The following is a 117,203-nucleotide window of genomic DNA, read 5'->3' as shown; positions in this document are numbered from 1 at the left end:
TAGCTAGTCCAACTGACACTAAGGGGCAATTTAACATGGCCAACCTGCATACCTTTGAAGTGTGGGAGGAAATCAGAGCAACTGGAGGAAACCCACACAGACACAGGGAGAATGTACAAACTCCATACAGACACTGACCCAAGCTAGGAATCGAACCTGGCTCCCTGATGCTGTGAGGCAGCACTGTTAACCACTATACCACCCTGCTGCCCAAATGATGTTTGTGTCCCAATCCTTTGCCCATTCTAGATACTCTGGAAATCCCAAGTGCTGAAAAGATGAGTATGTTCATCGGAGACCGATTTCTGTTCCAATTTCTAAATACAAAATGCCCTCTTAATTTTACCTTGCCAAGATATTGGTTACCTGCGGAGTCAGAATTTAAGTGATTTGAGTGCGCAATCTGGGCAAACACTTCAGTGCAGTGGTGAGGGAGGTGCTGCTCTGTCAGAGGTGCTGTCCTTGGTGAGAGACATTAAGCCGACTGCTCTCTGGTGTGGTGCTACCTGAAGAGCAGAGGAGGACTCCATAGTGTCTTGGCCAATACCAGCACCTTGAAGTAGCTTTATGTTTTTTATGGGATGTGGTCATCACTGGCTAGGCCAGCGTTTATTGTCCATCCACAATTGCCCTTAGGGAGGCTTTGTGGTGCAGTGGGTGGTCTCCCTGTCTCTGCACCAGAAGATCTGGGATCAATTCCCACCCCAGGACTTGATGGCTAAGGAAGGTGCAGTCAAAACGTTGCAAAACGGGTGGGATATCAACTTACAAAATCCTTCCTGGCGATTAGAGCAGGAGAGATTCCTGGTTGATCGTGTGTGATATGGAGTGGTACTTCTCATGCTATACGGCCCTGATGACAGGGTAGCAACCTGTTCATAAATACATTAGAAATAAGAGCGGAATTAGGCCGTTCGGCCCATTGAGTCCACTCCGCCATTCGATCCTGGCTGATATGCTCTTCATCCCCATTTTCCTGCCTTCTTCCCATTTCACCCATTACCAAATAAAAACCTGTCTAACTCCTCCTTAAATTTACTCACTGTCCCCACATCCACCACACTTTGGGGTAGTGAATTCCACAGATTCACAACCCTTTGGGAGAAGCAGTTTCTCCTCAACTCTGTTTTACATTTGTTACCCCTTAACCTGAGACTATGACTTCTTGTCCTAGAATGTCCCACAAGAGGAAGCATCTGCTTAATGTCTACTTTGTCCATATGTTTTATCATCTTGTACACCTCAATCTGATCTCCCTTCATTCTTCTAAATTCCAGAGAGTATAGACCTAAACTGTTCAATCTCTCTTCATCCAAACCCCTCATCTTTGGAATCAATCTAGTGAAACTCCTCTGCACCGCCTCCAATGCCAATACGTTTCCGCAAATAAACCAGGAAAATAAACCGCGCTACGGGAACAGATGAAATTCTGCCTTGGGCACCCACTGAGTGTGGCAAGAGAAACAACAAGCACCCAATTGCCCCTTAAGGTGGCAATGAGCCGCCTTTTTGAACTGCTGCAGTCCATGTGGTGTAGGTACACCCACAGTGCTGTTAGGGAGGGAGTAATTATGTCACTTACCTTTCTGACAAAAGGTCACGACCTTGAAACATTAACTCTTCTTTCTTCATCCTCAGATGCTGCCTGACTTGTGAGGACATTGCTGGCATTTTGGGGTTTCTTGTTCATTGGTAACCGTTCAAAGAAGTGGCTCAAATTATTGCAAAACACACTAGGGGCATGTTGAGGCCATGAAAGGTCTTGTCAGAGAATCCAAGTACAGAAAGAGGCCATTTGGCCCATCGAGTCTGCACCAACCACAATCCCACCCAGGGCCTATGCATTTATCCTAGCTACTCCCCCTGACACTAATGGGCAATTTAGCACAGCCAATCCATCTAACCAGCACATCTTTGGAGTGTGGGACGAAACTAGAGCACCCGGAGGAAACCCGCGCAGACATGGGGAGAATGTGCAAACTCCACACAGACAGTGACCTGAGACCGGGAATTGAACCAGGGTCCCTGGCGCTGTAAGGCAGCAGTACTAACCACTATGCCACCGTGCCACCCATTGTCATCATGCAGCTCGAGTCGTGAGCCCACTCCTCCTCAGCCTTCCCCTCGTGGGACATGGGTCATGAAGACCAAGGGGGCAAGGCAAAGTTGAAGAATTCTGGTCCCCGAGAGAGGATCAAGATAGTGGATTCTCACAGTAACTTCATTGCGGTGTTAATGTAAGCCTACTTGTGACACTAATAAATTAAGAAACAAATCCAGGATGAATAAAAAATCTTTATTAAAATGTTTCGAACAATGACTGCAATCTGAAATTTCAAATATTTGTGATTTCAGATTTTTCGTACAAAAACATGACTGTAGCGAACCACATTTGACAATTCGCTGACTCACTAATTCAAGCTTATTTACACATTCAGCCTTGGAACAAGTGCTTCGTATCATAAATAAATTACACATTGCCCCAAGTTCACTTAAATCCACAACATCTATTTACACGCGTTTGATTAAAGTGGGGATTTGGCGGCACAGATCTGGAGCCTGGGGAGGCTCCAGGCAGCACAACGTAAAACAGCTCCAACAATCGCCGGCAGCCCCAGGGCTGAGGGATGTTAGACGTATCCGGAGTGAAAGCCAAACATCCCAGGCGGGATTTTCCAGCCGAGGTCACCCCGAGGTCAACGGAACATTGCACGGGCCATGTCCAACCCACAATGATTCCCGTGGGGATGGGAAAATCCTGCCCCTATCTGAGCATCAATGCTTATATGGCACTCATTCCAAATGCTCGCTGTGCTAAATTTTAATCAGAGACACTGGCCGGAATTTTACAGACGCCTGCCACAGGAATCGGAGTGGGTGAGGGACGGACGATGGGAAGATCCGTTGATGGGATTTTACGGCTCTGGGACGAGCGAGGCGATAAAATCTCGCCCATTATCCAGTTTCGCTAAACGAGGAGTTCCAATTGTGTTCCTGCCCTGTACTGAACTCAGAGCTGGAAACGTCTGCCTGGTTTTGCTTTCCCATTTCGAGATGGTCGTGGCAGGAATTCTTGTAACAAATCGCAACTCTTGCACCGACGGACATTGTGTGCCAAGGACGGTACGGTCTTACCTAGATGCTCTCAAGTGTCCTGGTGGGCTACCATTAAATATAGTTCTACCCAACAAGTAATTGGGGAAACAGAGTGTGATACTGGGCACCCAACACACAAGACACGGAAATCAGTAACACAATAGTAACGTTCCATTTTTCTATCAGTAGTTCCAACAGGTACGGGATATAGGCACATGATAGAACAGCAACTTCAATACATTCAACAAATCGATTACATGCTCCACAATACACGTCACGTTGGGTGAAAGTGACATTTTGCATTAATTTTGCAAAAGCTTTTCAAACAAGTCCCGATAAATTTCGGAACAAAAAGATTTTAAGAAGTAGTCCATTTTTATTCTAACCCGTCTCCCGTACAGCTCCACCACTGGGCCAATTGTCAACTGTGCTCCATGTGAACTGGGAGCAACTGCAAACTGGTAATAAACCACAGAGTATAACAGACCCACTGACATCCCTTTGAGAGAGAGAGTGAGAGACAATTGGTTATAGGTAGCTTGGGGAGGGGAGGGAGAGGGTCCTCTGTCAGCATTGGCACAGTGAGTAAGTAAGCCTTCATGAAGTATATGCAAAATATGAATGGAGTGCTAAGCTTAGTGGTTCGGCAAACACTGCTTTATCATGGATTATTTCTGGAATGTGGTGTGAGGGCTGGATTTTTCATCTTGGAATCTAAGGAGAATGGAACAAGAGAGGGAACTCCGGAACGCAGTGTTACTTTCGACTGATGTGATTGGCAATGATTGTTGTGACCAAGGATACCATGGAATCCCAGAATCCCAACCCTTCGGATGGTTGAACCTATCCCAACAACAATCCCACTCAGGCCCTATCCCTGTAAGCCCACGTATTTACCCTCGCTAATCCCTCTGACGCTAAACGGCAATTTAGCAAGGCCACTCCACCTAATCCCCACATCTTTCGGACTGCGGGAGGAAACCGGAGCACCCAGAGGAAACCCACACAGACACGGGGAGAACATGCAAGCTCTGCACAGGTAGCGACCCAAGTCGTGAATCGAACCCGGGTCCCTGGTGCTGAGAGGCAGCGGCGCTAACCACTGTGCCACCGTGCTGCTCTCACGGCAGTGTGTGTGGCTGGAGTATAAAAGGAGATGAGCTTTATGGGTTTAAAAATCGTTCTTTCTTTCCAAGCTAAAATAAAGATCATCATCAGTCTTGACAAATGGACCCAGGAAACTAGAAAGAGGAGAGGTTCTGGCTGATCGCCAGTACTTGTGGAACTGAACCCCGACAGAGAAAGAAGCAAAAACTGCTGAGTGCAAAATACTGGCCGAAGATTTCCCGTGTCACCCCTCACGGGAATCGGAGCGGGCAAGGCAGTAAATTTAGCCGACCACGTTAGGGATCATTGTGCTCAGATGAGAATTCCCAGTCTTGGGGCACGAGTGGCTGGAAAATCCTGCCCAGATGTCAAAACAAACGAGTCCCGAAATGTTGCTACATTCAGAGGGTTAAAACCAGGGAGGGACAGCCCATTAAAAATGGAATTAATTTGCTAGTACGCAGTAGATGTAATGCACACACACACACACACACACACACAGTTTGTAAAAGCAGACAAATTTGCTACGAGCTGGAGCTTTTCTCACCATTCCCGAGGAAAGTACTTATCTCTCCGTTGCTCTTCTCCACATCTTGCTTCTTTACCGAAAAAGTGTACAGGTCATTGGTCACCATAGGCACTGCCTCTGGACAGGCCTCCTTGGAGGTGGTGCCGCGGGGAGGGGGGAGGATAGGCGGTGCGTTTCCCATCGGACCATTGAAAGACCGATACACGTCCACTGCTGGGATGGACATCGCTCCCGGTCTATTGAAGTAACTGGCGTAAACGCGGTCCTCGTCGATCACAGCGTAAATGTGCGAGTCATTGTCCTGCCTCCCCTTCGCAAACCTCCGTCTTCGAGCCAACATGCGGCTGTTGGCACCGGGATTGTAGATGGCAGGGCTGGGCTGGCGTTGCTGCGTTTTCCTGTGTGGAGGCAAATGAATAAAAGCTTTACATTTGAGAAGCCTCCAATCACCTCAACAGGCACATTATGAACTGAAAGCCTAACCAATTGGAATTGTACAGAGATGTAAGTCTACGTAGCCATCTTTGCAATTCAATGCCCTATCAATATTCATAGAATCGTAGAACCCTACAGTGCAGAAAGAGGCCCTTCGGCCCATCGAGTCTACACCAACCACAACCCCACCCAGGCCCTACCCCCATATCCCTACACATTTTACCCACTAATCCCTCTAACCTTCGCATCTCAGGACACTAAGGGACAATTTTTAAGCATAGCCAATCGACCTAACTCGCACATCTTTGGACTGTGGGAGGAAAATGGAGAACCCGGAGGAAACCCACGCAGACACAAGGAGAACATGCAAACTCCACACAGACAGTGACCCGAGCCGGGAATCGAACACAGGACCCTAGAGCTGTGAAGCAGCAGTGCTAACCCACTGTGCTACCGTGCCACCCAGTTTTGCCTCAGGAGAAATTATGGCACCAAAAAGAAAAGGAGAGGCGGAGGATGCGAGATGGAAATGTGGGAATTCTGACCTTGACTTTAACCTGTCTATCTCTGGGTTTTACTGAGATAAGGGCATGGCAGCCAATCCAACCCCAGGAGATAGGTTGAGAATTTAAATATATTAATTGATTTGATTAATTATTGTCAAATGTATTAGTATACAGTGAAAAGTATTGTTTCTTATGTGCAATACAGACAAACATACCATTCATAGAGAAGGAAAGGAGAGAGTGCAGAATATATAGTGTTACAGTCATAGCTAGGGTGTAGAGAAAGATCAACTTAATACAAGGTAAGTCCATTCAAAAATCTGACGTCAGCAGGGAAGAAACTGTTCTCGAGTCAGGTTGATACATGTCCTCAGACTTTTGTATCTTTTTCCCAACGGAAGAAGGTGGAAGAGAGAATGTCTGAGATGCGTGGGGTCCTTAATTATGCTGGCTGCTTTTTCGAGGCAGCGGGAAGTGTAGACAGAGTCAATGGATGGAAAGATCTGGTTTAACCTGTTTTCTAGATTTCACACGCATGGCCCAGCTTTGCAGGAAACCCGGCAGCTGAAGGGAGGTGAGGACAGCTCACACACGTTTACAGCACTGCTTGTGGACCAGGAGCATAGCGGGAGTAGTGCTTTCCCCCAGCATTTCCCAGCTCTCAGGGCAATCAGACCCCACCACCCCACCCCAGATCAGTCCTGTTGACTGCACCAGAAGGCTTCCTGTTCAACTGGACATCAAGTCCGACAATCTGGTTGACTATCGGACAGGGAACCCTATCAGGGATTGTGGGGAGATGTGACCTTTCCTATCTGAAATTTTGTGCCCCTTCCAACAAGTAGCTCTCCACCCACAAAGTAAAACCTTGGCAACCTGCAGCCTTAATGTTTTGTCAATCTCTCAGATCAAGGATCTCATGAATACTGTTTTGGTGTCAACTAAATTTAACAGTTTATTCCAGAAAAAAAAACAACATACATTTCAAACTTAAAGGCAGCAAACCACAGAGGCTGGAATCTGAAACAAAAACAGAAAATGCTGGAAAATCTCAGCAAGTTTGACAGTGTCCGTGGACAGTGAACGGAGATAACATTTCAGTATCTGTGGAGAGAGAATGGTGATAACATTTCAAGTCAGAATGAAAGCTCATCCTTACTCGAAACTCTATTCTCTCTCCTGTCAGACTTGCTGAGATTTTCCAGCATTTTCTGCTCTTGAATTTGAAATACAGGGTGGGGTTTTATGGCCTCGAGACTGTAAATTCCCACCCCAGGTCAATGGAGTTTTCCACTGTTGGACCCTTGCCCAGTTCTGTGGCGGGCGAGTTGGTATTGCGCCAGCCATACAGTCAGCTAGGCAGCAGAAAGGGTTGACAGAACAGGATAAGATAATGTTTCCTGAATCTTTGTGAAATATAAAACCGATAATCCGACCAAAGTCGGAAAAGCCATCAACCAAATATTGGGAAGATTCTCAAAATGCATCAAATATTTATTGTAACGGTGCTAGTAATTTGAACAATGGGCAATATTTCTGTTACTCTCCCATATCCTTCCTTCATTTAGTAGCCTCGGACTGAAAACTAAATGGAAATAAAATGTTGCCAGAGCACAACAGAAAGATTGCCTCATTGACACTGGAAGCAATAAATCAGTGTTCACCATCTGTTAAAATCGACAACGGGGTAAAGGTTTAAAGCAACTGCAATTCCAGGAGTTGGCGGAGAGACATGTCAACTGAGAGACCAAAAAAGATGGGGGGAGTCACCCAATTTTGTACACAGCAACAGCTGACCTTATGATGTGCTGGGTGATCCAGTTCAACAGGATCAGTGACTCGACTAACAGACCTGTTCACGCGGAGCGATTACACTGGGGGGATAGGAAGGACAAGAGATGTCGCTAACAACAGATGCCAAATTGGAAGGACTATCCCAACAATGAAGCAGATGGCAGAATTAAGTCAACAGTCAAGCCTTTGTGACACGTCATTCGTGTAAAGAACTGCCGCGTCTAGACTTGATAATTAATAATGAACTAGGTAACTCACTGCCGAATTACAGGCACTAAGGACTTCCGTGGGAAGTGCATGTGCAATGCGATGAGTGCCCAACCCACCACCCATCCCAGTTCACACTCAGATGGGTGGGTTCTGAAATCGGATGCTCACCTTTTGTAAGTAAATAATTAATTAACTAAGCAGGCGTTGTACTAGAGGTATTATCACTAGACTGTTAAAACACAGAAAAACTACAGCACAATACAGGCCCTTCGGCCCACAAAGTTGTGCCGAACATGTCACTACCTTAGAGAGTACTGGGCTTACCTATAACCCTCTTTCTTCCATGTACTTATCTAAAAGTCTCTTAAAAGACCCTATCGAATCCGCCTCCACCACCGTTGATAGCAGCCCATTCCACGCACCCCCCACTCTCCGAGTGAAAAACTTACCCCTGACATCTCCTCCCCAGCATCCTAAACCTGTGTCCTCTTGTAGCAACCATTTCAGCCCTGGGAAATAGCCTCTGACTGCCCACTTGATCAATAGCTATCAACATTTAAGATGCAGTTAGATAGGCACATGAGTGAAACGAGAATGGAGGGATATGGTAGGGGCTATTAAATAGGGTTAAACCTCGGGAGACACCGGAAGGGCAGGCTGTATGATTAATATTTTTTGTCTTTATTCCACAGGTGGAGGTCCACCTCGTGTCAAGCGAGGGGCATGCACACGGTGGGTTGTGCGTGGGCTGCTCTTGGAAGTCCAGGAGTGGCCTAGTACTTCATGTCGGTGTGTGTGCTTGATCCTGGACCGGTAGACGGGCGCCGCAACAGCTCAGTGACTAGCACTGCTAGCTGTGCAGACACATGGATTTGGGCCTGTGTCTGTGGGAGTTTGCGCATTCTCCCTGTGGTTGCGTGGGTTTCCTCCGGGCGCTCTGGTTTCCTCCCACACCCCAAAGATGTGCTCTTAGGCTAATCGGTTTTTACCAAATTGACACTATTTCTTCCCTGAATCTGACTGAGTAGGGTCCCATTCGTAGACATGTAGGGTAGAATAGGTGTAGGGTGATGCGGCGGCGCGGGCTCGTTGGGCCGAAGGGCCTGTTTCCCGTGCTGGGTTGTTCTTTGTTCTTTTATCTTATACACCTCTATCAGGTCACCTCTCATCCAAGGAGAAAAGGCCAGAATTAACCCAGAAACTCAGCTAATATTCGGGGGACCCAGAATCCCACCACGGCAGATGGTGGAATTTCATAGAATCATACAGTGCAGAAGGAGACCATTCAGCCCATTGAGTCTGCATTGACCACAGTCCCATCCAGACCCTATCCCCATAACCCTATGCATTTACCTTAGGTACTCCCCCGACACTAAGGGATAATTTAGAATGTTAATCTACCTAATCTGCAAATCTTTGAACGATGGGAGGAAACTGGAGAACCCAGAGGAAACCCATGCAGATATGGGGAGAATGTGCAAACTCCACACAGGCAGTGACCCATGCTGGGAATCGAACCCAGGTTCCTGGCGCTGTGAGGCAGCAGTGCTATCCACTGTGCTTCCCTAAATTTGAATTCAATGAAAAAAAATCTGGAATTAAGAGTCTACTGATGACCAAGAAACAACTGTCGATTGTTGGAAAAACCCATCTGATTCACGAATGTTCTTTAGGGAAGGAAATCTGCCATCCTTACCCCGGTCTGGCCTACACATGACTCCAGAGCCACTGCAATGTGGTTGGTTCTCAATTGCCCTCTGAGCAAGGGCAACTAGGGATGGGCCATAAATGCTGGCCAGCTGGCGATGCCCAGGTCCCGTGAACGAATAAAAGAAAATCAATCCACTGCTGATTCACAGACACTAACGGCTGGGTTTTAATTGCCCCGGCTGGGTGTGTTTCTGGCAGGAAGTGCATGTACGATGTGACGAGTATCCAGCCCACCACCCTCCCGAGCTCACACCCACAACACAGAAGGTGTGTGGGTTCCAAAATCAGCTGCCTACAACCCACTGTAAGTAAGTAAATAATTAAAGGGGTGGCACAATGTTAACACTACTGCCTCATAGCACCAGGGACCCTGGTTCGATTCCCGGCTCGAGTCACTGTCTGTGTGGAATTTGCACACTCTCCCCGTATCTGCGTGGGTTTCCTCCAGGTGTTCCGGTTTCCTCCCAAAGATGTGCGGGTTAGGTGGATTGGTCATGCTAAAACTGCCCTTTAGTGTCAAGGGGACAAGCTTCGGTAAATGCATGGGGTTATGGGGATAGGGCCTGGGTGGGATTGTGATTGGTGCAGACTCAATGGGCCAAATGGCCTCCTTCTTCAGTGCAGAGATTCTAATGGATTCTATGTTTAAAGGTCAACTGAGCTTGTAAACAAGCCAATTGATCCGAATAATATTCTTCCGGTTAGCACGGGCAGGAGTGAGTTGCCCATTTAAAATAAAACATTTTTATAAGAGTGGGAAGGAAAAGGAGTGGGGACTATCTTTGGGGGATGTTAATAATCCCTTCCTTGCGCCTGCTCTTCAAAACCTATCACCTCTCCTCAGTTGGTCAATCCCTCTCTGCCCAAGAGCCAGGACTGATCCCACTCCGGGATCCATTGGGTTTTCTGCCTGGGGCTAGTTGCAGCATCCACCACATGGGTCTTGACACTGCTGGAGCTTATTTTGTCAATTGCTTATATGCAACACAGAACATTAAGGTGCAGCTCTATGTAACCCATTTTTAAATCATAGAAATAGAATCATAGAAACCATACAGTGCAGAAAGAGGCCATTCAGCCCATCGAGTCTGCACCGACCACAATCCTAGCCAGGCCCTACCCCCATATCCCTACATATTTACTCACTAATCCCTCTAACCTACGCATCTCAGGACACTAAGGGGCAATTTTAGCATGGCCAATCGACCTAACCCGCACATCTTTGGACTGTGGGAGGAAACCCACGCAGACACGAGGAGAATGTGCAAACGCCACACAGACAGTGACCCAAGCTGGAAATCGAACCCAGGGCCCTGGAGCTGTGAAACGGCAGTGCTAACCACCTGTGTTACCGTGCCGTCCGGTACATGATCTGATTGGAGGTCAGTCAGTCAGGAAGAGACGTTCTTCAAGCACAGCATTCAATTAGAGATCAGGAGGAAACAAAGACCTTTTTATGGAAAAAAAAAGGTAAATGCTTCACGTGTGATAGAACAGCTTCAAAAGAGTTTACTGTCTGCTTGCAGATCTCTGGTGGCATTGCTCATTAGACAGGCGATACGGTGATTGAAGACGGTAGGAGTTTTACACCATCCGTGATTCCACAAAAACTTCTAAATCTACTCAAGAAGCAAAGACAAAGCCTGACCTTTCCATGAGTATTTGTTCAGGGAAATCGTATGTACAACACTCATCAGCTTGTGTTCGGGTGAGGGGCACCCAACAAAAGACTGTTTTTATAGAATGGTTACAGATCTGAAAGAGGTCATTCAGCCCAGTGAGCCTGTGCTGGCAAGAAGAATGTAGCTCATTCCGCTCTGCCAACCCTTCCCTGTAGCCACGCAGTTGTCTTGTCTCCAACTACTTATCCAACCCCCCTTTCCAAGACTGTAATTTCCAAAAGCACATTCCAGATTCCAAACACTCATTCAAGTTAAAAATATTTTCCTTCATGCCATCTTTGCCAATCATTCACAATCTCCGCTGCTTGACTCTTCTACAGTAAGAAGTCTCACAATAACAGGTTAAAGTCCAACAGGTTTATTGGGTAGTAAATGCCATAGCTTTCGGGGTTTGCCCCACCTGACAAAGGGGCAAACCCTGAAAGCTAGTGGCGCTTTACTACCAAATAAACCTGTTGGACTTTAATCTGGCGTTGTGAGACTTCTTACTGTATTTACCCCAGTCCAATGTCGGCATCTCCATAGCTTGACCCTGCTGCCATTGGAATCTCTTTCTTGCCACTGTCCATAGACACTTTAGCAATCTCTACTGAATCTCTTAATCTTCTCTCTGAGATCAGTTCCTCCAAATTGTTCCAGTCCCTCAGCCCTTGAGCCATCGGGAACCTTTCCTACACTCTGTCTAAAACCTTCAAATTCTTCCTAAAATTTTGTATTGGTATTTACAAAGGGTGACCGCTCTATTTTGCTGACAACCTGTTAGTTTGTTACGAATGGACTGCCCATGGGTGCAGCTCACCATGAGATTTTTTTCCTGTGTATTTTTTTATTCATTCGTGGGACACGGGCGTTGCTGCCTGGGCCATCATTTATTGCCCATCTTTAGTTGCCTGAGGGCATTTGAGAGTCAACCACATCGCTGTGGCTCTGGAGTCACTTGTAGGCCAGACCTGGTAAGGATGGCAGATTTCCTTCCTAAGGGGCATTAGTGAACCAGATGGGTTTTTCCTGACAATGGTTTCATGGTCATCAGTAGATTCTTAATTCCAGATATTTTTTATTGAATTTAAATTCCACTATCTGCAGTGACGGGATTTGAACCTGGGTCCCCAGAACATTAGCTGAGTTTCTGGATTAATAGTCCAGTGATAATACACTAGCCCATTGCCTCCTAAGGACATTACCCCATTGTAAATTACAATGTATTACTCTGATGCTAAGTTGAAACTTTGACATGCGAATGCTGTTAAATAAAACACTGGATGGGGATTAAGTTTAAGTATTCTACAGTTGAATCTCTGAACTTTCTTTCTATATTGTTACCCCTGGCTGGAGGGCCCAGGTCTGTAAGACACAGGCTCAGGGTAATAATTAGCAGAAATTATTTAATTCAGAGGTTTGTGAATTTTTGGAATTCTTTACCCCAGAGTGCCGGGAATGCTCAGTTCTGGAATATCTTCAAGACAGAGATCATTAGAGCTTTGGGAATTATGTGAATATTGGGAATGATTGAAAAAAAAACAATATTATGGGATCTGGGTGTCATTGGCTAGGTCAACATTTATTAGCCATCCTTAAATGCCCTTGAGAAGGTGGTGATGATGGTGAGTTGCCTTCATGAACAGCTGCAGTCCACGTGGCGCAGTATACCCACATTGCCCATTAGGGACAGAGTTCCAGAATTTTGACCCAGCGACACTAAAAGAACAGAATTTCCAAGGCAGGATGGTGTGTGACTTGGGAATGGGAAATGGGGCGAGATCAAAGACTAGCACTGATAGTATTGAGTGACAGAACAGGCTCGAGGGGCTGAATGGCCTAGTCCTGCTCCTATCCCTTAATCAGAATTTTAACTGGTAAAGCCAGTTGGTGTCATTTGTGATCTTTTCAATTACTGGAAGATATAAAAAATATTAAATGAAGTGGAAATACAACCTTTACGTAGAGAGTAAAGGTGGGATTTTGTGCCTGGCTCCCCCCACTGTGTCAGGGGGCACGCCATTATCTGACAGCAGGATATTCCGGTCCTGCCGCTGTCAATGGCTTTTTCCTTTGCTCGCATCCTCCATTGCCTTCGGCGGGACTGGAAAACCCTCCTGACTCCAAAAGGGCCAGAAAATTGCAGGCTGAGTATTGGTTTTCCCGGTGAGTTGCATAGCAACTGGAGAGAAAGTACACGGCGAGTTTGCAAAGGGCGCAGTTGAAACTCTGAAGCCAGTCTGACTACTGGGAGTTTTGACAACGTTCAGTTGTCTGCAACCTCTTCCGGCTCTTAGGAATTCCTGGCACACCTTCTGAAGCTGCTTCTGAAAGCAAGCCAAAATACAGAGATTGCAACATCCAACATATTCAATAAATGCAACTGTCTGGGATCTTTCCCAGCTCAGATGGACGGGACTGCTGTTTTCTTTGGAACTTCTTGTGATCTGGAATGAACTGTTTGTAAAAGGGTGGAGGAAAGTCTAACTTTCAATTGGAATTGGATAAGCATTTGAAGAAAAAAGGGAGATTTACAGGGACTATAGGGGAAAAAGGGGTGGGGGCATGAGATAGCACTACTAAAGATGGCCTGAATGACCTCCTCCGGTGTGGTGTGATTAGAGTATAATACAAACCCCTTCCCCTCAACCAAATTGTTACTTCAGCACAGAACAGAGCCATAGCACAGAATAAGTCCCTTCAGCCCATTGCGTATGTGCGGGTCAAAGCCAAACCACTCAACTATTCTAATCCCATTTTCCAGCACTTGGCTCATAGCCTTGCGTGCCTTGGCATCGCAAGAGCACATCTAAATACTTCTTAAATGCTCTGAGGGTCTCTGCCTCCACCACCCTTTCAGGTAGTAAATTCCAGACTCCCGCCACTCTCTGGGTGAAAAAAGTTTTCCTCACATCTCCTATAAACCTCCTGCCCCGTACCTTAAGTCTCCGCCCCCTGGTTAGTGATCCTTCCACCAAGGGGAAAAGTTTCTTCCTATCTACTCTATCTATGCCCCTCATGATTTCAATCATGTCCCCACCCTCCTCAGTCTCCTCTGCTCCAAGGAAAACAACCCCAGTCTAACCACTGTCTCTTCATAATTAAAACTCTTCAGCTTAGGCAACATTGTGGCAAATCTCCTCTGCACCCTTTCCAATGCTATCACATCCTCCCTAAAATATGGATTCCAGAACTACATAAAATACTCCAGCTGTGGCCTAACCAACATTTTATACAGTTCCAGTGAAACCTTCCTGCCATTAAACTCTATGCCTTGGCCAATAAAGACAAATATACCATAGACCTTCTTAACCTCTTTATCTACCTATCCTAGTGTAGCCTCAAATGATAATATAACAGCATTCCCGAACTGGTTTGCGGTTAGAAAGTTCAATTATTTTTGAAATGGTCTCTTATCAAAGATCTGCAACTGGATTGTAGCAATTTGATCCATTCACTTGGATGAATTTTCATTCATTCTTCCAAAGGCTTTTTAAACTGCCTTTTTCCAAAGATTATTAAATGTTAAAGGTAAGTTAAAACTTCAGCAACTAGAGTGACGTCACATTACTGTGCACGAGAAGGCAAAATAACACAAGTTGGGGAACTGGAGTTGTTCACACTACGAAAGAGAAACCTGGGCAGCAACAAACAAGCCCAATGTTATACACAGAATAATTAGTGGAGTGATTATGTACGGGGCCAGACACACTGAAGTCACCATAGTCCCAGATGACCATAGACTGCTGATGATTTAACCAGAAGGTCATCACACTTCAAGCAAGGGGCAAGATTGAGAAGACGGGGTCTTCATGAATAACCTCAGGCAGAATGGGAACTGAACTCATGCTGTTGGCATCGCTTTGCATTGCTAACCAGCCATCCTGCCCACTGAGTTAAACTGACCCCCAAAGTGATGTGGAGAGTGAATAGCAAACTTACAGATGACAATAGGCACTGAGGATTGGTAATGCAGACAACAAAACTCCAAGTCAACAAGTAGAAACAGTGATCAAATCTGGTGGGATGTGTCTGGCCAATTTATCGCTATCTACATCATAGAAACCCTACAGTGCAGAAGACGACCATTCAGCCCATCGGGTCTGCACCGACAACAATCCTATCCAGGCCCTATCCCCGAAACCCCACATATTTACCCTGCTAATCCCTTTAACATACACATCCCAGGGCACTAAACAGCAAATATAGCATGGCCAATCAACCTAACCTGCACATCTTTGGGTGTGGGAGGAATCAGAGCGCGCAGACACGGGGAGAATGTGCCAACTCCACACAGGCAGTGACCCAAGCCGGGAATCAAACCCGGATCCTTGGAGCTGTGAGGCAGCAGTGCTAACCACTCTGTCACTGTGCTGCCCATCAGGGCCTAGAATTCACTTCAACACAAGTAATCGTACAGGGACCTTATTAAAACTTCGTATCATTAATTTTACCAGCTTCTTATGCTTGTCTTCTTCCCAGCAGCTGGCGATGAGCCCAGATGTACGTGTGCCAAAATACGTGGCAAAATTCTAGTGACTGAACATTAGGCAGGATACCTTATCGAAAAGAGAATTTCTCATGTATTGTGGGCCTATTTGTAAAGCTGTGATTTATACACATACTGTAAATACAGAAGCATTTTAAAATGAGGATTTTGCTTTGTAATATTATAGAGGATGTCTCTCCCGATTCCAGGCGAAGTTAATTATCATAGAATCCTACAGTGCAGAAAGAGGCCCTTCTGCCCATTGAGTCTGCACCGACCACAATCCCACCCAGACCCTACCCCCATATCCCTACATATTTTACCCACTAATCCCTCTAACCGAAGCATCCTAGTACACTAAGGGGCAATTTTAACGTGGTCAATCAACCTAACCCGCACATCTTTGGACTGTGGTAGGAAACCGGAGAAAACCCACACAGACACGAGGAGAATGTGCAAACTCCACACAGACAGTGACCCGAGCTGGGAATCGAACCCAGGTCCCTGGAGCTGTGAAGCAGCAGTGCTAACCACTGTGCTACTGTGCCACCCAATTATAAGGTCACAAATACTACGGACTGGTTTTAGAGACCATTCTAATCCCAGCCGTACCTCAAATATTCTCAAACAGGAGCAATTGGATACCTTTAAAGTTTGTTTATTAGTGTCACATGTAGGCTTACATTAACACTGCAATGAAGTTAGTGTGAAAATCCTCTAGTCACCTCACTGTGGCACCTGTTTGGGTACACTGATGGAGAATTTAGCACGGCCAATGCACCTTAACCAGCATGTCTTTTGGACTGTGGGAGGAAACCGGAGCACTCGGAGGAAACCCACGCAGACATGGGGAAAAAGTACAAACTCTGCACAGACAGTGACCCAAGGCAGGAATAGAGCCTGGTTCCTTGGCGCTGTGAGGCAGCAGTGCTAACCACTGTGCCACCCATTTTGTCCATACTTTGGACAGCTGGAGTATCTGAAACCATTGATCCTTGATGATCAAAAGAGGAAATCCCAGGTTCAAGGTCCACTCATTCTGTTTAGCGGGTGATCTTCAAGAAGTCTCTAAACGGTTTGGCTCATTGATGATCACAAAGCTATGAAGTCACAGAATCCCTACAATGCAGAAGGAGGCCATTCAGCCCATTGAGTCTGTACCAACCACAATCCCACCCAGGCCCTATTCCCATAACCCTACATAGTTACCTTGCTAACCCTGCCCGAAACTAGGAGCAATTTGGTATGGCCAATCAACCTAACCTGCACATGTTTGGACTGTGGGAGAATTTAGTATGTATTTACAGCACAAGAACAGGCCATTCGGCCCAACAAAGTCCATGCTGCTGTTTACGCTACACAAAGATATCCTCCCAACCCTCCTTAATCTAGATCCCATCAGCTTACATTTCTGTTCCTTTCCCCCTCGTTCACTAAACCTTGCTTTTCTTTAAAATGCCTCAATGAGAGTCTCCACCACCGCGGTGGCGAGTTCCGTATTCTCACCACTCTCTGGGTAAAGAAATACCTTCTGAACTCCCGACTGAAGTCATTAGTGACTATCCTGCAGTTGACCCTGTGACCCTGGGTCAGGCTTAATTCAAAATTGGTTTTGTCCAGCTCAGTTCCCCTGTCAACCTGTCACTGCGCAGCGTTCAGGCAGTTGCCAAGAAACTGGAGGCTGGTCCTCGCAACCCAGTTGAGGAAGACACCCTCGGGATGAAGGATCTCCGGGTAGAGGAGGGAGAGGAGGACCAGGGAAGGTACGTACCGTCGTCTAACCCAGCAGATTGTGACAGCAATGATGAGCAGAGCGAGTCCACCAGCAACAGCCGCAGCAATAATTACAGTGTCCATCAAATCTGTTTTATTGAAGAAAAAGCAAATGGAATCACTCTTTAACTTGCATATTGGAAGAATGCATTGTTACCACCTCCATTTCTATGTCCCAAGTCTTACAAACTGATCAGTTGGTGTTGACTGCGGTAAACCATCACCCAACAGTAGGTTCAAGCATGATGAGGCCATTCAGCCCCTCAAACCTGTTCTGTCATTCAATGATATCAACGCCAGCATGTATCCTAATCCCAAACACCCACTTCGGCTCCACATTCCTTTGTACCCTGCACTGTCCAACGTTGAACAGCTTCCAATAGCTTAGCAGCAGTACAGTAGCTTACAAAACAGCTGCCAAATCAAAAATCACCGTATAGTGGCACAGTGGTTAGCATTGCTGCCTCACAGCATCAGGGTCCCAGGTTCGATTCCAGCCTCGGGTCACCATCTGTGTCTTTCCTGTGTCTGTGTGGGTTTCCTCCGGGTGCTCCGGTTTCCTCCCACAATCCAAAGACGTGCAGGTTAGGTTGATTGGCTATGCTAAGTTGTCAGGGGGATGACCAGGGTAAATGGGTAAGAGAGAATAGGGCCTGGGTGGGATTGCGGTCGGTATGGACTTGATGGGCCGAATGGCCTCCTTCTGTACTGTAGGAAATTTATGAATTGATAAAGTGCTTAAGGTTAGACTAGAGCCCCCAAAACAACAAAAATGAGCTTTTTATTATCAGCAGTTTCAGGAATTTTATTGCCGTTTGAGATCACGTTTGGTAATTAAGTTTCTTGTCTATGGGGTCCCAGAATGAGACACATAAATATACACTACAATGGGATAATGGGATTGGAGGGTGTGGGAGGGGTAACATCCAATATTAAATCAGGAATATTAATGAGGGAAAAATGAAGTCAACAAAGAGTACAATTTTTGCAGTCACGGGGTTAATTTTTTTCTGAAGGGTTACTGGTTTTAAGTACGTTTCCAGGGGAAGCCTGTGGGCACGTTCCCTGAATGAACTTTGATTTCTGACGCTATAGTGAGTGCGTTAAATTGTAATGTTGTGCAATTCCTACACGCGTTACAACAGCGACCACACGTGAAAGGGCTGTCACGGGTTATAGGACACACCTTGGGACTTGTGAGGTCATGGACAGAATTGTCACAGATCAAAGAAAAACGAAGAGCAAAGTACAGCACAGGAACAGACCCTTTGGCCCTCCAAGCCTGTGCTGGTCATGATGCCTGCCTAAACTAAAACTGTATGCACTCAAAGGCTGTATCCTTCCATTCCCATCCTATTCATGTATTTGTCCAGTTGCCCCATAAATGCTGCTATCGCACCTGCTCCCACCACCTTCCCTGGACAGTGCATTCCAGACACTCACCACCCTCTGTGTAAAAAATCTGCCTCACACATCTCCTCTAAACTTTTCCCCATGCGCCTTCAACTTACGTCCCCTACTACTTGACTTTTCTACCCTAGGAAAGAGCATTTGACTATCCACTCTGTCCATGCCACTCATAATCTTGTAAAGCTCTATCAGGTCATCCCTCAACCTCCAGTGAGAACAAACTGAATTTATCCAACCTCTCCTCAAAGCTAATACCCTCCAGACCAGGCAACATCTGGTAAACTTCTTCTGTACCCTCTCCAAAGCATCCGCATCCTTCCGATTGTGTGGCAACCAGAATTGTACACAATATTCTAAATGAGGCCTAACTAAGGTTCTGTACAGCCGCAGTATGACCTGACAATTTTTATACTCAATGCCCTGACCAATGAAGGCAAGCATGCCGTATGCTTTCTTGACTACCTTATCCCCCTGCATTGTCACTTTCAGTGATCGGTGAATATCTACGCCCAGATCTCCCTGCCTGTCAATACCTGAAGGGTTCTATTACTGTATAATTCCTACATGTATTGGACCTTCCAAAATGCATTATCTCATAGAATCCCCATGGTGCAGCAGGAAGCAGTTTGGCCGATCGGGTCTGCATCATAACCAGCCCTATCTCTGTAACTCAATGTCTTTACCTCGCTAATCCCCCTAACCTACACATCTTTGGACACTAAGGGGCAATTTAGCATGGCCAATCCACCTAATCTTTGGACAGTGGGAGGAAACCGCAGCACCTGGAGGAAACCCACGCAGACACGAGGAGAATGTACAAATTCCACAAGCCGGGAATCGAACCCAGATCCCTGGCGCTGTGAGGCAGCAGTGCCACCGTGCTGCCCCCTTTTATTATCATCTTTGTGGTGTCATCCTTTGTCAGCTCCTTTCCTCTGCTTTCAGTCTCTGGCACTAAGTTTCTAAATACCATGTCCCGCAATTTAAACTCATTCATGCACCTTTACTGCTTTCTCTGGGCATTGGTGTCTGCACCAACATTCTATAATTATCCAATTAACCTCATCACATTTGGAATCAAAAATGCTGGGGGAGATAACACACCGTGTTACAAACACAGGGCCACATTCACTAACTTCAGGATAAAATGGGAAACAGCTATACAATTTTGCAGCTGTGTTTGCTTCACTCCGATAGAACGAATACACAATGCTCCTTATAGGGCAGCACGGTGGCACAGTGGTTAACACTGCTGCCTCACAGTGCCAGGGATCTGGGTTCAATTCCCAGCTTGGACCACTTTCTCCCTGTTTCTGCCTGGGTTCCCTCTGGGTGCTCTGGTTTTCTCCCACAGTCTGAAAGACTTGTTGGTTAGGTGCATTGACCCAAACAGAAGCCGGACTGTGATGACTAGGGGGAATTTCAAAGTAAGTTCATTGCAACGTTAATGTAAGCCTTACTGGTGACGAATAAATAAATGAACTTTAAATATCCATGATTTATTGAAATTGTGTGAACTGGAATGCGGATAGTTGTTGTGGACACATACATACATATGCATAGGCTCCTTATGGGATGTATTTGTTCTCTCTTGTATAGATCGCTTTGCACCTTAGTGTGGGGTTCCCCAGCGTGTAGGCTGGTGATTCTTTATTTTTCCAGGGATGAGAGTGCCACTGGCTGGCAAGGCTGGCACTTTTTGCCCATCCTGGATTGCCCTTGATCTGAGGGAGGGCAGATTTCCTTTCCCATCCGCCACTCTTCCCTGCAGAACATGAGCAAACCAGTTGGGTTTTTAATGGCAATCCATGCTAGTTTCATGGTCACCATCACTGAGGCCAGCTCTGTATACAGATTTATTAACCAAATTTACTGCCGTGATGGGATTTGAACCCATGTTCCCCAAGCATTGGGTTTAGCCTCTGGATTACTACACCAGTGATATATGCACCTCGTCACCATTTCTCTTGTATCTCCATTCATCAACTTCACTGTTGTACAATCACTGGTGTGTTACATTTTTTAAAAAATGTTTATTTATTATAAGTAAGCTCACATTAACACTGCAATGAAATAACTGCGAAAATTCCCTAGTCGCCACACTCCGGCACCTGTTCGGGTACTCAAAGGGCAATTTAGCACTGCTAATGCACCTAACCAGCACTTCTTCCAGATTGTGGGGGGAAACCGGAGCACCCGGAGGAAACCCACGCAGACACGGGGAGAATGTGTAAACTCTGCATAGGCCAAGCCGGGAATCGAACCCGGGTCCTTGGTGCTGTGAGACAGCAATGCTAACTACTGTAAATCTGCGTGGTTCTATTCAGATCCGAGTAAACGGTTACACCTGAATTTTTTGCATCAGGGCATTGTGAGTGGGCAGGCTTATCAGAATCTGTCGGGTTTACACTTTGAACAAAAGGTAAAAAGAAACATTTCATTGCAATTTCATATTTGATCAAATGATTTCACTGAAAACATCGCAGTATTGTAGGGAGAGCAGTTACACAATGTCTTTTTGTAGACTTACTGATTAGGTGTAGGAAAAAAAACATAAAACACATCAGATTTAACTGAAGTGCTCCTTTGAGGTTATCTCTGAGAGTCAATGCACTGCTCTGCACCTGTTTTTGAACATTGTAAAGCTATAACTTTAAAATCATAAAATCCCTACAGTGCAGAAGAAGGCCATTCAGCCCAATGAACCTGCATCGCCAACAATCCCACCCAGGCCCTATCCCTATAACCCCATGCATTAACCCTGCTAGTCTCCCTGACGCTCAGGGGCAATTTAGCATGGCCAATCCACCTAATCCAGGGGTCACAGTCGAGTTAGACCATTTAGGATGGAGGTGAGGAGACATTTCTTCACCCAAAGAGTGGTGAGCCTGTGGAACTCATTACCACAGGAAGCAGTTGATGCCAAAACATTGAATATATTCCAGAGGTGGCTGGATATAGCATTCCAGGCAAATGGGATAAAAGGTTATGGAGAGAAAGCAGGATTAGTTGGATGATTGGCCATAATCATAATGAATAGTGGAACAGGCTCAAAGGGCCAAATGGCCTGCTTGTATCTTGTATGTTTCTATGTTAAAGTAAGCTCCAGTTGATGATAGTGAATGGAGAGTTACGATAGTGAGTTTTAAGGGGTGCCTGGGCAAATACATGAATAGGATTGGAACAGAGGGATATGGTCCCTGGAAGGGTAGGAGGTTTTAGTTCAGTTGGCAGGATGGTCAATGCAGGCTTGGAGGGCCGAAGGGCCTGTTCCTGTGCTGTAATTTTCTTTGTTCTTGACGCACAATCTGGTTTACCTTCATATTCCGACACTTGTACTTGAAACCAGAGGTTCAGTTGTCCACTTGAAGAATAGCAGTTGGTCACGTTCAGCCAGAAGGTGTGAGACAGGGGGTCGAGCGATTCCAGCAGACTGTCCGTTTCACTGTAGGTCCAACTCTTAGCTTCCTCCCATTGCTCTATGATGCGAATGACCACGTGCCTATGTCCGCACTTTGGAACGGAATGTTTCAACAAAGTCAGTTCGGCCACATGGTCTGGGGGAACGGAGATATTCCACGATGCCACTAAATCATTCGGCATTCCCGGTCCCCAGTTAGGAGTCAGGAGAGACACGAGGGAGTCGACTTCTGGGATGATGTTCATAATATAGTCATCTATCGGGAGAAGACAAAGAGAAACAAGTGAATTTAAATGGAGAGAGGGCGACAGATAGAGGAGTCTAATCATTCCATTTGTAAAATACAGCAACAGGCATCACCGTTACTCCTGACACAAGATGTCATCGCAAACACATTATAAAACAAGGGGGAAAAGGCTCTTGAAACACAGCAGGAAAGACCTGGGAAGGAAGGCACCGCCTGGGTGACTAAATCCACAATCCAATTGTGGCCAATTACTGGGTGGGCCATTATCAAAATACCATAAATTCAAAAACATTCTGTGGATGTTGCCAGGATTGGAAAACTGCAGCTAAAAGGAAAGAGCAGATAGTCTGGGGTTGTTCTCTCAGGAACAGAGGGGAGGTTTGATTGAGATGGACGTAATTACTCTGAGGACGTGCAGGTTGGGCTGATTGGCCATGCTAGATTGACCTTAGCGTCAGAGGGATTAGCAGGGTAAATATATGGGGTTGCGGGATGGGGGCCTGGGTGAGACTGTGGTCAGTGCAGACTCAATGGCCCGAATGGCCTCCTTCTGCACTGTAGGAATTCTATGATTCTAATTATGAGGGGCCTGGATGGGGTGGATGGAACGGACTGGGCTGGCACAGTGGTTAGCACTGATGCCTCACAACTCCAGGGACCCAGGTTTGATTCCTGGTTTGGGTCACTGTCTGCATGGAGTTTGCACATTCACCCCATGTCTGCATGGGTTTTCTCCGGGCGTTCCGGTTTCCTCCCACAGTCCAACGATGTGTGTGTTCTGTTGACTGGTCATGCTAAATTGGCCCTAGAGCCAGGGAGATTAGCAGGGTAAATATGTGGGGTGATGGGAATAGGGCCTGGGTGGGATTGTGGTCGGTGCAGACTCGATGGGCTGAATGGCCTCCTTCTGCACTGTAGGGATTCTATGAACTATTTATTCTCGTAGAGAGATTCGTGACTACGGGGCATAGATTTAAAAAATGATTGGCAGAAACATTAGAACAAAGAATACCATAGCACAGGAACAACCCACTAAGCCAGTGCCAATACATGTTTCTATCCTGGGAGGGCAAATGAAGAAAATCCTTTTGGCCAGAGGGTTGTGGGGTCAGGAACCCACTCACTGAAAGGGCAATGGAGGCAGAGACTCTTGTCTCATTGCCAAGGTGTCTGGGTTTGCACCTCAGTGCTAAGGCCCAAATGCCAGCAAGTGGCAAGGGGTTGTGTGGCACGTTCTTCTGCTGGCATCGACCCGATGGGCCAAGTGGCCTCGTTCTGCGCTGTAAATTTCTATGACTGGCAAAAGGCCTGGCGAGAAGACGGGGAGGAATGTTTTCACTCGGAATTTGGAATGTTTGACCGGAAAAGGTGATAGTAGCTGACTTCAGGAATAACGCTTTGGATGTGAGGCTGAGGATCAGGAATATCAGGATTATGGGTGGGTGGCAGGGAAAAGTATGATTATTTTTGCTTTTTCAACGAGCCAGTTCAATAGCCTCACTCAGTGTAGTAATTTCCTATGATTTACTCCAGACTGAAGCTACTCAATATCATTACAGATCACATTTAGCTGTGTGAAATTACTGCATTAGGATCTAACAGCTAGGACACAGTACTTCTTCCTCCATTAACATTGCAATGTTTCCTCAGAAAGTAGAGAGGTTGAAGATACGGTCAAAGAGAAACAAGTTTTATTTGTTCCAATTCTCTTGCGCCTGATGGCAGACTTTTTATCTGTTTCCACAATTAGTAATCCCCGGAATATAGAACCATATAATCCCTACAGTGCAGACAGAGGCCACTTGGCTCTTCGAGCCTGCACCAACTCTCTGAAAGAGCATCCCACCCTGGTGCTCATCTCCGCCTATCCCCATAACCCCTCTCATTTACAAGATTATTCCACCTAATCTATAAATCTTTGGAGAGTGGCAATTTAGCATGGCCAATTTTCCCCTAACGTGTACATCTTTGGAGTATGGGAGGAAACCAGAGCATTCGGAGGAAACCCACGCAGAAATGGGGAGAACATGCACACAACCGACTCAAGGACAGCTTCTTCCCTGCTGCCATCAGACATTTGAATGGACCTGCCTCGCATTAAGTTGAACTTTCTTTACACTTAGCTGTGACGGTGACAATACATTCTGCACTCTCTGGTTTTCTTCTCTATGAATGGTATGCTTTGTCTGTATAGCAGGCAAGAAACAATACTTTTCACTGTGTAACCAATACATGTGACAATAATCAAATCGACATTAAAATCGCCCCAGGCCGGAATTGAACCTGGATCCCTGGCGCGGTGAGGCAGCAATGCTAACCACTGTGCCACCGTGCTGGTAAAATTGGTTTTTTTTTTGAGCTGTTAAGCGTAAAAGTTAGATGTGAACGCCAAGTAGGGTTCAGCGGGGAGCCTCGAGAGTAGGTGGTTGTGTGCTGAAATCCCTGAAATGGGCACATCATCTAGGCTGATGCTCCAGCGTAGTACTGGGGAATGCTGCACTGTCACGGGTGCCACATTTCAGATGAGATGGTAACCCCTCCGCCTTCTTCAAAAGACACTCAAGGTTCCATAATCAATATTTGTCCATTCGCCAACAAAACAGGTTATTCGATCAGTACCTCAACACTGTTTGTGGGAGCTTGCTGTGCATAAAGTTGGATGCTGCTAACTACCACAACGGGTTGATCTCAGAAGTCCCTTCATTGGCTGTAAAGCACTTTGGGGCATCCTTTCTTCAACAATACTTTACTAAAAAAAAATACCTACACAGTGAGATTGGTAAATTCCCGAGTGAGGAGTGGGAAAAACTGAGTGCGGAGGTACACAAGCAATGGTTAGAGAATCTCAATCATGGGGTCAGTCTCAGAATAAGTGTAGATAAAAATTAAGCACTTAAACCGGTGCAGATAACATGGGGGGGAATGGCCTCCTTCTGTTCCACAAGTTGAAAAAACAAGTTGACACAGAGAGTGGCGCGTGTATGGAGTGAGCTGCCAGAGGACGTGGTAGAGGTGGGAACAATTACAACATTTAAAAGACATTTGGACAGGTACATGGATGGGAAAGATTTCGAGGGATATGGGCCAAATGGGACTCTGATGATGGATCATCCAGATTCGAAATGTTGGCTCTATTCTCACCCTCCACAGATGCTGCCAGACCATGAGATTTTCCAGCATTTTCTGTTTTTATTTCAGATTCCAGCGGTATTTTGCTTTTAGTTGCGCAGGCAAATGGGACTAGTTCAGTATAGGAAACCTGGTCAGCATGGATGTGTTGGGCCGAAGGGCCTGTTTCAATGCTGTTTTTCTCTACGACTCCAAGTTTTCTATGTTTTGATATTATTGGTTGGCGAATCGCAGGTCACCATTGAACACACGACACTTCCTGCTGGCATTACAATAAACTCACGGCAAATATCAGAATTACGTGGATAAAATTGCTACATTCATGTGCAACAGCTGGGGAACAGGTTCGACTTATTAATCTGCTTTTATCCTCCATTAACATTACAGCTTTGCCCTCAGAAACAGTTTTCTAATATAAATGGCTCTAATGCATCGAGGGCACTACAAACCAGTGTGGCCAATGGCTCCATTTACAACAATAACATATTTATACAGCGCCTTTCTCACAATAGAGTGCTCCAAATCGCTTCGCAGGAGCCTTGTGAAGTCAAATTAGATACTGAGACATGTAACAAGGCAGATGACCAAAGGCTTGGAAAGGAGGTCTTAAGGAACACTTTAAATGCGGAGTTTGCACACATTCTCCCCGTGTCTGCGTGGGTTTCCTCCAGATGCTCCGGTTTCCTCCCACAATCCAAAGCTGTGCGGGTTAGGTTGATTGGTCATGCTAAAAATTGCCCCTTAGAGTCGTAAGATGCATAAATTAGAGGGATTAGCAGGTAAATATGTAGGGATATGGTGGTAGGGCCTGGATGGGTTTATAGTCGGTGTAGACTCAATGGGCTGAGTGGCCTCCTTCTGCACTGTTGGGTTTCTATGATCTCTTCTATGATTCTAAATGAAACAAGAAAGTAGAGGGTCAGATGGGTTTAAGGAGGGAATTCTAGTCTTAGGGATCGAGCTCCAAATATTGCTAATGGTGAAGGGATTAAAAACCTGGGGCACTCAAGGAGCCAGAGATGGAGCGGCGCAGATATCGCGATGGGTAGTGGGAGGAGATTACAGACAACAAGGGAGGGGGGGGGCGAGCTCATGGCTATGGGCTGAGCACTGGCAAATGGCAGTAGATGGGAAGACAGGTGTTTCTTGTGTGTCGGTGCAGGCTCGAGGGGCTGAAGGGCCTCTTCTGACTGTACGATTCCAGGATCTAATGTAGGCCAGCGAGGATGGTGATGGGGGAATGGGGGATGGTTGGAGCTCAGTGCCAGCAAGGACATGAAATGAGCAGCAGAGCAATGGGAAGCCAACGGCCTAGTGGCGTTATCACTAGAATATTAATTCAGAAGCTCAGCTAATGTTCTGGGGATTGGAGTTCGAATCCCCCCACGGCAGATGGAGGAATTTGAATTCAATAAAAAATATCTGGAATTAAGAATCTACTGATGACCGTGAACCCATTGTTGGAAAAAAACCATCTGGTTCACTAATGTCCTTTAGGGAAGGAAATCTGCCGTCCTTACCTAGTCTGGCCTACATGTGACTCTAGAGCCACAGCAATGCGGTTGACTCTTAACTGCCCTCGGGCATCTAGGGATGGGCAATAAGCGCTGGCCAGCCACTAACACCCCATATCTTATGAATGAATAAAATGAGTTTTGGATGACCTCAAATTTACAGAGCGGGGAAGTCGGCTAGTCGAGAGGTTACAAAGGCAGGGGCGAGGGTTCCAGCTGTGGATGATCTAAGGCAGGGGTAAAGTTAGGAAAATATTAGCATATCACTCCATGGATAAGGCAATTGATGCCCATCTTTGGCACATCTGTCTGAAATCTTTGTACCATGACCAGCAAGAGAAAAAAATGCCCAAATTGCCAACTTGAAATGCTTTGGTGATTGCCCAGCAGTGATTATAAACTGCATAAAACTCATCGGCTCTCTTCAGTTCAAAATCGAATATTGCAACAGCCACATCTTTCAGAGAATGACTGGCAAGGAATATCAGAGCTGCTTGGAGCCGTCCTAGTGATCTGAAATCGGGCTGATAGATAAACATCATGGGCAGAAATTGGTGTCTATTTTCTGGGTTGGAAATGTGGGCAGAAAGGACAGATTGTGACTGGGTTGGGTGAGGTTGTGGAGAAAATGTCTCTGCCATGGAGTTGCGGCGCAGAGTTACCTCGTTTTGTAATCTGGTCAAAGTGTTTGGGAAGGTGTTAACTGTTTTACATTAATCTTCAGAGGTTCACTAATATAAAGATCTGACACTCATTTTAAATGAATAATTAACAAGTTGAACCAACCAGGAGCTTTAACTAAACCAATAACATTTTAACTAAAGGATGGTTCGACTGAAATGCTGTTCAAATAAAGACAAGGACCATTCAGTACCACAACAGTAATAACAGACTCAACTTCACAACGATGGTCATTCCCTGTGTTACAACGTCACCCGATCAGTAAAAGCTGCATTGTAGGCACTTGAGGCATTAGCCATTTTGAATATGTTAATGAAGGATCTGTCTAACTAAGTTTCCCGATATACGTCGCCCTCACTCAGTGGTTTGGTTCTTGAAGTGGTCGATTTAGATTTCACAGAAAAATCGTCAGAAAAGAAATAAGGAAATAATGGACTTGCATTTATATAGCACCTTTCACAACCATCCAGACCTGCCAAAGCGCTTTATAGCTGGTGAAATACTTTTGCAATTGTAGCCACTGTTACAATGTCAGAAACACAGTAAGCACAGTAAGCGCCCACAAACAGCAATGTCGTGATGACCTGGTGATACATTTTGTGACGTTAGTTGAGGGATAAATAAAGGCCAGGCCACTAATAACTTCCATGCTCTTCTAGTGATGTGAGAGATCTTTTACATTCACAAGAGGGGACAGTCAGGACTTTATTATAATATTTTATCTGCAACACAGCACTCCTGACAGTGCCGCACTCCTGACAGTGCCGCACTCCTGACAGTGCCGCACTCCTGACAGTGCTTTCAGAAAGCTTTAGGGGAGAGGTCAATTTGCAAAACTAAAGCATATGGGATTGGGGATAATATTCGGGCATTGATTGAGAATCTATGATCAGACAGGAAAGGAGAGTTGGCAATAAAGGGTCTTTTCCGAAGTGGCAGACAGTGATCAGTGGGGTACTGCAGGGATCAGTGCTTGGACCCCAGCTATTCACAACATACATCAATGATTTGGATGAGGGAACCAAATGTAACATTTCCAGGTTTGCTGACGACATAAAACTTGACGGGAATGAGTGGTGAGGAGGATATCAAGAAGCTTCGAGGTGATTTAGACAAGTTGAGTGAGTGGGCAAATATGTAGTAGATGCAGTGTAATGTAGATAAATGTGAAGTTATCTACTTTGGAAAGAGAAACAGAATAGCAGAGTATTATTTAAGTGGTGATAGATTGGGAAATGTTGACACCTGGGTGTCCCTTTGAACATCACTGCCTTCTTGAACTGCTGCAGCTTATGTGGTGTAGGTGGACCCACAGTGCTGGTAGAGAGGGACTTTCAGGATTTTGACCCAGTGACAGTGAAGGAACGGACAACATATCTCCAAGTTAGGATGGTGAGTGACTTGGAGGGGAGCTTCCAAGGGGTAGTGTTTCCAGGTACCTGCTGCCCTTATCTTTTTAAATGATAGAGCTCACGGTGCCTACTTTACAACAGTGACTGCATTTCAATAAAGTAGTGGTGAAAGCTCTACTTAAGTCTTTCTTTAACTAGTTACCTGTAAGACGTGGAATGAAAGATAGGCTGATATCCAGATCACTGACATTCCACCCTTTAGAAGTCGTCAGCTCCAGTAGGACATGGTCAGCTGTCTGGATCTGTTCCATCGTTCCACCATGACAGAACTGGCCAACATTAGACCTGGCCCCAGCCTGGTTGAAAGTGCTCATGTTGTACAACAAGCTGCATTCGCAGGCCTCGCCCGGGACCAGTTGTCGGAGCTTCAGTCGCCTGGAGGCCAACTCGATGGTCAGATTTTGTGGTTGTTTGAGTATCCAGGTGAACGTTTGCTGAGGAACCGGCACCTTTGAAAGTACCTCTGGCAAGGCCAGAACCACATTGTTGACATGACAACCTTCAGAATCTTTACAGGCTTTGAGAGAAAGAAAGAAAGAAGGAAAAATTAAGAACTTTTTGACTAAAATGATAGAATGGCTACAGAGCAGGAGGCCATTCAGCACATCTATGTTCATACTAGCTCCCTGCAAGCGCACAGTCCCATTTGCCAGCCTTTTCCCCACAGCCTCCAGTTTTTTCTCCTTAGATATATCAATTCAATTCCCTTTTGAAAACCATGATTGAAGCTGCCCCTGTCACATCCGCGGGCAGTGCTAGAAGCTAGCCACCTACGTGATCTTCCTCATGTTGCTATTAGTTCCTTTGCCAATCACCATAAACTGGTACCCAACCCCCTCCCTCCACCACCTCAATCTCAAACTTTGCGACAATGAGAACAATTTCTCCTGACTTACACTGATCGGTTCCCTCGTGCTAAGTAAACTTTAACCTTAAACTAACAGCACTGTGGTTGCACCTACATTATATGGACTGCAGCAGTTCAAGAAGGTGGCCCACCATCACCTTCTCAAGGGTAGTTAGGGTTGGGGAATAAATGCTGGTCTGGCCAATGGCACCCTCATCCAATGAATGAATGAAAATAAGCTATTAGCATAAATCACCATGGTGAGCTAGTACTCCTAAACTCACAAGATCCCCATTTGTATCTATTTAATTATGTATATCTGACAATCCTCTACATGAAGTTGTCCGTTCACAATGATATGAATCAGGGCTGGTCCCCCGCGCCAGGATAGCCTGTCGCTGCTCTTGCCCCCACTTCTGGTGTGGAAAACTGGAGACCGACTGGAAAATCCCGTTTGGCCACCTTTACATGGAGACAACATGACTCTTAAAGACCCAAACCATCACATTGGTTGCCCTACCATCTCCTGAACCCAACGCCTCTTAAATGGCAGCCACCAGGAAAGTCTCACGCCAGCCAGCATTGAAATCTCAGGCATCCCCCTCCCCCACTCCCACTGCCTAGAGGACAAAAACAGAGAACAATACAGCACAGGATCAGGCCCTTCGGCCCTCCAAGCCTGCACTGATCACGTGTTCCTAACTAGACCGTCTGCTTGTATTCCTCTATTCCAAGTCCGTTCATGTGGCTATCTAGATAAGTCTTAAATGATCCTACCGTGTCTGCCTCAACCACCTTGCTTGGTAGTGCATTCCAGGCCCCCTCCACCCTCTGTGTAAAAAACGTCCCCCGCATATCCGTATTGAAGCTTGTCCCCCTTACCTTGAACTTGTGACCCTTTGTGTTTATCTGACCTGGGAAAAAGCTTCCAACTGTTTATCCTATCTATGCCCTTCATAATTTTATAAACTTCTATTAGGTCACCCCGTCAACTTCCATCTTTCCAGGGAGAACAACCCTAGTTTACCCAATCTCACCTCAAAGCTAATACCCTCCATACCAGGCAACATCCTGATAAACCTTTTCTCCAAAGCCTCCACGTCCTTCTGGTAGTGCGGCGAGCAGGATTGGACACAGTATTCCAAATGTGGCCTAACAAACGTTCTAGAAACATCATATGCCAAGTTTTATTCTTTATACTCTGGCCAATAAAAGCAAGCCTTTCCCATATGCCTTCTTCAAAAAGCCAGAAAGTCTGGTCCCAAATCTTGGCCATGGCTTACAAATTCCAAGCTCATCCTAATAATTCCCAAAATAAACTCCTCAAAAAAACATAAGGCCGAAAATAGCATATTTTCCAACTGGCCTCGTGAGTTGGAAAAAGATGGAATACTCACAGATATTCTTGGTGGTGACGATGGTGATGTCTTCTGTTGTATTGCACCCAAAGTGGAAGTAGATACTCTGGTGGTCTCCGGGCTCCAGCCGCAATTCGGAACTACACTTGGAGTTCCAGATGGGATATGTGCAGATACAGGACGGAAACGAGGAATCTCCGCCAGCCGCCCGCAACTGCTTAATTTCCACTGAAAAGCCATCCTCCTCTTCTAGATGAAATTCAAATTTCTCTGCAGGAACAAATGAAAAGATTCCATAAGACATAGGAATAGAACTAGGCCACTCGGCCCATCGAAACTGCTACGCCATTCAACCATGGCTGATATTTTTCTCATCCCCATTCTCCTGCCTTTTCCCCATAACCCCCGATCACCTTATTAATCAACAACATATCCATCTCTGTCTTAAAGACACTCAATGACCTGGCCTACACAGCTTTTTGCGGCAAAGAGTTCCACAAATTAACCACTCTGGCTGAAGAAATTCCTCCTCCCTTCTGTTGTAAAGGATTGTCCCTTTAGCCCAAGGTTGTGCCCTCTGGTTCTAGTTTTTCCTCTCTACGTCCACTCTATCCAGGCCTCGCGGTATCCTGGAAGTTTCAATAAGATCCCCCCTCATCTTCCAACAAGTACAGACCCAGAGTCCTCAACCATTCCTCATACGACAAGCTCTTCATTCCAGGGGTCAATCTTGTCAACCTCCAGCTGAGCTCCAGAATGCGTTAGTTTTTTTTTAAAAAAATAATTAAGAGTGCCGGGTGTAACAATGCACACCGCTTGGGAAATTTGATCCCAAAGTTGTTTTGGGCGACTTATGACTGATCCATAGAAATCTCTGACATGGCTCAGAGAAGTCCATTGGATTTGTAAAATAATCACAACAACTTGTACTTATACGCCATCTTTAAAGGGAATGAAACATCCCAAGGTGTACCACAGGAACTTGATAAAACAAAATTTGTCACCTATACACATAAGGAGGTATTAATCAGGTTGATTTCATAGGATCCTACAGTACAGAAAGAGGCCCTTCGGCCCATCGAGTCTGCACCAAACACAATCCTACCCAGGCCCTACCCCCATATATTCTGCCCACTAATCCCTCTAACCTACTCATCCCTGGACACTAAGGGGCAATTTCTTAGCACGGCCAATCAACCTAAAACTGTGCTTTTTTTTTTGGGAAGTGGCAATTTACATACTTTGTTTGGTCGAGTGATTCTTATCCTGGGAGCTGCTCAATACCACGCACCACGTGATAGAAGTGGCCATCCCGTCCTTCAGATTTGAAGAGAGTGATCTCGAGAGAGGCTTCACGGTAAGGACAAGAAGATTATGGCACTTCCCTTTCTAGGCCACCGCTGAGTTACCCACATCACTTAGTGTTTCCATTTCTCACCTGTACGTGCCTCCACTCATGCAGCGCACAAATCTAGAACCCTCTAATTTACATCAATGAAATACAGGTCAAGTATCAATGAAATTGACAGGCCGCCATCAAACTTTTTGTTTACAAACGTTGGGTATTTCCGTTTTCTCCCTATTCCGAATCTAAAGGTAATATTTGGGATGTAAAAGTTGATACGTGGTGCGCAGCTATATGTTTTACAAATTTACAAAGCTACTACTTCTTCAGTTAGCTCTTAAGCTTTGTGAGGCAGCCAGTTCAAAACATTAGTTGTTTTCTTTTGGGGAGGAAGACTGCGTAACTAGAGGTATCCCAAAGACCCATAAAATACAGTGATTAAAATTACCGATTCTCAGTCAAACAAAATGTAGAATTTGTATTCCATGTAAATTGATTTGTGGAAAATACCTGGTAATATAATTAGTTATATGCTCTTTCACAGTTGTAATTGGGGGACATAATTTGAGTTGCTTAACTTGCTCAAAGTGCTAGTAGTTACAGAGCTGTAACTGGTGATGCATTTTAAAATATCATATTAGAGATGTACAATATAAAATTAAAATACATTCAGTTGGAGTTTTTTTTACATATATTGCTACCAAGTAGCCTTGCCTTTTCAGAATGAGTCTCTTTTCTGTGATGTGCAGTGAAATGCCAGGTGTTAGTTGGAAGTTTTCCAGAAGTTGTAGTTGTGATGCCTTTAGTAATGTCTCCCTCAAACAGGCGCATATTTCATTAGTTGATTAATGAACCACATAAGGGTTAAAAGTAGGGTGTCGAAATTTGCTGACGACACGAAGATGAGTGGAAAAGCAAATTGCGTGGAGGGTGTGGAAAGTCTGCAGAGAGATCTGGATAGGCTGAGCGAGTCGGGGAGGACCTGGCAGATGGAGTATAATGTTAGCAAGTGTGAGGTTATCCACTTTGGCAGAAATAATAGTAGGAGGGACCATTATTTAAAAGGCGAAAAGCTGCAGCATGCTACAGTGCAGAGGGACCTGGGGGTCCTTGTACACGAGTTGCAAAAGCCCAGTCTGCAGGTGCAGCAAGTGATCAAGAAGGTGAATGGAATGTTGGCCTTTATAGCGAGGGGGATAGAATATAAAAGTAGGGAGGTCTTGCTGCAACTATGCAGGGTACTGGTGAGGCCGCAGCCGTAGTACTGTGTGCAGTTTTGGTCGCTGCCCTTGCAGAAGGATATATTGGCCTTGGAGGGAGTGCAGAGGAGGTTCAGTAGGCTGATACCAGAGATGAGGGGGTTGGACTATGAAGAGAGACTAAATAGACTGGGTCTGTACTCGTTGGAGGTTAGAAGGATGAGGGGGGGATCTAATAGAGACGTATAAGATAATGAAGGGGATGGATAGGGTAGAGGTAGAGAGATTCTTCCCGCTTAGAAAGGATAGCAGGACTAGAGGACACAGCCTCAAGATAAGGGGGGTGCAGTTTAGATCAGAGTTGAGGAGGAACTTCTTCACTCAAAGGGTGGTGAATCTCTGGAATTCTCTGCCCGTTGAAGTGGTGGAGGCTACCTCGCTAAATATGTTTAAGCCGAGGGTAGATAGGTTTCTGATAGACAGGGGAATTAAGGGTTATGGGGAGAAAGCGGGAAAGTGGAACTGATCCACTTCAGATCAGCCATGATCTTATTGAATGGCGGGGCAGGCTCGAAGGGCTAGATGGCCTACTCCTGCTCCTATTTCTTATGTTCTTATGTAACCCGCACATCTTTGGACTGTGGGAGGAAACCGGAGTACCAGGAGGAAACCCACGCAGACACGAGGAGAATGTGGAAATTCCACACAGACAGTGACCCAAGCTGGGAATTGAACCCAGGTCCCTGGCCCCTTGAGACACCCCAACCACTCACTGCTTCAGAATCTTATCTTTCCCCGATCATATTGTCTCTGGTTCTTTGGCCAGTCACGCTAACTTGGTGACCTTCGACCCTACTGTCAATGGGAGCAGTACGGCGTTCCCGCTGGAATTACAGCAGAGCTTCGGCTGGACACGTCAAGGAAACTCAGACTCTCATCTTTCAGCTGTGAATATCATGAATCTTCAAACTGCAATCCTACTACCTTCCAACTCAGAAAGAGAGCTTTGACAGAGAGGCACTGCACCACATTTGATCCAATAAAAAGTGAGGTGATCCATCTCGGACCCCAGTAATATTATGTCTGTATATTAAGGAGGTCTAACTTTATACTCGCCAATGCTAAAACCCTCAGGAGCCACTGAATGGATAGGAATTTCCGCTAAGCAAGAAGTGTAACAGATTATAAATTACATTGGCTGCCTCGTGCATTTGTCTCATTCATAGAATCATAGAATTCCTACAATACAGAAGGAGACCATTCAGCCCATCGAGTCTGCACCAACAAAAATCCCATCCCTGTGGCCCCACATAATTACCTTGCTAATCCCCCGACACTAAGGGGCAATTTAGCATGGCCAATCCACCTAACCCGCACATCTTTGGACTGCGGGAGGAAACTGGAAAACCCGGAGGAAACCCACGCAGACATGGGGAGAACGTGGAAATTCCACACAGACCCAAGCTGGGAATTGAACCCAGGTCCCTGGCCCCTTGAAACAGCAGTGCAAACCACGGTGCCACCATCTTTAACTGTTGCTGGTGGTGGTATGTTATTGTTCACTCAGTTCCTATGAAAGCAAGCTCTTTTTTATGTATTTTGCAGCCTGGAGCTATGAGTAGTGATGGTAGAGGCTCCAACATTCATTCCATCACATGGCATGGATAGAGGATTGGCAGAAGGCAGAGAGTGGAGATAAAGGGGTCTTTTTCAGGATGGCAGCTGGTGACTAGTGGTGTGCCTCAGGGGTCAATGCTGGGACCACAACTTTTCACAATATACATGAATAATTTAGAAAAAGGAACTGAAGGCACTGTTGCTAAGTCTGCAGATGATACAAAGATATGTAGAGGGACAGGTAGTATTGAGGAAGCAGAGGGCTGCAGAAGGTCTTGGACAGGTTAGGAGGGTGGACAGAGAAGTGGTAGATGGAATACAACGTGGAAAAGTGTGAGGTTATGCACTTTGGAAGAAGGAATAGAGGCATAGACTATTTTCTAAATGGGAGAATGCTCAGGAAATCAGGACTTGGGGAGTTCTTGTTCAAGGTTCTCTTGACGTGCAGGTTCAGTCAGCAGTTAGGAAGGCAAATGCAATGTTAGCATTCATGTCGAAAGGGCTAGAATATAAGTGCAGGAAAGAACTTCTGAGGTTGTATGAGGCTCTGGTCAGACCCCATTTGGAGTATTGTGAGCAGTCTTGGACCCTGTAGCCAAGGAATAATGTGCTGGCCTTGGAAAGGGTCCAGAGGAGGTTCACAAGAATGATCCCTGGAATGAAGAACTTGTTGTATGAGGAATAGTTGAGGACACTGGATCTGTTCTTGGTGAAGTTTAGAAGGATGAGGGGGGATCTTATTGAAACTTACAGAGTACTGCGAGGCCTGGATAGAGGGAAGCAGAGAGGATGTTTCCACCAGTAGGAAAAACTAAAACCAGAGGGCACAACCTCAGGCTAAGGGGCCGATCCTTTAAAACAGAGATGAGGAGCAATTTCTTCAGCCAGAGAGTGGTGAATCTGTGGAACTCTTTGCTGCGGAAGGCTGTGGAGACCAGGTCATTGAGTGTCTTTAAGGCAGAGATAGCTAGGTTCTTGACTAATAAGGGGATCAGGGCTATGGGGAAAAGGCAGGAGAATGGGGATGAGAAAAATATTAGTCATGATTGAATGGGGATGGGACGTGGGTGGGATTGTTGTCGGTTCAGCAGACCTGAGCGGCTTAATTCTGCTTCTTTTTTTTATGGTCTTATGGCTCGACCAGTAATCTCCCCCACTCTCACCACCAGCCACTGGCGTGTGTTCGGAAGGATTTTGCAGGTTGGTACTGAGCCTCTGTGGCCGCGATGTGAACACGCCTTCCTTGGCCGGCAAGTCCTGGGGTGGGACTCAAATCTGGGGCTTCTGGCTCAGAGGCAGGGAATTTATCCACTGCACCACAAGACAGTCACCTTTAAAAGGGTATCATTACCTTTAATTATCCACGCCCAAGGGTTAATTTCAAACATAACCACAAATTAGCAGTATGGAGTAAAGCTGACTTCAGTCAAATTACAGCCAGGCAGTTCTGTAACGCATTAAAGACTCATTTCATCCTCGGTCAATAGACGGAAATTATAGTTAAATGATCGAGTGCCGTACTGGGATCAACAGAATCAGGTCATTAAATTCAACCTTGTGGGTGCTGGGGCTTCAAAGCATTTCTAATTATCTTTCCCGGATTTTCCTGTTGGGTAACCATGACGATAGACTTTGGAAAACCCAGCAGGATGGCAAATTGAAATGATTTATGTAGCTGTTTTAATTTGTGACAGTGGGAAGATCTCACCCTTTCTCTCTTGTGCAGGGTTACACTGGAGGGGAGCTGGGGCAGGTCACCTCCCAAACCCATTACCCATTCAATGAGATGATGATTCATCTGCGGGAGCCTCAGATCTTCACCGTGTGTATTAGAGGCTTAAATAAATCAGGATACAGAGCCACATATTCAAATTTGCCGTCAGCACAAAAGGTGGGTGCCATTGGGACCCAATTTCAAAATAAAGGGGGAGCCGCTTTGGACTGAGATGAGGAGAATTTTCTTTACACAGCTGTGCAAGTTCAGTCATTGCGTCTGTTTAAAGCAGAGATTGATAAATTCTAAATACCAACAGAAAAAAGGAAATGGGGCTAGTGTGGGAAAGAGGCATTGGAGTGGATGATCAACCATGATTGTATTGAACAGCAGGGCAAGCTCGATGGGCTGAATGGCCTACTGCTCTTATCTTCCTGTTGTAAGCAGTGAAGAGAAAAGGGTAATGTTACCATATCAAAGAACCCCGGAATCCCTACAGTACAGAAAGAGGCCATCTAGCCCCTTAAGTTTGCATTGACTCTCCAAAAGAGCGTCTTACCCAAGTCCACCTATCCGCATATCTCTGTGCATTTACCCAGCTAAGCCCCCTAACCTATATGCCTTTGGACACTGAAGGGCATCTTAGCATGGTCAATCTACCTAACCCACACATCTTTGGACTGGAGGCAGTCCAAAGATGTGTAGACAGTGACCTGAGGCTGGGATCGAACCTGGATCCCTGATGCTGTGAGACAGCAGTGCTAACCACTGTGCCACCACATCCATCTGATCAGATTTTCACTAGCCAACCCCGGTTTTAAAATTAACAATCGATCTAACATCAATTGTCATTTGCGGAAGAGAGTTCAGAACCTCCGCCATCCTGTTTTGTGCAGGAATGTTTTTTAATTTCACTCCTGAAATTCGAGCTTTTTTAGCCCTCTAATCCTATACTCTTCAGTTTGCAGAAATAGGCTCCCTCCATCTGTTTCTCTTAATGCCTTGAAATCTTTGGTCAAATCATCCCTTAATCTCCTAAATTCCAGGCCATACGATCCTAATTTGTGAAATCTCTCCTCTAAGTGAATCCATGAAGCAGCTGGGGTTTTACAGCAATCACAGTTTTATGGTCACTATTACTGAGGTTCGCTTTCAATTCCAGTCTTTACTGAGCAAATTTAAATTCTGCCATGGTGGGATTTGAAAACTTGCCCGCAGAGCGTTATCCTGGTTCTCTGGATTACTGGCCCAGACAATCCTTGGAATCATTGAGGTTTACAGCATGGAAACAGACCCTTCGGGCCAACGTCCATGCCACCCATTTTTTTAAAACCCTGAGCTAATCCCAATTGCCCGCATTTGGCCCATATCCCTCTGTACCCATCTTACCATATAACTGTCTTTTAAAAAGGCAAAATTGTACCCGCCTCTACTACTAGCAGCTTGTTCCAGGCACTCATCACCCTCTGCGTGAAAACACTGCCCCTTTGGACATTTAAAGTAACATTTAAATAAATCTAAGCTCCATTGTCTCCAAGGCCAATCCATCCTTCCCAAAGTGTGGTGCCCCAAGGTATATATGGAACCCCTAAATCATTGTATCTGATTTCTCCCCGTTTAGAAATTCCCCTATCTGATCCTTTCTAGGTCCAAAGTAGATGACCTCCACTTTGCCAATGCTGAAATCCATTTGCCAAAGCCCTGTCTATTCATCTAATCTCTCAATATCTCTCTGTACTGTTACCACTCTATCTGCACTACTTACAGTAGGAACGGGGCAGGCCATTCAGCCCATCGAGCCTCCTCTCATTATGGCTGATCATCCGACTCAATGTCTCCCCCCCCCACCTCACCAAACACAATCCCCATATCCTGTCACACCATTGGTGTTTAGAAATCTGTCAATCTCAGCTTTAAACATACGCAATATCTGAGCTTCCACAGCCTTCTGGGATAAAAAGTTCCATCTGCGGCATGGTAGCACAGTGGTTAGCACTGCTGTCTCACAGTACCAGGGATCTGGGTTCGATTCTGGCCTCTGCCTGCTTGGAGTTTCCACATTCTCCCGTGTCTGTGTGGATTTCCTCCAGTTTTCTCCCTCAATCCAAAGATGTGCAGGGTAGATGGATTGACCGTGCCAAATTGCCCCTTAGTGTCCAAAGATGCATAGGTTAGAGGGATTGGCCATGATAAATTGCTCCTTAGTGTCCAAAAGATTTATATGTTGGGGAGATCAGTGGGGTAAATGCACAGGGATACAGGGATAGGGTGAGCGGTTTGGGTACGATATTCTTTCAGAGAGTTGATGCAGACCTGATGGGCAAAATGGCTTTCCCTCTATTTGGAAATTGGGTCCCAATGGCTGCTCCCTTTGCATTGACAGGAAAGTTGGCCATGTGACTTCCTACCCATCATTTAAGTTACGAATAGACACGGCAAATATCTGAGGCTCCGAAAGGGATGTTTGCAGGACACCCCTTGTCACATTGTGCCAGTTATAGTGCTAGCCCATTATCCCAACCTCTTGCTTAGTGAGGGGGCCACAGTATAACTGGGCAAATATACTTCAACACAGTAATCTTGAGCAGCAGGGTGAAGTTGATACATTTGCTGTTCCACAGTTCTTTGGCTTTGTTCGCGTATCCGATGTTGGGAAAGGAATTGTGGACTTGTATAAGCTGATTGAAACTGGAATGTGATGCTGGAGTTATAAGTGGGTCTGGGCAGTGATCTGTTCATGCAGAATGCAATGTTACATCAAAACCAGTCAAGTGTGAGCACGTACAGAGCAGATAGTCATGCTGCTCATTGTGGTCAGGCTTGACTGTTCTTACTTGCCATCTAACATTGCGTCAGAACTAAAGGGGTGCTTTATCTTGCTGTTTTGGGTGGATTCATGATGCTGGAATAGTGTAGGAAATTATTTCCAGACAGGAAACTTGCAAGGACCATCCCTGACACTTGAACATTTTGCATGAATTCCCAAGCCTCCTTGCGCTACTCTAAGGGTCTCAGTGATCAGCATATTTATTTATTAGTGTCACAAGTAGGCTTACATTAACACTGCAATGAAATTACTGTGAAAATGCCCTAGTTGCCACACTCAAGCGCCTGTTCGGTTACGCTGAGGGAGAATTTAGCACGGCCAATGCACCCTAACCAGCACGTCTTTTGCACCATGGGAGGAAACCGGAGCATCCAGAGGAAAGCCACGGGGAGAACGTGCAAACTCTGCACAGACAGTGACCCAAGGCTGGTCCCTGGCCAAATCCCTGAGTCTGCGGCAGGGGCAGGTAAAAGATCCCAACTGACACACAAGGAGGAGTTGGTAAAAGAGGGAGGGATGTTGGACAGACTCAACAAATTATCGGCAGGGTTCTTAAGATGTAGACTGTCTGCCAAACGCAGACACCAGGTTTCGAAGAGCTATTCATTGCGAGTAATGAGTCAGCCCTTGATCAGCAGTGCTTAGTGCAGACTGCTTGGCATGGTGCATGAACAGCACATCATTACATTAAACTGAGCCCAGGAAACCTCCTCTCCACTGAATGCGTGCTATTGATTTTAGCTGATTGCTTGCTGAGAGGAAGAGAATAGATTGTGTGGCCATCTTCTTTGAACTGTGCACATTAATTCAGCCCTCTCACTTCTGTAGCCCCGGCCATTCTTTCTGTTCTCCCACCCCCTCGCCCTCCCCCGTATCATTATCAGCAGCTGCCAATTCGATCGGGAAGAAAAGGTGGTGCAAAATGCAAATCAGACTTCCCTACGTCGCATGTTTAGTCATGAGAGAAAAGCCCTCTCTCGGAGTGGACGTCGAGGCTTAAGTTTCCCAACACATAACTGCCCATGTTTCTAAGCCACGTCCTGAAGCCACTCACAGATCCGTACACTAATCCCGACAACAGAAACAGTTTCAGGTGTTATGTAAGCGTGGATCTGTGCAATTACGGACACCAATTGGATAAGTGGCAAGGAGGAAAGCAACATCACCAAGAATTAATTCCTGTTGCTGTGGCAACTGGGCAAAATCCTAACAAAACGCACACTTAGGAAGTCTGAACGGGCAGTGTTAATTGTACCTGACAGCGCCAAGGATGCATTTGTCACACCGATATATCTTCAATTAAGCTGTTCAGCAGTTGCCCGCGAAAGCGCGCGCTGGCAAGCAGGTAGATGCAAACGAGCCCCTCGCCCAGAGACAGAAACAACTCATCGGACCCGCAAGCTACAGGCGCCAACTGCGAAGGGTCACAGGAGAATCAGCCCAGGGAGGGATATGTCAGGGTGAGGGGTAGGTGCGGGGGGGGGCTAAAGCAGGAAGGTGGGGACGGAGGTGAAAGAATTTAAAAAAAGGTGTAGGAGAAAGATTATAAAGTAACGGAAGGAAAAAAAATTGCATTTTCATAGCACCTTTCGTGACCTTTGGACATCCAAAGTGGCAATGGGATACTATTGACGTATAGTCAATCACTGGTGCAATGTAGGAAAGATCAATCATTGCACAGCAAGATCCCACAAACAGTAATTTGACAATGATCTGATAATTTTAGTGATGTTGGTTGCTGGGATGAATATTGGTCAGGACACCAGGGAGCACCATCTCGCTCCAATTTGGAAATCTGCCACAAGATTTCACATCCAGCTGAAAGAGCAGTTGGGATCTTGGTTTAATTTTTTAAAAATATATTCATCCGAAGGATGTGAGCACAGCTGGCAAGGCCAACAATTGTTGTCCATCTCTCACTGGCCTCCCGAAGATGGTGGCAATCTGCCTTCTTGAACCGCTGCTGTCCACAAGGTGTAGGTACTTCCACTGAGCTGTTAGGGAAGGAATTTGATCCAGTGACAGTGAAAGAACAGTGATATATTTCCACATCAGGATGGTGTTCCTATCCAGCTGCTGCCCTTGTCCTTCGTCCTTCTAGATGTCGCGGTCATGGGTTTGAAAGATGATGCTTAAGGAACCTTGGTGAGTTCCTGCAGTGCATCTTCTAGGTGGTACACACTGCTGTCACTGTGTGTCAGTGACTCTGCCTACACTTACGCTGCCTCAGAAAAGCAGCCAGCATAATTAAGGACACCACACACTCTGGACATTCTCTCTTCCACTTTCTTACGTCAGTAAAAAGATACAAAAATCTGAGGATACTTTCCAACCGACTCAAGAACACCTTCTTCCCTGCTGCCGTCAGACTTTTGAATGGACCTACCTCACACTAAGCTGACCTTCCTCTACACGCTAGCTATGACAGCAACACTACATTCTGCACCCTCTCCTTGCCTTCTCTGCTATGTACTCTATGAACGGTATGCTTTGTCTGTATAGCATGCAAAAAACAATACTTTTCACTGTTTACTTTTTAATATGTGTGACAATAAATCAATTCAAATTGAATCAAATCGGTGGTTGAGGAAGTGAATGTTTGTGGATTGGGTGCCAATCAAGCGGGCTGCTTTGACCTGGATGGTGTTGAGCTTCTCGGGTGCTGCTGCACTCACCCAGGCAACTCGAGAGTATTCCATCACACTCTTGACTTGTATCTTGTAGATGGTAAATAGGCTTTTGGGAGTCAGAAGTGGGGGCTACCAAGAGTTTGTAAAGCAAGATCACTTCCCATGTGAGCGAGATAATGGGGAGAGGTATTTATCCTCAGGATAGTTGCGTATATGTTGTATAAAAATGTTGGCAATAGGGCCTAGGTGGGATTGTGGTTGGCACAGACTCAATGGGCCAAATGGCCTCCTTCTGTACTGTAGGGATTCAATGATCATTTGACTAGAAATAATGTGCAGGGGTAGGGGGAAAAGCAGGGGAATAATACTATGTCATGATGCTAATTTGGAAAACCAATGTAGACACAACAAACTAACAGGTTTCATAAGAACATAAGAAATAGGAGCAGGGGTAGGCCATCTAGCCCTTCGAGCCTGCCCCGCCATTCAATAAGATCATGGCTGATCTGAAGAGGATCAGTTCCACTTTCCCGCTTTCTCCCCATAACCCTTAATTCCCTTGTCTATCAAAAACCTATCTATCCGTGACTTAAATATATTTAGCGAGGTAGCCTCCACCACTTCAACGGGCAGAGAATTCCAGAGATTCACCACCCTTTGAGTGAAGAAGTTCCTCCTCAACTCCGTTCTAAACTGCACTCCCCTTATCTTGAAGTTGTGTCCTCTAGTCCTGCTGTCCTTTCTAAGTGGGAAGAATCTCTCTACCTCTACCCAGGTAGCTTCCCAGCCTCTGACCTGCTCTTGCTGCCACAGTATCTAAGCAACTAGTCCATTAATAGTTCACCTGGAAAACTGCACCTCTGATACCGGAGCGATCCCTCGGCATCACACTGGAGTGTCTCTGCAGTGGGATTTGTCCAACTTTCCGATTGCCAAGTGACATGAGGGGAGACTTGAGTGTTTAGAATTTGTAATGGGGGGGGGGGGGAGGGTGGAAATAGATTGAATATTAACCTTTGAAAGGGAATTGGATAAACACTGGAGGTAGTAAAGTATTGGAGAAGTGGAGTGGGGCTAAATGGATTGCTCTTGGAAATTGTCTCAGTGTCCTGATGGGCTGAATGGACAGCTTTGATTTCTTCGTGGGATGGGAGTGTCGCTGGCTAGGCCAGCATTTATCTCTAATTGCCTTTCAGAAGGTGTTGCTGAGCTGCCTTTTTAAACCGCTGCAGTCCATGTGGGGTAGGTACACCCACAGTGCTGTCAGGGCGGGAGTTCCAGGATTTTGAGCCAGTGAAGTTGAACGCTGCCCATTGAGTTGTGATGGAGACGGGGTCATAAAAACCAGGCGAAAATGAATCCTGTACCGTTAAGTACCAAACCCTCAGTGTTGCAGCTTCAAGGAGTAACATCATTGTAAAGAATAGAGAAACACTTACCTCCATAGTGAAAAAGTTCAACTTTGAACCTCAAGGTCAAGCCCTCAGGACTGTCTTTGTCCATGTCACAGTTCTGTAAGATCAGCTTGAAATCCTTCTCGTATTTCCTTGTCGCCCTCTCAAGCATCAGTGGCCCATTGTACAGTTCCAGTGTCCTCTTCACACACTGAGGCAGGGTGATGCTCTCTATGGTGACGTTGGCATGGTAGCTCAAGGGGACAGAAAAGTTCCAGCACATCAGCTCATCGTTCGGAAACCCACTGGGCCAGCTTGCTGCCATGAAGTAGATGGGGGAACCCGGCTGTAGCATCACGTCCACCACACTGAAGCCTAGGGTGGGACACAAAATGGCAGCCACACCTCAGCACCAGGAACTCCAGTATCCTCAAGAACAGAAACGTGATCGATCGGTCCACCAGAACTGGCTTCCTCCCACCCCCAAAAGATTCATCCCAACAAACCATCCCCATTTTCCTCAAACCCCTTCATAACCGTGATCATTTAAAATATATCAGCTCAGGTTTTATCTGTTTCGTAGACTTTAATTTTCTTCACATTTTCATTTAATTGCTTCATGCCTACATAGGTCTTTGCTAATCACCTCCATATCTTCCTGAACATTGATTGTGGAAACTCCTTCCCCACTGCCCCAGATCGAGTTGGAAGAATTGCAGCTACATTATCACAGGATTGTGATGGTTTGGCCTGTTGTGTCTACACTGCCTCTCCAAATCAGCATCAAAACTTTGTGCCATTTCCCCTGCTGTGGCCTAGCAGTGGCCTGCACCATTGTAACTGTAACATCAAGGCCCAAATCCTCTGTTATAAAAGCTACTGTACCATATGCTTTCCTTTTGCTGTGCTTGCATGTTAACTCTGTGGTTCGTGTACAAGGCCTCCCTCTAAACACAAACATTTCCCAGTCTGTTATCATTCAAACAGTTAAAAAAAAATTGGGCAGGATTTTCCACCTCCCTGCAGTGGCTAAGATGGCCTGCCATTGGCTGGTGGCGGGCTCTTCCAGTCCCGTCGCTCTCAATGGGGTTTCCCCTTGATCACGCACTCCGGGGAAGCTCTGGCAGTGGGTCACCGTCAGAGAGACTGGAAGATCCCACTGGTGGGAAAATCCCATCCATTATTTTCCATTCTTCTAATCAAAAAGGGTCATCCAGCCTCGAAATGTTGGTTCTATTCTCTCACCATAGACGCTGTCAGACCTGCTGAGATTTTCCAGCATTTTCTGTTTTTGTTTCAGATTCCAGCATCCGCAGTAATTTGCTTTGATCTTGGGATAACTTTATGCTTTGCCATCTAAAGGTGTGCGGGTTAGATTGATTGGCCATGCTAAAATTGCCCCTTAGTGTCCTGGGATGCGTAGGTTAGAGGGATTAACAGTAAATATGTAGGGATGGAGGGTGGGATAGTGGTCAGTGCAGACTCAAATGGGCCAAATGGCCTCTTTCTGCACTGTGGGATTTCTATGATTTTATGATATTGCATTCTCTTTAACATATTCTTTCCCATTTACCCAGCTGCCTATCGCTCCCTACAGATTCCTGACACACCCAGGCTTGCTTAGAGGAGATCTCGGAGGAAAGGCAACGGTGGCTTCACCAAAAAGGAACCTGTAGAACCTGCACCCATTGTACTCGCTGAACTTGAAGTCAAAATGCTGAAGGTGCTGGTGAGGCCACGCCTGGAGTACTGTGTACAGTTTTGGTCTCCTTACTTGAGAAAGGATATAAGATCATAAGAACTGGGATCAGGAGTAGGCCATCTAGCCCTTCGAGCCTGTCCCGCCATTCAATAAGATCATGGCTGATCTGAAGTGGATCAGTTCCACTTTCCCGCTTTCTCCCCATAACCCTTAATTCCCTTGTCTATCAGAAACCTATTAACCCATGACTTATATATATTTAGCGAGGCAGCCTCCACCACTTCAACGAGCAGAGAATTCCAGAGATTCACCACCTTTTGAGTGAAGAAGTTCCTCCTCAACTCTGATCTAAACTGCCCCCCTCTTATCTTGAGGCTGTGCCCTCTAGTCCTGCTATCCTTTCTAAGCGGGAAGAATCTCTCTACCTCTACTCTTCACTATCTTATATGTCTCTATAAGATCCCTCCTCATCCTTCTAAACTCCAATGAGTACAGACCCAGTCTATTTAGTCTTTCTTCATAGGCCAACCCCCTCATATACTGGCACTGAAGGGGGTGCCGAGGAGATTCACTAGGTTGATTCCGGAGTTGAGAGGGTTGGCTTGACAGGAGAGAGTGAGTAGACTGGGGCTATACTCATTGGAATTCAGAAGAATGATCTTATAGAAAAATACAAGATTATGAAGGGGATAAGATAGAAACAGGGAGGTTATTTCCACTGGCAGGTGAAACTAGAATTAGAGGGCATGGCCTCAAAATAAGAGGGAGCAGATTTAGCTGAGTTGAAGAGAACCTTCTTCGCCCAAAGGTTTGTGAATCTGTGGAATTCCCTGCCCAGTGAGGCTACCTCATTGAATGTTTTTAAGGCAAGGATAGATACATTTTTGAACAGTAAAGGAATTAAGGGTTATGGTGAGCGGGTGGGTAAGTGGAGCTGAGTCCATACAAAGATCAGCCATGAATGGCGAAGCAGGCTCGAGGGGCCCCATGGCCTATTCCTGCTCCTAATTCTTATATTCTTAAAATAATCACCCAATTCTGTCAAACGGATCATAAACACTCTCTGGCGTGAACCGAGAGACAGAAAACTAACCACCACGGACATTAAAGATGTTTTCTTTTGTTACTAACTGTAGCTATTCTTGGAGATTAAGTAAACAAAGCACATACTTCCGATAGGAGGTACAAAGGTCATCACAAATCCTGGATCCTCAATCCTCTCATTCCAGGGGACACGGAGCTCTATCCGAGTTCTGCCTTGGACCTTCAGGTTAGAGATGGTGCCGTTCTTACAAAAGTTGCCAACGGGGACGGGACTGGTAGCCACAAGACGCAAGTGGCCGATGATGGTGTATGTAAAAGAATCCGGACAGGTGTCCGAGTCTATCTGCTCCATGTGACTGTCAACAAAATTCATGCTCACACCAACTTCATAGGGCACGTTGACATTCCAGACGTACGTCCGGTTGAGTTTCGGTAATTCAGGCAGACGCAGAGCAACCTCAGGGTCACTTTCTTCACCTGTGGGAGAAACAAAAGAGTTTGGGGTGAAATCTTTATCTTTCAACTTACTGAATTGTGGCCTGACTTATGTGGGAGATGAGATAGTGGCTTCTGACCAGCATCGAGTGGCCTTTCAACTGGAACCTTCAATCATACAAATATTGGCCAAGGACAGCAGGAGCGGCGCCACTGGCCAAGGACAGCAGGAGCGGCGCCACTGGCCAAGGACAGCAGCAGGGACGCCACTGGCCAAGGACAGCAGCAGGGACGCCACTGGCCAAGGACAGCAGCAGGGGTGCCACTGGCCAAGGACAGCAGCAGGGGCGCCACTGGCCAAGGACAGCAGCAGGGGTGCCACTGGCCAAGGACAGCAGCAGGGGTGCCACTGGCCAAGGACAGCAGCAGGGGCGCCACTGGCCAAGGACAGCAGCAGGGGCGCCACTGGCCAAGGACAGCAGCAGGGGCGCCACTGGCCAAGGACAGCAGCAGGGGTGCCACTGGCCAAGGACAGCAGCAGGGGTGCCACTGGCCAAGGACAGCAGCAGGGGCGCCACTGGCCAAGGACAGCAGGAGCGGCGCCACTGGCCAAGGACAGCAGCAGGGGTGCCACTGGCCAAGGACAGCAGCAGGGGCGCCACTGGCCAAGGGCAGCAGGAGCGGCGCCACTGGCCAAGGACAGCAGCAGGGGCGCCACTGGCCAAGGACAGCAGCAGGGGCGCCACTGGCCAAGGACAGCAGCAGGGGCGCCGCTGGCCAAGGACAGCAGCAGGGGCGCCACTGGCCAAGGACAGCAGGAGCGATGCTATTGGCCAGCGACAGCAGGAAGGATGCTCCGACACTTGCATCCACAGTCACCAAGCGATCAGCATGAAGAACAGCCAGGCCTTTGAATCCGAAACATTTTTGGTTGAGAGACCCATTTTCAAACGCATTAGCAAACATGCACCCCCACCAAACCGGCTGAGGTTATTCATAAAGGCCCCACCTTCTCAACCTTGCCCCTCGCCTGTGCTGTGGTGATCCACAGATTACATCATCACCAATCAGTTCTCCCCCTCAAAGGGGAGAGCAGATATGGTCATCTGGGACTATGGAGACTTTACCCCCACAATCAAAACTGCAATGTGACACTCATCACATCAACAAGTGTGCCTTCAGGGGCCTGTCAGTTCAATGTAGCATTAAATATTTTAGAATCTCTTCTCCTTCCTTGAACTCAGCTGGTCTCCACCATTCACTTTGAGGATCTTTATGCTGTTCTTAGTATTTCCTCAGTCCCGAGCCATCCATCCATCCCCTACCCATCTGCCCCTTGTCCACAATACCCCCTGTCCCCCCCCCCATCTCCATCACCCAACCACCAGACAGAAACCCTCCACAATAGTCCGTACAGCGGATGATAAAGGACCAGTTTCTCACCAACTTCATTTTGAACTTCCACAAGAAAGTACTGTTCTGGCTCGTCGCACGTGAACTCAAAGTCGAAGGTTTCTTCTGGATTGAGGGTGTAGTCCCCGTAACAGTCTCCTTCAGCGTTACACACTTCACACTCGGAAGCCTCCATGCTCTCAGCAGCTTGCTTAATGCTTATAATCATATGTGGGTTTGCAGAGACCGAAATCATTTCAGAGCCTATTTAGGAAGCAAATCAAACACAAAAACGTTCTTGAAAATCATAGAATCCCTACAATACAGAGGAGGTTATTCAGTCCATTGAATCGACACCAACTCCATCAGAGCATCCCAACCAGGCCCTATCCCTGTAACTTCACATATTTACCCAGCCAATCCACCTAACCCACACATCTTTGGACTCTCGGAGGAAACCGGAGCACCCGGAGGAAACCCATGCAGACACGGGGAGAATGTGCAGACTCTGCACAGTCACCCAAGGCCACAATCGAACCCAGGTCCCTGGCATTGGGAGGCTGACCACTGTGTCACCGTGTCGCCATTCAACCCAATATTTTTTATAAAACGTTATGAGATACTTCATATATGTTTTTGCTATATTTCCAGTCACAAAAGGGGAAGATTTCCTCTGCACATGAGGCAAAATAATTACACGAAACCCGTTAAAAATCAAATTTGTTAACAATTTCACCAAATGATCCATTTAAGAGTCAACCACATTGCTGTGGCTCTGGAGTCACATGTAGGCCAGACCAGGTAAGGACGGCAGATTTCCTTCCCCAGAGGACATTAGTGAACCAGATGGGTTTTTATTACAATGGTTTCATGGCGTAATGACTTCAATCAGGTCATTGAGATTGGCCTATTGGAATATAAACTCACTGATTAAAGAATCAATTGATAGCCCAATCAGGGAGTCTTTTTCTTGCATTTAACCAGGAGTGCCAGTTCCTCTGGCACTCTGAAGGTAGATTGCTGACTGCTAGCAGTTTGTGTACTGCTGTTGGAATTGGAAATAAAGGGATTTTGGTGAAGAGATTTCTGCCTCTGAAGACTTATTACCCTGATCATCATTATTAGAGTTTTAATTCCATATGTGACAATTTGATGAATTATTAAGGTGTTCTCAAAACAGAATTTGTGATAAAGCAGTCAGTAGGATGTAGAGGATGTAGTAACTGAGTGTTGAGATCTGGTTAAGGCACATTTGAAAGAGATACAGGAACAGATACATAGGCTTTATTCCCACTTGGAAATAAATGGACGTATTAGTGAAAGGCAACATGGTTTTGTGAAGGGGAGGTCATGTCTCATGAACTTGATCGAGTCATTAGTCTTTGGAATTCTCTTCCACAGGGAGCAGCGGAATATATTCAAAGTTGAACTAAACAGGTGAGTTGGACAGATTTTTGATCTATAAGGTCAAGGGTCATCGGACGCTGGAAGGAAAGTGGAGATGAGGCCGCATTGGATCAGCAATGATGTCACTGAATAGCAAAGGAGGCAGATGAGGCTTACTCCCGCTCGCGAGGCCTACTCCCGCTTCTGTTCCTCATATTCCCATAGCATAAAACCTGATTTGGATCACTCGCATCCTGGAAAGGGAACCTACATCCCATACCCAGTCTGGCCCACATGCAACTCCAGACCCACAGTAATATGAAGGACTCTTATCTGTCCCTCTGAAATAGCCGAGCGCATCAGGCAGTTCAGGGCAATTAGAGATGACAATAAATGGTGGCCGTGCCAGTGATGACGACATCCCATGAATTAATTGTTCAAATAATAACAGGATAAGGTAGAAATCCAGCAGGGAATTCACTCTTTACACAGGAGAACGTGGAACTCACTGCCACAGGGAGTGATTGAAGTAAACAGTTAAGGGGAAGTTAGACAAGGCTGTGTGGAAAGCACAGAATTGTTATAGGATAGAGTGTTGTGATGGTAGATTTAGAGGAAGCTGGGGTGGAGCACAAAATGCCAGTATGGAATGATGGGGCTGAATGGCCTGTATATCCAATGTAATACATGATAGCAATCTATTGCGAGGTGTGTAAAACATACACTGTTGGCAAAACTGCGAACCAATCCTCTGAACTCAGAAACGCTCCTTCAATTTTATAGATTAAGCAACGGCATTTTGCAATCTGTGCAGGTGTTGTCTGGTGAGATTTATTCACCAGTGGTCAAGACCGTTAGTGTTACGTTTCAATCCTTCCTGTGAAACATTCAGCCCTCACTGCAGTTCCACAGGGGGTGACCAAGTGTTACGCAGGGAAGAAACCATGTTCAACATCGATTCACTGTCACTCTTCAGCAATGAATGACGCTTGGGAAGTAGTGTCAGGTACATCGTTCAATGACCATTGGCTGACAGCATTGCGCTACTAATAGTAGCTTTCCAAAGGGATTTGAAGAAACATTAGACTGAGAAAAGAGAGCAGGTTACAGAGGAGCAGTTAAGAGGGGTGGGATGGGGAATATGAGATATCAGTGAACTGCTCTCCGGAGATGACACCATCATGATTGGCCATGTTAACCTTGGCTGCATCCTATTGTACTGACAAGAGTGCATTGGTGATGGGGCGAGTGCATAGCGGAGTCAGCGGGCAGGGACACCAATCAAATAAACTGTTCGGATGATAGCGAACTTGCCGAGCATTGTTAAACCTGAAGCCATCCCAATGAGAGGCAACATATTCCATCCCATTCCTGAGTTGAACCTTGTCGATGGGTGAAGTGCTTGTGATTGGAGGTGATCCAGCCAGAGTGTTAACCTGGAGGCAACGGATTGTCCATCCAATCAATCTCGTTGGTTATCCCTCAAGATTGTCGGCAATCCACTGAGAAAAATGTTGTCTCCACCCAGCAGGTGAAATGTGAAACTGGGACACTAACACTTTTCTTGATAATAGGCTTTATCACAGAATGCAGCATCATGTATGCCATTGAATCATTGAATCCCTACAGGGCAGGAGGAAGCCATTCGGCCCACTGAGTTTGCACAAACAACAATCCCACCCAAGCTCTATTCCCGTAAGCCCCTGTATTTCCCCTGCTAACCCCCCTCTTGACACTAAGAGGCAATTTAACATGGCCAATCCACCTAATCCGCACGTCTCCGGATGGTGGCAGGAAGCCGGAGCACCCGGAGGAAACCCCTGCAGATACGGGGAGAACGAGCAAAGTCCATATAGACAGGGACCTGAGGGTGGAATTGAACCCGGGTTGCGGGCACTGTGAGGCAGCAGTGTTAACCACTGCGCCACCGTGCCACCCCATGTCAAAGAACATGTTCGGGTACACTGAGGGAGAATTTAGCATAGCCACTGCACCTAAGCCGCACATCTTTCAAATTGTAGGAGGAAACCAGAGCACCCAGAGGAAACCCATGCAGATACAGGGAGAATGTGCAGACTCCTCACCGACAGTGACACAAGCCAGGAATTGAACCCAGATCTCCGGTGCTATAAGGCAGCAGTGCTATGGCACCCAGTAGAAACAAAATAATCCGGGAGGGGAGTTGGGTGCAGGGGGTGATAGCCCCTGGTGGGCCACCGTAACCAAAAAGAACCTTATAAAGTCCAATCGAAATGGTGTCTCTGGAAGTGATGATGTACCCCTGCTCCCTGTGGTGCCTATCAGCCACAAAAGGCCTCAAGTGTACCAGTGGACACCATGTGTTCCCTCTCCAAGTCCACCTGACTGCAGGAAAGGGACAGACAGTTGGGTGAGACTACCTCCCTACCGCCCTCTACCTGCATACAATCCCGCTTCATACTGTTGAGCACAACTTTAAACTTGTGGATGAATTAACAAATTAACTCAAAAAGTGATTTCCCTGTAAAGGAGCACTATATGAAACGACATTTATTAAAAGAAAGCTTAACCAATTAAATTAGAATGTTCTTTCCTGGCTAATGAAGCAAGTCTCTCTTTATAAGTGCTCTAAGCACTGAATTAAACAATCTCCTTCAACTGTGTATCCCAACACCACAATTAACATACTATTAACACAAGTAATCTGATTAGTTCTTGTAGCCACCACTTATATCTTCCAGTTGTTTTGATTGGTTTATATTATCAATCTCCAGACCCCAGAGTTGGGAAATGACTATTCTTATGGGACAATAACAAAGCTGATGCATAAATTAAAAGATGTCCTGTTTATTGTTCTTCTCAAACTCACACGAAATGTTTTGAGGTAAAAAGCAGTCTGTGATTTCAGCAGCACAGTAATAAGGAAATTATTGAGTAATTTTATTCTGCGGGGAGGGAGCAGAGGAAGAACGTATTCCCTAATAGATCAGTTTCAGTAAGTTGTCTCCCAATCGTACACACATGTGGGATCCGCTGTATGGTTCGCCCCAGTTAAAAGGCTTTGTTTTATTGTATTTCCGTCTAATGTAACTAATTGTGCTATGCTTTGAAGCTAACTTAAGCTAATTTGGCCACATCAGCTTGGAATTCTGAGTTTAGTTTAGAAACCTGGCTATATTTGAAAATGCAATGTTAAGCAGAAAATGATTCTTGTCATAAACAAGTTTAATGTCACAGATATGAACTGTTTTTTGAAAGTTACAGACATTGTTTGTACCTGGTAATTTCATAAGGAGTTCTATGAGGGTGTGTCTAGGGCAGTGGATAGAGGAGAGCCGGTGGATGTGGTCTTTCTGGATTTTCAGAAGGCGTTTGACAAGGTACCTCACAAGAGGTTACTGCAGAAGGTCGAGGGACATGGAGTTGGGGGTAGGGTGTTAGCGTGGATAGAGGATTGGTTGTCAAATAGGAGGCAGAGAGTGGGGTCAACGGGTGCTCTTCGGATTGGCGGATGGTGACTAGTGGAGTGCCCCAGGGGTCGGTGCTGGGGCCTCAGCTATTTACCATTTATATAGATGATCTGGAGGAGGGAACCGAGTGCAGGGTGTCGAAATTTGCTGATGACACCAAGATTGGGGGAACGGCAAATTGTGCGGAGGGTGTGGAGAGTCTGCAGAAGGATCTAGATAGGCTGGGCGAATGGGCCAGGAAATGGCAAATGGAATTTAATGTTGGCAAGTGTGAGGTGGTCCACTTTGGTAGGAAGAATGGTAGGAAGGACTATTACTTACGTGGCGAAAAACTGCAGCAGGCGACGGTGCAGAGGGACCTCGGGGTCCTTGTGCATGAGTCGCAAAAACCCAGCTTGCAGGTGCAGCAGGTGGTCAGGAAGGCGAATGGGATGCTGGCCTTCATAGCGAGGGGGATTGAATATAAAAATAGGGAGGTCTTGCTGCAGCTGTATAGGGCATTGGTGAGGCCGCAGCTGGAGTACTGTGTGCAGTTTTGGGCGCCGCACCTGCGCAAAGATATTTTGGCCTTGGAGGGAGTGCAGAGGAGGTTTACTAGGCTGATACCGGAGTTGAGGGGGTTGAGCTATGAGGAGAGGCTGAATAAACTAGGCTTGTACTCGTTAGAGTTTAGAAGAATGAGGGGAGATCTCATTGAGACGTATAAGATGATGAATGGGATGGATAGGATAGAGGTGGAGAGACTCTTCCCGCTCAAAAAAGACAGTAGGACTAGGGGGCACAGCCTCAAGATAAAGGGGGGGGGCGGTTTAGAACGGAGTTGAGGAGGAACTTCTTCACTCAAAGGGTGGTGAATCTCTGGAATTCTCTGCCCGTTGAAGTGGTGGAGGCTGCCTCGCTAAATATTTTTAAGATGCGGGTTGATGGGTTTTTGATAAGAGAGGGGATTAAGGGTTATGGGGAGAGGGCGGGAAAGTGGAACTGAGCCACGACAGATCAGCCATGATCTTATTGAATGGCGGGGCAGGCTCGAAGGGCTAGATGGCCTACTCCTGCTCCTATTTCTTATGTTCTTATGTTCTTATAATACTCTGTGTAGCTACATGTTTTCAGTTCAGTTGCTGTTTGAATGCAGTGCGAGCTTTTGAGTCAAGATCTTTCTCTCTCTCTCACCAGTAAATTAATCTCTTTCACTTGCTATAAAATGCTAAGTTCTAAAGGATGCTTAATAAAGAGGTTTCTACTTCAAACTAGTTGTGCTCAAGCTTACTCTGAAGAAGAAAATAGACCCTACAACATGACATTATTAAATAGGTTCTTTGTGCAAGCAGTTACAGGGTGATTGCAACAACGCAAACAGCCCATTATAAACCAGAGACTGGTAACAGGAACTGTAAATTTGGATCTGTGATTGAATGCAGTTGGGGTTGCTGGCAGCTAACTCCACTGAATGAATTGGACTTTGGATTAAGGATCTGTTTGCATTAACAATATGCAAATAGTGTGTGTGTGCGTACAACAGACTGGCTTCAATTTCCTTATCTAATGGCTGGAAAAGAGGGATGAGACCGGCGCTGCCCGAAGAGAACAGAACAATGACATCGCATTGATCTCTGCCTTTGCTTGATTTTAGTATAGATTGCTTTGGCCATTTATAACTGGCAAATGGGAGGTACACTTCCAAAAGCTGTTTCTTTTTCCAGATTACACTCCAATAAGCATTCTAGTTAGTCCCACTTCCCTGCCCCAGTGCTCGGCAATTCCTTTCACATTCACGTAGCTGTTTGGTTTCCTTTTGAACGGCTTCCTGCCACAATCCAGAGATGTGCGGATTAGGTGGATTGGTCATGTTAAATTGCCTCTTAGTGTCAAGAGGGGAGTTAGCAGGGTAAATACAGGGGCTTACGGGAATAGAGCTTGGGTGGGATTGTTGTTTGTGCAGACTCAATGGGCCAAATGGCTTCCTTCTGCCCTGTAGAGGTTCAATGATTCTATGACATACATAATGCAGGAAACAAAGGATATTTGTTGATGGATGTTTTTGTGACTGGAAGACTGTCTCCAGTGGGATTCAACAGATTCAGTCCTGCATTCCTGTGTTTTTTTGTTGTGGTATATATTAATGATTTGGACATAACTGGAAGGGGAATGATCAAGAAGTTTGCAAACTACACTAAAATTGGCCACATGGTTGATAGTGAAGGGGATAGCTCTAGAAAATATCAGTGGACTGATCAGGTGGACAGAGAAATGGCAAATGGAATTCAACCCAGAGAAGTGTGTGGCGATGATTTTGGGGAGGCGATCAAACATGGCAAAAGGTTACACAATAAATGGGTGGATACACAGAGGTGTAAAGGAAGTGAGAGAGCTTAGAATGAATGTCCACAGATTCCTGAATGGTACAGGGCAATTTCATAAGGTGGTTATCAAAATGTCGATTGTATTTCAAACAAGATACTCTTAAACAAAAGACTTAATGGGTTCATAATGGCATCGAAGTTCAGAAAGAAGAGCTCGGAATTAAACAGTGCTCTTTCCATTTGTTTGACACATTAGACAACACATTTAAAAAGCAGCAATTGTTGTAAAAGCAAATATGGCCTAGACATTGGTTTGATTTCCCCAGCCATAGAACCATGGAAAATTACAGCTCAGAAACAGGTCTTTTGGCCCTTCTTGTCTGTGCCGAACCATTTTTTGCCTAGTCCCACTGACCTGCGCTTGAACCATATCCCTCCACACCCCTCTCATCCATGAACCCATCCAAGCTTTTCTTAAATGTTAAAAGTGACCCCGCATTTACCACTTTATCCAGCAGCTCATTCCACACTCCCACCACTCTCTGCGTGAAGAAGCCCCCCCTAATATTCCCTTTAAACTTTTCTCCTTTCACCCTTAACCCACGCCCTCTGGTTTTTTTTCTCCCCTAGCCTCAGTGGAAAAAGCCTGCTTGCATTCACTCTATCTATACCCATCAAAATCTTATACACTTCTATCAAATCTCCCCTCATTCTTCTATGCTCCAGGGAATAAAGTCATAACCTATTCAATCTCTCTCTGTAACTCAGCTTCTCAAGTCCCGGCAACATGCAACACCCATATACAGCCTATGTTAGCTGTTGACTTGTACTAAATTGATTATCACCAAGTAAACAGATCCTATATTGAGAAACTCCTCTGTTAGGGAATCAAGCACATCGTAGATTCAGAGTTACTTCACTTATGTCCCAGTTATCCTACTGCACTACCGCCATATAAGGGCAGCACGATGGTTAGCACTGCCACCTCACAGCACCAGGGACTCGGGTTTGATTCTTGGCTTGGGTCACTGACTGTGTGGAGTTTGCACATTCTCCCCATGTCTGCGTGGGTTTCCTCCAGTTTCCTCCCACAGTCCAATCATATGTGGGTTACGTTGATTGGCCTTGCTAAATTGACCCTTAGTGACTGGGGGATTAGGAGGGTAAATATATGGGGTTTTGGGGATGGGAGCTGGATGGGATTATGGTCTCCGTGGACCAAATGGCACTGTAGATTCTATGGTTTGATAAACGGTGAAGAAATTACAACTGTGCCACTGATAGCAACTTGGGAACCAGAATGAGGCAGACACGCCATTGGCAGCAACTATAAATGGTTCACTAGTGTTATTGGGAGCTGTAAGTTGTAATATTTTCAGCAGCATTGCTGACTTATAATGGGAAGGTTCGAAATAGTCACTGCGGTGGAAGGTACAACCATCACGTTAATTGATTCCAGTGAGGTAAGCAACTTCTCCCACAAGCCACTTTCTCAACATGACCTGTAATTACATGTTGCTGCTGCTCCTGCCAGGGTGACTGGCTCTCACGGCGTGTGTGTGTGTCACACACGTGTGTTTTGCCCCATCCTTTACACACCCACTGTAACTTGTCTGCAACCGCTCTGCGATGCCCGTCACCCAACTACACCTGGGTAAATCTCTCTTTTTGCTGGCCCCCACTTTGTCCTCCCGAAGAATTCTCCGCAGCTCCTCAGCTCTAAGCAAATGGCCAGAATGCTGACATTTTCTTTTCTGAATATCACTTTTTAAAGAGTTCTTTCTGCTCTTAACATTTACAAGAACCTTTTCATTTGTCTTACTGATGGGTATGTGGAGTGCTTAGCACACACGTGTCTTAGCATCCACATTTCCAAGGCCTCTACCTTCTTCCACAGATCTTTATTTATGCTCTAGCTTTCTGAGATATTCAGGAAAGTGGACAGAATATAGAATCTTATGAGAATGTTCCTTGTTAGAAAATGGCATTTTCTCATTGTTTACCCATTCTTCACAAAAACTACTTCTGGCTATCTCTATCCTTCTGACTGCTGCATCACAGTGACCATCTTAAAAGTTTATTTTATTGTCACAAGTGGGCTTACATTCACACTATGATGAACTTACCGTGAAAATCCCCTAATTGCCACACTCTGGTGCCTGCTCGGGTACACTGAGGGAGAATTTCGCACAGCCAATGCACCTAACCACTAGTCTTTTGGACTGTGGGAGGAAACCGGAGCACCCGGAGGAAACCCACGCAGACATGGGGAGAACATGCAGACTCCACACAGTGAGCCAAGCCAGGAATTGAACTCGGGTCCCTGGGGTTGTGAGGCAGCAGTGCTAACCACCGTGCCACCCATCTTCATCTGCTGATCTCTTGTTCCAGTGTAACATTATCCACTTCAATCTTCACTCTGCTTAGTGTGCGAGACTCCCTCAGCCAGACGAAACACCATTCCTGCATTGAGTCGTCCAGGCCCGTCAGAATTCTATAGCTTAAATAAGATCCACTCATTCTTCTAAATTCCAGTGAATACAAGCCTAATGAACACAATCTCTCCTCATGTACCAATCCTGCCATCCCAGGAATCAGCTTGGTGAACCTTCGTTGCATTCTCTCTGTGACAAACATATCTTTTCTTAGAAAAGGAGACCAAAACTGCACACCATACACCAGGTGTGGTCTCACCAAGGCTGCAGTAAGACGTCCTTGTTCTTGTACTCAAGTCCTCTCACAATGAAGGCCAATATACTATTTGTCTTCCTAACTGCTTGCTGTATCTGCACGCTTGCTTTCAGTGACTGATGTATAAGAATGCCCAGGTCCCTTTGTACGTCAACATTTCCCAATCTATCACCACTTAAATTTTGCCATTTTGTTTCTCCATTCAAAGTGACATTTATCTACATTATACCGCATCTGCCTCTACTTGCCCAACTTGTCTAAATCACCTTGAAGCCTCCCAGCACCCTCGTCACCACCCACTTTACCCCAAGTTCCTGTCATCAGCAAACTTGGAAATATTGCCTTTGGTTCCTTCATAGAATTGCTACAGTGCGGAAGGAGGCCATTCAGCCCATCGGGTTTGACTGACCACAATCCCACCCAGGCCCTATCCCCGAAATCCTACACATTTACCCTGCCAATCCCTCTAACATACGCATCCTGGGACACTAAGGGGTAACTTAGCATGGCCAATCAACCTAATCCGCACATCTTTGGACTGTGGGAGGAAACCGGAGCAAACCCACGCAGACACAGGGAGAATGTGCAAACTCCACGCAGACAGTGACCCAAACGGAAATTGAACCCAGGTCCCTGGAGCTGTGAGGCAGCAGTGCTAACCACTGTGCCATCCTAAATGTCATTGATATATGTTGTGAGTAGCTGGGGCCCAAGGACTGATCTCTGCAGGATCTCACAAGTCACTGCCTGCCACTCCAAAGAGGCCTATTTATTCCTATTCTGTTTCCTGCCTGCTTTCAATCCGTGCCAATATATTACCCCAATTCCATGTGCTTTAATTTTCCTAAGTGGGGTTTTTATCAAAAGCTTTCTGAAAATTCAAATACACCATACCCACTGACTCACCCTCATCTATTCTATAGTTACATCCTCAAAGAAACTCCAGTAGGTTTGTCAAACATGATTTCCCTTTATAAACCCATGTTGACTTTGTCAAATCCTCTTGATATTTTCTAAGTGCTCTGTTATCACGTCCTTGATAATAGGCTCGAGCTTTCCCTCTACTACTGATGCTAGGCTAACCAGTCTCTAATTCCCTGTCTCTCATTTTTTTTCAAATAACAAATCACTAAAGGAGCAACAGTAAGACTAAAAGGACACTTGAAAAGATAAACAAAGGCAGAGGCCTTGCCGGGAAAGGTTAGTGGTGAGGACGACACAATGGGCAGGGGTTTTCCAGCCACGCTCGCCACCAAGACAGGAAAATCCTGCCCAAGGTCAATGGATTTTCGCATGAGCTGTGCCCCACCCGTTTCAATTCCCATGGTGGGCAGGATGGTAAAATTCTGCCCAAAGATTCCACAGAGGGATATAGGCAGGCTAAGTGAGTGGGCAAAAACTTGGCAGATGGAATAGAAAAAATGTGAAGTTAAGCACTTTGGTAGGCAGAATAAAGGAGCTGAATGTCATTGAAATGGAGAAAGACTGCAGAAAGCTGCAGCACAGAGGGATCTGGGAGTCCTGGCGCATAAATCACAAAAAGCTAACATGCAAGATCAGTAAATAATGGGGAAGGCAAGAGAATATGGGCCTTTATTTCAATGGGAGTGGAGTATAATAATGGGGGAGTCTTGCTAAAACTGCACTAGTTAGGCCACACCTGGAATACTGTGAACAGTTTTGGTCACCTTATCTAAGGAAAGATAGACTGGCATTGGCGATAGTCCAGAGAAGGTTCACTTGGTTGATCCCTGGAATGGAGGTTTAATAAAAGGGTCGTACTGTGGTTAGCACTGCTGCCTCACAGTGCCAGAGACCCGAGTTCGATTCCAGCTTGGGTCACTATCTGTGTGCAGTTTGCTCATTCTCCCCATGTCTGTGTGGGTTTCCTCCAGGTGCTCCGGTTTTCTCCCACAATCTGAAAGGTATACGGCTTAAGTGGATTGGCCATGGATTGGTTCGTTGTCAGGGGACTAGCCAAGGTAAATGCATGCGTAATGGTGATAGGGCCTGTTTGGGATTGTGGTCGGTGTGGACTCGATGGGCCGAATGGCTCCTTCTGCATGGTAGGATTCTATGAAATCCAATGGGGAACTCCGAGAGAAACCTCTTTATCTCTCACTTGCCTGACAAAGGAGCAGTGCTCCAAAAGCTAGTGGCTTTTGCTACCAAATAAACCTATTGGATTTTAACTTGGTGTTTGATGCTTTTTACTGTGTGAAAGCTCTTTATCCAGAGAACAGCGAGGACATAGAAACTGCTACCAAAAGGAGCAATGGAGGTAAATGATCAAGAAGAAGCTGGAAGAACATGAGGGAGAAAGGATTTGGAAGATATTTGATGGGCAGGAAAATGGACTGGTGTGGAATATTACCCATACACCTGGTAGTGACCAGGTGGGTTAAAGAAAGACTTGCTATTATATAGTGTTTTTCACAAGGTGACGTCTCGAGGTGTTTTATAGCCAATAATGTACTTTCTAAAACAAAATGTAATTTCTGAAAGAAAATGTTGGAAAATCTCATCAGCTCTGACAGCATCTGTGGAGAGAGAACAGAGCCAATGTTTCAAGTCTGGATGACCCTTTGGCTCTCTCCTCTTTCTACAGACCTGCTGAGCTTTTCCAGCATTTTCTGGTTTTGTTTCAGATTCCAGTATCCACAGTATTTTGCCTTTATATTAGTGTACTTTCTAAAGTGTAGTCATGGTTGTAATGTCAGTCATAGAATATAACAGTGCAGAATGAGGCCATTCAACCCATCGAGTTTGCACTGACCACAATCCCACCCAGGCTCTATCCCCATAACCCTACTTATTTACCCTACTAATCCTCTAAATCTAAGGTGCAATTTAGCATGGCCAATCAATCTAACTCGCACATCTTTGGACTGTGAGAAGAAACCGGAGCACCCGGAGGAAACCCATGCAGACACGAGGAGAATATGCAAACTCCACACAGTGACCCAAGGCCGGAATCGAACCTGAGTCCCTGGTGCTGTGAGGCAGCAGTGCTAACCACTGTGCCACCGTGCCCACCACCCCCCCCAATGTCAAAACCAGGGCAGATAACTTGCGCACAGAAAACTCCCGCAAACAGCAACGTAGCAACCACCAGATTCGTTGTGATGTTGATTGGGGGATAGCGGATGGAATTTTACAAACTTGCTCATCCCAAAACCGTAAAATCGTGCCCGAAGTCAGTGGACTTTTCCATTATCCGCCCCTCAGCCATTCTGAATCCCGTGGCGGATAAAATTCCAGGCAACATCTCTGCTCTGCAACGTCTCTGCTCACATCACCTCTCAACAGTGCAGCGTTCCTTCAGTACTGCACTGGTGTGTCAGCCTGGAATCTTGTGGCTTGTGTTAGTTCTGTATTAGCCGAGGATATACTCTCCTTATCCAACACTTTCCCTACTTTAGGGAATTATCTTCGCCCACACTTGCATGGCTTTCAGGTGACGGAGTTACAAATTATACTCTCCGAAAATGCACCGATCACTCAACTGCTGCCTGATAAACACAGATGAACGCTTGTACTCTCATGAGGAAACCAGGGAGGTTAAATTCCCTTACCCAAGACCCAGCGACTTCCCACAAATGCCAAGTGCCCAAATATGTGAACATCCAATAATAAGCCCTAAATCAAAAACAGAAAATACTGGAAAATCTCAGACGGCACGGTGGCACAGAGGTTAGCACTGCTAACTCGCAGCCATAATGTAGAGATGCCAGCATTGGACTGGGATAAAAACAGTAAAAAGTCTCATAACACCAGATTAAAGTCCAACAGGTTTAATAATGATAAACCTGTTGGATTTTAATCTGATGCTGTGAGACTTCTTATTGTGCCTCACAGCACCAGGGACTCAAGTTCAATTCTGGCTTTGGTTCACTGTCTGTGTGGAGTTCGCACATTCTCCCTGTGTCTGCATGGGTTTCCTTTGGGTGCTCCAGTTTCCTCCCACAGTCCAAAGATGTGCAGGTTAGGTTGATTGGCCAGGCTAAACTGTCCCTAGTTTCAGGGGGATTGGCAGGGTAAATATATGGGGTTGCGGGAATAGGGCCTGGGTGGGATTGTGGTCGGTGCAGACTCAATGGGCCGAATGGCCTCCTTCTGCACTGTAGGAATTCTACAATCTCAGCAAGTCTCTGTGGAGAGAGAATAGAGCCAAGGTTGGGTCATCCAGACTCGGAACATTGGCCCCATTCTCTCTCCACAGATACTGTCAGACCCGCTGAGATTTTCCAGCATTTTCTGTTTTTCAGATTCCAGCATCCGCAGTATTTTGCTTTTACCTTAATGATAAACCCTATTTCAGGCAATAATTGACAGCAACATCATTGAGGGCTCTGTCACATCGCGGATAGTTTACCACAGGAGAGAATCACCATGTGCATGATTTGAAGTTCTCTCTCAATAGTAAAACCGTCCAGTTTATATTGCTGTGAGAAGCCAGTCTACCCTCACCCCAGCAGCCTTCCACGTTGGCCCCTAATTTCTGTACAAGTCCTTTTAGCCACGTTCAACCATGAATAATAAATGAAGCAAGTCTTGTTAAAACCAGTTGCTTCCAACCTTGTGAATGCTACCACCTAGAAGGACAAGAGCAGCAGATACACCTGGAAGTCCCGCTCCATCCCCCTCACCATCCTGACTTGGAAATATACCACCAAAAGCAAAATACTGCAGACACTGGAAAACTGAAACAAAGGACAGAAGATGTTGGAACAACTCATTAATTCTGGCACCTTCTGTAGAGCAGGAAACAGAATTAACGTTTCATGTCCGTATGACTTTTCCTCAGATCTAAAAGGTAGTTCTTGAAAATTTTAAGCGTTTATGTTTTGACTTCCAACGCTTACAGTTTATGATCTCCCAAGTGGGAATTCTGTTGTAACCTCCTAATGTGTAAAGTTAAAGTTTATTTATTAGTCACAAGTAGTCTTACATTCACACTGCGAAAATGCCTAGTCACCACACTCCGGTGCCTGTTCGGGTACATTGAGGGAGAACTTAGCTCGGCCAATTCCCCCAACCAACACATCTTTGTGGGAGGAATTCAGAGCACCCAGAGGAAACTCACACTCGCACAGGGAGAACGCGCACTCTCTGCACAGACAGTGACCCAAGCCGGGAATCGAACCAGGGTCCCTGGCGCTGTGAGGCAGCAATCACTGAGGCTGTAGGAAGAGAGGCAATGTCCTTGGCCTATGAGGGAAACTTCATTAAGAACTCCGTATGCATACGAGAATGGGTGAACAACAAGAATACACAGCGGGCTCCCGAAGATATTGCAATAACCAGATGCACCAAGAATGTGAGATGGCCATTCAGCCCATCGAGCCTACTCCACCATTCAATATGATCATGGCTGATCAGACATTTTAATGCCTTTTCCACCATGCTATCCCTGTAGCCCTTTACATTATTATTAATCAGAAATCAATCAATTTCTACATTACACATACTCAGTGACTGAGCTTCCACAGTCCTCTGGGGTAGAGAATTCCAAAGATTCACAACCCTCTGTGTAAAAAAAAATTCTCTCATCTCTGCTCTAAGTGGCTTCCCCCTTATTTTAAAATTGGAAAGAGAACCCCTTTCTTCCAAAATCCATTGGAACTATCCGATTCACTGTCCCACCTCAACCATCTTAATCCACTTAACTTTCTAGCCCCAGGAGTGTTGTGGCGCAGAAGGAGGCCATTTGGCCCGTTATGTCTGTGCTGGGTCTCATTTGGCCACACCCACTTTACACCTGTAACCTTTTCCAACATCACTAAATCTTCTTTGAGGAATAAAAGGCCCGGAGTTCTATAGCGCCTTTCGCAATCATTGGTTTTTCATCATTTTACAGCCTATTAATTTCTTTTCAAAGTGCGCTCACTGTTGTAATGTAGGAAACGTGGCAGCCAATATGTGCACAGCAAGATCCCACAAGTGGCAATGTGTTTTTTGTTTTTTTTGTGTGCGGAATAAATATTCTCCAGGGGAGAACTTTCCTGGTCTTCTTCGAAATAGTGGCATGGGATCTTTTACCATCAGAGAGATGGTGCCTCTGGCAGTGCTGCGCTCCTTCAGTACTGCACTGGTGTGCCCACCTGGATTTTTATACTCCATCCCTGGATGTGAAATTTGGTATGGGACTTTTTAAAAAAAAAGGGGGAAGAATGTTAACCCACTGAGCCACGAAATTTCAACATTATTACCTCTCCAAAAAAAAGTAGTCAGCTCCCAAGGACAAATATAAAAGATACAACACTCCTTGTAAGGCAAGATCCCAGCAAAAGTTTGAGATTTCAGCTTTCTGCACCTCTTGAAAACAGCAGAAAGATCGAGTAGGGTGCAGAGTAGAGAGAGTGGTGTGTAGAGAAAGTGGGGTGTAGAATAGAGAGAGTGGTGTGTTGAGGAAGTGGGGTGTTCAGAGTGTGGTGTGTAGAAAAAGTGGGGTGTAGAATAGAGAGAGTGGTGTGTAGAGAAAGTGGGGTGTAGAATAGAGAGAGTGGTGTGTTGAGGAAGTGGGGTGTTCAGAGTGTGGTGTGTAGAAAAAGTGGGGTGTAGAATAGAGAGAGTGGTGTGTAGAGAAAGTGGGGTGTAGAATAGAGAGAGTGGTGTGTTGAGGAAGTGGGGTGTTCAGAGTGTGGTGTGTAGAGGAAGTGGGGTGTAGAATAGAGAGAGTGGTGTATAGAGAAAGTGGGGTGTAGAATAGAGAGAGTGGTGTATAGAGAAAGTGGGGTGTAGAATAGAGAGAGTGGTGTATAGAGAAAGTGGGGTGTAGAATAGAGAGAGTGGTGTATAGAGAAAGTGGGGTGTAGAATAGAGAGAGTGGTGTATAGAGAAAGTGGGGTGTAGAATAGAGAGAGTGGTGTATAGAGAAAGTGGGGTGTAGAATAGAGAGAGTGGTGTATAGAGAAAGTGGGGTGTAGAATAGAGAGAGTGGTGTGTAGAGAAAGTGGTGTGTAGAATAGAGAGAGTGGTGTGTTGAGGAAGTGGGGTGTTCAGAGTGTGGTGTGTAGAGAAAGTGGGGTGTAGAATAGAGAGAGTGGTGTGTTGAGGAAGTGGGGTCTAGAGAGAATGGTGTGTGAGGCTGCTGATTGTGAAGTTGAAGCAAAGTTCCCTTTTCCAGGTGAGTTTCACTTACCTGTCTCCAGGAGCCAGCCCAGAAGCAGGAACAGCAGGAACACTCCACCCTGTGCCATCTTCTCCCAAACACACAATAGAGTTGGTGGGGCGGGGGGGGTTTGGGGGGGAGAAAGGGCCTCTTTTCTCGAGTTTAATCCGAAAGTAACGCGAACTCCGCGTATTTATCCCTCCCTCTGCCTGCCATCGACTGCTTCCTGTTCAGGATCACATTTCCACCTCATCCGTCTACAGGTAAATTCTGGGCGTAGCTCTCCGGAGAATTTGTCTGGGTTGGAGAGAGGGTTGTCTTACAGGCTCAGATTGTGCAAGTTTACACAGGGAGAGAGAGGATTGGGACCTGATGATTGCTGTACAGGTAACTGTAGGGGATCGGGATCCCCATCCCAGGAATGTTCGATTGGAATAGCGATCATTTTAAATTTCCTCCTTGTTACATCCCAGTGTGATCAACCTTCAGTCTTCATGTCTAATGTAACTTCAATATTATCTTTGGACCCAGAGACCCTGACTACCGAGTCAACAGAAATCTGAAGTCAAAGGCTTACTGTTGACCATGAAACTCACAGAATACCACAGTTCTGAAAAAGCCCTTCGACTCTGCACCGACCCATGAAATGCCCTGACCCGCCCATCTAATCCCAGTTAATTTGGTTTATTATTATTGTCACATGTTTAACATACAGTGAAAAATATTGTTTCTTGCACACTATATGGACAAAGCATACCGTTCATAGAGAAGGAAAGGAGTCAGTGCTCAATGTAGTGTTACAGTCATAGTCAGGGTGTAGAGAAAGATCAACTTAATGCAAGGTAAGTCCATTCAAAAGTCTTGACAGCAGCAGGGAAGAAGCTATTCTTGAGTCGGTTGGTACGTGACCTCAGACTTTTATATCCTTTTCCTGAAGAAAGAAAGTGGAAGAGAGAATGTCCAGGGTGTGTGGGGTCCTTAATTATGTTGGCTGCTTTGCTGAGGCAGCAGGAAGTGTAGACAGAGTCAATGGATGGGAGGCTGGTTTGCGTGATGGATTGGGCTACATTCACGACATTTTGTAGTTCCTTGCGGTCTTGGGCAGAGCAGGAGCCCACACCAAGCTGTGATACAACAGAAAGAATGCGTTCTATGGTGCATCTGTAAAAGTTGGTGAGAGTTGTAGCTGACTTGCCAAATTTCCTTAGTCTCCTGAGAAAGTAGGGGCGTTAGTGGCTTTCTTAACTGTAGTGTCAGCATGGGGGGGGGACGAGAACAGGTTGTTGGTGATTTGGACACCTAAAAACTTGAAGCTCTCGATGCTTTCTTTCTTCGTCCCTGTTGAGGTAGACAGGGGCATGTTCTCTTTTACGCCTCCTGAAGTCCTTGACAATCTCTTTTGTTTTGTTGATGTTGAGGGAGAGATTATTGTTGCTGCACCAGTTCACCAGATTCTCTATCTCATTCCTGTACCCTGTCTCATCATTGTTTGAGATCCGACCCACTATGGATGGTGTCATCAGCAAACTTGAAAATCGAATTGAAGGGGAATTTGTCCACACAGTCATAGGTGTATAAGGAGTGTAGTAGGGGGCTGAGAACACAGTCTTGTGGAGCACTGATATTGAGGATGATTGTGGAGGAGGTGTTGTTGCCTATCCTTACTGATTGTGGTCTGTGAGTTAGGAAGTTCGGGATCCAGTCGCAGAGGGAGATGCTGGGGCCCAGGCCACAGCGTTTGGAGATGAGTTTTGTCGGAATAATGGTGTGGAAGGCTGAGCTGTAGTCAATAAATATGAGCCTGAAATAGGTGTCCTTGTTATCTAGGTGTTCCAGGGTTGAGTGCAGGGCCAGGGAGATGGCGTCTGCTGTGGACCTGTTGCAGCGATAGGCAAACTGTAGTGGATCCAGGTTATCTGGGAGGCTGGAATTGATTTGTGCCATGACTAAAGCACTTCATAATGATGGAGCCAGCACTTGGCTCATAGCCTTGAATGTTATGGTGAGCCAAGAGCTCATCCAGGTACTTTTTAAAGGATGTGAGGCATCCCGTCCCCACCACCCTCCCAGGCAGCGCATACCAGACCGTCACCACCCTCTGGGTGAGAATGTTTTTCCTCAAGTTTTCCCTCTTCCTCCCACCCCTCATTTTTAACTTGTGTCCCCTTGTAACTGACCCTCCAACTAAGCTGTTCCCTATCCATTCTGTCCATGCCCCTCATGATCTTGAACTCCTCAGTCAAGTCGCCCCTCTTGCCGATTGCTGTAAAAACCCACCTGATGCCCCTTTGCGGGGTGGGAAGTCTGCCACTCTTACCTGGTCTAATCGCCACATGACTCTCAAATGGCCCATCAAGTTCAGGGGTACTTAGAAATGAGCAATAAATGCTGGCCCAGTCAGAGACATCCCAGTCCAATGAATCATAAGAAAAATGTAATATTGCCCCATCTCAGTTCATTTGCTGCTGAAACCCTTGTTCATACCTTCTCTGCCCCTGTACATAAGAACATAAGAAATAGGAGCAGGAGTAGGCCATCTAGCCCTTCGAGCCTGCCCCGCCATTCAATAAGATCATGGCTGATCTGTCGTGGCTCAGTTCCACTTTCCCGCCCTCTCCCCATAACCCTTAATCCCCTCTCTCATCAAAAACCCATCAACCCGCGTCTTAAAAATATTTAGCGAGGCAGCCTCCACCACTCCAACGGGCAGAGAATTCCAGAGATTCACCACCCTTTGAGTGAAGAAGTTCCTCCTCAACTCTGTTCTAAACCGCCCCCCTTTTATCTTGAGGCTGTGCCCCCTAGTCCTACTGTCTTTTTTGAGGGGGAAGAGTCTCTCCACCTCTATCCTATCCATCCCATTCATCATCTTATACGTCTCAATGAGATCTCCCCTCATTCTTCTAAACTCTAACGAGTACAAGCCCAGTTTATTCAGCCTCTCCTCATAGCTCAACCCCCTCAACTCCGGTATCAGCCTAGTAAACCTCCTCTGCACTCCCTCCAAGGCTTAGCTGTTGTGGTGCACTCTCCCACATTCTGCCCTGTGTAAACTTGAGGTCACCCAAAACCCTGACGCCCATGTCCGAACTCACTTCCAAGTGCCATTCCCCAACACCCCAGTGCTCCCTGACCAACACTGGCTCCCAGTTAAGCAATGTCTTGATTTTAAAATTCTCATTCTTGTTTCCAAATGATAGAATTCCTACAGTACAGAAGGAGGGCATTCCGGCCACACGAGCCTGCATCGACAACAATCCCATCCAGGAGTTATTCCCATTACCCTACCACTAAAGGGCAAATTAGCATGGCCATGTCTTTGGAGTGCCCGGAGGAAACTCATGCAGACACTAGGTTAATGTGCAAACTCCATACAGACAGTCACCCAAAGCCGGAATCAAACCGAGGTCCATGGCACTGTGAGGCAGCAGTGCTAACCATGTCTGACACTATTGTGTTGAGAAAGTTAGCTTCTTGTAGTCACTTTATTTATATATTATTCTATATATATTACTCTATTATATAGAGTAGAATCATACGATCCCTGCAGCACAAAAGGAGGCCATTTGGCCTATCGAACCTGTACCACTATCCCACCCAGGGCCTATTCTCGTGACCTCACACATTTACCCTGCTAATCCCCCTGACACTAGGCGTCAATTTAGCATGGCCAATCAACCTAACCTGCACATCTTTGGAGTGTGGAAGAAAACTGGAGCACCCGGAGGAAACCCCACGGGGAGAATGTGCAAACTCCACACGGTGTGGATATGCCAGCGTTGGACTGGGGTAAACACAGTAAAAAGTCTGACAACACCAGGTTTAAGTCCAACCGATTTATTTGACAGTAAACTCACTAGCTTTCGAGGGGTTTCCCTCTTCGTCAGGTGAATGAAGAGTTCTGGCCTCAGACAGAGCATATAAAGCACAGACAGTTTACAGATTACTGATTAGAATGCGAATCTTTACACCTAACCTGCTGTTCAAGTCCTAAAGTGGCCGACAAACTCCACACAGACAGTGAACCCGGGTCCCTGGCGCTGTGAGGTAGCAGCGCTGACCCACTGTGCCACCGGACAGTGAGTCCAATTCAGTGCAAGGTCAATTGTAAACCATAGGATGTTGAGGATAGGAGGGATTCAACAATGGTGATGCTGTTGAACGAGATGAAGTGATTAAATTCTTTCAAATTTCCTAATTCGACTCAGCAGAATTCTTCCACAGTTGCTCAAGTAAGTGAAACAGTTTGCAAGTTCTTACACGTTGCTCAATAATAATTGGAGTCTCCTACCTGGGAAATTCCAGGAAAGAAATCACAGGAGCTGCAGTGTAAAACGTCGGAAAATTTGGTTGCTGCTTCCGACTGATTTTAATTTGAATGTTTAGTTTTTCTTCCGTTACGGAAACAATAGAAGGAGGTGCAGAGCAACATTGTCCAGACCAGAACTACTGACAAGTTAAAACGTGTGAAGAACTAATTTTCCTCCTGGTTCTTAGACGTCAATTGTGTTTCTATAACTGGTGTGTGTCTGCACAGTAATGGTATATACATGTTTAGTCAAGGATATTCTCCGCTTTGAATGATGAGATGAGAACCCTGGGGGCTTAACCGGGTTATGACTGGCACTTATTGCTCACACTGTTGGACTTGCTTTCATCTCCATTGTGTCACCTTTCTCAGGTAACTGTTGCTGGTGCTCTGAAGTTTGCAGCCTCGTGTCAATGATTTACACATCACAATACAAAAAGGCCTTTGGGAAAAAAAACTTCAACAAATTGGATTTCCTCACTCCCATCGTTTTTGTTAAAGAAGACATTAGGGAATTGAGATGAATTCAATTATTTTTTTTATATTCATGCGTGGGACATTCAGGAAGGCGATGGCCTAGAGGTATTATCGCTAGATTATTAATCCAGAAACTCAGCTAACGTTCTGGGGTCCCGGGTTCGAATCTCACCACGGCAGATGATGGAATTTGAATTCGATGTTTCAAAAAAAATCTGAAATTAAGAATCTACTGATGGTCGTTGTTGGAAAAACCCATTTGGTTCACTGATGTCCTTTAGGGAAGGAAATCTGTCATCCTTATCCAGTCTGGCCTACACGTGACTTCAGAGTCACTGCAATGTGGTTGACTCTGAACTGCCCTCCCTGGGTGACTGGAGATGGGCAATAAATGCTGGCCAGCCAGCAACACCCATTTGCCAGCATTTACTGCCCGTCCCTGGTTGTCCTTGTTTAGGGGGCAGCTGACAGTGAACCATATTTCTGTGGCTCTGGAGTCACATGTAGGCCAGACCAGGTAAGATTTCCTTCCCTGAAGGACATTAGTGAACCAGATGGGATTTTCTGACAATCATGGTGACCAGTAGATTCTTAATTCCAGATTTTTTTATGGAATTCAAGTTCCATCACCTGCTGTGCCGGGATTCGAACCCGGGTCCCCAGAACAGTAGCTGAGGTTCCTGATTAGTAATCTAGCGATAATGCCACTAGGCTATCGCCTCCCCAAAATGATTAACAAATTATTAATTTCCAGCATTGTTGACCGTGCCTTCATCTGTCAAGATCCTGAGCTCTGGAATTCATCCCTAAACCCACTCCACTGCTCCTTCAAGACACTCATCAAAGCCGACCCCCTTTGACCGAGCATTGGCCCAAAAGTTGCCTTATATGGCTCAGTGTCAGATTTTGCAATGAGGTGTCTTAGACCTTTCTATCGTGTGAAAGGTGCTATATAAATGCAAGTTGTTGTTGATCAATTTAAAGATGAAGGGCACATTTCTCGGGGCCCATCATGTTTAAAGTTTATTTATTAGTGTCACAAGTAGGCTTACATTAACACTGCAATGAAGTTACTGTGAAAATCCCCTAGTTGCCACACTGCAGCACCTGTTCAGATACACTGAGGGCAAATTTATCATGGCCAATCCACCTAACCAGCACATCTTTCCAATTGTGGGAGGAAACTGGAGCACCCAGAGGAAACTCAGGCTGACACAGGGGAGAACGTGCTGACTGCACACAGACGGTGACCCGAGCTGGGAATTGAACCCAGGTCCCTGGCGCTGTGAAGCAGCGGTGCTAACCACAGTGCCAGCCCAGGATGGGGTTTGTGGTGGCGAGATCTCAGCTTGAGAACTTGCTGCTGGCGATGTGATCAGGCTCTTGGGCACAAACCTGATTTCCATTAAATTCACTGCATTTAAATATCATTAAACAGCTTAACGGCATTGCTTCTGGGAGCTTTGAATCTCCCCCCCCCCTTGCTGACATGACGTCACATTGGCAGGTTTTGAGATGGGGGTGCCCTTTACAGAAGGCTTCTTGATCCCAGAATGCCGGTCACTGGCTTGTTTAGGCCCTGCCTCTCCAGCTGGCTGTGTGATGGTAAAAAATTACAGCATGCTGCTGTGCAGAGGGACCTGGGCGTCCTTGTGCAGGAATCTCAAGGAGTTGGCTTGCGGGTGCAGCAGATGATTGAGAAGGCAAATGGAATTTTGACCCTCATTGCTAGAGGGATGGAGTTTAAAAACAGCGAGGTTATGTTGCAGCTGTGTAAGGTGCTGGTGAGGCCACACCTGGAGTACTGTGTACAGTTTTGGTCTCCTTACTTGTGAAAGGATATACTGGCACTGGAGGGGGTGCAGAGGAGATTCACTGGGTTGATTCCGGAGTTGAGAGGGTTGGCTTATGAGGAGACATTGTGTAGACTGGGACTATACTCATTGCAATTCAGAAGAATGAGGGGAGATCTTATAGAAAGATATAAGATTATGAAGGGAATAAATAAGATAGAAGCACGGAAGTTATTTCCACTGGCAGGTGAAACTAGAACTAGGGGGTAGCACCTCAAAATAAAAGGAAGCAGATTTGGGACTGAGTTGAGGAGGAACTTCTTCACACAAAGGGTTGTGAACCTGTGGAATTCCCTGTCCAGTGAGGCTACCTCATTGAATGTTTTTAAGGCAAGGCTGGATAAATTTTTGAACAGTAAAGGAATGAAGGGTTACAGTGAGCAGGTGGGTAAGTGGAGCTGAGTCCACAAAAAGGTCAGCCATGATCTTATTGAATGGCGGGGCAGGCTCGAGGGGCCAGATGGCCTACTCCTGCTCCTAGTTTGTGTGTTCTAACGCTCTTATCTGTACCAGCACTGCGAACTTGCACCGGGTGCTGTGTGATTGGAAGAGAAAAGGTGTCCGTGAAGCCACCCAGTTTCACACAGCTCTTCCCGTCCAATCCAAAGTTCTGTACATTTCATGGAGAATTCTGCCCAGTAATGTCTAATCTTTCACTGTGTGTGTTTGATGATTAAAGATGCCTTTACCTATCATTCTAGAGTAACTCGGGTGGCACAGTGGTTGGCACTGCTGCCTCACAGCACCAGGGACCCGGATTCGATTCCCAGCCTTGGGTCACTGTCTGTGTGGAGTCTGCACGTTCTCCCCGTGTCTGCGTGGGTTTCCTCCGGGTGCTCCAGTTTCCTTCCACAGTTCGAAAGACGAGCTGGTTAGGTGCATTGGCCATGCTATATTCTCCCTCAGTGTACCTGACCAGGTGTCAGAGTGTGGCGACTGGGGGATTTTCACGGTAACTTCATTGCAGTGTTAATATAAGCCTACTTGACTAATAAATAAACTGAAGAGAAACTGTTACACCCATGAATGTATGTGGAAATCTGGAATCAATCCTCACTGGTTAACGTGACACATTCTCTTATCTGTCTGTGTGACAGAGTGAACAATTACACTGCTTCTTAGAAGTGAGAATCCGAAAAATCGGTTGTAAGGAACAGACAGACGTAATCTCTGAAGCTGCTTTGTTTCAGTGGGAAGAAGTCCATCCACTAAGTCATGTCCATTATGTGAGCCACACTTATTAAACAAAAAGATACACGCCTCAACCATTGTGCTATGACATCAAGATGTGTTCGCACCAAGACAGAGTGAATGGACTTCCTCATACTGAAACACCACTCCTCACACGCAGTATCACGTTCACTCTGTGACACAGATAAGAGAATGTGTCAAGTTAACCAGGGAGGGTTGGCTGCAGATTTCCACATACATTCATGTGTGTAACAGTCTTCCTTAAGTTTATTTATTAGCCACAAATAGGCTTACATTAACACTGCAATGAAGCTACTGTGAAAATCCCCTAGTCGACACAGTCTGACACCTCTTGGGGTACGCTGAGGGAGAATTTAGCACAACCAATGCACCTAACCAGCTTGTCTTTCGGACTGTGGGGGGAAACTGGTTTCCCGGAGGGGACCCATGCAGACATGGGGAGAACATGCAAACTCCACACAGACAGTGACCCAAGCCGGGAATTGAACCCAGAACCCTGGTGCTGTGAGGCAGCAGTGCTAACCACCGTGCCACCCAAGTTACTCTAGAATGATAGATAAAGGCATCTTTAATCATCAAACACACGCGGTGAAAGATTAGACATGACTGGGCAGAATTCTCCATGAATTGTACAGAATTTTGGATTGGACGGGAAGAGCTGTGTGAAACTGGGCGGCTTCACGGACACCTTTTCTTTTCCGATCACACAGCACCCAGTGCAAGGGGCTGTCAGTCCATGTAGGGAATGCCAGGGTAGGTATTAGAAGAGTGTTTTTTGCACCTCGCTGCAGAGTCTGGTACAGGGGATCACAGTCCCAGGACAAGGAGTCATCCAATTTTCCTCATCACTGAGATGAGGAAAACATTCTTCATTCAGAGGGTGATGAATCTCCAGAAATCACCACCTCCTGGAGCTACTCCGTCCAGTACGGTACGTCGAAAAATGAAACTGATAGATCTTTAGACACAAAGAGAATCTAGAGGATTAGGCAGGGAGAGGGGCAGCAGGCTGGCACAGTGGTTAGCACGGCGGCCTCACAGCTCCAGGGACCTGGGTTCGATTCCTGGGTTGGGTCACTGTGTGGAGTCTGCGTGGCTTTCCTCCGGGTGCTCTGGTTTCCTCCTAAGATGTGTAGGTTAGATGGATTAGCCATGGAAAATGTGTAGAGGTACTGGTTTAGGGCCGAGTAGAGGGCCTGGGTAAGGTACTCAGTGAGAGAATTGGTGCAGACTCGATGGGCTGAATGACCTCCTTCTGCATGATAGGGATTCTATTTCTTATGCTAAAACTCGGCATATTTTCAAACCATTCAGTAGAATTCAAATTTTAGCTGTGTCATTGGTCATGTTTAGGTTTATTTTGCAGCCTTTTATTTCTTCATTTAGAGGGTGATGAACCTTTGGAATTCTCTACTCCAGAGATCTGTAGGAGATTAATCACTGAGCATGTTCAAGGCAGAGATCAATGAATTTCTGGATATTCAGGGATAGATGATAGCATGGGGTGCTGAGGTACACACTCAGCCAGTGATCTAGTTAAACAGCAGAGCAGGTTAGAGTGGCTGGTTAGCCTACTCCTTCCCCCATCTTCCTGTGTGGTGTAAATCTGATCTAGTAAACCATTACCATTCAATTACACCCAAGACCATGCTTCTATCTGTCCATGCCATGCCAATGAGATGTCCTCCAACTGACGTTGGGGGTAGCAGTTCTTGAGAGTACCATTGGAGACAGAACTGGTTAATCATTGGGATTGCGACACGGGGAGTTTCGAGGTCAGTACATTTTCAATATTAAAATTCCACATGTATCACCTGAAATAGCTGCTAAACCTCGTAATGCATTTAGCCTGAATGACAAACCTACTTGGGGAGGCCTATCATTAGCTCAGCTGGTTAGTTCGCCAGTGTGTGTAGTTCAAGATATCGCCAACAGCATGGGTTCAATTCCCGTTCCAGCTGAGATATCCAACCTCTTCACCCTGTTTCTGAAGGGGAGGTGGTGGTGTAGTGGTACTATTGGTAATCTAGAGGGCCAGACTAATACTCTGGGGGCATAGGTTCAAATCCCATCATGACAGCAAGTGGAATTTAAACTCGATTAATAATTTGGGAACGAAAAAGATAGTCTCAGTGAAGATGACCATTACAACGATTGTCTTCCAAAGCTTATATGGCTCACTAATGCCCTTTTAAGGAAATCTGCCTTCAAAACCCGGTCTGGCCTACATGTGACTTCAGACCCGCAGCATCTAAATTTGCCTCCGAAATGGCCATTCAGTTCAAGCACAATTAGGAATGGGTATCAAATGCTGGCCTTGCCAATATCCCATGAAATAAAAACGTAAACTGTTATTGGAGGACCATCAACTCTGTGGAACTCTGATGATAAGGGGATGAAGGTGAAGCATCAACAGGCCAGGACCTGTCATTGGGCAGAGAGTGCATGGGGAAGAATGTGACCACTATTGCCACCAACTGGAGAGAAGCATGCATTACAGGCAGGAATTTGCATTTACAAACTCACAAGGTGCTTCATGGAAAGAAGTGACCGTCCGAGGAAGCGTTTCTGATTGTTTCTCATTACCGTGCTGGAGATTAAACTGGAATCAGTGGTGTTTGCCAAGGATGTACAACACAGAGACAGGCCACTCGGCCCAAATAGTCTACGCAGCACTCGATGGGAGGTTATTAGATTGTTGCAGCAACAATCAGCAGTAAGATTCACCACAGCGAGAAGTGGATCCAAATCCACCGATCCGCAGTTTTTGGACCTTACCCTCAATGTGGTCTATAGTCAGGTGACTGCCTTGGCGCGATGGTATTGAGGGGAGGGGAAGCTGGATTGATTGGTCAGTTGGCTGAGCTGTGGAGGGTGAGGGGGGAACATTCAGCTCCTGTGGTCCCTACAGCTCTTGTCAGAGATCAGAGTAAACTGGTGATTAATGGCAAAGGGAAATGGATGAAGAAGCATTTAGAAGAAATAAATATTGATTTATTATTGTCACAAGCATTAGCATATAGTGAAAAGTATTGTTTTGTGCACGCTGTACAGACAAAACATACTGTTCATAGAGAAGGAAACGAGACAGTGCAGAATGTAATGTTACAGTCATAGCTAGGGTGCAGAGAAAGATCAACTTAATGCGAGGTAGGTCCATTCAAAAGTCTAACAGCAGCAGGAAAGAAGCTGTTCTTGAGTCGGTTGGTACGTGACCTCAGACTTTTGTATCTTTTTCCCGGTGGAAGAGAGAATGTCCAGTGTTCACGGGGTCCTTAATGAAGCAGGCTGCTTTTCCGAGGCAGCAGGAAGTGTAGACGGAGTCCATAGGATGAGAGGCTGGTTTACGTGATGGGTTGGGCTACAGTCACGACCCTTTGTAGCTCCTTGCGGTCTTGGGCAGAGCAGGAGCCCATACCAAACTGTGATACAACCAGAAAGAATGCTTTCTATCGCACATCTATAAAAGTTGGTGAGAGTCGTAGCTGACATGCCAAATTACCCACACCTCCTGTGAAAGTAGAGATGCAAATGTACTTTGCTGGCAGTTGGATATCCCTTTAAGATATTAAAAATCCAAACTCAATATTATCAGTCTCTCAAACTGTGCCACTGTGCCCTCCAGTCACGTGAGCTGGCAGCATTTCCCCAAACCGAGGGAAAAACACAATCTAAAATAGTCTTACTTAACCCAAATCTATCTTGTTTTCTGTTAAGCAGATGTTTGGCAGCATTACTCACAACACAAGGTGATTGTAGGAAACAATCATGCTTTTAACAATAGCGTTTTTCCTTTTCGCGAGGAAACAGACTGTGCAGCCTGAGATCCAATTTGTGTTTCTGAGGAGCCGGGGATTGAAGTTTCGAAAATTACACAAATGCCAAGGAAAATACTTATTCAGCACAACAGTAAGACATGCTGAAAATTCTGGATAATCCCTGCCATGGATTAGCTGGAAAAATGGAAGATGTGAATAAGGGAAGCACAGTGGCGCAGTGGTTAGCACCGCTGCCTCACCGCGCCAGGGACCCAGGTTCAATTCCAGCCTCGGGTGACTGCCTGTGTGGAGTTTCTACGTTTTCCCCTGTGTCATTATGGGTTTCCTCTGGGTGCTCTGGATATGCGGGATAGGTTGTTTGGCTATGCTAAATTGACTCTGGTGTCAGGGGATTAACAGGGTAAATAGAAGTTGCATATTTGGATAGTGTGGTAAGGATATGAATCACCCAAAGCCTGACACATCACCTTGGTCACGGTTTCGACTGGGAACTCCCTATGGGGTTACGGGAATAGGGCCTGGGTGAGATTGTGGTTGGTGCAGGCCCGATGGGCTGAATGGCCTCCTTTTGCACTGCAGGGATTCTATGCAGTTCCAGTTTTCAGACACTCACAACACTCCCCTCTGAATTCTAAACCATTTTTCGGTAGTACCTATTTTGAAGAAGCCAATAAAAAGAACTGAAATTATATTGTAATTTATCACGTATTTGGATAAATTGTTATAAAATCTGAGTTCTGAGTTTAAGACCCATTCCAGGGCATGAGCACAAGCTCCATTACCCCACTGCGGGAGTGCTGCACAGTCACGGGTGTTGTCTCCTACAGTGCTGTTAGGGAGAGCGCTCATGGATTTTGACCCAGTGACAATGAAGGAATGGCCAATATAGTTCCAAGTCAGGATGGTGAGTGACTCAATGTGAAACTTGTAGGTGGTAATGTTCCCAAGCGTCTGCTGTCCTTCTTGTGGTAGAGGTCGCATGTTGGGGCAGTGCCTTCAAAGGCGGTTGGTGGGTTGCTGAAATGCATCTTATAGGTAGATGGTACACACTTCCGCCACGCTAAGAGTTTGTGCATGCACTCCGTCTTATCACAGAATCTCTACAGTGCAGAAGGAGGCCATTCGATCTATCGGGCATCCCATCCAGGCCCTATCCCTGTAACCCCACATATTTACCCTGCTAATCCCCCTGATGCTAAGGGTCAATTTAGCCTGGCCAATCGACCTAACCCACCCATCTTTGGACTGTGGGAGGAAACCGGAGGACCTGGAGGAAACCCACACGGAGAGCGTACAGACACCACATAGACAGTGACTGAAGCTGGAAATTGAACCCAGGTCCCTGGCGCTGTGAGGCAGCAGTGCTAACCCACTGTGCCATCTTGGTGTGTTGTCTTCTTATCCTGTGTGTGCGACTATTCCTTCCCAACTGGTGAGTGATGCACTTTGGAAGGAATTCCATGTGGAAGATTCCAGAGAGATTTCCCGGGGACAAGGTGGACTGCTTGCTCGCCCCTTGCATGTTACGCAGATGATCTCGGAAAGCACTGACCCAGCCTGACGGTGTAGTGCCATGGGATCTTTTATATCCATTGCAGGAGGCAGATCAGGCCTTGATTTAATACTGTGGAGTTAGGAAGAAGGGGGAGGTTGTATTCCATCCTCTAGCCACCCACTCTTCTCCACACCCCCAACTGCACTGTGATGCAGTGGGCTTTTAACTGCCCTTTGAAGTGGTCAAGTAAGCCACTGAGATCATGGGCAATTAGGGTTGGGCAACAAGTGATAAGTCTCGCCAGCGGTGCCCACATCCCCTGAAAGAATTTAAAACATCTATTTTCAGCAAACAAAATCAGCAGTATTTGTATCAAATCTGAAGCAGTGTTCTGGGAGAATGTACACTTTCCCCTTGTATATCCTTAAAACTGATCAGTGATAAACCCCAGAATCAGTAATTAACCCTCTGTCCTAAACACAAGTGCAGGTTAATGAGTGGACAGCAATACCATAACGCAGTCAAATGCAATGAAAATCTCCTTTGCGAAGAAATGGGAGGATGGAACTGGTTAATTCAGGCTTTGTTTTCGAAAGCTGTTGTTTTTTTTCAAAACTGTGCAGTAACAGGTCAGTGTTAAGAATTTTAGTGGTGAGCTCAAAGACATCTCTACAGTTCATCTTTGAGAAATCCTGCCCTTCATTTAAAAATCTAATTATCTCATACAAACTGCAAACTGCTTTTCCAAAGGTAGGAATTAGTGGGATCAGACTGCGCAAATGTCACATTCCACTCTGAAATGGAGCCCTTGTCAAAGCAACAGTGAGAGATGGGTTTCAATGCTGAGTAGTCTTGAGATGCCCAATAGTCAGGGTAACACAATAACCTCCATAAAGGGTGAACTGGAGGCTAAAAGGTCAAAAGAATCAATTATTTTCATGAACGTTACTAACAGATCTCACCGTCTTTCTTATTCTTTCGAGGGGTGTAGATGTCACTGGCTAGGTATTGCCCATCCCTAATTGCCCTTGAGAAGGTGGTGGTGAACCACCCTCTGGAACTGCTGCAGTCCCTGTGCTGCAGGTACACCCACAGAGGGGGGGTTTTGACCCAGCGACATTGAAGGAACAGTGATATGGCTCCAAGCCAGGATGGTGCAGGAGGGGAACTTTATGGTCTTTCCGTGAACCTGCTGCCTTTGTCCTTCCTGGTGGTAGAGATCAGGGGTTAGAGGAAGTTGTTGTTGAGGGAGACCTGGTGAGTTGCTGCAGTGTATCTTGGTCACTGTGCAATGGTGGTGGATGGGATGTTAATCAAGTGGGCCACTTTGTCCTGGATGGTGTCGAGCTTCTTGAGTGTTGTTGGAGCTGCACCCATCCAGGCAAGTGGAGAGTATTTCATCAGACTCCTGACTTCTGCCTTGTACATAGTGGCCATGATGAGGAGATGCCAGCGCTGGACTGAGGTAAACACAGTAAGAAGTCTCACAACACCAGGTTAAAGTCCAACAGGTTTATTTGGTAGCACAAGCCACTAGCTTTCAGAGCGCTGCCCCTTCAGGGTGAAACAAGTGTGTGCTCGTGATCCTGGTGATCACCTGATGAAGGGGCAGTGCTCCAAAAGCTAGTGGCTTGTGCTACCAAATAACCCTGTTGGACTTTAACCTGGCGTTGTGAGACTTCTTATTGTAAATGGTGGACAGACTTTGGGGAGTCAGGAGATGAGGCCTCTGACACACTGGAGCAGCTCTGCTGTGCTGTTCCAGACTGCCAGAGAAATTTATATCATGCCCAGTGCCAATCTCCATTCCTACCACAATCAGCAAACACCGTAAACAAGTTCTTTTGCTCCTGCCTGCCGCGGGAATGGTCAGGAGCGGGATTGTTGTAGTAGAGAATTTCTTGTTTTCTGAGCTGTGATAGTAAAACTTAACAAAGTTTGCTTTGAAAAAACAATTAGCTTTTATTATCACAAAACTGCATGCAGTATATGGCAGAATCTTGGAAACAGAGAGCAGTCCACACAAACTGCTGATGCTATCCCAAGACTGCACACATTACAAGAATCAATTCAATAGTTATACCTTTTTCTTATCAGCTTACATGACTTCAAGAATTCAATTAGTAATACAAGCAGTAATACATCATTAATTGTATTAATGATCCGGTGACCTCCGAGACCCCTCTGTCTTGTCAATAATATCATTATCTTGTCCTTTGAAGGAACAGAAAGGTTCCGTGATCTCTGACCATATCTTGTTTTCTGGTGTAATAGAAGGTTCTGTGACTCTGACCTTATCCTATTTTGCGTATGTAGTCCCAGGGTATGTGGAGTCAACCTTATCAAGACAGACTGAGGTCAGGCATTTGGCCTTCTGTGGTTTTATTCATGTCTTAGGTTATGCAGAGTCAGTTTTCCTTTGTCCCAAATACTTGACCAATTTTCCCATCATGCACTACTTCATTCATACAATATCACAGGCTGGATAATTTGAGTACCAGCGAAAGGTTCGTGGACTCAGGTGGGGATTTCCGGACCTGGGGAAGGAATGCTCCAGAAAATCTGGCCTCTAATTTCACTCGCTCCAATGAAATGCAACTCAATGTTTCGGGGCCTCCTGCTGACATCTTTGGGCGGTTAGATCCTCCATCGCTCTTTACATCCATGTTGTAATTGCATTGCAAACAGGAGATGTGATCCAGCCCTATTAATTAGTTAAATTGGTGCATTGCTTTCTGATGAGTGATCACACGCTGCCTTGTGAAAGCAGTGCTGAAAATGTTAGCTGGATATTACTCCAATAGTGTAGCCCTTAACCTCACAACTGACCTCAGTGCAATTACTGACAATCCACAGAGGGTTGATTTGTGATGAACAAGGATGGTTAACGGGCTATTTTTCAGGATGTTATTATGGGAGGAATGATGTTGGGTTAATTTTATGGATTAATGCTCCCAGCGCGAGGCTTGTACAATAGATTTGCATCTCTTCAAACCAAGTGCAGCTGTCAGTTTTTCAGTGGTTGGCACTGCTGCCTCACAGTGCCAGGAACCTGGGTTCGATCCCTGCCTTGGTCACTGTCCGTGTGGTGTTTGCACGTTCTGCGTGGGTTTCCTCCAGGCGCCCCACAGTCCAAAGATGCGCGGGTTAAACGTAAAACATTGCGGATGTTGGAATCTGAAACAAAAACAAAAAAAGTGCTGGAAAATCTCAGCAGGCCTGACAGCATCTGTGGAGAGAGAATAGAGCCAGTGTTTCGCTTCGAGATGACCCTTCTTCAGAGCGGGTTAGGTTGATTGGCTAAAGTTGCCACAAGGTTTGTAGATAAGGGGGATTAACAGGGCAAATACATGATGTTGCTGGGATAGGGCCTGGGTGGGATTCCAGTTGAAGAATCAGTGCAGGCTCGAGGAGCTGAATAGCTTCCTTTGGCACTGTAGGGATTCTATGGTAGAGAATTGCATGGCACTGCGTGGCTAATATCCCTGTTTGTATTCCCAACATCCACTTGTGGTCCGTACAAGGAACTCTGAACTCCAGGACAACCCCATTGTATAAATGAGTCAGATTCCACTCATTCATTGTAGAATCCATTCATCGTGCATGTCCCAACTGAACAAGCAGGACTCCATCACCAGCTACTCAGGAGCCATTCTGTGGAGAAAACACATCATTGCTTCCACATTCTTGGAACTAACCATGAGTTAGCAAAGGTGAAGTTTGAGAGCAGCTCCAGACAGAACCACTCCTTCGATAGACACACCTGAAAAAATATTCAATTCCACAAACGGCCACTTGTTTCAAATTATTCCAGATGTAGTAGTTTAATTTATTCATAGGACATGGGTGTTGCTGGCTGGCCAGCATTTATTGCCCATCCTTAGTTGCCCTTGGAGGGAAGTTGAGAGTCAACCACATTGCTGTGACTCTGGAGTAGCACGTAGGCCAGACCAGGAAAAGATGGCAGATTTCTTTCCCTAAAGGACGTCAGTGAACCAGATGGGTTTTTCCGACAGTCGACAATGATTTCATCATCACCAGTAGATTCTTATTTCCGGATTTTTTGTTATTATTGAATTCAAATTCCACCATCTGCCGTGGTGGGATTGGAACCTGGGTCCCCAGAGCATTGGCTGAGTTTCTGGATGAAGAGTCTAGAGATAATACCACTAGGCCATCACTTCCCTGCCTTAACTCAAAATTGTGTGCGTACATCTGTGAAACGAACGGAATGCATTTAAAGCTTCCGGGTAGGGAGTTGTAGTTTTGTTCCACTTAAGGCTTGGCTTTTGCCTCCATGTGGTGTCCAGTGATGTGAGTAACCCACAATCTGCCCGTTCTGCGTGGCCATTTTCAAACTCAAACCGGTTTCTCGACCCTGACATTCATTCACACGAGTTTGGTAACTGTTTCAATGCATCTCATTACAAGCAGGTCCCCTGGTCTGTTTCCAATAGATGCCACATAACAGGAAGCTTGGAGGCGTGGTCTTTAAAAGTCTAATGTAGGATATTAAGGAAGAAGTTCTTGTGCTAGTTCGTTCTGGGTGAACATTTGTGTTTAATCCACGCCACCCCAAAAAAATCATTAAGGGAGAGATTTGCATGTCTGAGAAGTAATGGCAATGCAATACCATTATATAACAACCATGCTGTGTTTTAAACACTTGTGTCATTGTATCTTCTCTCTAATTCTTAAACCGCACCCTTTGGGTCACTTTAACTTTGGCTAGTTGGGTAAAATGGGGGAGGCAGTGACATTGTCACTGAACTAGTAATCCAGAGAGCCAGGGTTCTGTCTCCGGGTTCTGGGGACCTGAGTTCGAATCCCAGCATAGCAGACAATGACATTTGAAATCAATAAAAATCTGGAATTAAAAGTCTAATAGTAACCAGAAACCATTATCGATTGTCATAAAAACCCCCCAGGTGTCCTCTAGGGAAGGAAATCGGCTGTCCCTACCTGGTCTGGCCTACATGTGACTCCAGATTCATAACAATGTGTTTGACTCTTATTGCCCTCAGGCTTGGGCAATAAATGACGGCCCAGCAAGCGATGCCCACATCCCATGAATGAATTAAAAAAAACCCTTTCATTTCCATTGACCTCAGGGGCTAAACATAAAAATAAAAATATAAGAAGTAATAACAGGAATGCAACATTGGGCCCCCTTTCTCCCCCTGTCCCCTCCCCGCTCCATAATCCTTGATTCCCCAATGGTTCATAGATTTGTCTAATAACCCAGCATGCACTGCTCTTGGAGGGTGGAGAATTTTGAAGATTGAGAGAAGAAATCTTTTCTTGCTTCCATGTTGAATGGGAGGTCCCGTATTTTTAAATTGTGCCCCTTGGGTCTAGATTCCCTCGTAAGAGTAAACATTCGCCCTATCAAACTCTCTCGGAGTTGATCATGTTTCAATACTTCTCATTCTTTCTAACTCCAGTAGGCCCAATCTACTCAACCGATCTCTTCATCGCAGGAATCAGCCCAATGAACCTTCTCCAAATTTCTTCCAGAGCAAGTCTACTTCAATAAGGAGACCAAAACTGTTCCCAGAACTCTAGGTGTGATCTCCGTGGCCAGCCTATACTGTACCCCTGAGCCCTGCAGCCCAATCAATGACAAAAATCAGACAAGATTATCATGTGGAAAGTAAGATTTCCCACACAATGTTTTGTTTCTTATTAGAAATATAGAAAACAGGTGTAGGAGTAGGCCATTTGGCCCTTTGAGCCTGCACCACCATTCAATATTGATCATGGCTGATCATGTACTTTCTGTATCCCACTCCCAGTTTCTCTCCATATTCCTTGATCCCTATAGCCACAAGGGCCACATCCAGCTCCCTCTTGAACATATCTAACCAACTGGCCCCAACAACTTCCTATGGTGGAGAATTCCACAGGTTCACAACTCTGAGTGAAGAAGTCCTTCCTCATTTCAGTCCTGAATGGCTTGACCCCTTACTCTTAGACTGTGACCCCTATTTTTGGACTTTCCCAACATCGGGAACATTCTTCCCGCATCTAGCCTGTCCAGTCCCATCAGGATTTTATATGATTCCTTGAGATCCCCTCTCATTCTTCTGAATTCCAGTGAGTACAAGCCCAGTTGATCCGGTTTCTCTTCATACGTTAGTGCTGCCGTTCCGGGAATCATCCTGTACAGCTCTTGTAATCTGGCTCTCCTGCTCACATTAACCTGCTGTCAGTGTTTGTGTGTTGTTTGTGTGGTACAGTGGGTGTTTGAGTGGGAATCGGAACCCCTCCCAGAGAGTGTGTCAGGGGGCAGGGCAAAGCAGCCACAAGTGGCCTCTCACTGTAGCCCCAGCCTTCCTAACACTGGCTGTCCAACAATGGCTGACAGAAGCCGACCAGAAGACAGTGTCTGGTTTCCATCCCACTAATCGGTGATGAAGCCAACCACAAATAACTTGCCTCAGACAGTTCTGTGTTCCACTGCAATGAAAACAGAAAATGCTCAGTAGGTCTGGCTGCATCTGTGAAAAGAGAAACAGAGTTAATGGCCAGAAATCTCCAGCCATTCACGCCAGCAAGATCTTCCAGTCCCATCACCAACGCAGCCCCTGCTATGGGGTTCCCGCCAGCAAGGGGTGGCTTCAGTGGGAACTCCCATTGACGGCTATAGGACTAGACGGCCTAGTGGTATTGTCATCAGACTGTTAATCCAGAAACTCAGCTCCGGGGACCCGGGTTCGAATCCCGTCACGGCAGACGGTGGAATTTGAATTCAATAAAAAAAAATTAAGAATCTATGGATGACCATTGTCAGAAAAATCCATCTGGTTCACTAATGTCCTTTAGGGAAGGAAATCTGCTGTCCTTACCCGGTCTGGCCGATATATGACTCCAGACACACAACAATGTAGTTGACTCTTAACTGCCCTCGGGCAATTAGGGATGGGCAATAAATGCTGGCCAGCCAGCGACGCAAATGTCTCGTGAATGAATAAAAAAAACCCATTGCCAGTGAACGCCACCAAATAAACCCGTGCAGGAGGTCAGAGAATCTCACACAATGATTCAGGTCAATGCCCTTATGTCAAACCGCATGGGGCATCCGAACCCAACTGAGAATGGCGGCTTGGCTCTTGATGCTGCTGGCCCAATCAGAGGGTTGGCAGCTCTGAAGCCTTGGCATTGCGACTGGAAGAAATGGGCACTACCAAGGCAGGTAGGAGACCTCACGGGCACCTCAAAATGGGGCGGCCCTTGTACAGGTCTTGGAAAATTATGGTGCAGGATGGTCGATGGAGGGAGGGCAAACCGAAGATGGGTGGGCTAGGTGGATTGGCCATGTTAAATTGACCCTGGTGTCAGTGGGATTAGCAGGGTAAATGTGTGGGGTTACGGGATATGGCCGGTACAGACTTGATGGGCCGAATGGCCTCCTTCTGGACTGTAGGGATTCCGTGAGATTGACAGACAGGAGCTCTGGAAGCTGTAGGAACTCTAGACAGATATCAAAAGAGAAGATGGCATCCTTAATGGACCAAAGTTTGTTTTCTATTCATAACAGCACATTATCAAGAAAAATCCTGTCACAAGCTCGTGTGAAGTGAATATTTTGAACTGGAGCTGTTGTAATTATCTATAACAGCCTATAATTTCATGCATATTAAGGAAATGGAGAAAGTACAGCTCTATAAATGTCGAGGTCCTCGCTGATAATTGATTTTCTGTGATTTTTTTTTCCATGTGGAGAGGCAGGTGATTAGCAGATTTTAAAATTACCTTTCTCAGATAATTATGTAACTGTGGGTGTAACATGTTCCTTCATGTCGTTATGATGCATCAGCTCCTGCCAAGGGTATTCTCACATTGCCATAACAACAACTTGTCGCACGGTGGTTAGCATTGCCGCCTCACAGCTCCAGGGACCCGGGTTCGATTCCCGGCTTGGCTCACTGTCTGTGTGGAGTCTGCACGTTCTCCCTGTGTCCGCGTGGGTTTCCTCCGGGTGCTCCGGTTTCCTCCTGCCGTCCGAAAGACGTGCTGGTCAAGTGCATCGGCCATGCTAAATTCTCCCTCAGTGTACCAGAGTGTGGCGACTAGAGGGTTCTCACAGTAACTTCATTGCAGTGTTAATGTAAGCCTACTTGTGACAATAATAAATAAACTTAAAACTTTAAACTTGTACTTAGAAAGCACCTTTATTTAATGTAACCCAACAGCCCAAGGTACCTCACGGCAGCATTGCAATGCAAAATTAGACACCGGGCTAGATAAGCTGCGATTAGGTGGGATTGCCAAAAGCTTGGTCGCAGAGGTAAGTTTGTAGAAGTGTCCTAAAGGAAGAGAGAGAAGTGGAGAGCGGGATTTGAGGGCTCGGAGTTCAGACTGCTGAAGATGCAGTCACCAACTAAAATCCAGGATATGTAAGCAGCAAGAATTAGAGGAGGCACAGATTTCAGAGAGTTGTGGGGTTGGAGATTACAGAAATTGGGGGGGGTGGAGAGGGGTAGGCGGTTGTGCTGAGACCAGTGGGTAAATCCCTCATATTCAGCCACTATACGATTGTGGGCCCCACATCAGGAAGTGGGGAGCTGCTGAATGCAGCTCTATTATCCCCACCCTGCGAACCCCCCATCCCACCCTCACCCACCTGCGTCCCCAGATCCAACAAGGGCTCCTCACCGCATTACCGGCAGCAGCCACCACTCCTGGTGGCGCTGTCAGCAATGGAAAGCTGGCATCCTCTGACTTGCTTGGGGGAGGCTCTCGGCAGGTGAGATTCCTGCCCATGGGGGTCCTAAACCCCAGGGAAGGCCTGACACTGGCCAGTTAAACTTACTTCTGTTGGGCTGTACCCATCCATGCACCCCCCCTCCTCCCTGGGAGAGGCACAGTTCTCTCAACGGTCCTTCAAGCAGTGGGCAAGGCCCCCATTACCTGTATTAAATCCACCCCATGGTGCGAGTTAGGACATGGGCAACAGAGTTATGGGTAACCCCAAGTCTACAGAGAGTATAACGTGGACAAGCAGCCCGGAGTGAATTGTATCAGTTAAGTTTAGGGGTTGCAATGGCATAGAGTCATTGGGGTGAATGTTACCTCCCTGCCTGCCATGGGGATCGGAGTGGGAGAGGGACAGACCATGGAAAGGTCCATTGAATTCGGGTTTCGTTAGGACAGTGATAGATCCACCTAACTGACTATATTTAACAATCTTCTAAGAATTTTTTTTAATTTATTCATGGGACATGGGTGTCGCCAGCATTTATTGTCCATCCCAGTTGAGAATCAACCACATTGCTGTGGCTCTGGAGTTGCGTGTAGGCTAGACCAGGTAAGGACAGTAGATTTCCTTCCCTGAAGGGCATCAGTGAATCAGATGGGTTCTTCCAACAATGATTTCAGGGTCATCAGTAGATTCTTAATTCCAGATTTTTTTTATTGAATTCAAATTCCACCATCTGCCGTGGCGGGATTCGAACCCGGGTCCCCAGATACATTGGCTGAGTTTCTGGATTCACGATCTAGTGCTAATGCCACCAGGCCATCGCCTCCCCTAATGTCCTTCCAAGTAAATATCTCCATCAGCTATAGATAGAGTCAGCGAATGAGTTAGTAGTTCGTGAGACACACTTAAAGATGTGCCCCTATGGCCAGTGGAATTAAATACTTAAACAAGTTATCTTTCTAAGTTTAGTTGATAATCGACTCAAGCTGTTTGCTTTTTCCCAGCACTGACAATTTCACCTTATGGTTACAAATGTTGTGTGATCTAGGAGGGTGAATCTGTTTCCAAGACAACGGAGCCTTGTGAGATAAATTTAATGTTTCTCTCTCTCTAGTTGGGCTTAAGATTTATGTAACTTACAAGGAAAGATTCACAAAAAATGGTTCCCGGGATGAGGAACTTAAAATCGTAGAACTCCTACAGTGCAGAAGGAGGCCATTCGGCCCATCGAGCCTGCACCAACAACAATCCCACCCAGGCCCTATCCCCGTAACCCCACACATTTACCCCAGCTAGTCCCCAAACACTAAGGGTCAATTTTAGCACGGTCAATCAACTTACCCTGTACATCTTTGGAGTGTGGGAGGAAACCGGAGTATCTGGAGGAAATCCATGCAGACACGGTGAGAATGTGCAAAACTCCACATAGACAGTGATCTGAGGCCAGAATTGAACCTGGGTCCCTTGCGCTGTGAGGCAGCAATGCTAACCACTGTGCCACCATGCTGTAACTTCAGTTATGGAGATAGAGAAGTTGGGACTGTTGCCTTGGGGAAGCAAATATTGAGTGGAGATTTGATAGAGATGTTCAAAATCATGGGGGATTTGGATCAGAGCAGTAGGGAGAAATAGTTCCCTGGTGGAAGGATTGAGAGCCAGAAGGCACCAAGTTAAAGTAATTGGCAGAAGAAGCAATGGTGACCACCCTATAGTGCAGAAGGAGGCCATTCAGTCCATCGAATCTGCACCGACAACAATCCCATCCAAGCCCCTATCCCCATAATCCCATGTAGGGATAATTTAGCATGGCCAATCAACCTAACCCGCACATCTTTGGAGTGTAGGAAGCACCCCCGTGCAGATATGGGGGGAATGTGCAGACTCCACACAGGGACCCAGGTCCAATACCTGAGGGTGGAATTGAACACGGGTCCCTGGCACTGTGAGGCAGCAGCGTTAACCACTGTGCCACTATGCCACCCCCACCAGAAGGAAAAAAACTACTTGGCACCAGGATTTTTTGGGTAGGAATGCATTGCCTCCAAGTTGTGCTGCAGGTGCAATCGAGACATTCGAGAGGGAATTGGATTATTATCCGATAAGGAAGAATTTCAGGGTTACTCGGATAAGGTGGGGGGTGGGGGAGAAGAGTGGCAAATCTGAACTTCTAAGAGCCAGTGCAGTGAAGGGGAACTGTACGGTCTCCTGTGCTGTAACCATTGTGCAATTCTTGTGCAATGATTTTTGTCCTAACTGACTTTTCTTTGTATCCGATTTGAGAGGGGAAGGAGTTAACAGAACCAGAAAATTATTTCTTCGAGTGAGATAGAAGGCGAATGAGTGTAAATTATCCACTTTCAGTTGTTCTTGGAGAACAGGGGTGAACCTTGTACAGTGGAGGATTATACTTAAAGCAGGTTCGCCACGGAGTACAGAACCACGTCAATTTTGCCAAATGTTTTTTTGGGTCCGTACCATGTCCCTTTAAATTTTCCACTCGTATTTGCAATTCATTTTTGCAATCTGTTTTTGCGATAATTGAACTCCGAAAATACTTAAAAGCCCAAGAGATCATTTATAAAAGTTCCAAACCAATAACAAAGAATGCCTATAAAATGCTACTGCATTCCAGCGTCTATGGTTAATTAGGCCCCAGTTTTAGATGTTGATTTTTGAGATTAAACAGCATTCAAGCTTTATTGTTTCAGTATGCTTTCCTAGCCGTCTAGATTGGCGATTGCAGGTATCTCGGATCACTGTCTGGATGGTTGTGCTTGTGGGGTTGAACCTCACAAAACAAGAAACGTCCCAGTTTTGGGAAGCGAGAGTCAGTTTGTTTCCTGTTGGCAGCAAGATGCCACACCAGTCTCACCCAGTTGAGAAGCCAACTGGGGATAGGCTGCCAGCCTCGCAGGTGGTTGTCCATGGCTTGCGGACAAGGTTCAGAGGAGGGGATACGCGAGTTAGGTGCATTGGCCGTGCTAAATTGCCCCTTAGTGTCCTGGGATGGGTAGGTCAGAGGGATTAGCGGAGTAAATTTGTGGGGTTACGCTAGGGCCCAGGTGGGATTGTTGTTGGGACAGACTCGATGGGCTGAATAGCCTCTGTCTACACTTAGGATTTTATGATTCTAAGAATAGGGGTTTCACCCTTGGTGCCCTAAGCAATATTGACCCAGCAATCAACAGCTCAAGAAACACATCATCTGGTCATGATCACATTGCTGGTGTGGGATCTTGCTGTGTGCACATTGGCTGCTGTGTTTCCTACATTCCAACAGTAACCATTCTTAAAGGAGTTCTTCAGTGAAGTGCTTGGGATATCTGCTGGTTATGAAAAGTGCTATATCAATGCAAGGGAATTATAGGCCGGTTAGTTTAACGTCTGTTGTAGGTAAAATGTTAGAATCCGTCATCAAGGAGGAAATAGCGAGGCATCTTGAGGGGAATTGCTTGATAGAGCAGACGCAGCACAGTTTCGTTAAGGGGAAGTTGTGTCTGACAAATTTATTGGAGTTCTATGAGGATGTGTCTAGGGCGGTGGATAGAGGAGAGCCGGTGGATGTGGTCTTTCTTGATTTTCAGAAGGCGTTTGACAAGGTACCTCACAAGAGGTTATTGCAGAAGGTAAGGGGGCATGGAGTTGGGGGTAGGGCGTTAGCGTGGATAGAGGATTGGTTGTCAAATAGGAGGCAGAGAGTGGGGGTTAATGGGTGCTATTCGGATTGGCGGATGGTGACTAGTGGAGTGCCCCAGGGGTCGGTGCTGGGGCCTCAGCTATTTACCATTTATATAGATGATCTGGAGGAGGGAACCGAGTGTATGGTGTCGAAATTTGCTGATGACACCAAGATTGGTGGAACGGCAAATTGTGCGGAGGGTGTGGAGAGTCTGCAGAAGGATCTAGATAGGCTGGGCAAATGGGCCAGGAACTGGCAAATGGAATTTAATGTTGGCAAGTGCGAGGTGGTCCACTTTGGTAGGAAGGATTATTACTTACGTGGCGAAAAACTGCAGCAGGCGACGGTGCAGAGGGACCTTGGGGTCCTTGTGCATGAGTCGCAAAAGCCCAGCCTGCAGGTGCAGCAGGTGGTCAGGAAGGCTAATGGGATGCTGGCCTTCATAGCGAAGGGGATTGAATATAAAAGTAGGGAGGTCTTGCTGCGGCTGTGTAGGGCATTGGTGAGGCCGCAGCTGGAGTACTGTGTGCAGTTTTGGTCGCCGTACTTACGCAAGGATATTTTGGCCTTGGAGGGAGTGCAGAGGAGGTTTACTAGGCTGATACCGGAGTTGAGGGGGTTGAGCTATGAGGAGAGGCTGAATAAACTAGGCTTGTACTCGTTAGAGTTTAGAAGAATGAGGGGGGATCTCATTGAGACGTATAAGATGATGAATGGGATGGATAGGATAGAGGTGGAGAGACTCTTCCCGCTCAGAAAGGACAGTAGGACTAGGGGGCACAGCATCAAGATAAAGGGGGGGGGGGGGCGGTTTAGAACGGAGTTGAGGAGGAACTTCTTCACTCAAAGGGTGGTGAATCTCTGGAATTCTCTGCCCGTTGAAGTGGTGGAGGCTGCCTCGCTAAATATTTTTAAGACGCGGGTTGATGGGTTTTTGATAAGCGAGGGGATTAAGGGTTATGGGGAGAGGGCGGGAATGTGGAACTGAGACACGACAGATCAGCCATGATCTTATTGAATGGCGGGGCAGGCTCGAAGGGCTAGATGGCCTACTCCTGCTCCTATTTCTTATGTTCTTATGTTCTTAAGTCATCTTCTAACATTGTCTACAGTGCTATATTACCTGCTGTGTTTTTTTCCAGGAAGAACCTATGGTTTAGGTAACTCAGTTTGAAATTCTAGAAAATAAAATCCAATCCCAGGCATGAGCTATTATTCCAGTTCTCTTCCCGCACCTAGTGGTACACTAGATCAGATTTTCATCTGTTTCCATGGCTAGTAATTCCTGGAACAGGTCACTGGTCAGTTGCCAGGCTTATAGCTTGATGGGCGCCACTCCACATCGAGTGTGGCTGACCAGGACTGTCTCCCGCTTTTACCGCCAGCCATTGATGTGTTTGGAACAATTTGCAACCTCCTTGACTGTGTTACGGACACACCTTCCTCGGCCATCAGGTCCTGGGATAGGATTCAAAGCCGGAGCTTCTGGCTCAGAGGCAGGAATGCTACCCACTGCCCCACAACGTTAGTTATAATGGCTTCCAATTTTCATCATCAGGAATGATGATAACATCCAAACTCGATCTGTGATTCCCATCTCTTGTTTAAATCCATCAAATTGTGGATTTCACTTTGGTGAAAGAGTTAACTCTATCAATGATACAAAATTACGAGGGGTCCTGATTAAACACTCACCTCTCCTCACTGCAGCTGCTACAACAACCTGCCGATCATTGCTAATTTGCAGGATTTCTGTGCGTGCAGGTCTTGGGAAACGCATACTTTGCTCTTGTATTAAGAGAGAAAGGAGTGTGCTCCCTTGGTATAAACTCAGCTGGTCAATAGAGGCTAATGTACCTTTCCAAATCAGCAAACTGTTCATTCCCCCCTCAAGTAATCTGCTGATTTCATGGTCAAGTGCAGTCTCACAAGCACCAGTTTATAAACCATCAGCAACTTGCATTCATATAGCAACTTTTAAAGCAATATAAATCACCCCAGGCTCTTCATGGGAACATTATAAAACAAACCAAGCCACATAAGGAGATATTTGATTTATTATTGTCGCATGTTTTGGGACACAGTGAAAAGTATTGTTTCTTGCATGTTACGCAGACAGAGCATACTGTTCACAGAATACATAGGGGAGAGGGAAAGGAGAGGGTGCAGAATGTAGTGTTACAGTCATAGCTAGGGTGTAGAGAAAGATCAGCTTAATATAGGGTAGGTCCATTCAAAAGTCTGATGGCCGCAGGGAAGAAGCTGTTCTTGAGTCAGTTGGTACATGATCTCAGACTTTTGTATCTTTTTCCCGAAGGAAGAAGGTGGAAGAGAGAATGTCCGGGGTGCGCGGAGTCCTTAATTATGCTGGCTGCTTTGCCGAGGCAGTGCGAAATGTAGGCAGAATCAAAGGAAGGGAATCTGGCACCTGGTTAGAAAGATAGGTTTTGAGCAGTGTTTTGAAGTTGAGAGGAGGTGGTTTAGGGAGAAAATTCCAGAGCTTCAGTTCAAGGCAACAGGTGGCATGGCTGCCAATGGTACAGCGATTAAAATTGGAGATACTCAAGATTCAAGGATGCCAGGCTGTGGGTTTGGAGGAGATTCTTTTTTACCACATTCTTTCACAGGATGTGAGCATCTTTGGCTAGACCAGCATTTGTTGTCTATACCCGATTTCCTTTGAACTGTAGTTGAGAGTCAACCACACTGCCGTGGCTCTGGAGTCACATGTAGGCCAGATGGGTAAAGGTGGCAGATTTCCTCCCCGAAGGACGTTAGTGATCAAGCTTACAGAGATAGGGAGGAGATAGGGCAATGGATGGATTTGGAAACAAAAGAGAAAAGTTTAAAATCAAGATGTTACATGCAAACCTTAAAACAATACATGGAAATACATGGAGAAGGTACAACATGAAACTAGGTCAATCAGATACCAAAATGGGGGAGGCAGTGGTGTAGTGGTACTGTCACTCGACTAGTAATCCAGAGACTGAGAGCAATGGTCTGCGGACCCTGGTTCGAATCCCAGCATGGTAGATGGCGAAATTTGAATAAAAATCTGACATTTATTTTAAAATGTCTATTGATGACCATGAAGCCATTCTTGTAAAAACCCATCTGGTTCACTGATGTCCTTCAGGGAAGGAAATCTGCTGCCCTTACCTGGTCTGGCCTACATGTGACTCCACAGCCACAGCAATGTGGATTAAGATGCCCCCTCAAGGGTAATTAGGAATGGGTAATAAATGCTGGCCCAGCCAGTGACACCCTCAACCCGTGAAGGAATTTTTAAAACATTAAACCATGTTACCATTTCCCCTCTGGACATGAACACATTTACCAGTTCCGATTCCCTTCTATCCCTTTACATTCGTCTACCTATCCAACAGTAATAACAGCTTGCATTTATATAGCACCTTTAACCATAGAAAGCCTACAATGGAGAAAGAGGCCATTTGGCCCATCGAGTCTGCATTGACTCTCTGAAAGAGTATCTCACCCAGGCCCTCCACTCCACCCTCTCCCTGTAATCCCATGCATTGATCATGGCCAGTGCACCTAACCTCCACATCTTTGGACTGTGGGAGGAAACTGGAGCACCCGGGGGAAACCCACGCAGACACGGGGAGTATGTGCAGTCTCCACACAGACAGTGACCCGAGGCCGGGATTGAACCTGGGTTTCTGACGCTGTGGGAAAGCAGAGCTAACCACTGTGCCACAGACGGGATGAAGTAAGTCCTCAGTTGCAATTTAGCAAATATGGAAGCCAATTTGCAGACAGCAAACTCCCACATACAGAAATGGGTTAATCAGGCTGGGCGGGGGTATGGGGGGGGGGAGGATGTGGAGGACGGGGGGTGGGATGTGGAGGACGGGGGGGGGGGAGGTGCAAATCTGTTTATGTGATATTGATTGATGGATAAACATTGGCCAGGGCAGTGGGAGTAACTCCCCTTCTCTGCTCTGAAATAGTGCTCCACGTGAGCAGACAAAGTGTCAGTTTAAGATTTCATCCGAAAGACAGCACCTCTGGCAGTACAGGACTCCTCCAGTACCCCACTGAAATCTCACTCACAATAACTGTGCTTAAGTCACAGGAGTGGGACTTGAACTCACTTGAACCCCCCTGACTCAGATGCAAGAACGCCACCCACTGAACCGCAACAGCAGTGATCCTGATTGGCTCTGTTTTCCAGTATTAAACTGAGTAGTACATTGACGGCAAGGAACTACAAAAGGTGGTGAATGTAGCCCAGTCCATCAGGCAAACCAGCCTCCCATCCATTGACTCTGTCTACACTTCCTGCTGCCATGGCGAAGCAGCCAGCATAATTAAGGATCCTACACACCCCGGATACTCTCTCTTCCACCTTCTTCCTTTGGGAAAAAGATACAAAAGTCTGAGGTCACGTACCATCTGATTCAAGAACAGCATCTTCCCTGCTGCTGTCAGACTTTTGAATGGACCTATATTCCGTTAAGTTGATCTCTCTCTACACCCTAGCTATGACTGTAACACTACATTCTGCACCCTCTCTTTTCCTTCTCTGTGAACGGTATGCTTTGTCTGTGTAGCGTGCAAGGAACAATACCTTTCACTGTATACTAATACAATAATAAATCAAATCTAACATTGGCCAGTAGGTGGTCTTGTGGCGCAGTGGGTAGCATCCTTGGCTCTGGGTTCAAATCCCACTCCAGGACTTTAAAAAATTAGCAGTAGGGAAGAAGCTGTTCTTGAGTCGTTTGGTTTGTGACCTCAGACTTTAATATCTATTTCCCGAAGGAAGAAGGTGAAAGAGAGAATGTCCGGGGTGCGTGGGGTTCTTAATTATGCTGGCTGCTTTGCCGAGGCAACGGGAAGTGTAGACAGAGTCAATGGATGGGAGGCTGGTTTGCCTGATGGCAAGGGGAGGTGTGTTCATAATCCAAACAGGTTGATTATCAGTCGACACACATCAAAGGCAGGCGGTAAGAGTAGGAGAGATTCCTGGTCAGCCATGAAATAGAAAGAAATTGAAGCCTCCACCATCATTATCCATAGCTCCAGACCACAACATCTGTGTTGTGGAGCACGCTACCATAGCAACGGGGACTCCCTGTGTGAACTGTAACATTATCAACACCACTACTTTGGCCAACGTGACTTATTGAACCGTCTCCAAACCCACTGAACTGGAGTGGAAGCGAATCACCCTCGATCCTGAGGAGTTGCCTGAGGAAGAGAACCCTCTGGCACCCATCATCCTCGACAAAGATCTCGAGCACCTTGCGAATTCCCTGCCGGGTTTTGGGATGTTTTCCTGTCGCTTTGTTCGCCCGTAACTAACTTCGTTCATCCTGCTCAGAGCAACTCTCATCTCCCTCTCAGCCACTGTAGGATTCATTTCCTCCCCGGTGCCCTCCTGAGCTAAACATTTTATTCTGTGAGGAAAAACAATTTCTTTTGCAGCCTCGGTTTTACTGCACAAACGAAGCATTCTGGATTTAATTGCCATCAGCAATTGCAGCAGACACAATTAGCACCTTGTCAATTCTGCCGCAGATTCACAAGTGTATTTGCCACTTAGGTAACAACCCTTTGAAGCTGCAATATATGTGAGCAGTGCTTCTATTAACCCTTATCTTACTCTACATAAAAGGCTCACCCACTGTAATGTAAAGTAAGCAGCTCATATCTTTTCTATATTCATTTCAATCTACTAGGTCCCTCAGGATTTAGACTTCCCCTGCTCCCTCTGTGATATTTTGTGCTTTTCTGAGCTAGGTTTCTGCTCCTCCCCAAGATTCCACCAACACTTGGAAGTCAGTGTTTTGCTGGCGTTGAACTGACGCTCATAGAATCATAGAATTCCTATAGTGCTGAAGGAGGCCATTCGGCCCATCAAGTCTGCACCAATCACAATCCCACCCAAGCCCTATCTCCATAACTGCGTGTATTTACCCTAGCTAGCCCCTCCTGACACTAAGGGGGCTTCAAGGATTATTTTGCTAACAGTGATTAGCATTGCGGTCTCACAACACCAGGGAACCCAGGTTCTATTCCTGGCTTGGGTCACTGTCTGTGCGGAGTTTGCACGTTCTCCCCATGTCTGCATGGGTTTCCTCCGTTTGCTACAAATAAACCTGTTGGACTTCAACCTGGTGTCATGAGACTTCTTACTGGGTTTCCTCCCACAGTCCAAAAGAGACGAGATAATGTTTATTATAACATTCATTCACCAACATCTTCAGATGGCAAAGTCTCCAAAAATTTCTACATTTCAAATCAGTGGATGATCGATTGCGGCCTCCTCCGATGGTCCCCGGCATCAGCGATGTCCGTCTTCAGCCAATTCGATTCACTCCAGGTGAAGACTAAAGCCACTGGATACTGCAAAGGCTTTGGGCCCTGACAACATCCAGCCTGTAATACTGAAGACTTGGGCTCCAGAACCAGCCGTGCTCCTGGCCAGGCTGTTCCAGTAGAGTTACAATGCTGGCATCTACCTGGCAATGTGGAAAATTGCCCAGATATGACCTGTTGACAAGAACCAGGACAAATCCAACCCAGCCCAATTACCAACCCGTCAGTCTACTCTCAGTCATCAGCAAAGTGATGGAAGGTGTTGTTTACAGTGCCAGCAAGCAGCAATGACCTGCTCGATGACACCCAATTCCGCCGGGGTCTCTCAGCTCCTGACCTCATTGCAGCTTGGTCCAAACACGGACAAAAGAGCTGAATGCCAGATGTGAGGTCCCCTTATTAATCAAGAACCTATCTATCTCTGTCTTAAATACACTCAGTGACCTGACCTCCACAGCCTTCTGTGGCAAAGAGTTCCACAGATTCACCCTCTCTGACTGAAGAAATTCCTCCTCATCTCAGTTTTGAGGTTGTGTCCTCTGGTTCTAGTTTTTCTTACTAGTGGAAACATCCTCTCCATATCCACTCTATCCAGGCCTCACAGTATCCTGTAAGTTTCAATACAATCTGCCCTCATCCTTCTAAACTCCAATGAGTACAGATCCAGAGTCCTCAATCGTTCCTCATATGACAAGCTCTTCATTCCAGGGATCAGGGTGAAAGCTCTCTGCTGGTTGAAGTCATACCTGACACAAAGGAAGATGGTGTTGGTTATTTTCTCTTGTAATTTTAATAATGCTCCAAGAATTAGTTTTCATTCTGTTTAATGATGCTGAGAAAACAAGAGTTGTAAGACCCTGCTCTAAGTGTGATGAAAGGTATTATTTGTCTCCTTAATGCTGTGAATCTGAAGATATCGTTGGGATTTTTTAAAAGTTGCACTTGGTTATTTGTTTAACCTGTCCCCTGATGATGTGGATAAACCCTGCGATCTGGATCAGCTACGTAGGAATATGTTTGGGCAGGAAAAAAACAATCTGGGATAGACTTGATGGGTCGAACGGCCAACTTCTGTGTGTTCAAATCATTCTAGGATTCCATGAAGGCCAATCACCTCAGTCCCAGGACAATGTCATAGGAGTTCCTCCGGGTAGTGTCCGGGGCCTAATCATCTCCAGCTACTTCATCAATAACCTTCACTCCATCATAAAGACAGATATGGGGAAATGTTTGCTAATGTTTGCATATCACTCAATTCCTGAGATGCTGAAGCAGTCTGTACCCGCGTGCAGTGAGACCTGACAACATGTGCAGCACCATGGCACAGCGGTTAGCACTGCTGCCTCACAGTGTCGGGGACCCAGGTTCGATTCCCGGCTCGGGTCACTCTCTGTGCAGAGTTCGCACATTCTCCCCATGTCTGTGTGGGTTTCCACTGGGTATTGTGGTTTCCTCTCACAGTCCAAAGACGTGTGGGTTAGATAGATTGACCATGCTAAATTCCCCCTTAGTGTCAGGGGGACTAGCTAGGGTAAATGCATGAGGCTATGGGGATAGAACCTGGGAGGGATTGTGGTCAGTACAGACTCAATGAGCCAAATGGCCTCCTTCTGCACTGTAGGGATTCAATGATTCAGGCTTGGGATGTTAGGTGACAAATAACAATCACGTAACACAAGTACCAAGCAATGATCATCTCCAAGAAAGAATCCAACTATCTTCCCTTGATACGCCATGCTAAATTCTCCTCCAGCGTACCTGAACAGGTGCCAAAATGTGGCGACTAAGGGATTTTCACAGTAACTTCATTGCATTGTTAATGTAAGCCTACTTGTGACTAACAAATATAACTTTAACTTTTAACATAATCATCACTAAATCTCCCAATATCAACATCCTGAGAGTTGCCATTGACCAGAAAGTAAACTGGACCAGATGAAAGAGAAAGTTGGAAACTGGAAATTCTGCGGTAAGTAACTCACCTCCTGACTCCCCAGAGCCTGTCCGCCATCTACACAGCAAGTCAGGAGTGTGATAGAATACTCTCCATTTGACTGGAGGAGTGCAGCTCCGTCTAGAAGCTCGATACCAGCCAAAGGCAAAGCAGCCCACTTGATTGGCACCCCATCCATCACCTTAAACATTCGCTCTCTCCACAGTGACAGCTGATGCACTGCAGTAACTCACAGTGTCTTGCAAACTTGCAACCTCCTCCACTTAAAAAGACAAGGGCAGCTAAGACATGGTGACATGACTACCTGGAAGCAACCCCACTCCCCCATGTCACTCACCAACTTGACTTGGAGCTATATCACTGTTCCTTCTCTATTGTAGGATCTAAATCTTGGAACTCAATCTCTAACAGCACTGTGGGTGCACCTATGTCATGTAGGCTGTAGTGGTTGATGAAGATGACTCACAACCACCTTCTCAGTGGCAATTAGGGATAGGCAACAAGAAATGCTCACACCTCATAAGGATATAATGAGCGGCACGGTGGCACAGTGGTTAGCACTGCTACCCCACAGCGCTAGGGACCCAGGTTTGATTCTGGCCTTGGATGACTATCTGGGTGGAGTTTGCACATTCTCCCCATGTCTGCTTGGGTTTCGTCCAGGTGCTCTGGTTTCCTCTCACAGTCCAAAGATGTGCGGGTTAGGTGGATTGGCCATGCTAAATTGACCCTAGTGTCAGGGGGATTAGCAGGGTAAATATGTGGGGTTACGGGAATAGGGCTTGGGTGGGATTGTGGTTAGAATCGATGGGCCAAATGGCCTCCTTCTGCACTGTAGAATTCTATGATTCAGTGAATCATTCCACAATCTTGCTCTCACTTCGACCGTTAATTGTCAATTTCCCAATTTCCTTCCCCGAAACCAATCCATAACAGGACAGATTTCCTCTATCCTTAAAATTTCCTTTGTTAATGAAGTCTCCATCTCTGCAACTCTATGTTTAATCCACACCTTTCACTGAGTCAGAGAAAGTTATAGTAACAAGAGGCGGTGGTACCAGTTCTTTGAACACGCTGTTGTGTCTAGTCCCACATCCCTGCTGTTTATCCATAACCCTGTGTAATAACTCAGGAAGCCTGACTGGAAAGGAACAGTGTTTAAGTAGTCACTATTCTGTGGCACACATATATAGATTCAAACCAGCACAATAGATCCATTGGCCCTTCCTGGTATCTAGCTTATAAAGAGCTCAGGTGATGAGTTCCACTTGAGCAGGCTATTACCGGGGGAACTCATATTCAATGAACCCTACTGGGAGATCACTTAGAGAGAGATTCCCCATGGAAACCTGTAAACTCCTCATTCTCAAGCCTCTGTCCAACTCTTTAAAACGATTCATGGATTCAGCTTCCAGCTTCTTCTCTGATCGAACATTTCAGATTCCCACAACTCTGAATGAATTCTCCTCATCGCCCCCGTGCTAATTGACCCGCTCATTAGGGGAACAATGCTTCTCTACCGACACCATCAAAACGGGGCTCACTTGGTGAGCTGGCAAACACACAGATCAGATTAATGCCAACAGCGCAGGGTTCAATTCCCATTCTAGCTGAGGTCACAGAGTCGGGCAACATGAAAACAGGCCCTTCGGCCCAACACGTCCATGCTGCCCTTGTTTTTACCATTAAGCTAGTCCCAATTACCCACATTTGGCCCATATCTCTCTATATCTTACCCATGTAACTCTGCAAATGCTTTTAAAAGACAAAATTGTACTCACCTCTATGACTGCCTTTAGCAGCTCGTTCTAGACATTCACCACTCTCTGTGTGAAAAAATTGCCCCTCTGGGCCCTTTTGTACCTCTCCCCTCATCTTAACCCTATGCCCTCGAGTTTTAGACTCCCCTACCTTTGGGAAAAGATGTTGACTGTCTACATTATCTATACTCATTATTTTATAGACCTCTACAAGATCACCTCTCAGTCTCCTACGCTCCAGGGAAAAAAGTCCCAGTCTATCCAGCCTCGCTTTATACCTCAAAACCCAGGGACTGTCTTCTCCTCAGTTAAACAAGGTCCTGGAACTTTGTTGGTTGGTGAACAATGCCAAAGACCTGCCTCTAGCTAGAGACCTGAGGAAGATGTCCCACACTAACGAACCCTCTCATCATATTGAAACACCTCTCATCATATTGAAAGACATGAGGTCATCTCTTAACAACCTCTATTTCACACAGAACAGCCTGAGCTTCTCTAATTAACATGGAGTGAGTCGCTATCTCTGACCCACAAGCTCCGGTTCCAATCCCAGTTCAGGACCCAATGACCAAGAAAGATGTGCTCATTGTGTATCAGATTAGTATCCTTCCAATACACACCCATGGCAGGCGGTAACAGTAAGAGGGCATGGGTAACCATGAACTTCCATATGTCGGTTCACGGTTATGCTTGGCAAGGTAGTTTATTTATTAGTGTCACAAGTAGGCTTACATTAACACTGCAGTGAAGTTACTGTGAAACTTCCAAGTTGCCACACTCTGGCACCTGTTCAGGTACATTGAGGGAGAATTCAGCATGGCCAGTGCACCCTAACCTCCACGTCTTTTTGGATGTGGGTGGAAATCGGAGCATCTGGAGGAAACCCACGCAGACACGGGAGAACGTGCAAACTCCACACAGGCAGTGACCCAAGCCGCGAATCGAACCCGGGGCTTTAACATTATCGGCCTTTTAAAATCTGGAACAGTCCAGGGGATCTCCATCCAGTAGCAATGACGTCAGCAGGTCAACAACCAGATTAAAGTGTCCTTTGTAGCATTAGCGAGAAGTCTGACATTACACAAATGTGAAATTAACTTTTTAGGGCCAGGGAAGGCGGTTAGCAGTAATGGGGATGGTTAATAGTCCATTAAAAACTAACATTCAGCCAAGATTGTCTGTCTTTCATGGGAATCTGGGCATCGCTGGCCAGACCAGCATTTATTGACGATTCTCAGTTGAGAAGGTGATGGTAACCTGTCATCTTGAACTGTTACAGTCCATGTGGTGAAGGTATACCCACAGTGCTGTGAGGGAGGGACTTCCAAGATTTTGACCCAGTGAAGAAACGATGATATATTTCCAAATCAGGATGATGAATGACTTGGAAGGGATCCTCCAGGTAGTGGTGTTTCCATGTGTCTTTTGCCCTTGTCTTTCTAGACGGGAGCAATGATGGGTTTGGAAGGTGCTGTCTAAGGAACATTGGTGAGTTGCTGCAGTGCATGTTGTGGATGGTACACACTGCTCCAATGGTGACGTAGGGAGTGAATGTTTATGGGTGAATGGAATGTCAGTCAAGTGGACTATTTTGTCCTCGACGGTGTCGAGCTTCTTGAGTGTTTTTGGAGCCACCCACATCCAGACAGGTGGAGAATATTCCATTAGTCTCCAGATTTATGCCTTGCAGATGTGGACAGGCTTTGGAAAGTCAGGAGGTGAGTTACTCTCCACAGAATTCCAGCCTCTGACCTCTGGCCATTTGGCCCATTGAGCCTGCACCAACAACAACTCCACATGGCCAATCCACCTAACCTCTATATCTTTGGACAGTGGGAGGAAACCAGAGCACCTGGAGGAAACCCACGCAAACATGGGGAGAACGTGCAAACTCCCCATAGATAGTGACCCAAGGCTGGAATTGAACCCAAGTCCCTGAAGCTGTGGGGCAGTAGTGCTAACCACAATTCCACCGTGCTGCCCTCAGAAACAATGGCACCCAACATTGGACTCAAATCCACAACCTGAGATTAAGGGTCCCTTATTCTATTGACTGAGCTAGCTGGACAATATATGGCTGGTCTAATTCAGTTTCAATGGTAACTCCCAGGATATAAATTCTTCAAGTGAGTCCAACAGCTCAAGATTGGAAGTTTCCATCTATTCGATTGATTTCCACTGATTGCCATCGATAAGGGACCTCAGCACTGCATCCTATGGAGAAACATAGAAACCCTACAGTACACAAAGAAGCCATTTGGCCCATCGAGTCTGCACCGACCACAATCCCACCCAGGCCTCACCCCCACATCCCTACATATTTACCCACTAATCCCTCTAACCTACGCATTTCAGGACACTAAGGGCAATTTTTAGCACAGCCAATCAACCTAACCCGCACATTTTTGGACTGTGGGAGGAAAGCGGAGCACCCAAAGCAAACCCACACAGACACGAGGAGAATGTGCAAACTCCACACAGCCAGTGACCCGAGACATAGAATCTCTGACAATAACTCCTGGACTTCTGCGTTACACTGCGCATGTGTGGACTCCCAAGTCAAAGATCTTTGAAACAATTAACTCTGCTTCTCTCTCCACAGATGCTCGCAAACCTGTTGAGTGTTTCCAAAATTTGCTGTTTTCAAATCATATTTCCAGCACCTACCCAGTATTTGGCTTCAGCAGAATGCAAAAACAGGCTCTCTCTCTTTGTATCTCACTGGGAATTTTAATCATGTGAAGGTCCTTTCAAATACAAAGGAATTCCACCAGTTAAAGCAAATTTACCCCCAGCACAAGCCATCCCTCATGCAGCTGGGCAGCTTGTTGTGACAGGCTGTTAGGGTTAACTGTCTCTGGATGGTCTCCACCAATGCTGCTGGGCAGATTCTTCAGATGGAGCAACCAGACAGCAATCATATTTCTCACTTAAGACTGGGTTCCTAAGCACCAGTCACCCTGCAGATACTGTAACTTCTCTGTATAACTCCAAACAATGAGTCTCAGGACTCTCTGTCTCAAGGATCAAAGCTAAGCCTGGCTCCAGCCTCCTTTCTAAGTCAAGGATAAGAACAGTGGTTTAATTCAACACCCCTCAACCTCCTCCATCCACCCACCATCCCACATTGCCTCACCTAGTCCCACTCCTTGCATAAATCTGAGATGCACAGGCCAACTCATTCAATGATACCGCACAGAGCAAAGCCATTCAGCCCGTCATTACTCTGCCAGCACTTTGACTATCCACCTCATCCCACTCCTCTGCCCTTTCCCCATAGTCGATGCTATAGTTAAGAAAGCCCACCAATTCCTCTACTTTCTCAAAATGCTAAGGAAATTTGGCATGTCCGCTACAACTCCCACCAATTTTTAAAGATGCACCATAGAAAGCATTCTTTCCAGATGTATCACAGCTTGGTATGGCTCCTACTCCATCGAAGACCGTAAGAAACTACAAAGGGTTGTGAACGTAGCCCAATCCATCACACCCATCCACTGATTCCGTCTACACTTCCCACTGCCTCAGAAAAGCAGCCAACATAATTAAGGATCCAACGCACCCCGGACATTCTCTCTTCCACCTTCTTTTGTCAGGAAAAAGATACAAAAGTCTGAGGTTACATACCAACTGACTCAAGAACCGCTTCTTCTCTGCTACTGTCAGACTTTTGAATGGACCTACGTTGCATTAAATTGATCTTTCTCTACATCCTAGCCATGATGTAACAGTACATTCTGCACCCTTTCCTTCTTTATGAATGGTATGCTTTGTCTGTAAGAAACAATATTTTTCACTGTATTCCAATACATATGAAACAATAAATCAAATCAAATCAACTCTATCTGGCTTCAAGTATGTGTCCAATATCTTGTCGAAAGTATTGGTCGAGTCTATTCTCACTGCCCTCACAGGCAGCACATTTCAGACCATAATTACTAGCTGAGTAAAAGAGAAAAAACTCCTCATCTCGCTTTTCTTTTATTTATTAGTTTCACAAGCAGGCTTACATTAACACTGCAATGGAGTTGCTGTGAAAATTCCCTAGCCATCACACTCAGGTGCCTGTTCGGCTACAATGAGGGAGAATTTAACATGGCCACTGCACCTAACCAGCACATCTTTCAGACTGTGGGAGGAAACCGGAGCACCCGGTTGAAACCCACGCAGTCACGGGGAGAATGTGCAAACTCCACACAGACAGTGGCCCAAGCCAGGAATCGAACCCAGGTTTCTGATGCTATGAGGCAGCAGTGCTTACCTCTGTGCCACCGTGCCATCTTGCAGCTGCCCTGCTGAGATCTGCCAGCTCATTGCAATACAGAGCCCAGGGCTGAATTCTGGACGTTTTATGGCCTCACACTTATGCTGGGTTGCAGGAGGGAGGCCCCCAGGTATGGAAAGAAATCGGTAAAACTGGGGAAATCCATCAACCTCCACAGATTCACTAAAGACAAACAAAACACACTTGTGACAGCACTAAGATTCACTCGTTCAGATAACAAACAGCAGGAAATGAGAGACAGGGCAATAATTCACGCAGTGCTGTGTTTTAAAATACTTTATCAAAAAAAATGCAGAATATCATACATTTAAATTTATACAAACTTCAAAAGCCCCGCCCAAATTAGCTCAATTTCCAACTTTCAGTGGAACTCTTTCCAGGATTAAATTGGGAGAGCGACTGTTAACCATTTGTTCAAATTAAGAGAGATAAATGTTTGTATTTATTTTAAAGAAAGAACTTGATTTTGTTTTGCAAACACAAATTAATTGAAAGCTTTCAGAATAAAATTCACGGTCTGCCGAAACTCTTCCATTGTGGCAAATGGTACCTTAACCTGGTCTTACCAGAATCAAACCATTTTGATACAGTAATCATGCTATTGTGGCAATCACCCTGTGACGGAAATGTTGGCGCAAGGAAATGATCAACTGTGAAGGACAGACAAGTACTTTATTCATCCGTGGAGGGTGGAAAGGAAAGGGAGGAAAATATCATCAGCATCATGTATCTCCCACTCCTCTGCCCACACCAAAGAGAAGCCAAGGGATAGAACCCAACATCACGTGAATAATTCATTTATTTCCTGTATCCTCCAGAAAATAAACATGTTCTCCATTCTCCCCAATGACCCCAGCACCCTTCAGTCACACAGCAGTCAAGCTTGCAAATCTAACTGTGGCTCCAAGAAACACGAGGCAAGGCTGCTACCTGTCTAGGAGCAAAGGTTGGGTGCAGGAAACCTTCGACTGGATCCTTTGACCGAACAGTTGTCCTTTGGAGTCCAGTGTCACAGATGGTTGCCAACATGGCCAAGGTTTCTGGAGCTGGGGGAGGCTTTGCAGGTTTGCATTGGGTGACACCCCTCCCCCCCCACTTCGATGCCCAAGGTGCAGCACCCACAACTCCCCCCCCCCCACCCCACCCAAGCCAGTACCCTCCACTCCCAGTACCTTCAGCCTCTCCTCTGCTCCATGCCATTGGGTAGAAAGCCCGCTATGATGGGCACCGGCCAGATGAGTGCGGCCACACTCCAGATGATGATAACGATGGTCATGAAGCAAGCCACCAGGGTGGACTCGATGGGCTTGCGGTTGAGCCTCCAGCCCTTGTCCCACCTCAGCTCCTCCAGGTTGAAGTCCAGGCAGCAGAAGTTGACCCGCTGGCCCTGCGGGGGTGGCGTCCTCCTCTTGCCCCTCTGGCTGGACCGCCTGCGCTGGGGGGCAGCCCCACAGCCCACACACAGCTTGAACTCCTGCTGGCCGCCACCCACCCCCACATGGTCAATGGTCACAGGGGGGAAGACCCGGGTGAAAGCCGCCGAGAAGAAGGACCTGGCGTTACTGTTGGTGGTGAAGAGCAAGACATCGCAGTTGAAGCCCAGGGAGCGCTCCCAGCGAGCCAGCAGCGAGGTGGCCACCAGCCTCAGCACCGTGATGTTGCAGCGGTTAGAGGGGGCTGCGAGACCCCCAGCTTCAGCCCCGGCAGCCGGCGAGTCAGCATCCAGGTCCAGGGGGGCCACCAGGGAGAAGTTGAGAGAAGTGCTGTTGGGCTGGAAGTAGAAGTCTTCCCCGCTCCAGGCACGAAAGGGAGGGAGGCTGGCGAGCAGCAACAGAGTCAGGAGTTGGCTAGTTAGCATGGCACTCTGTCTGGGCACTGCATGATAGCAGGAATGAGCAAATAGCACACTAGCAAACAGGAGATCCCCTTCTCTCTCTCCCTCTGTGTGTGTGCAGTGCTGCACATGAACTCCAGCGGCTGCAATAACTACACCAACCTTCTCCTTTTATTCCTTTAACCCTCACCGAGCTGCTCTTAAAGCAGGGATTGAAACAAAAAAAATACATTTTTTTAAAATTGTCATTGCTGCAAAACTCATTTCTTCCCCCAATTTCCCTTTTGTTTTAGTGGGACTGCAAAAAAAAATTCTTTGGATTAATCACACAGTTTAGAATTAATCACCCAGTCTAATCTTTGTGCAGTTTTTTTTGAAGTGCCTCTCCCCTGCTGCCTAATTTTAGTTCTTTCCATTTTCTACAAAGATCCGCAAACATTTTTTCCACTGGAAACTTCAGATTTATAAAAATAAAAGCAAAATTACTGCGGATGCTGGAATCTGAAACCAAAAGAGAAAATGCTGGAAAATCTCAACACCCAGAACTACTGAGATTTTCCAACATTTTCTCTTTTAACTTTAGATCTATGTCGTGTTCCAGGTGCTAAAAGTTTTTGGGATTGGGATGGTTAAAATTTCTTAAAAATTATCTTAATGATTTGATTTTAAAAGCATAGAATGAGAGTAAAAGATAGAATTGTTGATGATATATTTATATTTGTTATAACACTGATGACTTTTTTGTCTCCCATCTCATATCCTCAACCCAGTTTATGCTTGCCTCTTTGAAAAGATTATTCATGAACATTTATGTCTCACAGTTAAGTATTTGCTTGAATGGATACATTTGATGCAGTTTTAGGGTGCTTTAAAATAAAGGCTTGCATTTATCTAGCACCTCTTGTGCCCACTTTACAGCCAAGGAAGTACTTTTTGAAATGTCGGAGATGTCAGAACCAATTCACACACAGCAAGCCCCCGTGAACAGTAATGTGATAATTGACCAGGAGGTGGAGATGCCAGCGTTGGACTGGGGAGGGCACAGTAAGGAGTGTCACAACACCAGGTTAAAGTCCAACAGGTTTATTTGGAATCATGAGCTTTCGGAGCGCTGCTCCTTCATCAGGTGAGTGCAGGTTAGTTCACAAACACAGCTTATGTAGACAAAGACACCTTTGCAAGATAGTCCAATCTGTAATTATCTTGTAATTGTGTCTTTGTCTATATATGCCGAGTTTGTGAACTAATTTCCACTCGCCTGATGGAGGAGCAGTGCCCGAAAGGCTCATAACCTGTTGGATTTTAACCTGGTTTTGTGAGTCTTCTTAGTATAATTGACAAGATAATAGGGGCAACTTTCCAACCTTGTTGTGCCTGGCGCAGATCGGGGGTTAGGCAGGGGGACACATTGGGAGGGCCCCGATGCCTGCTACTCGTATTGGGGATGGGGTGGGGGAACATGCTGCCAATGGGTGGGTGATCCTCATGTCAGTTGTAGGGCTGAGGGGGGAAGGTGGGCAAGAGGGGGCCTCCCAGAGCATTGTGAGATCGGGACGCCCTTATGAAATGGTGCCCAAACACTGTAAAGCTGGACCGACAGACATGTTTAGGCCGCACTTCCCCCCAGCGTCAGCACACAGTTCACCACTCCAAAAAGTGTGGAACGATTGCACTCTGGAGCGCACCTGAGAGGCCAGCTCAAATCGCTGTGGTATTCTTGTCATTATGACACAGTTCTTTTTGGGGAAAATTCAATTTGATTTTATTTGATTTAATTTTGAATTGATTTGATTTATTATTGTCACGTGTATTAGTATACAATGAAAGGTATTGTTTCTTGCACAGTAGACAGACAAAACATCCCGTTCATAGAGAAGGAAAGGGGAGAGTGTAGAATGTAGTGTTACAGTCATAGTAGAGGAAGATTAACTTAATGTGAGGTAGGTCCATTCAAAAGTCTGATGGCAGCAGGAAAAAGCTGTTCTTGACTTGGTACGTGACTTCAGACTTGTGTATCTTTTTCCCGATGGAAAAAGGTGGAAGAGAGTATGTCTGGGGTGTGTGGAGTCCTTAATTATGCCGGCTGCTTTGCTGAGGCAGCAGGAAGTGTAGACAGAGTCAATGGATGGGAGGCTGGTTTGCATGATGAACATTCATGATCTTTTGTGGTTTCTTGTGGTCTTGGGCAGAACAGGAGCCATACCGAGCTGTGATACAACCAAAAAGAATGCTTTCTATGGTGTACTTGTAAAAGTTGGTGGGAGTTGTAGCTGACATGCTAAATTGCCTTGGTTTTCTGAGAAAGTAGAGGCATTGGTGGATTTTCTTAACTATAGTGTCGGCATGGGGTGATCAGGACAGGTTGGTGGTGATCTGGACACCTAAAATCTTGAAGCTCTCAACCATTTCTACTTTGTCTCCGTTGATGTTGACAGGGGCATGTTCTCCTCTGCACTTTCTGAAGTCGATGACAATCTCCTTCATTTTGTTGACATTGAGGAAGAGATTATTGTTGCCGCACCAGTTCACCAGATTCTCTATCTCATTCCTGCACTCTGTCTCATCATTGTTTGAGATCTGATCCACTATGGTGGTGTCATCAGCAAACTTGAAAGGCGAGTTGGAGGGGAATTTGGCCAAACAATCATAGGTGTATAAGGAGTATAGTAGGGGGTGAGAACACATCCTTGTGGGGCACCAGCATTGAGGATGAACATGGAGGAGGTGTTGTTGCCTATCCTTACTGATTGTAGTCTGTGAGTTAGGAAGTTTAGGATCCAGTTGCAGAGGGAGGAGCCAAGACCCAGGCCACGGAGTTTGGAGATGAGTTTTGTAGGAATAATGTTATTGAAGGCTGAGCTGTAGTCAATAAATAGGAGTTTGACATAGGTGTCCTTGTTACCTAGGTGTTCCAGGGTTGAGTGCAGGGCCAGGAAGATGGCATCAGCTGTGGACCTCTTGCAATGGTAGGCAAACTGTAGTAGATCCAGGTAGTCCGGGAGGCTGGAACTGATTCATGCCACGACTAACGTTTTGAAGCACTTCATAATGATGGATGTCAGAGCCACCAGACGATAGTCATTAAGGCACACTACTTGGCCAATTCTGCCCAATGTGTTTTTGTGATCTCAAGTGGGGATATTGGCCAGAACACTTTTTTCTTCAAGATACAGCCCGGTGGCGCGGTGGTTAGCACTGCTGCCTCACAGCTCCAGGGTTTGGGTCACTGGGTGGAGTTTGCACATTCTGCCTGTGTCTGCGTGGGTTTTCTCCCACGCTCCAGAGCTGTGCAGGTTAGGTGGATTGGCCATGGTAAATGCGCAATATTGCGGGGATGGTGTGGGTGCCCTTTCTGAGAGTCGATGCAGATCCGATGGACCGAATGGCTGCCTTGTGCACTGTGGGGATTCTATCAAGCTCCATTGTTCGGTCCAAGCTCTGAGATCACTGGAAACAACGTTTTCTCTGTGTAGCGCACAAGAAACAATACTTTTCGCTGCGTCCCAAAACATGTGACAATAATAAATCAAATCAAATTTTGACTTAATTGTTTCCTTTCAGCCACAGTGTCCCACCAGTGAGTTATCAGCCTATCTCATTTGTAATTAATTTATTGATCATTTGATTAATTAAAGGGGTTATAAAGAAGGGGTACTGGGGCACTGGGTTCATTGGTAGGTAGGAGGCAGAAACATGTAATGCTGCATTCTGTGAATACACCAACCATCTGAAACAAGGACTTCTGTCTTGATTCATTCACTCTCTGGCTTGCTTTCCAACTAACTGTTGATGTCACTGGGCTGGAGGTTTCTCTGCAATGGGAGCTGGTGCGGATGCTGTTAAAGCGAGCAATTTACTGCATAAAGTTCTCCGTGGCTGCTGGCAGTGATGCCCAGGAAATTAATTGCCTCTTCTGGGAGACAATGCAGAAGGGATGACAACCCTTCACTGGTGAATCATGTGATTCCATCCTCTTCAACGTGGCAAAGCCAAATTAACCTGAATGCAGTCTGTACAGGTCTGTTCACCCTATTATAGAAAGGATGTTATTAAACTAGAAAGAGTGCAGAAAAGATCTACTAGGATGCTACCAGGACTTGATGGATTGAGTTATAAGGAAAGGCTGGATAGACTGGGACTTTTTTCCCTGGAGTGTAGCAGGGTTAGGGGTGATCTTATAGACGTCTATAAAATAATAAGGGGCACAGAAAAGGTAGATAGTCAACATCTTTTCCCAAAGGTAGGGGAGTCTAAAATTAGAAGGTATACATTTAAGGTGAGAGGGAAGAGTCACAAAAGGGTCCAGAGGGGCAATTTTTTCACTCAGAGGGTGGTGAGTGTCTGAAACGAGCTGCCAGAGGTAATAGCAGAGGCAGGTACAATTTTGTCTTTTAAAAAGCACTTAGACAGTTCCATGAGTAAGGTGGCTATCGAGAGATATGGGCCAAACATGACCAATTGGGACTAGCTCAGTGGTAAAAACTGGGTGGCAGGGACAAGTTGGGCTGAAGGGTCTGTTTCCATGCTGTAAACCTCTATGAGTCAGTAAAACTGAAACGGCAAGTCCCACGACTATGGGAAGGAGTTTGCATTGGGAAACTTACAGAGACACTTTGAAAATGCAATAGCTATCTTTATGATGCTCACTAGGGCAGCGCGGTAGCATAGTGATTAGCACTGCTGCTTCACAGTGCCAAGGACCTGGGTTCAATTCCTGGATTGGGTCACACATTCTCCCTGTGTCTGCGTGGGTTCCCTCTGGTACCCCGCTTTCATAAGAACATAAGAACATAAGAAATAGGAGCAGGAGTAGGCCATCCAGCCCTTCGAGCCTGCCCCGCCATTCAATAAGATCATGGCTGATCTGTCATGGCTCAGTTCCACATTCCCACCCTCTCCCCATAACCCTTAATCCCCTCTCCTATCAAAAACCCATCAACCCGCGTCTTAAAAATATTTAGCGAGGCAGCCTCCACCACTTCAACGGGCAGAGAATTCCAGAGATTCACCACCCTTTGAGTGAAGAAGTTCCTCCTCAACTCCGTTCTAAACCGCCCCCCTTTATCTTGAGGCTGTGCCCTCTAGTCCTACTGTCTTTCTTGAGCGGGAAGAGTCTTTCCACCTCTATCCTATCCATCCCATTCATCATCTTATACGTTTCAATGAGATCTCCCCTCATTCTTCTAAACTCTAATGAGTACAAGCCTAGTTTATTCAGCCTCTCCTCATAGCTCAACCCCCTCAACTCCGGTATCAGCCTAGTAAACCTCCTCTGCACTCCCTCCAAGGCCAAAATATCTTTGCGCAGGTGCGGCGCCCAAAACTGCACACAGAAAAAACGTGCTGGTTAGGTGCATTGGCCATGCTAAATTCTCCCTCAATGTACCCGAATAGGTGCAGCGTGTGGCGACTAGAGGATTTTCACAGTAACTTCATTGCAGTGTTAATGTAAACCTACTTGTGACACAAATAAATTAAAAAAACACTTTAAACTATATGGCCCCGGTACAGACATTGGAATAACCTCACATCTTTACTCAATGTCACATTTTGTCTGTTGGTGATGAACACAATTGAACAGGTTTCCACAGCTTATGTTTATTTCTAGATATTTATCAAAGAATGTTCTTAAATTAAATATTCCCTCTCATCTTCCTACTCCAGGTCAAAATCCAGACTACATTTCACCATTCTCTCTTTCAGATGTGGTGTTATTTTCCTCTGTTACAACTTTCAAGGTAGCTTGAATGAGGTGATTCATTAAAGGTAAAAGTTAAAGCTGTTCTTGTTTGTGGCTCGATTGTTAACAGCGGTGCCAACTGTTAAGTTCCAGCATTTAACACTGATTGGTTGTATTTTGATGAAGATTCGTGAAGCGACGCATACTTTCCAAACCACGTGTCTTCATGCGTTCGTTCCATGTGCTTTGAGAGTTCCTCCCTCTCTCGTCACCACGGTCAGTCGCTTGGAGTGAGGGTGAATTTGCCAGGTTTTCTGAGGTGTGTGTCTTCAGGTGGCTCAGCAGGTCAGTCTTGGAGCCACAGGTCTTTGGACAGAGAGGCTGAGAGTAGCCCTGAGAAAGGGGTGGGGAGGTTCTCTCTCCTTCCAGTTTTGCCACTTCTCCATAACAGAGTTCATGCAGTCTGTTTCTGTCTGTGTTGCAACTAGTTGGATGAAGTGCAGCCACCTGGTACTGTTTGCAGAATCTTCCTCCCACGCACTGATGCCAATTTGTTTCCTGTTCAGTGATATTTTCAGAATGTCTTCATAATGTTTTCCCTGTCCTCCTTGAGATTGGGTGCCATTCTTATTAAAAGAGCATTTGATTCAGAAACTGATTATTTGTCATGCAGTTACATTGTCCAGATCAGTAAGAAGTCTCACGACACCGGGTTAACGTCCTGCAGGTTTATTCGGATTCACGAGCTTTCGGAGTGCTGCTCCTTCATCACCTGATTGTGACCACCCCAGTCCGACACCTGCATCTCCACATCATTGTCTAGACCAGCAGAGCTGAACTCCCATGATCATGGTTGCGATGCTGGAGGGATTAGCGTTAGTGAGGATGATAAAGTTAGTTTGTCTATCTCCCTTCTTTTCCTGCTCCTCTCTGTTTACTAACAGGACAGACAATGGGATTGATTTTGATGTAGCAATGCGTAACCCAGCTACATTTCAGCTCAAATAAACTACCGGCACAATGTAGCTGAAAATGTGAGCCAATACTGGCACAGTGAGGGAAACTGGGCATCCAATAACAGTACAGCAAGGAAAAGGAGGCATCTAATAACAGCACAGTGAGGGAAACTGGGCATCCAATAACAATACAGTGAGTGAGTCTGTCTATCCAATAACAGTACAGTGAGGGAGTCTAGGTATCCAATAACATTACAGTGAGGGAGTCTTGGCATCCAATAACACTTGATCAATTGGGCCAGTGGGCTGACGAATGGCAGATGGAGTTTAATTTAGATAAATACGAGGTGATGCATTTTGGTTGATTGAACCAGGGCAGGACTTACTCAGTTAATGATAGGGCGTTGGGGAGAGTTACAGGACCAAGAGATCTAGGGGTACATATTCATAGCTCCTTGCAACTGGAGTCACGGGTGGACAGAGTGGTGAAAAAGGCATTCAGCATGCTTGGTTTCATTGGTCAGGACATTGAATACAGGAGTTGGGACATCTTGTTGAAGTTGATTGGTAAGGCTACACTTGGAATACTGTGTACAGTTCTAGTATCCCTATTATGGAAAGAATATTATTAAACTAGAAAGGGTGCAGAAAAGATTTACTAGGATGTTACTGGGACTTGATGGATTAAGTTATGAGGAGAGACTGGATAGACTGGGACTTTTTTCTCTGCAGCGTAGAAGGCTGAGGGGTGATCTTATAAAGGTCTATAAAATAATGAGGGGCATAGATAAGCTAGATAGTCAATATCTTTTCCCAAAGGTAGGGGAGTCTAAAACTAAAGGACATAGGTTTAAGGTGAGAGGGGAGAGATATAAAAGTGCCCAGGGGCAGTTTTTTACACAGAGTAAGGTGAGTGTCTGGAACAAACTATCAGAGGTAGTACTGGAGACGGGTACAATTCTGTTTTTTAGACAGTTACATGGGTAAGATGGGTATAGAGGGATATCGGCCAAATGCTGGCAATTAGGACTAGCTTAGGGGTTTAAAAACAAATGGGTGGCATGGACAAGTTGGACTGAAGGATCTGTTTCCATGCTGTAAACATCTATCACTCTATGACTCTAGTACAGCGAGGAAAACAGAACATCCAATAACTGAACGGCAAGGGAAACTGGGCATCCAATAACAGTACAGCGAGGGAAACTGGGCATCCAATAACAGTACAGCGAGGGAAACTGGGCATCTGGGATGGGAGTGAAAACACAACAATAACACTCTTTCCAATGATAAGTTGGAGGAATTTACAATCACCCAAGACTAGATGTTGAATGAACAGTCTGTCATTGCAGACACAGTTGAGGAGTTGAGAGCACTGGTGGGTGTGGAGATAGAAGCAGATGCCAGGTCTAAGGATGATGCCACCAAGGGACAGCACAGAGATGAGGCAGAGAAGGTGCCAGTGACACAGCTTGGGCGCATTCTCATGGTGGGATGTGGGATGAGGCTGGAGTGGAATGAGGAGTAGAATCATGGTGTTGCCTGCCTGTTCAGATAGCTAAAATACCACCTGACACTAATTGAAGAAGAGAATGGGATTGCCCCAATGTCTTGGCCAACATTCCTCCCACAATAATCAACACCAGCGAAGCAGGTGGTACATCTGGTGTGCACAAGTTGCTGCCCCCAGTGTGACAATCATGAGGACACTTCAAAAGTTTTGTGAGAGAATTGAAGAACACAACTCCATGGGCCCCATGTGAAATCTTGACGTCAGAACATAAGAAATAGGAGTAGGCCATTCAGCCCCTTGAGTCAGCTCAGCCGTTCAATAAGATCACAGCTGATTTATCTCAGTTCCACTCTCCCCTAGTCATGGTAATATCCCTGACAACCCATGACTGTTTATACAAATCCTGCAATGACATCCCTGTCTTCAGGGTCAGTGGTAACTCGGTAAGTCATTTTCACAGTAGGGTCAGTGCAAGAGTATTTGGCATCAGCCTTGCACATTCCTCCCATACAATAAACTTTCACAGGCGACATGATGGTACAATGGTTGGCACTGCTGCCTCAGCGCCAGGGACCTAGGTTCGATTCCCGGCTTGGGTCACTGTTTGTGTGGAGCTTTCACATTCTCCCATGTCTGTGTGGGTTTCCTCCGGATGCTCCGGTTTCCTCCCACAGGTTAGGTGCATTGACCCGAACAGGTGCCGGACTGTGGCGAATGGAGGAATTTCACAGTAACTTCATTGCAGTGTTAATGTACGCCTTACTTGTGACTAATAAATAAACTTTACTTACTTCAAAAGTGAATACTGTGCTTTAGAATGAATAAAATTTTTACAATTTGTCATTACAGATTCATTTTAGATGAAACAGGAGAACATTGTGAGTTATTGTACACTCTCAATCCATATTTTTCACAGGATACGTACTGAATGAAATTCATATTCTAATCATAGAAACCCTACAGTGCAGAAAGAGGCCGTTGGCCCATCGAGTCTTCACCGACCACAATCTCACCTAGGCCCTATCCCTACACATTTACCCACTAATCCCTATAACCTATGCATCCCAGAACACTAAGGGGCAATTTAGAATGGCCAATCAACCTAACCCGCACATCTTTGGACCTTGGGAGGAAACCGGAGCACCCGGAGGAAACCCATGCAGACACAGGGAGAATGTGCAAACTCCACACAGACTGTCACCCGAGCCAGAATTCGAACCCAGGTCCCTGGAGCTGTGAAGCAGCAGTGCTAACTACTGTGCTACCTTGCCGCCCAATAATGCAACATTTTGTGTTCCTGCAACAGTTACAAGATGATCTTTTGAGCAATTTACACATTCAATAATTAAGCTTTAGATAGTTACATGGGTACGATGGGTATAGAGGGATATGGGCCAAATGCGGGCAATTGGGATTACCTCGGGGCTTTTAAAAAAAAGGGGTGGCATGGGCAAGTTGGGTCGGAGGGCCTGTTTCCATGCTGTAAACCTCTAAACTTGTGAGGACAATAATTTACAATCGAGTAGGTTATGTTTCTCAGTATTAGTTATTGCTTCATGGTTTTGGAATAGTCGTGTAGATCCACAAATTTGTAAAACCGTTGCCTGAACAGAATAGGGAATTTTACGAAAGGCCACAGTATGCACATGGAAATCAATACATATTTCAGCACATCTGGATGTCATCGGGAAATCTGGATCCTCTGTTCCCATTAGCGAAACCTGTTTGTTTACTTACACAGTTTCAGGAATAATTTTGTTTTTGCTGCCCGACACCAAATGTTGCCCCACCTGGGTG

At 46.0% G+C, this 117,203-nt stretch overlaps 2 protein-coding genes across 2 annotated transcripts; both read right to left on the bottom strand.

The window, feature by feature from the left end:
• Positions 1-2,695: 2,695 nt before the first annotated feature.
• On the bottom strand, positions 2,696-65,693 carry LOC145351996 (CUB domain-containing protein 1-like). Its single transcript, XM_080201856.1, has 9 exons — positions 65,602-65,693; positions 48,680-48,892; positions 46,928-47,278; positions 44,101-44,430; positions 31,369-31,599; positions 29,267-29,641; positions 22,038-22,397; positions 17,309-17,399; positions 2,696-5,130 (listed from the first exon to the last, which is right to left on the bottom strand). The coding sequence occupies exons 1-9, from the start codon at positions 65,657-65,659 to the stop codon at positions 4,728-4,730; spliced, it is 2,412 nt and encodes an 803-aa protein (XP_080057982.1). The 5' UTR covers positions 65,660-65,693; the 3' UTR covers positions 2,696-4,727.
• Positions 65,694-93,118: 27,425 nt separating this feature from the next.
• Positions 93,119-107,388, bottom strand: tmem158 (transmembrane protein 158). The gene is made up of 2 exons (XM_080215173.1): positions 106,599-107,388; positions 93,119-93,865 (listed from the first exon to the last, which is right to left on the bottom strand). Exon 1 carries the CDS (start codon positions 107,282-107,284, stop codon positions 106,601-106,603), a length of 684 nt encoding a protein of 227 aa, XP_080071299.1. The 5' UTR covers positions 107,285-107,388; the 3' UTR covers positions 93,119-93,865; positions 106,599-106,600.
• Positions 107,389-117,203: the final 9,815 nt, after the last annotated feature.

Source organism: Carcharhinus amblyrhynchos, chromosome 2, assembly GCF_965287045.1.
Source record: "Carcharhinus amblyrhynchos chromosome 2, sCarAmb.v2.hapA, whole genome shotgun sequence".
Lineage (NCBI taxonomy): Eukaryota > Metazoa > Chordata > Chondrichthyes > Carcharhiniformes > Carcharhinidae > Carcharhinus > Carcharhinus amblyrhynchos.
Note: the sequence above shows the minus strand (reverse complement) of the source record. Positions and strands in the feature narration are given on the sequence as shown.

What these genes read in the sequence shown, in the direction of transcription:
- tmem158 (XM_080215173.1), bottom strand. Translation starts at nt 107,284, where the DNA reads ATGCTAACTAGCCAACTCCTGACTCTGTTGCTGCTCGCCAGCCTCCCT.
- LOC145351996 (XM_080201856.1), bottom strand. Translation starts at nt 65,659, where the DNA reads ATGGCACAGGGTGGAGTGTTCCTGCTGTTCCTGCTTCTGGGCTGGCTC. An exon ending in GGGCTGGCTCCTGGAGACAG is followed by an intron (nt 48,893 to 65,601) that starts GTAAGTGAAACT and finishes CTTCCTAAATAG; the next exon opens with GCTCTGAAATGATTTCGGTC. An exon ending in ATCTGCTGGGTTAGACGACG is followed by an intron (nt 5,131 to 17,308) that starts GTACGTACCTTC and finishes GCCTCCACACAG; the next exon opens with GAAAACGCAGCAACGCCAGC.